Source organism: Pristiophorus japonicus, chromosome 8 (genome assembly GCF_044704955.1).
Source record: "Pristiophorus japonicus isolate sPriJap1 chromosome 8, sPriJap1.hap1, whole genome shotgun sequence".
In the NCBI taxonomy this organism is placed as follows: domain Eukaryota; kingdom Metazoa; phylum Chordata; class Chondrichthyes; family Pristiophoridae; genus Pristiophorus; species Pristiophorus japonicus.
The window spans coordinates 160,200,603-160,339,986 of record NC_091984.1 but is presented as its reverse complement, the minus strand read 5'-3'; the positions used below and the strand labels follow the sequence as shown (position 1 = coordinate 160,339,986).

The following is a 139,384-nucleotide window of genomic DNA, read 5'->3' as shown; positions in this document are numbered from 1 at the left end:
GATCTGTCTCCAGTTCAAACTGAAGACCAAACAGGTACTGATGCATCTTTTTAACCCCATACACACAGGCTAGTGCTTCTTTCTTTACCATGCTGTAGGCTCTTTTCGCTTTAGACAAACTTTTTGAAGCATACGCAACTGGTTGAAGTTTACCCGACTCATTAGCTTGTTGGAGTACGCAACCAATTCCATATGACGAAGCATCACAGGCCAATACTAAATGTTTACATGGGTCATAATGTACCAGCGGCTTGTTAGAGCAAAGCAGATTAGTGGCTTTCTCAAAAGCTCTGTCTTGAGACGCACCCCATACCCAGTTGTCGCCTTTTCTTAGCAGCATGTGCAGTGGTTCTAATAAGGTGCTCAATTCAGGTAGGAAGTTATCGAAGTAGTTGAGTAGACCCTGGAACGAACGCAGCTCCATCACATTCTGCGGCTTTGGTGCATTCTTGATGACCTTGGTTTTCGTGTCCCTGATGCCGTCAGCAGCAATTTCCTTCCCCAGGAATTCGACCTCTGGTGCCAGGAAGATGCACTTCAAGCTTTTCAGTCTGAGTCCCATTTTGTCCAGACGATGTAGAACCTCTTCCAGGTTATTCAGATGTTCCTCAGAGTCACGACCTATGATCAGGATGTCATCGTGGAGCACGACGGTTCTGGGAACGGACTTCAGTAGACCCTCCATGTTCCTCTAAAATATTGCTGCAGCTGAGCAAATTCCAGAAGGGCACCTGTGATAAATAAACTGTCCTTTATACGTGTTAATGCACATAAGTCTCTTTGATGTCTCAACCAGCTCCTGTGTCATGTAGGCTGACGTCAAGTCCAGTTTGGTGAACGACTCTCCCCCCCCCCGCCCCGGTTAGCGCAAACAAGTCATCAGCCTTCGATAACGGGTACTGACCCAGTTTCAAAACCCTGTTGATCGTAGCCTTGTAGTCTCCACAGATTCTGACTGTGCCATCACTTTTCAACACAGGAATAATGGGGCTGGACCATTCACTGAATTCAACTGGTGATATGATCCCTTCATGCTGGAGTCTGCCCAGTTTGATGTCGACCTTCTCCCTCATCATATACGGATCTGCCCAAGCTTTATGATGGACGGGTCTTGCATCCAAGTCCACGTGGATCTGCACCTTGGCTCCCGTGAAGTTGCCGATGCCTGGTTCGAACAGTGAGGGGAACTTGCTCAGTACTTGGGCACATGTATCTTCCTCCGATGACAACGCCTTGATGTTATTCCAGTCGCATCTGATTTTTTCAAGCCAGTTCCTGCCGAACAGCGTTGGCCCATTGCCTGGGACAATCCATAGCAGTAACTTGTGAGCTGCACCGTCATATGACACTTGAATTGTGGCACTGCCAATTACCATTATGAGTTCTTTGGTGTACGTGTGCAACTTGGCATTGACTGGACTCAGCCTGGGCCTCACAGCCTTAGTATCCCACAGCTTGTCAAATGCCCTCTGGCTCATTATCAATTGACTCGCCTCCGTGTCCAGTTCCATCAATACCGGTACTCCATTAAATTTCACATTGATCATAATCGGTTTGCACTTAGTTAGGAATGAGTACAGTCCATACATTTCCTCCTCTGGTATCTTGGATTGCGTATCCGGATCCGTGCTAGTCTCACCATCATCCTCCACATGGTGTGTCGCAGCACGCTTGCTCATCTGCGGACACTTGCGCTGGAGATGTCCCACTCTCAGACAGCCTTTGCAACTATGTTGCTTAAATCGGCACTGCTGGTGCCGGTGATTTCCCCCACAACGCCAACACGGAAAAATCGGATGCATTCCTGCTGCCGGACTTTGGGCAGCCACAGGTTTCGCGTACGCAGTTGGGTAGGCCCTGCCATGTGCCGCTCTGCCGAACGCCAGATCAATCACATTTATAGTACTTGCCAAGTTTCGATTTTTCATTGATATCTGCTTTAGACTTCTATCCGTCATCATGCATGACTGAGCGATCGTGATAGCCTTGTTCATGTCCAACGTCTCCATCAGCAGTAGTTTACGCAGGATCACCTCGTGGTTGATGCCGATTACAAAGAAGTCCCACAGCATGTCTGCCAACACAGCCCCGAACTTACACAGTCCTGCCAGACATCTCAAGTCGGCAACGAATTCCGCCGCATTCTGGCCCTCTGGCCGAATGTGCGTGTAAAATCTGCATCTCAAGATGATGATGCCTTCGTCTGACTTAAGGTGGTCCTGTACCAGTGTACACAATTCTTCTCTGTTAGACTCACAGGCACGAGTAGATTCTTTGGACCACAAACCGTGAGGAACACTGCCCGGCGCCGATCTGCGTTGCCGACACCTCCATTTTGTTGGCCACGAAGAACTGGCTCAAACAGCTCAAAAGGTTTGCCCAATCTTCTCCTTTCACAAATCGCTCCAACAATCCAATTGTGCTCATTTTTTCACGCAAAGGTTCTTGTTGCCTCGTCGCCAACTGTTGTGTATGCAATAACAGTTAGACTGAGTATTGTTTAACTCCAAGAGGCATATCCTTGGCTCTGATTTAGAAAACCCCAAAGTGACTAATATAGAAAATGGCTGGCCTTTTATACTTGCACACACATGCGTGCCGCCCAATGACCTCCAACAGTGATGCCATCTAGTGGCAAGTGATACCAAAAGTACATACATGACAGACTACATAAAAGGTGCTGTATAAGAACAAGGAGCACTCAAACAAGGCATTGTCTTGGACCAGCTCAAGGATAACATCTTCGCTCTTGACTGAATGCTGCACTGAACTATAAGAAAAATACCTCCACGTGATGGAAATTTGTAACTAAACAAATGTTAGAAACACATGGTTAGAAATGGCAGTAAAAGTGGGCCCCGCATCAATGGACCCTTGTACAGGCTCTGCCTGCCGTGTATCCCAGTATTTCCTGTTCATCTAACAGTCAACATATTGTGGGCCCCAGGCCCACCGGCCGTAGACAGAACCACACAACAGCCAAACAATGGGAGGGGGGGTCTGAGTGAGCATGTATCTCCCACTGGGAGGGAAGGGGGTCTGAGAGTGAGCATGTATCTCCCACTGGGAGGGAGGTCTGAGAGTGAGCATGTATCTCCCACTGGGAGGGGGGTCTGACAGTGAGCATGTATCTCTCACTGGGAGGGAGGGGGGTCTGAGAGTGAGCATGTATCTCCCACTGGGAGGGAGGTCTGAGAGTGAGCATGTATCTCCCACTGGGAGGGAGGGGGGTCTGAGAGTGAGCATGTATCTCCCACTGGGAGGGGGGTCTGACAGTGAGCATGTATCTCTCACTGGGAGGGAGGGGGATATGAGAGTGAGCATGTATCTCCCACTGTGAGGGGGGTCTGAGAGTGAGCATGTATCTCCCACTGGGAGGGAGGGGGGTCTGAGAGTGAGCATGTATCTCCCACTGGGAGGGAAACATGGAAACATAGAAAATAGGTGCAGGAGCAGGTCATTCGGCCCTTCGAACCTGCACCGCCATTCAATAAGATTATGGTTGACCATTCACCTCAGTACCTCTTTCCTGCTTTCTCTCCATACCCCTTGATCCATCTACCCATTAGGGCCATATCTCACTCCCTCTTGAATATATCTGATGAACTGGCATCAACAACTCTCGGCGGTAGAGAATTCCACAGGTTCACAATTCTCTGAGTGAAGAAGTTTCTCCTCATCTCGGTCCTAAATGGCTTAGCCCTTATCCTTAGACTGTGACCCCTGGTTCTGGACTTCCCCAACATCGGGAACATTCTTCCTGCATCTAACCTGTCCAGTCCCGTCAGAATATTATATGTTTCTATGAGATCCCCTCTCATTCTCCTAAACTCCAGTGAATACAGGCCCAGTCGATCCAGTCTCTCCTCATATGTCAGTCCTGCCATTCCGGGAATCAGTCTGGTGAACCTTCGCTGCACTCTCTCAATAGCAAGAATGTCCTTCCTCAGATTAGGAGACCAAAACTGAACACAATATTCCAGGTGAGGCCTCACCAAGGCCCTGTACAACTGCAGTAAGACCTCCCTGCTCCTATATTTGAATCCCCTAGCTAGGAAGGCCAACATACCACTTGCCTTCTTCACCGCCTGCTGTACCTGCATGCCAACTTTCAATGATTGATGTACCATGACAACCAGGTCTCGTTGCACCTCCCCTTTTCCTAATCTGTCACCATTCAGGTAATATTCTGCCTTTGTGTTTTTGCCACCAAAGTGGATAACCTCACATTTATCCACATTATACTGCATCTGCCATGCATTTGCCCACTCACCTAACCTGTCCAAGTCACCCTGCAGCCTCTTAGCATCCTCCTCACAGCTCACACTACCACCCAGCTTAGTGTCATCTGCAAACCTGGAGATATTACACTCAATTCCTTCATCTAAATGATTGATGTATATTTTAAATAACTGAGGTCCCAGCACTGATCCCTGCGGCACCCCACCAGTCACTGCCTGCCATTCTGAAAAGGACCCATTTATCCCGACTCTCTGTTCCCTGTCTGTCAACTAGTTTTCTATCCACGCCAATACATTAGTCCCAATACCATGTGCTTTAATTTTGCACACCAATCTCTTGTGTGGGACCTTGTCAAAAGCCTTTTGAAAGTCCAAATACACGACATCCACTGATTCTCCCTTGTCCACTTTACTAGTTACATGCTTAAAAAATTCGAGAAGATTTGTCAAGCATGATTTCCCTTTCATAAATCCATGCTGACTTGGACCGATCCTGTCACTGCTTTCCAAATGCGCTGTTATTTCATCTTTAATAATTGATTCCAACATTTTCTGCACGACTGATGTCAGGCTAACCAGTCTATAATTCCCCGTTTTCTCTCTCCCTCCTTTTTTAAAAAGTGTTGTTGCATTAGCGACCCTCCAGTCAATAGGAACTGATCCAGAGTCGAAAGACTGTTGGAAAATGATCACCAATGCATCCACTATTTCTAGGGCCACTTCCTTAAGTACTCTGGAATGCAGACTATCAGGCCCTGGGGATTTATCGGCCTTCAATCCCATCAATTTCCCGAACACAATTTCCTGACTAATAAGGAATTCCTTCAGTTCCTCTGTCTCGCTAGATCCTTGGAACACCAGTATTTCCGGAGGTCTGAGAGTGAGCATGCATCTCCCACTGGGGCGGGGTGGGGGGGCGGTGGGGGTCTGAGAGTGAGCATGTATCTCCCACTGTGGGGGAGGTCTGAGAGTGAGCATGTATCTCCCACTGGGAGGGGGGGTCTGAGAGTGAGCATGTATCTCCCACTGGGAGGGAGGTCTGAGAGTGAACATGTATCTCCCACTGGGAGGGAGGGGGGTCTGAGAGTGAGCATGTATCTCCCACTGGGAGGGGGGTCTGACAGCATGTATCTCTCACTGGGAGGGAGGGGGATCTGAGAGTGAGCATGTATCTCCCACTGGGAGGGGGGTCTGAGAGTGAGCATGTATCTCCCACTGGGGGGGGAGGTCTGAGAGTGAGCATGTATCTCCCACTGGGGGGGGGGAGGTCTGAGAGTGAGCATGTATCTCCCACTGGGAGGGGGGTCTGAGAGTGAGCATGTATCTCCCACTAAGAGGGGGGTCTGAGAGTGAGCATGTATCTCCCACTGGGGGGGGGGGGGAGGTCTGAGAGTGAGCATGTATCTCCCACTGGGAGGGGGGTCTGAGAGTGAGCATGTATCTCCCACTGGGAGGGAGGGGGTTCTGAGAGTGAGCATGTATCTCCCACAGGGAGGGGGGTCTGAGAGTGAGCATGTATCTCCCACTGGGGGGGGGGAGGTCTGAGAGTGAGCATGTATCTCTCACTGGGAGGGGGGTCTGAGAGTGAGCATGTATCTCCCACTGGGAGGGAGGGGGTTCTGAGAGTGAGCATGTATCTCCCACTGGGAGGGAGGGGGTTCTGAGAGTGAGCATGTATCTCCCACAGGGAGGGGGGTCTGAGAGTGAGCATGTATCTCCCACTGGGGGGGGAGGTCTGAGAGTGAGCATGTATCTCCCACTGGGAGGGGGTTCTGAGAGTGAGCATGTATCTCCCACTGGGAGGGAGGGGGTTCTGAGAGTGAGCATGTATCTCCCACTGGGAGGGAGGGGGTTCTGAGAGTGAGCATGTACCTCCCACTGGGAATGAGGGCAGACAAGTGGCCAGAGGCCCAACAAATCAGCATCCTGAGGGGTCCCCTGTGACCCTCTGACCAGCTACCCCCGATAGGTCAGTGGACAGATGGGTGACCAGGCCACTGAGGCACAGGTGGAACAGTGGGCAGCAAGGCTAATGGCAGGGGTGGGAGGAGCAGTCTGTGACCCAAGGCCCCATGACGGCAAGGACGGGCAGGACCAGGAGAAAGGAAGCAACTTAACTTCTAATAATACATTGAAGTAAACTTAAAATCAAACTTCTCTGGCTGCAAATCAAAGTTAAATAAATGAATTATAAAAAAAACTTAAACACCGCATTGAGAAGAATTATAACGGTAAGAGGCTGGAAGTGGATTAAAACATCACAGTAAAAAGAAAGAGAAATGAAAGATAGACTTACATTTATATAGTGACCTCAGGACATCCCAAAGCGTCCTTTCTCCTGGTCCTGCCTGTCCTTGCCATCATGGGGCCTTGGGTCAAAGACTGCTCCTCCCACCCCTGTCATTAGCCTTGCTGCCCATTGTTCCACCTGTGCCTCAGGTCCACTTCCCTGCCCACTCTCCATAACCCATTATTCCCTTATCGTTTAAGAAACTGCCTATTTCTGTCTTAAATATATTCAATGCCCAGCTTCCACAGCTCACTGAGGCAGAAAATTCCACAGATCCACAAACCTCTGAGAGAAGAAATTTCTCCTCATCTCTAAGACTTGCCACCAGAGGGCGCAACTGTTGGAGGCCCAAGGGTCACCTGCATACATCGTGCAAGGGAATATAAAAGGTTATCTGCCATGCTGCTTAGGCACTCTGGAGTTGTATTGAAGAGACTAAGGTCACATCAGTTTTAGCTCACAGTCCTCAGTCTTGTGGAGTTATTCCATACGTAACAATTGGCGATGAGTGACAGATTACGAACTTTCACATGGTCATGGATGCCGTTGGTATTTTAGAGAGATTTGTAGAGGGTGATGATTGGGAAGCCTTCATTGAGTGGCTCGACCAGTACTTCATGGCCAACGAGTTGGATGGGGACGATAAAGTGATCAAGCGCAGGGCGATTCTCCTCACCATGTGTGGGTCCACAATATACGGCCTCATCAAGAATCTGCTAGCACCAGAGAAACCAGCGGAGAAGACATATACAGAGTTGTGTACGCTGGTTCGGAACCACCTCAAGCCAAAGGAGAGCATCTTAATGGTCAGGTATCACTTCTACACGCACCACTGCTCCGAGGGCCAGGATTGGCGAGTTATGTCGCCGACCTGAGACGCCTTGCGGGAACTTGCGAATTTGCTGGATTTTTGGGGGAAATGCTGCGGGACATTTCTGTGCTTGGCATCGGCCACGAGGTCATTCTTCGCAAGCTGCTATCCGCCAAATCCCTAGACCTGAGCAAGACCATCATGATAGCCCAGGCATTCATATCCACGAGTGATAATACCAGACATATCTTCCCAGCATCGAAGCTCACTGGCAAGTACTGTGCATAAAATAATGTCGCTAGCAGGCAGATCTGTATATGGCAGGGCCTACACGTCTGCAGCTGCAAGACCTAGGATGCCTCAAGAGTCTGCCATCGGGCATGAATGCAAATCCATTAGCACCATGTTGGCGCTGCAGGGGTAATCATTGAGCCCATCAATGTCGATTCAAAGGCTGCGAAACAATGGGGCACCTTCAGCGTATGTGCAAGAGTGCTGCGACTCTCTACGTGGCAGAGTCGGCAGAAGACGATCGATCCGGCACGGATCATGCAGAACAAACAAGAGAGGCAACTCAACCCGAGGAAGAAATGTATGGGCTACAGACCTTCATCACCAAGAGTCCTCCTATCATGCTGAAAGTCAAATTGAACGGTATTCCGGTATCAATGGGCGAGTCAGTCAATTATGAGCCAGAAGGCTTTTGAGAAACTGTGGGGCAACAAGGCACAAAGGCCCAAACTGAGCCCGATTCAGGCAAAGCTGCGCGCCTACACCAACAAGCTCATACCAGTCAATGGCAGTGCGGCAGTTAAGGTATCATACGATGGAGCTGTGCATGATTTATCACTGTGGATTGTACCAGGCGATGGCCCAACGCTATTCAGCAGAAGCTGGCTGGGAAAGATTCGATGGAACTGGGACGACATCAAAGCACTATCTTCGGTGGATAATGCCTCGTGCGCCCAAGTGCTGAGTAAGTTTCCGTCGCTATTTGAATCAGGCATTGGCAACTTCACAGGTGCCAAGGTGCAGATCCATCTAGTCCCGATGCAAGGCCCGTTCATCACAAGGCTCGAGCAGTTCCGTATATGATGAGGGAAAAGTCGAGATCAAACTGGACAGACTTCAACGAGAGAGGGAATCAAATTGCCAGTTGAGTTCAACGAGTGGGCCAGTCCGATTGTTCCGGTGTTGAAAAGAGATGGCATGGTCAGAATCTGCGGAGCGTACAAGGTAACGATCAACAGAGTTTCATTACAGGACCAGTACCCACTACCCAAGGCGGATGACTTGTTCGCAACGTTAGCAGGGGGGAAGTCGTTCACCAAGTTGGACCTAACCTCCGCCTACATGACACAGGAGCTGGCTGAATCTTCAAAATAACTGACGTGCATCAACACACACAAAGGACTGTTTATATACCACAGGTGCCCTTTTGGGATTCGCTTGGCTGCTGCCATCTTCCAGAGGAACATGGAGAGTTTGCTGAAATCGGTTCCGCTCACCGTTGTGTTTCAAGACGACATCCTGATCACCGGTCGTGACACCACCGAACACCTGCACAACCTGGAAGAGGTTCTAAGTCAACAGACAGAGTGGGGCTCCAGCTAAAATGCTCTAAGTGTGTTTTCCTGGCACCAGAGGTCGAATTTTTGGGGAGAAAGATTGCGGCAGACGGTATCAGACCCACGGACTCAAAGACAGAGGCCTTCAAGAATGCACCCAGACCACAGAATGTGACGGAGCTGCGTTCATTCCTGGGAATCCTCAACTATTTTGGTAACTGTTACGCTCATAATAAATGGTTAGACTGAGTCCTGTGTGTAATAAACAAGTGTGACCTTAGCTCCTTTATTACAATTCCAGAGTGCAGGTACCTTGTGGGTGGCCTGCTTATATACTGTGCTCCCAAGGGATGCTGGGATCCCTTGGGACTCCAACAGGTGGGCCCTCTGGTGGTCAGGTGTGATACAGGTTACAAGGGGTTAAATACATAACATCACTCCCCCGTGAAGTCAACAGTACACTTATTTATAAGGTGAGACGATCTGGGGTTTTGTACTCCCTTGTCGATCGTCTCGGTACAAATGCTGGTTTGGGTGGGTTGGTCAGTTCTTCACTGGGCTGTTGGGCAGCCGGCCTTGCCGGGCTGCTGGGGAGGATGAGTTCTGTTTCGTGGTCAACTGTGATGTTAGTTGCCACTTGTGTGTGTGTTGGAAGGTCAAAGTTGGTCCTCTTCGGGTTGTTCGTAGCTGTTGGTGAACCGCAATTTGATTTGGTCCAAGTGTTTTCTGTGCATTTGTCCATTGGTCAGTTTGACCTAAAACACCCTACTCCCCTCTTTGACTTTGACCGTGCCAGCGAGCCATTTGGGACCATGTCTATAATTGAGCACAAACACAGGATCATTTATCTCAATATCGCGTGACAAATTTGTGCAATCATGGTACACACTTTGTTGATGCCGCTTGCCCTCCACGTGATCATGGAGATCAGGGTGGACAAAAGAGAGCCTTGTTTTAAGTGCCCTTTTCATGAGCAGCTCAGCTGGGGGAACCCCGGTGCGTGAGTGGGGTCTGATGAGGTAGCTGAGCAGTACTCAGGACAACTGGGTCTGCAGGGAGCATTCCGACACACGTTTCAAGCTTTGCTTGATGGTCTGAACTGCCCGTTCTGTCTAGCCGTTGGATGCAGGTTTGAACAGGGCAAATGTGACATGTTTGATCCCGTTGAAAGGTTATGAATTCCGCATTGGTGAAGCACAGCCCATTGTTGCTGACTAGGACATCAGGCAAGCCGTGTGTGGCAAACATGGCTCGTAGGCTTTCAATGGTGGCCATGGATGTGCTTACAGACATTATTGCACATTCAATCCATTTTGAGTAAGCGTCCACGACAACCAAAAACATTTTGCCTAGGAATGGGCCCGCATAGTCTACATGGATCCTCGACCACGGTTTGGATGGCCATGACCACAAACTTAGCGGTGCCTCTCTGGGTGCATTGTTCAACTGAGAGCAAGTGCTGCACTGGCGCTGACTCTAAATCTGAGTTGATGCTGGGCCCTCACACGTGAGATCTGGCTATGGCTTTCATCATTACGATGCTTGGGTGAGTGTTGTGCAGTTCACAAATAAATGTGTCTCTGCCTTTCTTGGACAAGACCATGCGATTGCCCCACAAAAGACAGTCCGCCTGCAGGGACAACTCGTCTTTGCGCCTGTGGAATGGTTTAATCGCTTCCTGCATCTCCACTGGGACACGGGACCAGCTCCCATGGTGGACACAGTTTTTTTTACCAAGGACTGTAAAGAATCCTGGCTGGCCGTAACGGGTGACTTCTTGTTCTCAAATGCCTCCATGACCATGAGCAAGTCCGCTGGCTGTGCTATTTCCACCCCGGTGGTGGACAATGGCAGCCGACTGAGAGCATCAGCGCAGTTCTCTGTGCCCGGTCTGTGAGGGATTACATCGTTGTATGCCGACAGCGTGAGCGCCCATCTTTTGATGCAGGCAGAGACATTGGTATTAATCCCTTTGGCTCCGAGAATAGCGATATGAGCAGCTTGTGGTCAGTTTCAAGCTCGAACTTGATGCCAAACAAATACTGGTGCATTTTTTTTGCCCCGTAAATGCACGCCAGAGCCTCTTTTTCAACCATGCTGTAAGCCCTTCCGGCCTTGGACAAACTCTTGGATGCATAGGCGACCGGTTGCAAAATCCCCGATTCATTAACCTGTTGTAACACACACCTGACCCCATATGACGACGCATCGCAAGCTAACACTAATCGTTTACATGGGTTATACAGGACAAGCAGTTTGTTAGAACATAGTCCATTAGCACCATGTTTCTGGCTTTCTTAAAGGCAGTCTCTTGTGAATTCCCCCATACCCAGTCGTCTCCCTTGCGCAGTAGCGCAAGTAGGGGTTCGAGCAGGGTGCTTAACCCGGGTAGAGAATTACCGAAATAGTGAAGGAGTCCCAGGAATGACCGCAGCTCCTTCACGTTCTGTGGTCGCGGCACGTTCTTGATGGCCTCCATCTTGGCGTCGGTGGGTCTGATGCCGTCTGCTGCGATTCTCCTTCCTAAGAATTTGACGTTCTGTGCCAGGAAAACGCATTTCAAGCATTTGAATCTGAGCCCCACGCGATCCAACCGACTAAGAACCTCCTCCAGATTCTTCAAGTGCCCCATGGTGCCCCGACCTGTAACCAATATGTCATCCTGGAAGACCACTGTGCAGGGAACCGACTTTAGCAGGCTCTCCATGTTCCGCTGGAAGATCGCTGCGGCTGACCGAATCCCGATTGGACACCGGTTGTAGATAAACAGACCTTTGTGCGTGTTGATGCAGGTGAGGCCTTTCGAAGACTCCTCCAGCTCCTGCGTCATGTAGGCCGAGGTCAGGTCCAGCTTGGTGAACGTCTTCCCTCCAGCCAGGGTCGCAAATAGGTCGACTGTCTTGGGTAGCGGGTACTGGTCCTGCAGCGAAAAACGGTTAATCGTTACTTTATAGTCCCCACAAATTCTGACCGTACCGTCCTCCTTGAGTACCGGGACAATCGGACTGGCTGAGTCGTTGAATTCCACCGGCGCAATGATGCCTTCACGTTGCAGACTGTCCAGCTCAATTTCCACTTTTACACACATCATGTACAGTACCGCCCGAGCCTTGTGGTGGATGGGTTGCGTACCAGGAACCAAATGGATCTGCACTTTCACCCCCAAGAAGGTTCCAGTGCCTGGCTCGAATAACGATGGGAACTTGCTTCGAACCTGGGTGCATGAGGCATCGTTGCCGGACAAAAGCGCTCGGATGTCGGCCCAGTTCCAGCGGATTTTCCCCAGCCAGCTTCTGCCAAACAGCGCGGGGCCATCCCCTGGCACAATCCACAGCGGGAGTTCGTGTACTGCTCCATGCTCCATCATAGGAGACTTTGACTTCAGCGCTGCTAATTACAGGGATTAGTTCCTTGGTATTAGTCCTTAGTTTGGTGTGAATGGGGCTGAGCTTGGGCCTGTGTGCCTTCTTTCCCCACAGCTTGTCGAAGGCCTTTTTACTCATTCTGGATTGACTTGCCCCCGTGTCCAGCTCCATAGATACTGGAATGCTGTTCAGTTCAACTTTCAACATTATTGGTGAGAATTTCGTCGTGAACGTATGTACCTCGTACACTTCTGCCTCCTCAGTGTGAGTTTCCAATTCAGTCTGATTCACTGTGGATCGATCTTCCTCTGCAACGTGGTGGTTTGCAGGGTTTACAGCTCGCCTGCACATTCGTTGGAGGTGTCCCATTGTTCTGCAACCATTGCATGCATAGTGCTTAAAGCGGCATCGATGGGGCCGATGATCACGTCCATAACGCCAACAGGGTGTTAACTGCCTCGCATTAAAATATGATGGCGGACTCTGGGTCAATTGAGGTTGGGCCACAGCAGCCGGTGTGTACATGCTGCCACGTACATTTCTGCTCAAAACCGACGTTACTTTATGCACAGTACTGGCCGAAACTTATTTGTTCTGCAAAACCTGCTTGGTGTTGTCGCTGGTGGACATAAATGCCATTATGGCCATATCGTTATGGCTTTACTCAGATTCGGAGTTTCTACAATCAATAGTTTGCGAAGCATTGTCTCATGTCCGATGCCCAGTACAAAAAAGTCTCTGAGCATTTGTTCTAGGAATCTCTCAAACTCACAATGTCCTGCGAGGTGCCTTAGTTCGGTGACAGAGCTCGCCACTTCCTGGTCCTCCGATTGTTGACACGTGTAGAACCGATATCTCGCCATCAAAATGCTTTCCTTAGGATTTAGGTGCTACCGGACCAGTGTGCACAATTCTTCGTAGGATTTCTCTGTTGGTTTTGCCGGGGCCAGGAGATTCTTCATGAGGCCGTAGGTTGTTGCCCCACAGACAGTTAGGAGGATCGCCCTTCGTTTGGTAGCGTTCTCGGCCCCTTCCAGCTTGTTGGCCACAAAGTATTGGTCGAGTCTCTCCACGAAGGCCTCCCAATCGTCCCCTTCTGAGAACTTCTCTAGGATGCTGACTGTTCTTTGCATTTTCGCGCAGTTGTTCGTTACCTCGTCGTCAATTGTTACACTCATAATAAATGGTTAGACTGAGTACTGTGTGTAATGAGCAAGTGTGACCTTAGCTCCTTTATTACAATTCCAGAGTGCAGGTACCTCGTGGGGGGCCTGCTTATATACTGTGCTCCCAAGGGATGCTGGGATCCCTTGGGACTTCAACAGATGGGCCCTCTGGTGGTCAGGTGTAATACAGGTTACAAAGGGTTAAATACATAACAGTATTTAACATACTAATACATAAACATACTACCCGGGTCAAACACTTTGCTGGAACCATTGCACATGTTGTTGCATTAGGGTGACGACTGGGTTTGGGGTAAATCTCAAGAGACAGCCTTTGAGAAGGCCAGAAACCTACTTTGTTCTAATAAGTTACTTGTACTGTATGACCCAAGTAAACGATTAGTGCTAGCTTGTGATGCATCTTCATACGAGATCGGCTGTGTGTTACAGCAAACCAATGTATCGGGCAAACTTCAACTGGTTGCATAAGCTTCTAGAAGTCTCTCTAATGCTGAAAGAGCCTACAGTATGGTCAAGAAAGAGGCGTTAGCATGTATATATGGGGTTAAGAAAATGCACCAATACCTATTTGGACTTCGGTTTGAGCTTGAAACCGAACCACAAACCACTCATTTCGCTGTTTTCAGAAAACAAAGGTATAAACACCAATGCTTTGTCCTGCATCCGAAGATGGGCACTAACATTGTCCACCTATGACTATGTTATCCGCCACAGAACAGGCACGAAGAACTGTGCTGATGCCCTCAGTCGGCTACCATTGCCCACTACCGGGGTGGAAATGGTGCAGCCCGCAGACTTGCTTCTGATCATGGATGCTTTTGAGAGCGAGGGGTCACCCGTCACTGCTCGCCAGATCAGGACCTGGATCAGCCAGGATCCTGTGCTATCACTTGTAAAAAGTTGCGTCCTCAATGGGAGCTGGTCGGCCGTTTCCGGGGAAATGCAAGATGAAATTAAGCCGTTTCACCGACGCAAAGATGAAATATCCATCCAGTCAGATTGTCTCTTATGGGGTAATCGTGTGGTTTTGCCAAAAAAAGGCAGGGAAACGTTTATACGCGACCTACACAATACCCACCCAGGCACAGCCATGATGAAGGCTATTGCCAGGTCACATGTTTGGTGGTCCGGCATTGATTCGGACTTAGAGTCATGCGTACACCAGTGCAACACGTGCTCACAATTGAGCAATGCACCAAGGGAGGCTCCATTGAGTCTGTGATCATGACTCTCCAAATCGTTGTCCCGGATCCACGTAGATTTTGCTGGCCCCTTTCTCGGAAAGGTGTTTTTAGTTGTAGTGGATGCTTACTCTAAATGGATTGAATGCGTAATCATGTCATCTACTGCCACCATTGAAAGCCTCCGGGCTATGTTCGCCACCCATGGCTTGCCCGATGTCCTTATCAGTGACAATGGACCGTGTTTCACCAGCTTGGAATTCAACGAGTTTATGACTCACAATGGCATCAAGCATGTCAGGTCTGCCCCGTTTAAGCCCACATCCAACGGTCAAGCGGAACGGGCAGTCCAAACTATCTAGCAGAGCTTGAAACGCATGACGGAAGGCTCCTTGCAGCCCCACTCATCTCAGGTTCTGCTCAGTGACCGGACTCGACCCCACTCGCTCACTAGGGCTCCCCCTGCAGAATTGTTAATGAAGAGAGCACTCAAAATCAGGCTCTTCCTAGTCCCCACAGATCTAAATGATCATATGAAAATCCGGCGTCACCAGCAAAACATGTACCACGATCACGCAGCTGTATCGCATGACATTGATGTTAACGACCCTGTGTGTGTCCTTAATTACAGTCATGGTCCTAAATGGGTCGCTGGCATTGTTTTGGCCAAGGAGGGGAATAGAGTGTTTATAGTCAAACTATTGAATGGACAAACGTGCAGAAAGCATTTGGATCAAACTGCAGTTCACCGACAACCAGGAACAACCTGAAGAGGACATCACCATCATCGATCCAACAACACACACCCAACCAACAATCAACCTCGCTATCAATCAAGAGGATGAACCCACCATTCCCAACAGTCCTGTCAGACCAGCAGCGCCACAGTGCAGCAATGGTCCAACCAACTCACCCATGCCAGAGTTTGAACTCAGACGATCAACCAGGGAGCGTAGGGCCCCGGATCATCTCAACTTGTAAATAATTTGTATCAAAAACTTTTGGGGGGAGTGATGTTATGTATGTAAACATTGTAACTGCGTAAGACTTGCCACCAGAGGGCACAACTTGGAGGCTCAAGGGTCACCTGCACACCTCGTGCACGGGAGTATAAAAGGTTGTCTGCCATGCTGCTTAAGCACTCTGGAGTTGTATTAAAGAGACTGTCACATCAGTTTTAGCTCACAGTACTTAGTCTTGTAGAGTTTTTCCATACTTAACAATGCCCTCTAGTTTTAGTCTCCCCTATCAGTGGAAACATCCTTTCTGCATCCACCTTGTCAAACCCTCATAATCTTATTCGTTTCAATAAGATTGTTATGTATTTAACCCCTTGTAACCTGTATTACACTACCACCAGAGTGCCTACCTGTTGGAGTCCCAAGGGATCCCAGCACCCCTTGGAAGCACGGTATATAAGCAGGCCACCCATGAGGTACCTGCACTCTGGAGTCTCATTAAAGGAGCTAAGGTCACACTTGCTCATTGTACACAGTACTCAGTTTCATCTTTTATTATGGGCACAGCAATTGGCGATGAGGTAACGAACAACCGCGCAAAAATGCAAAGAACAGTTGGTATCCTGGAGAAGTGCTCAGAAGAGGACGATTGGGAGGCCTTCGTGAAGAGACTCGACCAATACTTTGTGGCCAACGAACTAGAAGGGGCCGAGAACGCCACCAAACAGGTCCTCCTAACAGTCTGTGGGGCAACAACCTATGGCCTCATGAAGAACTTCCTAGTTCCAGCAAAACCAACAGAGAAATCCTATGCAGAATTGCGTACGCTGGTCTGGGAGCACCTAAATCCTAAGGAAAGTGTTTTGATGGCGAGATATTGGTTCTACACGTGTCAACGATTGGAGGGCCAGGAAGTGGCGAGCTACGTCGCCGAACTAAGGCGCCTTGCAGGACATTGTGAGTTTGAGGGATTCCTAGAACAAATGCTTAGAGACTTTTTTATACTGGGCATTGGCCATGAGACAATCCTTCGCAAACTATTGACTGTAGAAACTTCGAACCTAAGTAAAGCCAAAACGATAGACCAGGCATTTACGTCCACCAGCGATGACAACAAACAGATTTCGCAGAGTACAGAAGTTTCGGCCAGTGCTGTGCACAAAGTAACGTCGGTTTCGAGCAGAAATATACATAGAAGAACGTACACGCCGGCTGCTGCTGCCCGACCTCAGATGACCCAGAGTCCGCCATCAATCGGTAATGCGAGGCAATTAACACCTTGTTGACGCTGTGGAGGTGATCATCAGCCCCATTAGTGCTGCTTTAAGCACTATACGTGCAACGGTTGCAGAACTATGGGACACCTCCAGTGAATGTGCAGGCGAGCTGTAATCCCTGCAAACCCTGCAAACCACCACGTTGCAGAGGAAAATCGATCTACTATGGATCAGGCTGAATTGGAGACTCGTATCGAGGAAGCAGAAGTGTACGGGGTACACACATTCACTACGAAATGTCCACCAATAATGTTGAAAGTTGAACTGAACTTTCAGTATCTATGGAACTGGACACGGGGGCAAGTCAGTCCATAATGAGTAAAAAGGCCTTTGACAGGCTGTGGGGCAAAAAGGCACACAGGCCCAAGCTCAGCCTCATTCACACCAAACTAAGGACTTACACCAAGGAACTAATCCCTGTAATTGGCAGCGCTGAAGTCAAAGGAGCAGTACACGAACTCACGCTATGGATTGTGCCAGGGGATGGCCCCAAGTTGTTTGGCAGAAGCTGACTGGGAAAAATCCACTGGAACTGGGACGACATCCGAGCGCTTTCGTCCGTCGACGATGCCTCATGTGCCCATGTTCTGAGCAAGTTCCCATCGTTATTCGAGCCAAGCATTGGAAGCTTCTCGGGGGCGAAAGTGCAGATCGATTTGGTTCCTGGTACGTGACCCATCCACCACAAGGCTCGGGCGGTACCATATATGATGCGAGAGAAAGTGGAAATTGAGCTGGACATGCTGAAGCAAGAAGGCATCATCGCGCTGATGGAATTCAACAAGTGGGCTAGTCTGATTGTCCGACTGTCCCGGTACTAAAAGAGGATGGCACGGTTAGAATTTGCGGGGACTATAAAGTAACAATTAACCGTTTTTCACCACAGTACCAGTACCCGCTACCCAAGGCAGATGACCTATTTGCGACCCTGGCTGGAGGGAAGACGTTCACCAAGCTGGACCTGACATGACGCAGGAGCTGGAGGAGTCTTCGAAAGGCCTCACCTGCATCAACACGCACAAAGGTCTATTCATCTATAACAGGTGCCCGTTCGGGATTCAGTCGGCCACGGCAATCTTCCAACGGAACATGGAGAGCCTGCTAAAGTCTGTTCCTTACACCGTGGTTTTCCAGGACAACATACTGGTTACAGGTCGGGACACCATTGAGCACTTGAAGAATCTGGAAGAGGTTCTTAGTCGGTTGGATCACGTGGGGCTCAGGTTGAAACGCTCGAAGTGTGTTTTCCTGGCACAGGAAGTCGAGTTCTTGGGAAGAAGAATCGCGGCAGACGGCATCAGACCCACCAACGCCAAGATGAAGGCCATCAAGAATGCGCCGAGACCACAGAACGTGAGGGAGCTGCGGTCGTTCCTGGGACTCCTTAACTATTTGGGTAATTCCCTACCCGGGTTAAGCACCCCTACATACGCTACTGTGCAAGGGAGATGACTGGGTATGGGGGAATTCACAAGAGGCTGTCTTTAAGAAAGCCAGAAATCTGTTGTATTCAAACAAACTGCTTGCCCTGTATAACCCTTGTAAAAGATTAGTGCTAGCTTGCGATGCGTCGTCATATGGGGTCCGGTGTGTGTTATAACAGGCTAACGAATCGGGGATCTTGCAACCGTTCGCTTATGCGTCCAGGAGATTGTCCAAGGTCGAAAGGGCCTACAGCATGATTGAAAAAGAGGCTTTGGCATGCGTTTACAGGGTAAAAAAAATGCACCAGTACTTATTTGGCTTCAAGTTTGAAACTGAGCTTGAAACTGACCACAAGCCGTTCATATCGCTGTTCTTTGAGAGCAAAGGGATTAACACCAATGCCTCTGCCCGCATCCAAAGATGGGCGCTCACGCTGTCGGCATACAACTATGTAATGCGCCACAGACCGGGCACAGGGAACTGCGCAGATGCTCTCAGTCTGCTGCCATTGCCCACCACTGGGGTGGAAATAGCACAGCCAGCAGACTTGCTCATGGTCATGGAGGCATTCGAGAATGAAAAGTCCCCCGTTACCCACCAGATGAGGACCTGGACCAGCCAGGGTCCCTTACTGTCCTTGGTAAAAAACTGTGTCCTCCATGGGAGCTGGTCCAGTGTCCCAGCGGAGATGCAGGAGGCGATTAAGCCATTCCACAGGCGCAAAGACGATGAAATGTCCCTGCAGGCGGACTGTCTGTTGTGGGGCAATCGCGTGATCTTGCCCAAGAAAGACAGAGATACGTTCATATGTGAACTGCACAGCACCCACCTGGGCATTGTAATGATGAAAGCCCTAGCCAGATCCCATGTGTGGTGGCCTGGCATCGACTCAGACATAGAGTCATGTATGTGCCAGTGCAACACTTGCTCTCAGCTGAGCAATGCACCCAGAGAGGCACCGCTAAGTTTGTGGTCGTGGCCCTCCAAACCGTGGTCGAGGATCCACATGGACTATTTCTAGGCAAAATGTTTTTGGTTGTCATGGACGCTTATTCAAAATGGATTGAATGTGCAATAATGTTTGTAAGCACGTACACGGCCACTATTGAAAGCCTACGAGCCATGTTGGCCACGCATGGCTTGCCTGATGTCCAAGTCAGCGACAATGGGCCGTGCTTCACCAGTGCTGAATTCAAAGAATTCATGACCCGCAATAGGATCAAACACGTCACATCTGCCCCGTTCAATTCCGCATCCAACTGCAGGCAGAACGGGCAGTTCAGACCATCAAGCAAAGCTTGAAACGTGTGTCGGAAGGCACCCTGCAGACCCGGCTGTCCCGAGTGCTGCTCAGCTACTTCACCAGACCCCACTCACTTACCGGGGTTTCCCCAACTGAGCTGCTCATGAAAAGGGCGCTAAAAACAAGGCTCTCTCTTGTCCACCCTGATTTCCATGATCACGTGGAGGGCAAGCGGCATCAACAAAGGGTGTACCATGATCGCGCAAATTTGTCACGCAATATTGAGATCAATGATCCTGTGTTTGTGCTCAATTATGGACATGGTCCCAAATGGCTCACTGGCACGGTCACAGCCAAAGAGGGGAGTAGGGTGTTTCAAAAACATTTGGACCAAATCAAATTGCGGTTCACCAGCAGCTACGAGCAACCCGAAGAAGACACCACCAACTTTGACCCTCCAACACACACACAAGTGGCAACTGACATCATGGTTGACTACAAAGCCAAACTCACCATCCCCAGCAGCCCAGCAAGGCCGGCTGCCCAACAACCCAGTGAAGAACTGACCAACCCACCCACATCCGCATTTGTACCGAGACAATCGACAAGGGAATGAAAAGCCCCAGATCGTCTCACCTTGTAAATAAGTGTACTATTGACTTCACGGGGGAGTGTTGTTATGTATTTAACCCCTTGTAACCTGTATTACACTACGACCAGAGTGCCTACCTGTTGGAGTCCCAAGGGATCCCAGAATCCCTTGGGAGCACGGTATATAAGCAGGCCACCCACGAGGTACCTGCACTCTGGAGTCTTATTAAAGGAGCTAAGGTCACACTTGCTCATTGTACACAGTACTCAGTTTCATCCTTTATTATGAGCATAGCAAAGATCACCTCTCATTCTTCTGAATTCCAATGAGTAGAGGCCCAACCTACTCAACCTTTCCTCATAAATCAACCCCCTCATCTCCAGAATCAACCTTGTGAACCTTCTCGGAACTGCCTCCAAAGCAAGTATATCCTTTCGTAAATATGGAAACCAAAACTGCACGCAGTATTCTAGGTGTGGCCTCACCAATACCCTGTACAACTGTAGGCAAGACTTCCCTGCTTTTATACTCCATCCCCTTTGCAATAAAGGCCAAGATTCCATTGACCTTCCTGATCACTTGCTGTACCTGCATACTATCCTTTTGTGTTTCATGCACAAGTACCCCCAGGTCCCGTTGTACTGCAGCACTTTGCAATCTTTCTCCATTTAAATAATGACATGCTCTTTGATTTTTTTTCTGCCAAAGTGCATAACTTCACACTTTCCAACATTATACTCCATCTGCCAAATTTTTGCTCACTCACTTAGCCTGTCTATGTCCTTTTGTAGATTTTTTGTGTCCTCCTCACATATTGCTTTTCCTCTCATCTTTGTATCATCAGCAAACTTGGCTGCATTACACTCGGTCCCTTCTTCCAAGTCGTTAATATAGATTGTAAATAGTTGGGGTCCCAGCACTGATCCCTGCGGCACCCCACTAGCTACTGATTGCCAACCTGAGAATGAACCATTTATCCCGAGTCTCTGTTTTCTGTTCGTTAGCCAATCCTCTATCTATGCTGATATATTACCCCCAACGCCGTGCATTTTTATCTTGTGCAGTAACCTTTTGTGTGGCACCTTGTCAAATGCCTTCTGGAAGTCCAAATACACCACATCCACTGGTTCCCCTTTATCCACCCTGTTCGTTACATCCTCAAAGAATTCCAGCAAATCTGTCAAACATGACTTCCTCGTCATAAATCCATGCTGACTCTGCCTGACTGAATTTTGCTTTTCCAAATGTCCTGTTACTGCTTCTTTAATAATGGACTCCAACATTTTCCCAACCACAGATGTTAGGCTAACTGGTCTATAGTTTCCTGCTTTTTGTCTGCCTCCTTTCTTAAATAGGGGCGTTACATTTGCAGTTTTCCGGAATCCAGGGAATTTTGGTAAATTACAACCAATGCATCCACAATCCCTGCCGCTACTTTTCTTAAGACCCTAGGGGATCAGGTCCAGGGGATTTATCTGCCTTTAGTCCCATTATCTTACTGAGTACCACCTACTTAGTGATTGTGATTGTGTTAAGTTCCTCCCCCTTAGCCCCTAGACTATCCACTGTTGGAATATTATTAGTGTCCTCTACTGTAAAGACTGATACAAAACATTTGTTCAGAGTTTCTGCCATCTCCATGTTCCCCATTACTAATTCCCCAGTCTCATCCTCTAAGGGGTCATGAGGAAGAGTCTCACGGGGTTCCAAGCCAGAGGACTGAGGATGGAGGAGAGGGCAATGCTTACCTTGGAGAAGGTAGATGGAGAAAGATATATGGCACAGGTTGGCAGGCAACACACGTGTTGGACACGGGCGCTGCTTCATACGTTACTTGTCATGAGAAGATCCAAGTTTGATCATCTATAATACCTCAACTTTTACAATATTTCAACGTTTACACAGGTGCTTGTTACTGACAACAACAACAACAACAACTTGTATTTACAGGCAACTCTCGATTATCCGGGGCCCTCGGAGATCGGGCTATTCCGGGTAAACAATTTTGCCGCTAGGGCGAGTGCATGTACTTGCCGAGAATGTTTGGGTCCCAAATTTATACAGTACTTTGATGCTTTTCTGCTTCTGTGCACTCCAGAATGGGATTGTCCACCTATTCATTTTAATATAAAGTGAAGAGACTCATGTTATACTGTGTCTACTTTTTCTTAAAATGACCAGTATAAAGGCTTCAACCGCTGGAGGTCGAATGAGACTCGGCTTTACTTACCCCGGAGGCGGCACCCTCAGTGATACTCCAGATTGCACAAGAGCACTAAGATCAGAAAACGGAAAGACGGCAGGGAAGGGAGGAAGAGTTGGATAAATCTTTTGCCCCACTGAATTTGCTTTCAACGTGATGATCTGGACAGTGCCCTAAAAGAGTGGGGTTGGGAGCAATGCCTTCGACCTGTTAACGTGAGGATGGGTTGCAGTATGAGCGAACAGACTGTCCAGGTCTGAGTTAATTTGATTGCTCTACAAGGATTCCTTTACGGTCGAGACAGTATTAAACTTTATTATAAAATAAAGTCCTTCCTCTATGTGTAGTGATAATGCTGTGTGTCAGTGCAGGACTGTGTGTGGGGTGGGTTTAATGTCGTATGCAGCTGTACACGGGACAGAATCACAGTTTTTAAAAGTGCCGCTGCAGCGAGTTCTCCGTTAGATCCATGTACGGATAATCGAGAGTTGCCTGTATATAGCGCTTTTAACATAGTGAATCCGCCATAGGCGCTTCACAGGAGTATTATGCGCAAAAAATTTGACACCGAGCTGCATAAGTAGAAATTAACGCAGGTGACCAAAAGCTTGGTCAAAGAGGTACGTTTTAAGGAGCGTCTTGAAGGAGGAAAGAGAGGCAGAAAGGCGGAGAGGTTTAGGCAGGGAGTTCCAGAGCTTGGGACCTAGGCAGCAGAAGGCACGGCCACCAATGTTTGAGCGATTACAATCAGAGAGGCTCAAGAGGGCAGAATTAGAGGAGAGCAGACATCTCGGGGGGGGGGTTGTGGGGCTGGAGCAGATAGGGTGGGGCGAGGGCATGGAGCCATTTGAAAATAAGGATGAGAATTTTGAGTTCGCGGCATTGCTTAACTGGAAGCCAATGTAGGTCGGTGAGCACAGGGGCGATGGGTGAGCGGGACTTGGTGCGAGTTAGGATACAGGCAGCCGAGTTTTGGATCGCCTCTAGTTTACAGATGAGATGAAATAAGGGCAGAGACAGGCAATGTTACGGAGGTTGGAATAGGCAGTCTTAGTAATGCTGCGGATATCTGGTCAAAAGCTTATTTCAGGGTCAAATATGACACCAAGGTTGCAAACAGTCTGGTTCAGCCCCAGACAGGAGTTGGGGAGAGGGATGGAGTCAGTGCCTAGGGAACAGAGTTTGTGGCGGGGGCTGAAAGCAATGGCTTCGGTCTTCCCCATATTCAATTGGAGAATATTTCTGCTCGTCCAGAACTGTATGTCGGACAAGTAATCTGACAATTTAGAGACCGTGGAGGGGTCGAGAGAAGTGATGGTGAGGTAGAGCTGGGCGTACATGTGGAAACTGACTTACCTATAAAGCTCATCATCATAGGCAGTCCCTCGAAATTGAGGAAAATTTGCTTCCACTCTAAAAGTGAGTTTTTAGGTGACTGAACAGTCCAATACGGGAATTACAGTCTCTGTCACAGATGGGACAGACAGTCGTTGAGGGTATGGGAGGGTGGGACTGGTTTGCCGCATGCTCCTTCCACTGCCTGCGCTTGGTTTCTGCATGCTCTCAGCGATGAGACTTGAGGTGCTCAGCGCCCTCCCGGATGCTCTTGCTCCACTTAGGGCTCACCATAGGCAGTCCCTCGAAGCGAGGATGACCTAATATTCCAGATCCCGAACTACATGTTGAAGGGTGGAAGATATCTGTGAGTGGATTTTTTTAACGTATGGTGACCATTGCACACCAGCCACCACATGGGCTTGACAGAGCTAGGTCTTGGTCCAGTGGCAAGGATTAACCAAGACAACTGGGGATCAGCTCTGCTGCACGGATCTAGTGTGCACACATAACGCAGTATGGGCTGGCCCGTGCTGCCCCTGGGCCCTTGCCTTTCCTGGGCCTGGAACTCACGCCTCTCTTGGGCCTCTACGAACTCTTGCCGCCAACAGGGCTATGAGCCAGTTGGTATCACTCTCACTAAGCTCATGGTCTACAGGGTTGTAGTAATACCTGCCCTCCTGTATGGCTCAGAGACATGGACCATGTACAGCAGTTGCTGGAGAAATATCACCAACGATGTCTCCGCAAGATCCTACAAATCCCCTGGGAGGACAGGCGTACCAACGTCAGCGTCCTCGACCAGGCCAACATCCCCAGCATTGAAGCACTGACCACACTCGATCAGCTCCGCTGGGCAGGCCACATAGTTTGCATGCCAGACACGAGACTCCCAAAGCAAGTGCTCTACTCAGAGCTCCTTCATGGCAAACGAGCCAAAGGTGCGCAGAGGAAACGCTATAAGGACACCCTCAAAGCCTCCCTGATAAAGTGTGACATCCCCACTGACACCTGGGAGTCCCTGGCCCAAGACCGCTCTAAGTGGAGGAAGTGCATCCAGGAGGACGTTGAGCACCTCGAGTCTCATCGCCGAGAGCAGGCAGCGGAAAGAGCGTGCAGCAAACCAGTCCCACTCACCCTTCACTCAACGACTATCTGTCCCACCTGTGACAGGGACTGTGGCTCTCGTATTGGACTGTTCAGCCACCAAAGAACTCACTTCAGGAGTGGAAGCAAGTCTTCCTCGATTCCGAGGGACTGCCTATGATGATGATGATGGTATCACTCTCACCGCGGAGTCAGAAGGTTGTGGGTTCACAGTCCAACTTCAAAGACGTCAGCACATAACCCAGGCTGACACTTGTCGCAAAGCAGGAAGTATATTGCTCAGTCTGTTTTCTTCAACAGAGAAAGGACAAAGCACTTTGGACAAAGAGTTTGTAAGTGGGTGAGTTTAGAATCTGAGCATTTTAAAAGCTGTACCTGTTGGTGTTTGATTTAATTTCAGACAGTATGTTTATGTTTGTCCCAATTCTGCAGAGTGTATTACTGTTATTGAAAGCGAAAGTGTCTTAATAATAGACTGTTTCCTGGTGATACGATACTTGTAAACCGTCTGCGTAATGTTAATTTTGGGTTTCTTGTGAAACACATTGGAAGATCAATGAAATTTACAAATGGTTAGCTTGCCAAGCCCAGCACCTGTTCAGTTGTATTTCTGAAAGTGTTTGCCTTTTCTATCATGTGATCAGGCTGTTCCTGGGTTGGAAAGGAGGAGGGAGGTTGTTTCATTAAATCCCACTTGCATATGGGTCGAAAAATCCAGCGAAGTGCCCAGCTTGATTGTTAACACACTGCATCGTGCTGGGCCTGAATACACCACTGTCTGTGACTGCTCCTGTGCATCATATCTCTCAACCTTTCATACAGCTGCAGGCTGCAAGCTCCAGTTGAAAAGGCGTTTATTAAGATTGTTGAGTATCAGTTTGTGAAATACATCATAGGGCAGGATGGTACATTCAGTGCACAGGGCAGCTGGGCTACCAATCACACTGTGAGTCTACTTAAACATAAGACAGCACAGAAGGGGCCATTCAGCCCATAGTGCCAATGAAGCATCCGTGGCTAACGAAGGAATTAAAGGATGGTATCAAATTGAAAGCAAAGGCATACAATGTTGCAAAGAACAGTGGAAGGCCAGAGGATTGGGAAATTTTTAGAAATCCAGCAAAGGATGATTAAAAAAATGATAGAGTGAAGATAGCTTATGAGAGTAAACTGGCAAGAATTATAAAAACAGACAGGAAGAGCTTCGACAGGTATATAAAAAGGAAAGCCAACATTCCATTCGCCTTCCTGATTACCTGCTGCACCTGCAAATTAACTTTTTGGGATTCATGCACAAGGACCCCCAGGTCCCTCTGCACCGCAGCATGTTGTAATTTCTCCCCATTCAAATAAATTTCCCTTTTCCCAAGGTGGATGACCTCACACTTTCCGACATTGTATTCCATCTGCCAAACCTTAGCCCATTCGCTTAATATATCTAAATCTCTTTGCAGCCTCTGTGTGTCCTCTACACAACCCGCTTTCCCACTAATCTTTGTGTCATCTGCAAATTTTGTTACACTACACTCTGTCCCCTCTTCCAGGTCATCTATGTATATTGTAAACAGTTGTGGTCCCAGCACCGATCCCTGTGGCACACCACTAACCACCGATTTCCAACTCAAAAAGGACCCATTTATCCCGAATCTCTGCTTTCTGTTAGCCAGCCAATTCTCCATCTATGCTAATACATTTCCACTGACTCCATGTACCTTTATCTTCTGCAGTAACCTTTTGTGTGGCACCTTATCGAATGCCTTTTGAAAATCTAAATACACCACATCCATCGGTACACCTCTATCCACCATGCTCGTTATATCCTCAAAGAATTCCAGTAAATTAGTTAAACATGATTTCCCCTTCATGAATCCATGCTGCGTCTGCTTGATTGCACTATTCCTATCTAGATGTCCCGCTATTTCTTCCTTAATGATCATTTCAAGCATTTTCCCCACTACAGATGTTAAACTAACCGGCCAATAGTTTTGTCTGCCCCCCTTTTTAAACAGAGGCGTTACATTAGCTGCTTTCCAATCTGCGGGTACCTCCCCAGAGCCCAGAGAATTTTGATAGATTATAACGAATGCATCTGCTATAACTTCCGCCATCTCTTTTAATACCCTGGGATGCATTTCATCAGGACCAGGGGACTTGTCTACCTTGAGTCCCATTAGCCTGTCCAGCACTACCCCCTAGTGATAGTGATTGTCTCAAGGTCCTCCCTTCCCACATTCCTGTGACCAGCAATTCCTGGCATGGTTTCTGTGTCTTCCACTGTGAAGACCGAAGCAAAATAATTGTTTAAGGTCTCAGCCATTTCCACATTTCCCATTATTAAATCCCCCTTCTCATCTTCTAAGGGACCAACATTTAATTTAGTCACTCTTTTCCGTTTTATATATCTGTAAAAGCTTTTACTATCCGTTTTTATGTTTTGCGCAAGTTTACCTTCGTAATCTATCTTTCCTTTCTTTATTGCTTTCTTAGTCATTCTTTGCCATCGTTTAAAATTTTCCCAATCTTCTATTTTCCCACTAACCTTGGCCACCTTATACGCATTGGTTTTTAATTTGATACTCTCCTTTATTTCCTTGGTTATCCACGGCTGGTTATCCCTTCTCTTACCGCCCTTCTTTTTCACTGGAATATATTTTTGTTGAGCACTATGAAAGAGCTCCTTAAAAGTCCTCCACTGTTCCTCAATTGTGCCACCGTTTAGTCTGTGTTGCTAGTCTACTTTAGCCAATTCTGCCCTCATCCCACTGTAGTCCCCTCTGTTTAAGCATAGTACGCTCGTTTGAGACACTACTTCCTCATCCTCAATCTGTATTACAAATTCAACCATACTGTGATCACTCATTCCGAGAGGATCTTTTACTAGGAGATCGTTTATTATTCCTGTCTCATTACACAGGACCAGATCTAAGATAGCTTGCTCCCTTGTAGGTTCTGTAACATACTGTTCTAAGAAACAATCCCGTATGCATTCTATGAATTCCTCCTCAAGGCTACCCCGTGCAATTTGATTTGACCAATCGATATGCAGGTTAAAATCCCCCATGATTACTGCCGTTCCTTTTTCACATGCCTCTATTATTCCCTTGATTATTGCCCGCCCCACCGTGAAGTTATTATTTGGGGTCCTATAAACTACGCCCACCAGTGACTTTTTCCCCTTACTATTTCTAATCTCCACCCACAATGATTCAACATTTTGTTCATTAGAGCCAATATCGTCTCTCACAACTGCCCTGATTAACAGAGCTACCCCACCTCCTTTCCCTTCTTGTCTATCTTTCCGAATCATCAGATACCCCTGTATGTTTAATTCCCAGTCTTGGCCACCCTGCAACCACGTTTCTGTAATGGCCACCAAATCATACCCATTTGTAATGATTTGTGCCGTCAACTCATTTACTTTATTTCGAATGCTGCGTGCGTTTAGGTAGAGTGTTTTCATCTTAGTTTTTAAACCATGATTTTTAGTTTTGACCCCTCCTACAGCCCCTTTACATTCAGTGGCCCTTTTTGTTTTTTGCCTTGGGTTTCTCTGTCCTCCACTTTTACTCATCTCCTTTCTGTCTTTTGCTTTTGTCTCCATTTTGTTTCCCTCTGTCTCCCTGCAATGGTTCCCATCCCCCTGCCATATTAGTTTAACTCATCCCCAACAGCACTAGCAAACACTCCCCCTAGGACATTGGTTCCGGTCCTGCCCAGGTGCAGACCGTCCGGTTTGTACTGGTCCTACCTCCCCCAGAACCGGTTCCAATGCCCCAGGAATTTGAATCCCTCCCTGCTGCACCACTGCTCAAGCCACGTATTCATCTGAGCTATCCTGCGATTCCTACTCTGACTAGCACATGGCACTGGTAGTAATCCTGAGATTAGTACTTTTGAGGTCCTACGTTTTAATTTAGCTCCTAACTCCTTAAATTCGTCTCGTCGGACCTCATCCCTTTTTTTACCTATACCGTTGGTACCAATGTTCACCCTCCCTTTTCAGAATGTCCTGCACCCGCTCCGAGACATCCTTGACCCTTGTACCAGGGAGGCAACATACCATCCTGGAGTCTCGGTTGCGGCCGCAGAAACGCCTATCTATTCCCCTTACAATTGAATCCCCTATCACTATCGCTCTCCCACTCTTTTTCCTGTCCTCCTGTGCAGCAGAGCCAGCCACGGTGCCATGAACTTGGCTGCTGCTGCCCTCCCCTGATGAGTCATCCCCCTCAACAGTACTCAAAGCGATGTATCTGTTTTGCAGGGGGATGACCTACTGAAGATGGTTGGGCCTAGGACACTGCTCGAGGAACTCCTGCAGCGATGTCCTGGGACTTTGATGATTGACCTCCAACTACCACAACCATCTTCCTTTGTGCTAGGTATGACTGCAGCCATTGGAGAGTTTTCCCCTGATTCCCATGGACTTCAGTTTTACTCGGGCTCCTTGATGCTACACTTGGTCAAATGCTGCCTTGATGTCGAGGGCAGTCAATCTCACCTCACCTCTGGAATTCAGCTCTTTTGTTCATGTTTGGACCAAGGCTGTAATGAGGTCTGGAGTCGAGTGGTCCTGGCGGAACCCAAACTGGGCATCGGTGAGCAAGTTATTGGTGAGTGAGTGTCGCTTGAGAGCACCTTCGATGACACCTTCCATCACTGTGCTGATGATTGAGAGTTGACTGATGGGGCGGTAATTGGCTGGTTTGAATTTGTCCTGCTTCTTGTGGGCAGTTTTCCACATTGTTGGCTGGATGCCAATGTTGTAGCTGTACTGGAACAGCTTGGCTCGAGGTGCGATCAGTTCTGCACAAATCTTCAGCACGACAGCCAGGATGTTGTCAGGGCCCACAGCCTTTGCTGTATCCAGTGCACTCAGCCGTTTGTTGATATTACCTGGAGTGAATCGAATTATCAAATTTCCCACCCAACCCACCACCAATCCCACCCACTGACCTCCCGGAAAATTCCGGCTATAGAATTTACAGCACAGAAACAGGCCCTTCGGCCTAACTGATCAATGATGGTGTTTATGCTCCACGCGAACCTCCTCCTACTTCTCTTCATCTAATCCCATCAGCATAATCTTCTATTCCTTTCTCCCTCATGTGTTCATCTAGCTTTCCCTTAAATGCATCAGGGAAGTTACAAATATTTCCGTTAAGGTAATGAAACTTTCACTTATACAGAACCTTTAACATAAAGCAGACACCTTGCCACACTTTACAAGGAGGGGACTGGACAATAGAATCATAGAATGGTTACAGCAGAGAAGGAGGCCATTCGGCCCATCGAGCCTGTGCTGGCTCTCTGCAAGAGCACTTCAGCTAGTCCCACTCCCCCACCCTTTCCCCGTAGCCCTGCAAATTTTTTTCTATGCCTATATATATGAAGCCCAGTATCCTGTATGCTTTTTTAATTGCTTTCTGAACCTGCCCTGCCACCTTCAACGATTTGTGCATGTATACCCCAGGTCCCTCTGTTCACGCACCCCTTTTAGGATTGTACCCGTTAGTTTATATTGCCTCTCCTCGTTCTTCCTGCCACAATGTATCACCTCACACTTTTCTACGTTAAATTTCATCTGCCACATGCCCGCCCGGTCCACCAGCCTGTCTGTGTTCTCTTGAAGTCTATCACTATCCTTCTCACTGTTCACTATACTTCCACGTTTTGCATCATCTGCAACTTTTGAAATTGTGCCCCATACTCACAAGTCCAAGTCATTAATATATATCAAGAAAAGCCGTGGTCCCAGTACTGACCCTTGGGGAACACCACTGTATACCTTCCTCCAGTCCGAAAAATAACCATTCACCACTACCCTGTTTCCTGTCACTTACCCAATTCCGTATCCATGCCGCCCCTGTCCATCTTATTTCACAGGCTTCAACTTTGCTGGCAAGCTTATTATGTGGCACTTTATCAAACGCCTTTTGGAAATCCATATACACCACATCAACCACATTGCCCTCCCTGTTACCTCATCAAAAAACTCAATCAAGTTAGTTAAACACAATTTGCCTTTAACAAATCCGTGCTGGCTTTCCTTAATTCATCCACACTTGTCCAAGTGACTGCTAACCTTGTCCCTGATTATTGTTTCTAAAAGCTTCCCCAGTACCGAGGTTAAACTGACTGGCCTGTAGTTGCTGAGTTTATCCTTACACCCTTTTTTGAACAAGGGTGTAACATTTGCAATTCTCCAGTCCACTGGCACCACCCTCATATCTAAGGAGGATTGGAAGATTATGGCCAGTACCTCCGCGATTTCTTTCTTAACCTCCCTCAGGGTACTAAGATGAATCCCATCCGGTCCTGGTGACTGATCAACTTTAAGTACAGACAGCCTTTCTAGTACCTCCTTATCAGTTTTTTAATCTCACCCAGTATCTCCACTATCTTTTCTCTCACAATGGTTGTGGCAGTATCTTCTTCCTTGGTAAAGACAGATGCAAAGTACTCATTTAGTACCTCGGCCATGCCCTCTGCCTCCATGCGTAGATCTCCTTTGGATGTGTTTATTTGCAACACCTAAAGCTCTGATTGGTCCCTTTGGATGACGCCCTGATTGCTGATTGGTCCCCTTGGGGGACACGACACATCCAGCAGTTGCTCTGGAATGTGTAATTAGATCTTCCCTGTCTACTATCGAAATCTCGACTCTCAACTTAACTAAAATAAATGAAACTCTGACATAAACAGCTCCGGTAGATGTTCCTTTAATAGATTTACTTGTATTCAAGGAAAAGTCTCACAGAATCAAAGGCTCTGCAAAGACTTCTAACAGTAATGCAAAAACACACTAGCTTTATACAGAAAACAGACAAAGACGTTATAGTTCCATCATGTGTATCAGTTCTGCCCTTGCTGGTCAGCAAATACAGATAAGGAGTTCTTCAATCTTAATTAACATGGTTCCTTGTTTCAATTTCCTATTTATCTGTACAGGTTTTATCTGGAACTTCTAAAATTCATCATTGTGACAGTTACTACTTGAGAGTACAAGACTAAAAACAAAAGGGGCGCTCTTTCTGTTCTGGAGGATCTGTTCAAGGTTCCCTTACTCACACAGATAGCTCCCAAGCTGCTAAATTAATTGGTTATCAATCAAGGTTAACATGTTTATACAGAGACATGCTGTCTGCTGTAGGGACTTCTGGGAGAATTGGGATTCCATTTTGTTTTACTACAAAAGGGTACATTTAACAGAAAATGTAACTCTAAAAGTGAATTTCCACATTCCCTCCTTTTGTCCTTTATAAGGACAACTTAATCCATTCTAATCTTGCACAGTCTTTCTATTTCCATTTCCACACAAGAACCTTCAGTAGTTGTTGCTACCATAATCTTAGCAGTGGTTTCGGTTGGTAATATTGTTTCTCCCAACCTGGCGCAGCAGCACTTAACTAATACAAACAAAAGGTATAAGGCAAAGATTATCAGCAAGAGCATGATCAAACCCTGTACCAAGGATTTTCCCAGGGATCCCAGCCATCCGGATACCCAATTCCACAAGGTGGTACTTCCCTGGTCAGTAGTTTGTTTGTACTCTATCACCCTCTTCCTAATATATTCAGCTAGATTGCTGATCTCTTCTAAATTATCCGGGATATACGTACAGCATTCTTCACCAATTAATGCACATGTCCCTCCCCCCTTGGCTAGGAGATAATCTAGGGCCATACGATTTTGGAGAGCCACTGTTCGAATAGCTACCATTTTGTCATGTACCCTTTCGAAGACCTGGGAAGTTGTGTTGGCTACTGATTCTACTAAATTAGCCAGTTCCCGTAATTGCCATTCGTTCGATGCTACTCCGTAGGAGGGTATCATTACCTCGACTATTTCATTTAACCATGTCAAATCCCGTTTAGGTCTATGACTTCCATAGGCATCCCTTAGAGTCTTTGTTGTCCTAATAAAGGGTATCACATATCCTAAGTAACAGGACCCAGTCCAGTTGGCTGGTAACCATGGGTAGGCTTTATGGCCACAAATAAAGTAGGTGCAATTATAGGACGTCAGTCTTTGGTCCTTCCGTGCCATCCATACTCGAGTGGTCTCCCCGTCCCACCTTTTACCTGAGGTCTTATTAAGGACCATAGTCCAGTTAAAGGTTGCTACCTTTCTCCTGTCAGTGTGATTTGTCATGGCTTGCCATTTAGTCATTTGGGGACACTTGCTGCGTCCCACTTCTGGTCCTTTAGTTTCATCACTTACTAAGCATATTATACCTTCAGGATTTCCTTTCCCGGGAATAATAATTAGGAAGGGTGGCTGATGGCTATTACTATAATTTGGCTGATACCATCCCTGGAAGGTTGTAAGATTATATCCCGCTGACCTCCATTCTGTTAGATCCCTTGTTTCTGTCACTTTAGTTAAGTTTGTCCTATTTTGCACTATTAACCATTCTGCCATTTCTGATTCATTAAAGGGGACGGATCTTAGGGGAATACCCCCTTCGGGGTGGACAGGTCCATGGGAACATATCCAACAGTCAGACAAGTTCCTTTCTTGAGCATACTTATGACTCAGTGCCATAAATACATTTCCCTGTAGTTCCCTTTGTTCGTGTTTCCGCTATCCCTGGTACTATTGATGACACAAGGCACAATCCTGTTGAGCACAGCACTATCAGTCCCCATAGTCCATACAGTTCCTTATTCATTCCTTGTCGGGTGCCCCCTTGCAATGGGATGCATGGATCCATGTTGGTCTTTCTTTTATCTTTATTGCAGTATTAGTTGTCAGCAAGACCTGGTATGATCCTTCAAATCTTGGTTGTAGGCTGCTTTTTCTTTTAAAAGTTTTGATGTAAACGAAATGTCCAGGCTCCATGGCACTTTATGACACTTCCCTTCTGCTGATTTGACTTGGGCTTCTTTTACCTGTGAATGAAAGCTGGAATACATTTGGTTAGTGCAATACAATAATTCAACATATTTTCTTCCATTTTATGAATGTCCATTTGTTTTGCAGTAAATGGTGCAGTAAAAGGTAGTCGTTGGGGACGTCCCATAACTATCTCATGCGGTGATAAGCCTGTTGTTCTGTTAGTTGCAGATCGCATTATCATCAAGGCTAAAGGCAGCAGTTCCACCCATTTTAGTCCAGTGTCATTACACAGTTTTGCCAGCTTATTTTTAAGCATTTCATTATATCTTTCAACAAGTCCGGCTGATTGCGGATGGTAACTGCAATGAAAACGTTGGTTGATCTGTAATGTTTTACACATTTATTTTATAACAGTTCCCGTAAAATGTGACCCATTATCACTAGAAAGCTTTGCGAGAATTCCGAAGACCGGTACAATTTCTTTTAACAAAATCTTAGCAACAGTAGTGGCATCGGCCTTTTTAACAATCTACAGAACACATCTACAATAACTAATACGTACTTGAATCCCATGCACATAGGTAATTCAATAAAATCCATTTGTAAATGTACAAAGGGCCCCATTGGACTTGGGTGGGAGGCAGATTCTACCTTTTCCGTTTTACCTGTGTAAAGTCCTGTCCCCTGAGTACAGATTCACATGAGGCATGTAGTGAAGTCAAGGTCACTTTGGACCTGCACCTTTATTTCACAGCTCTGGAATGCTGCACTTGCCTGAGACCTGTCCTTATATACCTGTCTCTTGCAAGTGTACCCCTGGTGGTAAGGTATGCTGGTGGTTACAGGTCATATCTTATTACAGTCATGTATAGCATGTTAGGATTCAGTTATATATAATAATGTAAGATACATGACATCACCCTCCCCCAAGGTCTTATTGTCTTTATAGGTTCAGTCTCTCAGGTGGTCTACGCTCTCGCGTGGAGCGTCTGAGTTGTGGTTCAGTTGTTTGCCTTGGTGTCTGTTTTTCTTTGGGTGTGGTTGCTGGTATCTCGCCTGGGCTGTCTGTTTCGATTGGTGTGATTGTTGTTGACTCGCCTGGGCTGTCTGTTGGGATTGCCCTTTCCTCAGGTTGTTCCCTCTGTCTGTCCACCAGGTGTGGTGCGAGTTCCACATTGTAGTCTGCCTCTGGTTCCACAGTGTTATTGGTAAATCTGCTTTTGACATGGTCTACATGCCTCCGGCAGGTTTTGCCATTGTCCATTTGTACTACCAGTAGCCTGTTTCCTTCCTTGCCCGTTACTGTCCCTGCAAGCCATTTGGGACCCCTGCCATAGTTTAGTACAAACACTTTGTCCCCTATCTCATTCCATCTCCCCCTCGAATTTCTGTCATGGTACTCAGTCAGCTTACGGCGCTTTGCCTCAACAATTTCGTGCATGTCTGGGAGGATTATTGAAAGCCTTATTTTTAAAGTCCTTTTCATCAACAGTTGCGCGGGGGGGATCCCAGTCAATGAGTGCGGATGAGATCTGTATGCCAGTAGCAGTCGCGACAGGTGACACTGTAGCGTGGGACCTTGGATTTTAAGCATGCCTTGTTTAATGATTTGCACTGCTCTCTCCGCCTGGCCGTTGGAGGCCGGCTTGAACGGTGCGGTCTTGACGTGATTTATGCCATGGTCAATTATAAAATCTTGGAATTCTGCGCTGGTGAAGCACAGGCCATTGTCACTGACCAATATGTCAGGGATTCCGTGCGTTGCAAACATGGTTGCGAGGCTCTCCACAGTGGTGGAGGTTCTGTTCGAGTTTAAAATGGTGCATTCGATCCACTTTGAAAATGCATCTACAACTGCGAGGAACATTTTGCCCATGAATGGGCCTGCATAGTCTACCTGCACCCGCGACCACGGTTTGGTAGGCCAGGGCCATGGGCTCAGTGGAGCCTCCCTGGGGGCATTGCTGAGTTGGGCACAAATGGTGCACCTTCGGACGCAGAGCTCCAAGTCCGCGTCAATACCAGGCCACCAGACGTAGGATCTGGCTATGGCCTTCATGAGAACGATCCCCGGGTGCTCGCGGTGGAGCTCCCGGACAAATGCCTCTCTGCCTCGCAGAGGCATGTCTACTCGGCTGCCCCACATCAGGCCGTCTGCTTGTAGTGATAGCTCATGCATGCGCCTGTGAAAGGGTTTTAATTCCTCGGGGCAGGCATCGCGAGCCTCTGCCCATACACTGGTTAGGACACATCTTTTTACTAAGGATAACGTGGGGTCGCTGGCCGTCCAGGCTCTGATTTGGCGAGCCATCATGGGTGAATCTGTGGACTCAAAGGCATTGATTGCCATGACTATCTCACAGTCCTGTTCGTCAGACCCTTCCGTGGTCGCCAGGGGTAGCCTGCTGAGTGCGTCGGCACAGTTGTCTGTGCCTGGTCTGTGCCTTATGGTATAGTCGTAGGACGCCAGCATGAGTGCCCACTGTTGAATTCGCGCCGAGGCGTTGCCATTTATTGCCTTGCTCTCGGATAGGAGGGACATGAGGGGCTTGTGGTCAGTTTCTAACAAAGGTATTGGTGCATCTTTTTGACACCGTACACGCACGCGAGCGCCTGCTTCTCTACCATTCCGTACCCGCGCTCCGCCTGCGAAAGTGACCTGGAGGCATAAGCTATGGGTTATAATTTGACATGTTGCAAAACGCACCCGACCCCATACGCTGACGCATCGCATGTGAGAACTAGCTTTTTACCTGGATCAAAGAAAGTCAAAACACTGTTGGAACACAGAAGGTTGCATGCCTTATTGAAGGCGCGTTCCTGGGCGACCCCCAAAACCAATCGCACCCCTTCCTGAGTAGCACGTGGAGAGGCTCCAGCAGCGTGCATAAAGTTCTGCATAAAGATCCCAAAGTAATTGAGTAGCCCGAGAAAGGCGCGCAGTTCTGAGACACTCCGGGGCCTGGGTGCCAGGCAAATTGCTTCTGTTTTGGACTCTGTTGGGCGGATTCCATCAGTGGCAATCCTTCTGCCCAAAAATTCAACCTCGGGTGCGAGAAACAGGCACTTAGATTTCTTGACTCGTAGGCCTACCCGATCCAACCGCTTTAGTACTTCCTCCAAATTACGGAGATGGGAGTCGGTGTCCCTGCCAGTGATAAGTATGTCGTCTTAAAATACAACCGTCCCCGGGATGGACTTGAGCAGACTCTCCATGTTGCGCTGGAATATGGCAGCTGCCGACCTGATGCCGAATGGGCATCGATTGTACATGAAAAGGCCTCGATGTGTGTTGATGGTGGTGAGTAGCTTGGATTCCTCGGTCAATTCTTGCGTCATATACGCAGATGTGAGGTCTAGTTTTGAGAAAAGTTTACCTCCAGCCAATGTGGCAAATAAGTCCTCCACTCTGGGCAGCGGGTACTGATCCTGTAGGGAGACTCTGTTTATGATAGATTTGTAGTCCCCACAGATTCGTACGGATCCATCAGGCTTCATGACTGGGACGATGGGACTTGCCCAGTCGCTAAATTCCACAGGTGATATAATGCCTTCCCGCAGAAGCCTGTCTAGTTGGTGTTCAATCTTTTCCCTCATCACATAGGGTACAGCTCTGGCCTTGTGATGAACCGGTCTAGCATCCTGTGTGATGTAGATTTTGACTTTGGCCCCTTTGAAAGTGCCCACACCTGGCTGAAAGAGATGTTCAAATCGCTGTTGAGCAGGAGGTCTGTTCCTCTAATGACATGGCATGGACATCATCCCATTTCCAGTTTAGTTTTGCCAGCCAGCTTCGCCCCAGCAGTGCTGGGGGGTCTCAGGGGACAATCCACAGGGGAAGTCGGTTCACTGTCCCTTTGTGTGTGACAGAGAGCATGGCGCTGCCGAGGACTGGTACGATTTCTTTGGTATAGGTCCCTAGTTTGGTGTCGACCCTTGTGAGTTTTGGTCTGTCTCTTTTATGCGGCCACGGTTGTTCAAATTGTTGAGCGCCCATGAGAGATTGACTCGCTCCCGTATCCAGCTCCATCTTGACAGGTATCCCGTTGAGTAGGACCCTCATCATTATAGGAGGCGTCCTGTTGTAGGAGCAGCGGCCATTGATCGTGTTGACCCGCTGTACATCGGTGTCCCGGGTACTGTCCCCACCGCCTTCAGGTCTACTTTCCGACCCATCCGATTCGTATACCAGCCGAATTGCTGTTTTTTTGCACATGCGGGCCAAATGCCCTGTATATTCACAGTTCCTGCAAACAGCCTGCTGAAATTGACATCCCCTTGATGAGTGCCCACCCCACACCTCCAGCTGCTTCTATTGTTCCCAAAGAATGAGCTGGCTGATCGCTCTTGAGCTTCTCTCAGTTTGTAGTTGATTGCTCGCATTGTGGGTTGATGAGGTGTGAACGGCCGTTCCTGTGGCCCTTGATGGCTTCTGGCACCACTGCCTGCTGTCGAGAGCCTGTTCTCCTGGTTTTGTCTGTGTGGGGGGGTAGCAGCTTGTTTAATGCTGTGAACTTCTTGTTCCGATATTTCGTTAGTTGTTGTACCTGCATTGTAAATCAACCTCGTTTCTTCTTCCCCTACCAAGAATGTCTGTGCAACCAGTGCTGCTGCCTCTAAGGTCAGGTTCTTGGTCTCTATGAGTTTTCGGAATATGCCTGCGTGGCCTATTCCTTCAATGAAAAAGCCACGAAGTCGGGTATGCTCTGGCCCACACAGCGCCTTTAGCTGTAGAACCTGTGTCTGGCCATGTGTAGGCTGCTCGCTGGCTTCAGGTGGTCTCTTACCAGTGTGCTCAATTCTTCAAACGACTTGCTTGCTGGTTTCTCGGGTGCCAGCAGATCCTTCATTAAATCGTATGTTTTCGAGCCACAGCTGGTCAAGAGATGGGCTCTTCTCTTGTCTGCTTTGTCGTCTCCCAACCAGTGTTTGGTTACAAAGTTTGCTGGAGCCTTTCTATAAAGTCCTCCCAATTGTCTCCAGCATTGTACTTTTCATCTGATCTGTTGTTCGCCATTCTGTGGATTCTGTAATCCCGTAACTCGTTGCCACTGTAAAGTCCTGTCCCCTCAGTACAGATTCACACGAGGCATGTAGTGAAGTCAAGGTCACTCTGGACCTGCACCTTTATTTCACAGCTCTAGAATGCTGCACTTGCCTGAGACCTGTCCTTATATACCTGTCTCTTGCAAGTGCACCCCTGGTGGTAAGGTATGCTGGTGGTTACAGGTCATATCTTATTACAGTTATGTATAGCATGTTAGGATACAGTTACATATAATAATGTAAGATACATGACAACCTGGATACATTGTCTGATAACACAATTTTCACAGATTTGTTTTGCAATTGCCAAAATACCTGGTGCATACCAAGTTGCCAAAATATAATCTGCCACCCCCCTTTTGTAGTATTTGTATTTGTTTCTTTTCTTTTTGTTGGATCACAAAATGTCAAATATGGTAATACTGTTTTTTTTAAATCGGACTTCTCATTTATGCCTACAGTGATTTACAGATTACAGAATGCAAAGTACTTGTTTTATAATTGTGTGCCCAACTTCTGGTTTAGAAGCCGAACATCAAAAACTCTAATCTTTTGCTCTGTAACTTCAATTTATGATGCTGTGTCTCATAAATTACAATCTTTTAAGCTATAGCTCCTGACTCAGTAGTTGTGTAGTTTTATTCAAAAGGCTTCCAAACCCAAGATTTTTCCCATACATCCAAAATGTTTATCAAGGAGAATCACTTGAAATATCTCAAATTCCAATTCAAATATCTTACTGCCAATTTTTATTTAAAAATCTCTTGACTGAGCTTAAAAGCTTTTGCGTCAAGGTTTTACACAAAGGGCAATGGGAGCGTACTCCCCCAGCCTGCAGCCTCGAAAGACCACGCAGGCTTTTTTTTTTAAATGCATTACAACTTCCCTTCTCTGTTCTTTATCTCATTCCTAGACTAAATTTATGTCTTTCAACCCAATGTAATCAATGATTGCGTGTTTTTCTTTCGACAAGTAAGTGAGTGTGTCAAATAAATTCTCTTTTTTTTTAACTGCCGGGACCATGCGTTTTTATCTTTTGCTCAACAACCTATATCCTTTGAGCATTTCCTAGCTCCATAACTTATCATCCGAATGAATCCACACCTGCACTTCTAACTTAAAATGTAATTCAATAAGGTTCACACTTTCTTAAACTTCCCACATACAGGTCAACACTACGAAGGGTTAAAAAAAACTTTCACTCTGTTTGAAAAAGTGGGTGGAGCTAAAACAAACCGACAACTCCACATTTTCCCAAACAGGCTTTCATTCATTCCGCAGTCAAAATCACACAAGTACTCTCATTCAAAAACAGACATTCACAAAAGTCTCTCTTCATTCAACAAAGCATATTATTTGGCCAGCTATATTTTTGAATCCATATATATGATTGATTTACTTTCTCTGTTATTTTTTTCCCATGGGCTCGAAGAATCGGAACCCAGGCCCCTTTTTATTACTTTCTTTTTCCCCTGGGTCTTTGTTTATAAGACAATCCTCTACATGTTGTTCTCTCTAAATTAAATGAACCATCGGGTGGAAATGGCCTGTTTGCACCCTTAGCCCATTTTACTCATTTTATTTTTGGTGATCTATCAATTGAAGACTGACCACAATTCTGGAGCATGAAAAATAGGCTGGTGGTTTACTTGCTCCGGCACCCATTCTGGATGATTAAGATTTTCCACAGCTTCTGATCTCACAATCCTTTCGGTCAATGTTTTCTCTATGCCCACTTCTCCTGGCCGTCACGTGGCCTGAAAAGGCTCTTAATTCAGGCTCAGTCTGGGTGTGTGAGATATATTGACACGAACCAACTGTAGTTGATCAATCAGTCACTGTTTCCTTTCTTAATCAATCCTTCTTTTTCCGAATCACAATTTCCCGAGTGACTCTTCCCGTTTCGTTAATTACAATATCGCACAAAGTACTGAACACAACAGTATAACATGGACAATTAAGACAAACAACATCTACGTGGGTATACAAATCATAACCTTAAACTCGATCTAAACATATAGTCAATTCTCAGTCTGCGTTTTACGCCACTCAAGACTGAGTCCTTAACTTATCTAAAATCTAAAATATCTCTTCCCTCGGCGCCGTACACTCGTACTGCCACGCTTTGGGTCAATATCTGATCCTCTCTTTCAAGGACGCTGATCCTCTCTTTCAAGGATTCTTTTTCGATCGACAGCGCTCTTTTACCTTATACTAATGAAGATCTCCCCGGGCTGTTTCCAGATCGGATATTTTTCAGGATCAGATCCCTTCTGCCTTCAAGCCGAGAAGGAAATGATTAAAAAATAACTTTAGCTCTTAATCTCGAGTCTCGTAGATTGCAGTACCTCCACTGTGGACAACAGATTACATATGCGGTTCAACAGTAAAAAGACCCTTTGCGAGCAAAAGTCTCACCTTATTCTGGCCAGTTAAGCCCTTCACTGAAGAGGCACTATGTCTGCATCGGTTCACTCACAGAATAGAGGATAAGCGATCTCGGTGGGACCTCCAAGAAACTGTCGAAATCTCGACTCTCAACTTAACTAAAATAAATGAAACTCTGACATAAACAGCTCCAGTAGATGTTCCTTTAATAGATTTACTTGTATACAAGGAAAAGTCTCACAGAATCAAAGGCTCTGCGAAGACTTCTAACAGTAATACAAAAACACACTAACTTTATACAGAAAACAGACAAAGAAGTTATGGTTCCATCATGTGTATCAGTTCTGCCCTTGCTGGTCAGCAAATACAGATAAGGAGTTCTTCAATCTTAATTAACATGGTTCCTTGTTTCAATTTCCTATTTATCTATACAGGTTTTATCTGGAACTTCTAAAATTCATCACTGTGACAGTTACTACTTGGGAGTATAAGACTGAAAACAAAAGGGGCGCTCTTTCTGTTCGGGAGGATCTGTTCAAGGTTCCCTTGCTCACACAGATAGCTCCCAAGCTGCTAAATTAATTGGCTATCAATCAAGGTTAACATGTTTATACAGAGACATGCTGTCTGCTGTAGGGACTTCTGGGAGAATTGGGATTCCATTTTGTTTTACTACAAAAGGGTACATTTAACAGAAAATGTAACTCTAAAAGTGAATTTCCACACTACGTAATCACTTACTTTACAAAGTGTAATTCGAGGCATTCTGACTGCCTCCTCCAGACAGAAGAGAGCTCACTTGGAACAGACAGGGCTCATCCTTGGGAGTTAAGACCTTCTCCCATGGCCCCAAACAGGTTCCTGCCCCCACCGCCCAAGTTCCTGACCTCCTGGCACCACCCCCCTCCCCCCCGCCCAAGTACCTGACCCCCCCCTCAACCCCCCGGCCCAAGTTCCTGACCCCACCCCCCAAATGTATTCGTTCAAGGGATGTGGGCATCAGTGGCAAGGCTGGCATTTATTGCCCATCCCTAATTACCCTTGAGAAGGTGATGGTGAGCTGCTTTCTTGAACCGCTGCAGTCCTATCCAGTGACTTTGTCGTAGCAGATTGGTACAACTGAGTGTCTTGCTGCACCATTTCAGAGGGAAGTTAAGAGTCAACCACATTGCTGTGGGTCTGGAGTCACATAGAGGCCAGACTGGGTAAGGACGGCAGATTTTCTTCGATAAAGGACATTAGTGAACCAGATGGGTTTTTACAAAAATCCACCCAAGTTCTTCCCCCACAGATCATGACCTTCTCCCCACAATGTTCCTGAACTTCCTCACCCCGCCATAGATGGGACATTGTGTTTGCATCACGGATTATTAACAAGTTTGTTGTATATGAAGTGAATAGTGACAGCGTTGTGACTTTGTCCAGTCCAACGATGTCACTTGCCACGCACGCACCGAGCTTTCCGATAAATCAACCAGGTGTAGGGGGAGGGGGGAGAACGTGGTGCGGATGTAAAGGGGGTGGGGTTGGAATAATGTGATCCGTCTTACCATCTGGATCACATTCGCACTCTCACCTTCCCCCTTTTGACCGAGATCATGTTTTTTACCATCGCCACTGTGACCTCCGTACTCTTTACCCCCTAACCGAGTTCCTGGCCTTCTCTCCCTGAGTTCCTCACCTCCACTCCCCTCCTCCCTCTCTCTCTATCCCTTCCGATCCCCTCTCTCCCCTGTCCTGACTCTCTCTCTGCCTCCCATCTCTCACTCTGCCTCCTCCTAGTCTCTCTCTCTATCTCTCCCCAGTCGCTATCTCTCTGCTCCACTCTATCCAGGGAGCTCTGGCTTTAGTTGCCCTACCTTTCCCCCTCGTGGGAATGTACCTCGACTGTACCCGAACCATTTCCTCTTTAAAGGCAGCCCATTGTCCAATTACAGTTTTGCCTGCCAATCTTTGATTCCAATTTACCCGGGTCAGATCCGTTCAACCCACTGAAATTTGCCTTCCTCCAATTAAGTAGTTTTACTCCAGATTGCTTCCTGTCCTTTTCCAGAGATAATCTAAACTTTATGATACTGTGATCACTGTTCCACAAGGTTGCAGGAATTTGGGAGAGGTGTTAACCCATAGGAGAAACTTGGTTCTAGTTCCAAAAACCTCTAAAATAGGTATACAAACAACAGTATTATAAAAATAAATGTAAAAACAAAATGACACAAAGGGGCTGGTTAAAGGTGGATCTCCCTTTTCACCCCCTCAGATCAAGCACTCAAAGCAAACTCATCCAAATGGACCAAAAGTTCCATGGGTCTATTGCTATGAATTCAACGAGTACAGTGAAACTATCACGTGGCATGTGCGAGAACACTTCAGACCAGCGGAACAGGCTGTGTGGTAGATTGCACACAGCTCGAATTGATGGGGAATCTGGGGAGAGCAATCACTGCCCAGTTTCCTGGCTCTGGGATTCCCAGGCTGCCAGGACTGATCCTGTTGTTAGTGAACATCAACTGAACATAGAAACATAGAAAATAGGTGTAGGAGTGGGCCATTCAGCCCTTCGAGCTTGCACCACCATTCAATAAGATCATGGCTGATCATTCACCTCAGTACCCCTTTCCTGCTTTCTCTCCATATCCCTTGATCCCTTTAGCCGTAAGGGCCATATCCAACTCCCTCTTGAATATATCTAACGAACTGGCATCAACAACTCTCCGCAGAAGAGAATTCCACAGGTTAACAACTCTCTGAGTGAAGAAGTTTCTCCTCATCTCGGTCCTAAATGGCTTACCCCTTATCCTTCGACTGTGACCCCTGGCTCTGGATTCCCCCAACATCGGGAACATTCTTCCTGCATCTAACCTGTCCAGTCCCGTCAGAATTTTATATGTTTCTATGAGATCCCCTCTCATTCTTCTAAACTCCAGTGAATACAGGCCCAGTCGATTCAGTCTCTCCTCATATGTCAGTCCTGCTATCCCGGAAATCAATCTGGTGAACCTTCGCTACACTCCCTCAATAGCAAGAATGTCCTTCCTCAGATTAGGAGACCAAAACTGAACACAATATTCCAAGTGAGGCCTCACCAAGGCCCTGTACAGCTGCAGCAAGACCTCCCTCATCCTATACTCAAATCCCCTAGCTATGAAGGCCAACATACCATTTGCTTTCTTCAATGCCTGCTGCACTTGCAGAACCAAACTTCAATGACTGATGTACCATGACACCCAGGTCTCGTTTCACCTTCCCTTTTCCTAATCTGCCACCATTCAGATAATATTCTGCCTTCGTGTTTTTGCCACCAAACCTCACATTTATCCACATTATACTGCATCTGCCATGCATTTGCCCACTCACCCAACCTGTCCAAGTCACCCTGCAGCCTCTTAGCATCCTCCTCACAGTTCACACCGCCATCCAGCTTAGTGTCATCTGCAAACTTGGAGATATTACTCTCAATTCCTTCATCTAAATCATTGATGTATATTGTAAATAGCTGGGGTCCCAGCACTGAACCCTGCGGCACCCCACTAGTCACTGCCTGCCATTCTGAAAAGGACCCGTTTATCCCGACTCTCTGCTTCCTGTCTGCCAACCAGTTCTCTATCCACGTCAATAATTACCCCAATATCATGTGCTTTAATTTTGCACACCAATCTCTTGTGTGGGACCTTGTCAAAAGCCTTTTGAAAGTCCAAATACACCACATCCACTGGTTCTCCCTTGTCCACTCTACTAGTTACATCCTCAAAAAATTCTAGAAGATTTGTCAAGCATGATTTCCCTTTCATAAATCCATGCTGACTTGGACCGATCCTGTCACTGCTTTCCAAATGCGTTGCTATTTCATCTTTAATAATTGATTCCAAAATTTTCCCCACTACTTATATGAGGCTAACCGGTCTATAATTCCCCGTTTTCTCTCTCCCTCTCTTAAAAAGTGGTGTTACATTAGCTACCCTCCAGTCCATAGGAACTGATCGAGAGTCGATAGACTGTTGGAAAATGATCACCAATGCATCCATTATTTCTAGGGCCACTTCCTTAAATACTCTGGCCACCATTTAACACAACAAATAATGCAGCACTGAGGCGTGACAGAAAATCCCTAAAAAGATTGTCATCTTAATAATGGAGTGCTTCAGAGTTATTTTCCCCGTTATGTCTGTAATATTTACTTTCATATCCACTTTGACTTTTGCACATGGGATTGAGGGTTTTCTCACCATTAAACAGGATGAGAAGTGCTGGGTAAATATCTGGTTAGGAACGGGATTGAGAGTTACAGAGACAAGTAGACTGACTCACATATCCCAGGAAACATGATGCTTATGCTGCTGGGACTGACGAAATGTCATTAGATGAGAAGCAATTAAACAGATTTGAAAAACAAAAGGTTTATTGTTAATAACTGGAGATTTGTTCAACCGTTTTGAGGTTTGGGAGAAATATTGGAGAACTCTCTCAAGCGATTAGGTAGTGAGTTAGAATCCACCATAGAGCAGATTGCGCACAATCTGTGTAACAATTTTATTTAATTCATTCTCGGGAAGTGGGCGTCGCTGGCAAGGCCAGCATTTATTGCCCATCCTTAATTGCCTCTGAGAAGATGAGCCGCCTTCTTCAACCGCTGCAGTCCATGTGGTGAAGGTGCTCCCAAGTGCTGTTAGGGAGGGAGTTCCAGGAGTTTGACACAGCGACGATGAAGGAACGGCGATATATTTCCAAGTCAGAATGGTGTGTGACTTGGAGAGGAACGTCGAGGTGATGGTGTTCCCATGCACCTGCTGCCCTGGTCCTTCTAGGTGATAGAGGCTGCGGGTTGGGGAGGTGCTGTCGAAAAAGCCTTGGCGAGTTGCTGCAGTACATCTTGTAGATGGTACACACTGCAGCCACGGTGCGCCGGTGGTGGAGGGAGTGAATGTTTACGGTGGTGGATGGGGTGCCAGATGTTGGACTGCTTTCTTACTCTTTTTCGTTTTATTGCTTTAAACACCAGATTACATACACACACTCAGATGTAGTAATGGCAGGATCAGGGCATTAATTAAACCTTCATACTACACAAAAACCAGTATGACAATTACTGAGACATACACTTCACAAAACCAGTGCATGCTCTCTGCTTGAGAAATACACTCCAATTCTAGTGTCTCTGCTAAAACAGTCTTCTCTCACAAATCTTGTATAACATCCAGTCTTGAATGGTTGAATGACTACTGTATATTCCATACATACTATCAGTACCTACAAAGTGTGAGGTCATGCACTTTGGCAGAAAAAAATCAAAGAGCAAGTTATTATTTAAACAGAGAGAGATTGCAAAGTGCCGCAGTACAGCGGGACCTGGGGGTACTTGTGCATGAAACACAAAAGGTTAGTATGCAGGTACAGCAATTGATCAGGAAGGCCAATGGAATAAAAGCAGGGAAGTCTTGCTACAGCTGTACAGGGTATGGGTGAGGCCACACCTGGAGTACTGCGTGCAGTCTTGGTTTCCATTTTTACGAAAGGATATACTTGATTTGAAGGCAGTTCAGAGAAGGTTCACAAGGTTGATTCTGGAGATGGGGGGGAGCGGTTGACTTATGAGGAATATGTTGGGCCTCTACTCTTTGGAATTCAGAAGAATGAGAGGTGAGCTTATCAAAATGTATAAAATTATGAGGGGGCTTGACAGGGTGGATGCAGAGAGGATGTTTCCACTGATGGGGGAGACTAGGACTAGAGGGCATGATCTTAGAATAAGGGGCATGAGGAACAGAGATGAGGAGAAATTTCTTCTCTCAGAGGGTTGTAAATCTGTGGAATTCACTGTCTCAGAGAGCTGTGGAAGCTGGGACATTGAATACATTTAAGACAGAAATAGACAGTTTCTTAAACAATAAGGGGATAAGGGGTTATGGGGAGCAGGCAGGAAAGTGGAGCTGAGTCCGTGATCAGATCAGTCCATGATCTTATTGAATGGCGGAGCAGGCTTGAAGGGCCATATGGCCTACTCCTGTTTCTATTTCTTATGTTCTTATATAAATATTTAACAGACAATGTCAACTAAACGACCAGCTACCATTGTCCTGAAATATGGTTTTATTGCCGCAATCGACTCCTGCCATGAATTACTATAAACACACAGATGACCAGATTGACACATTTGAATGGCTGAATGACTCTCACACCGTCTAGCATCTTATTTTTGTGGAAACAGCCTGTGCTTTGGTCCAAAATTCAATGCTCATCAGAAATGCTGCTTCAAATTTTAACACAGCATGTGTCATCTCAGACTGCACTATTAAATGATGTATTCGGAAAATACTGGCTTTCGCTCCCACACCGATCACGCGGGCTGCTTTGTCCTGGATGATGTTGAATTTGTTGAGTGTTGTTGGAGCTGCACTCATCCAGTCAAGTGGAAAATGTTCCATCACACTCCTGACTTGTGCCTTGTAGATGGTGGAAAAGCTTTGGGGCGTCAGAAGGCGAGTCACTTGATTTCACCTCTAATACTTTGTTATGTTTATAATAGGAACTTAAAGATTACTTACATGTCCAGAAGATCAAGTTAGATGTCCTGAAGTCAGTTTACCCATTACATTGTTGTCATGTATCCAGACATGTTTACTGTTTGTATTATTACATATGATGTGCCACCAGAGGGCACTACTATGGGAAACTTGTACACCAGCTGTATGGTCACTCAGGTGTTCCACCAGAGGGCACTGCAGTGGGAGACTTGTAGGTTATCTGCCAGGCCTAGTATAAAAGGCAGGCCACCATGTGTGATCCTCACTCTGGAGTTACATTAAATCGACTAAGATCACTACAGTTCAAGTGCAATACATTGCCTCGTGGAGTCAGAGCATCTAAAGACATAACAATTGGCGATGAGATTACAGACTTTCACGCGAAAATGGCTAACCTTGGTACGTTGCAGCAGTTCGACGATGGTGATGATTGGGATGCCTTTGCGGAGAGGCTCGACCATTTCTTCACAGCAAACGACCTGGCAGGCGATAATCCGGCCACACTGGCTGATAAGCGCAGAGCTATCCTGCTAACCAGTTGTGGGCCCACCATCTATGGCCTTGTCAGGAATTTGTTGGCACCAGCGAAGACAACGACCAAGACGTACAAGGAGCTTGTAACGCTGATTCAAGAACAACTCAAGCCCAAAGAAAGCATCCTCACAGTCAGACACCGGTTTTATACCCACCGATGGCCCGAAGGCCAGGAAACTGCGAAATATGCTGCAGACCTCAGGAGGCTGGCGGCACCGTGTGATTTCGGCGAACACCTCACCGAAGCGCTGTGGGATATCTTTGTCATCGGAATCGGCCACGAGGGCCTTCTTCACAGGTTACTATCTGCGGATACCACAGTCACACTGCAGAAGGCCATCACCATGAGCTAGGCATTCATGACCTCGACCTGCAGCTCCAGGTGGATGACTCATTCTCAGGACTCAAACCTGGCAAGTACTGTACACAGATTGGCGCCTTTTAGAGGCTGGACTGTAGAACGTGAATCTCCTCGGGGAAAAAGAACAGGCCCTCAAGTCCCTTAACTCTGAGTCCACCGAGGGGGACTAATCGGTTAGCACCATACTGACGTTGCAGAGGGAATCACAGGGCTCACCAAGGACTATGTGTGTAAAGGCTGCAGCACAAAGGGCCACCTCCAGCGAATGTGTATAAGAAATATGGCTCACTGTGTTGATGAAGAGTCTGCAGATGGCCATGAATCCAGCGCGGATTATGAAGAGGTGGTCAGAAAGGCAGCTCAGCCCCACGATGAGGTGTATGGTATGTTTACCTGCACCACAGAATGTTCCCCGTTGAGGATGGAAGTCGAGATAAACGGCGTTCCAGCCTTCATGGAAGTGGACACGGGGGCGAGCCAGTCAGTAATGAATCAAGCTGAACGACCCAAGTTGATCCCAGTTCAGGCAAAGCTGCCCACCTACACCAATGAACTTATCCCAGTCGTTGGTAGTGCGGATGTAAAGGTATTCCATGATGGCACGGTGCACAAGTTACCACTGTAGATTGTTGCAGGTGATGGACCAACGCTACTCGGAAGGTGAATGGAGAAGATCCATTGGAGCTGAGAAGATTTCATCCCTCCAGCGATCGATGTCCCCCGTGCCCAGAAGCAAAGCAAGCTCCCACCTGAGGCTGGATCCGACACCACAGAGCAGACCAGCACAGCACCCGAGGCACAGACCGCTCAGCACGACTGCGTGGAAATGATCCAGCTGAGATGACCCGAACACACCTTCCAGGCTCCAGTGGCAGGACTCTGGAGGAAGAAAATCGGATCCAGAGGCGACTTCCCAGCCTCGGTGGCAGAACCCGGGGAAAAGAGGATCACAGCAGTCGACATCATGGATGGAAGAAAGATGGCACCCAAACCACGAGGTGAAGCGCTGAAGAAAAAGATGGCGGCAGCCAGACCACGAGGTGCAGCGCTGATGGAGCAACACGTAGTACCAAGCGAAGAAGATGGTTGGGGTAAAGATAGCAAGGCTCTCTTAAAGGAGGCCAGCAACCCACCACACTTAAAGGGACAGTCCCACATTCTCAATCAATGTAATAGCAACTGTGAGTTAAATGTAAAGCTTGCAATTGATGATCAGAGTTTTATACATGTAATAAGCAAAGAAAAGTTGTGCGATTGCGATCGGTGCTACAGTTTATCTACAATGAGTAATGAAACGTGCAATGTAGGATTTCAACTGTATTCAGATAATGTAGCGGGCAAATACCCATCAGAAGCACACAGGTCCAGCAGGCTACCCAATGCTGTAATCTGCGTCCCTGGGACCAGAGTGATGCACCACGGAGTGTGGCCACAAGCAGCTAATATAGACAAGCTGCAGAGCAAGCGATCTCAGGAGGACAACCGCACTGGTATCGATACCCTGCCCCTGATCGGTTCCACCTCTCAGCCACCCAATGGCGCCAACTGCCATGAGCCTGAAAGAGCAAACTGCGCTAAGGCGCAGCCCCCAGACCCCATCGCCACCAAGGCTACACCCAGGAACGAAGGGTCACCTGCAACAGTTCTCCCAAATGGGACCGGGACCAGCCAGGATCCCAAACCAAATAACGCACAGGCAAGCAAGTCAGCAGTTCCTTGTGCACTGCTAGACGACTGCTCCTCAGCAATGACCCAAGGCATAAGGAAAGGACAGGGAGGTCACAGGCATCGGTGAACCTGCCCGATGCTAGGAGCAACAGCAAAGGCCCCGAGAGCAGGCAACTTGAGCCAACCAGGTTCCCACTGCCAGCACCGGGCACTGCGCCGCCACCAGACTACCTGGACACCACCCAGCAGTCCTGGAACTAGCTTGTCCTCACGCACCGGTGCTGACACCAGTAATGATTCCAAGTATGTATCAAGTATGTACCTCACCGGTCAAATGTACTTGCCTCGCAAAAAGGTATAATGTTAACGCAATTTTTCTTTCTGGACTTGAATGTATCTGAATGTAATGAGCCACTGGCATAATCTATATGTGGGGGTGGGGAGAGAATACAGTAGTCATGGACTCACAAACAGAAACCACCAGCACCTCCACTGCCAATGAAACACCATCTACACACCCAAGATGATAACGACCCTCCAGGGGTCAACCAGATAGAGCTAAGCCCAGAGCACAGTCAATGTATGAAGGCGATTTGCACTAAGGACTTGGGGGAGAGTGATGTCATGTATCCATGTTTACTGCTTGTACTATTACATATGATGTGCCACCAGAGGGCACTACTATGGGAAATTTGTACACCAGCTGTATGGTCACTAAGGTGTGCCCCCAGAGGGCACTGCAGTGGGAGACTTGTAGGTTACCTGTACAGGTGTGCCAGGTCTAGTATAAAAGGCAGGCCACCATGTGTGATCCTCACTCTGGAGTTATATTAAATGGACTAAGGTCACTACAGTTCAAGTGCAATACATTGCCTCATGGATTCATTATCAGAGCATCTAAAGACATAACAATTGTAATCATTATTTTGTTTTTTTTTTTAATAGGAAAGAGGTTAAACTTCAACAATAAAAGAAACAATGGCTGACACTCTGGATGTAACAGCACTTGGTAAGAAGCTTCGAGACCTCTGTCAGTCCAACAAGCCTGATCGCACACAAGTAGAAGGATTAATTAAAGACGGTGCATTGCTGAATTCCGACGCTGGTGGTGTAGCTTTATGTTTTGCTGCAAGTAAAGGTCATGAAGATATTGCTGAGTTGCTCTTGAAGAACAAAGCAAATGTTAACTATCAGACGGCGGATTATGGTTGGACACCGCTCCTTAATGCTGTACAATCAGATCATGAAAACATTGTCCACTTACTGTTGAAACATGAGGCCGATCCACATCTCAGGAAAAGAAATGGAGCGACCCCTTTCATTATTGCTACGATAGGTGGCAATGTGAGTTTGCTCCAGACGTTTCTATCCCTGGGTGCAGATGTCAACGAGACAGACGTCAATGGTTTTACTGCCTTTATGGAAGCAGCACAGTACGGTAACGAGGACGCATTACGCTTCCTCTTCGAGAAAAATGCTGATGTGAACAAGCACAGGGAAGTATGTGACACCAAAAAGAATCTGACTTTAGGCGGAAAGACTGCCCTGATGGATGCTGTGGTAAACGGCCATGAGGACATTGTTAAGATCTTGTTGGGTAAAATGAATGCAGATGTTAATGCGGTCGACAACCTAGGCAGAACAGCATTAATTCATGCCTTGCAGAAAGACAGCCAGGCAATTGTGGAAACTCTGTTGTACCATGAGGCCGATGTTAACTCCATAAACAAAAATCAAAGCACACCTCTGAGTACCGCATTGACCAAGTCTCCCTTGAATATCCATGTGGTGGAAATGCTGATGAAACGTGGAGCGAATCTAAATGTTCCAGATAACGATGGGAAAACGCCATTGATTCTTGCAGTAGAAAAGAAGAACAAAGAGGTGGTTAAACTACTGCTGGAAGGGGCAAGTGTTGAAATCAATGCACAAGATAAGTCAGGGCGGACAGCCCTTCTGGCAGCAGTGGAAAGTAAAAATGCATTGTTGACTGAAATGTTGTGTAAGAAGGGAGCTGATGTACACTGTGAGGACAATCGTGGGAACACACCGTTATTGGTAGCCAGAAGAAACTATGACAATAAAACGAAAAAGGTGTTGATTGACTATGGGGCAGAGAAGATTAAACCGAATGTAAGAGCTCCTTCAAAATGGAAGGAGATTAGTGAACGCTGGCATGGAGCTCTGGAGAAACTGCAGAGAGAAGAACGTTCCCCCATTGGGAAAATGAAACTGTCCAGAATGGAGGATTTTAAGATTACAGGAAACAACACAACAGAAGTCTGCCTTGGTTTCTACGAAAATGACACTGAAGTGGCAGTGAAATGTCACAGGAGGTTCAGTGAAGAAGCCAAAAAGGAAAAGCAGTGCCTCACAGACCCAAAGATCAGGGAGAGTAATCTGTTCGTTAAACACGTGGCTTGTGTAAAGGATGAGTCTTGCCATTACATATGCCTGGATCTCTGCGAGTACAATCTCGAGGAATGTGTGGATCGATGGCCTGTCACAATTCGAACGGAAGCCCCTGAAATAATGAAGCGGTTGGTTCTGGCTCTTCAGATTTTGCATGGAGCTAAATTTGCTCACCGGGATTTGCATCCAACAAATGTCCTCCGAGGTAATTTCTGTTGTATTTTCACATATTTAGGACTGTAACAAATTCTGAGGCGTCCCCAATTAAATTTTGCCTGGCTCAGACACTCCAACTGATGATTAGAATAGCTAATAAGACTGCCTCTAGTTGTGCATCTCAACTATTTCATTCATTGCCTTTGGCTTGCTGAAATAATTGTGTAAAAAAAAGCACATGATCACCACCATTACCCATTGGATGGACAACTGCCCGAGCCAAACAGCAGCTGGTTAATACTTGTGCAACCTGTAAATGTTCCTCAGTCCATTTCCTAATGCACTTTCATTTCTAGCTCTGATCTGGCTGGAATGAGCAACCTCACTTAATCTGACTTCACATTGGGTTAAGTGCCAAGCAACTTTACTTTGGGATATAGACAGAAAAGGCTGGAAATATTCAGCAGGTCAGGCAGCATCTGTGGAGAGAGAAACATGTCAGGTCGATGACCTTTCAGCAGAACTGGAAGAAGTTAGCGATTAAGAGCTTTTAAACCAGGGAAAGAGACAGGACAAGAACAAAAGGGAAGGTCTGTGATAGGGTGGAAGGCAGGAGTGATTCAAGGACAGACGTGTTGATGCAGTGAGGCGAAAGGGGGGGATAATGGTACAAGTATAGAAACAAAAGATGGGTCCAGAGGAGGTGTAAATGGTCACAGCAGATTAGCAGAGGAGGAAGCATGGAAAATCTGGCAAAGTAAGGGTTTCGGTGCCCCAGGAATATGATAGGAAAAAGGCAGGTTGACCCCAGGGGTGCAGACCACCCCAAGTACCAGACCCTAGGGGTGCAGACCACTCCAAGTACCAGACCCTAGGGGTGCGGACCACCCCAAGTACCAGACGCCAGGGGAGCAGACCACCCCAGGAACCAAATTTTGTGCAGAAGTCTCTGGAGTGGAGACCCACCACCTTCAGTCTGAGGCGAGAGTGTTACCATTCAGTTCTGCTTTTCTATTCCAAGAATGCCCATCTTAAAGAAGTTCTACTCTTCTAAGATCTGCAGTAGTTTACTTCAGTTTACTTCAGGGTTGCTGTCAGGTACTTGAACAAAAGAACGCCTTGCATTTTTATGGCACCTTTCACAACATTAGAGCATAAGAACATAAGAAATAACAGGAGTAGGCAATATGCCCACCCCTTATCCTGAGACTGTGACCCCTAGTTCTAGACGCTCCACCCAGGGGAAACATCTCAGCATCTTCCCTGTCAAGCTGTTTAAGAATGTTATACTTTGCACTGAGATCATCTCTCATTCTCAGAGAATATAAGCCCATTCTACTCAATCTCTCCTCTCTAATCCCAAGAATTAATCTAGTGAGCCTTTGTTGAACCGCCTCGAAGACAAGTACAGGTATTCCTTAGGTAAGGAGACCAAAACTGTACACAGTACGCCAGGTGTGATCTCACCAAAGCCCTACATAATCGCAGTAAGACTTCCTTACTCTTAGACCCAAACCCCCTTGCGATAAAGAACAACATACCATTTGCCTTCCTAATTGCTTGCTGTCCCTGCATGTTAACTTTTGGTGACTTGTGTACAAGGACCCCCACGACCCTCTGAATACCAGCATTTACTTGTCTCTCACATAGAAACATAGAAATTTACAGCGCAGAAGGAGGCCATTTTAGCCCATCGTGTCCATGCCAGCCAACAAAGAGCCACATGGCCCTCAATCAGCAGCCCTGAAGGTTACATATAAACCTATGATCAATGGTGGACAGGTAAAGAGCATCCGACCCAACAGTCCCTCCCACACAACTGTGATACCCCATGTATCGCAACATTTTACACTCCACCCCTTCCGGAACCATGCGATCTCCTGGGAGAGTCAAAAAAACAGATAAAAACCACTCTCTCTCACCCCCCCCCGCCCCCCCGCCTCCTCCCAGTCTCTCTCTCTACCTCACCCAGTCTCTCTTTCTCTCCCCCACCCCCCAGTCTCTCTCTCTCCCCCCAGTCTCGCTCTCAACCCCCCACCACCCCGGTCTCTCTCCCCCGTCAACCCCCCCCCCCCCCCCCACCCAGTTTCTCTCTCTCTCCACTCCACCCAGTCGCTCTCTCCCTCCCAGTCTCTCTCTCTCCCCCTCCCCAGTCTCTCTCCCCCAGCCTCCCCCCCCCCCCCCAGTCTCTCTCTCTCTCTCTCTCTCTCTCTCCACCCCATCCAGTCTCTCATTCTCTCCCTCCCCACCCCACCCAGTCTCTCTCTCTCCCCAGTCTCTCTTTCTCTCCCCCACCCCCACCCCCACTTCCCAGTCTCTCTCTCCCCCCCGCCCCAAGTCGCTCTCTTCCCCGCCCCCCCACCCCCAGTCTCTCTCTCTCTCTCTTCCACTTCCTTCGATGTTTTCTCTCCCACACAAGGCCACGAAAATGCTCCAAATAGCCCAAAAGCTAGAAGCAGCTCCAACGGCAGCTCCACGCGGCTCATGGTTTAGCCCCACTTCCGGCTTCCTCGTACGTCGCATTGCGCATGTGCGACTGAATCAAGGGCCCATGCTCAAAAGGAGGCGGAGTCCAAAGCGCACATGTGCAGGATACCCCAAAACTAGTGCAAATAGTCACTCTGAATATTAATTACTTTAATTTCCTCACGCTCATTAGACCCTTGGTCCACCACAATTTTCGGTATGTTCTTTGTGTCCTCTACTGTGAAGACAGTCATCAAATATTTGTTTACCGTCTCTGCCATTTTCTTATTCCCCATTATAATTTGTCCTGTCTCTGCCTCTAAGGGATCCACGTTTACTTTCACTAATCTCTTCTTACATACTTGTAAAAGCTCTTACAATCTGTTTTTACATTTTGTGCTAGTTTACTCCCATATTCTATTTTCTCCCCTTTATCATTTTATTGGTTAATCTTTGCTGATTTTTATAACCCTCCCAATCCTCAGGCTTATTACTCTTTGTGGCAACATTGTAAATGTATTCTTTTAATCTAATACTATCCTTAACTTCTCTACTTAGCCATCCCAAATTTTGAATTGTAGTCACTATTGAAGTGTAGTCACTGTTGTAACATAGGAAACGAGGCAGACTATGTCTGCACAGCAAGGTCTCAGAATACTCCTGCATGGCCTCGCCCCCTCCCTTTGTAACTCCTCCAGCCTTACAACCCTCCGTGATGTCTGCACACCTCCAGTTTTGGCCTCTTTCACGTCCCCAATTTTAATTGCTCCACCACTGGCAGCCGTGCCTTCAACTTCCTGGGTCCCAAACTCTGGAACTCTCTGCCTAAACCTCTCCAGCTCTCGATCTCTCTCTTGTCCTTTAAGACGGTCCTTAAAACCTACCTCTTTGAGCAAGCTTTTGATCACCTGTCCTAATATCTATTTATGAGGCTCAATGTCAAATGTTGTCTGACTACGCTCCTGTGAAAGGCCTTGGGATGTTTTTTGTATGTTAAAGGCACTATATAAATATTGTTATTGTCGTTGTTGGGAGTTGGTAGCATCATTCCCATGAGGCCGTGCAGCCGCACAGCAGTCTGGAGATCCCGCGCAGGCTGCTCGCCGGCTTGTATAAGGGAGAAACCAGCACACACAAACATTTGAATGGGCCGCGCAGCCAGTTAAACATAGAAACATAAAAATTTACAGCGCAGAAGGAGGCCATTTCGGCCCATCGTGTCCCTGCCGGTCGACAAAGAGCCGCATGGTCCTTGGTCAGCAGCCCTGAAGGTTACATATAAACCTATGAACAATGAACAATGGCGGAAAGGCAAAGAGTATCCAGCCCAACCAGTCCACCTCACTGTGACATCCCTTATACTGAAAACATCTACACGCCACCCCAACTGGAGCCATGTGATCGCCTGAGAGAGCAAAAACCAGATAAAATCCCATTTAGTGAGGAAAAAATCTGGGAAAATTCCTCTCCGACCCATCCAGGCGATTGAAACTAGTCCAGGGACTACTCTCTAAAAATAAGAGGGAACATTAGTTGACAGTAACCCCAAAATAAACTCGCTGAATTTCACTATGGCTAGTGGATGGGAAGGCCCTTTTTTAATGAGGTCTTCCTCATGGCCAGCCCGAGCAAGCTTATGTTGGGGTGACCACTGGCTGTGTGAGATCTGTACGTTAGGAGTCGACGACACTGACACAGCAATATAAAAGCTGCCTCAAAGTAGCTAGAAGGCAGTGATGTTCCAAGGCTGGAGTTGAGACACATTGGGGTCAGACTTGGCTCAGTTTGTTGCACTCTCAACTCTGAGTCAGAGGTCATGAGTTCAAACCCCACTCCACGACCTGAGCATAAAATAAAGGCTGACATCATTGTAGTACTGAGGGAGTGCTGCACTGTCGGAGGTGCCATCTTTTGGATGAGACGTTAAACAGAGGCCCTGTCGGCCCTCTCAGGTGGATGTAAAAGTTCTTGTGGCACTATTCAAAGAAGAGCCGGGGAGTTTGCATGATATCCTGCCTAATATTTATCTCTGAATCAACACCTAAAACAGATTATCTGGCCATTTACCTCATTGCTGTCTGTGGAACCTTGCTGTGCATATCTTGGCTGCCGTATTTCCCCAATTTACAACAGCAATTACACTTTATAAGTACTCCATTGGCTGTGAAGCACTTTGGGACGTCCTGAGCCCATACAAGGCGCGATACAAATCCAAGTTCTTGCTTTATGTTGTTGGGGATGTCGGGGCACATTGATCCAACTTGTTCTGTCGCTCACCCTGGAATACTTGTTAGGATTCTGGTTAAAAATAAAGTAGGAAGATATTCCATTCCATGGCATGAACTTCCTTCACCTCAACAGTTTCCGCCAGAGGTTCTGTCGATCTTCGCCCGTGTTAAATTGGGTTTACACTGTTGGGACATATATATGTCCATCAGAAGAAATTGTAATTCCATTGGGTGGGCTGGATTTGAATCTACATCCCTACAGTGAAAGGCCCCCCAGTCTGCATCCATCCTGTTATGTATGTAAACCTGTAATTACCATGTCTAAACACCAGAGGGCTTATCCCCAGGAGTCCCAAGGGATCCCACAATCCCTTGGGAGCACCTGTATATAAGGAGGCCTCACAGGCTGAAGAGGCATTCTGAGATCTGTAATAAAGGACTACGGTCACACTTACTTTGAGCTTGCAGTATTTAGTCTGACTTTTTATCCAAGGCACAACACATCCAGCCTAATCTGGGTTGGAATCAGAGAGGAAACCATTGACCTGTTTGCAGGCAGCCTATTCCATTCATGTTACTGCTGATGTCCTTCTACAACATGGAATGATGGAAACCTCCAGGGGAGAAGGAATTGTGGAGCACGAGCAAATGAACTTAATTTCATGCGGTTCAGATCACTGCAATACAAACATAAATGTCTCCAATTATAGCACAGGAACAGGCCATTCGGCCCAACTGCTCCCTGCCGGTATTTATCTCCACATGAGCCTTCTCCCACTCTACTTCATCGAACTATCAGCATATCCCTTCTATTTCATTCTCCCGAGTGTTTATCTAACTTCCCCTTCAATTCCCAAACTCCGATCTGCCGGTGACTGATGAAACTTGTACAACACAAATGCAAACTCTGTTTTAAAATAAATGGACTTAAAATTGTTTTGGGCTTTTGAACAGTCTGCCCTTTTGCGTGTGTGTCTGGTAAAAACACAGAGAAATAAAATGGTTTGATTTTCCACAGATGTTGAAAAGCAGGTCCGTCTGGCAGATTTTGACAAGAGTGTGCACTTTGGTGACAATGCAGCTGTGACGATACCATCCCCGGGGACCTGGGAGTCCTCTGAAATCCTGCAGAAACTGAAAGGGTCATCAACGGCAACCTTCGAAGAGGACGAGCTTTTCAAAGCAGATTTACAGGTCCACTCTGCGGCGTCTTCTTTCTCATTGAGTGACCTCGGCGAAGGGCCATAGTCCTTACTACAGGATGCAACTAAGGTCGAGAATAGTAAAAGGGAGAGCAGACAAATCAAGCGGTCCTGTTAGATTAGGTGATGCCAAGGTTAGGTTTGAAAGCCTGCAGCTGGCGAGAGGGAGGGAAGGTTGAGCGAGGTAAGTCGTGCAACAGGTTTGAGAATGGGGACAATGAGGTACAATAGGACACAGTGAGGGATGGAGACAGAGTGAAGAGCTTGTAAGACAGCACATTATGGCGTGGAAATTCGGTTGTGCCATTAATCCAGGCTGGGCGGTAAATGTTGTGCCGGGAAATGGTTTGCGTCTCCAGCCTCAAAACCTACCAGCTGGGCGCCGAGTGTGGGATGGAGCACTAAGCGAGGTGTTCCACACCTCGGAGCGCTCTAAGACAGGCTTCCATGAAAACAAAATAGGGGAAAAAAGCACCAAAAACAATTCTTACTGACGCCATATCAACATACATCGCAAGAATAATAAACAATCACACATACCTCAGGTTGACATTCCTTCCCTCAATATGGCCGCTACAGCTCGTACCGCCCGCTTTCCCAGGCGGTCCCACGAGAGCGCGCTGCAGGACACTACGGATCGGGCGTGAAACAAATTTTGAGACGGCATTGCAACCAGGGGCGTTGCTCACGGGATCGCCTCTCCCGGGTGGTACTGCAAACCCAGCACTGAATGTCCTGGCAGGGCACTGGAAGCTGACCACCCATCCACTTTCCACCATTACATAAAATCATAGAGATTTACAGCTCAGAAGGAGGCCATTTCAGCCCCTCGTGTCCGTGCTGGCACTCCGGGGTGAAAACAGGCAGCAACAAACTGAAAATCCAGCCCTTGGTGTTTAGGAGGAACATGAAACAATAGAGACAAGAAAAGGAAAGCGAGAGAGAGAAAAAGAGAGGTGGGAGGCTATGTATAGTTCCATTAATATGACTATTGCATTGAGTCAAGGAGATGGTATTCTATATGTGCCAGTGTGGTGCCCTCTGTATATAGTTCTATTAATAGGAATGTTGTGTTGTGCCAAGGTGGCAGTATTGTGTATACACCTGTGTGGTATCGTCTATGTATTGGTCAGTTCAATCAAAAGAAAGCAGGCTCTTCTGATAAGCTAATGTGTAGATGTTAAAATAGAGACATACAAAGCAGGAGGGTTGCAGGCTCTATTGCATTGTGTACTGAGCTCGCTGATCTCAGCAGCAGTGGTGATGGCTGCACTCGACACTTGGCCTCAGTGCCCTGGGCTCGGGTACAGAAAAAAATGGGTTCCCAATTCTGATAACTGTCTGGTGAGCCCTATTGGACAGGCAGGTGGGGAAGAGGGAGAGTTAGCTGCCAGGGGACAGAGTTGTTTGGCAGCTCACTGGCTGTTCCCTGACATGGAGCACTGGGGAAGGGTCAATGGTCAGGTCTTCGGCTTCCTGTCTCGATGGGACACGGGAGTCTGCAGAAGTTGGAGTTTAGAAACGGTCATAAGGAATGAACCTCACTTCTTCATAGTCAGGCTGGCTGGTGTCAGGGATTTGCTGGTCTGATCAGTGAATTTAGCTCATTAACAGCTCCCCAGGTCATGCTAACATATGACTAGATATTGGGCAGTAAGGGTAAACTCCTGATCATAGGGCCCATGGGGTCCGTTTCTAGGAGTGATGCTGAACCCGAGAGAATATCTGGTGCAGACCTGAAATTTGGAACAGAGAGATTAAGAGAAATTGTTTTACGCAGAAAGTTGTTAGGACACGGAATGACCTATCAGAAACAGCGGTGATCGCAGAATCCATAATGGGAACATGCTTAAATATTTAAGAAAAATTGTACCCGTCATAGGGAAAGGGCAGGAAAATGGGACGGTTCTATCAGAGGGCTAGCACAGACATGATTGACTGAATAGCCTCCTTCTGTATTGCAAACTTCTACAATTCTCTGAAAGATCAGATACAAATAAATGTTTATAAAAGGGGGGTGTAAAGCAGAATATATTATAAAATATGACTTGTGTTGTATATTTGTGGGTTGGGGACCTAATGGGATTTGACAATGCATCCTTTCTCCTTAACAAGGTGTAGGTGTGAAGTTGTTTTCTTTACTGGACAGGCACTAGGACAGCTATTGCACCATATAACGACAGGAGGAAAGAACCCCTACAGGAGTGAGGAGGATGTATGCGAGAATAACCCTTCTCTCGATGAGGATCTTCGCAAACCCAAGAATGCTGAAGTCAGGCATTTGATAGAGAGGCTGTTAGCACCGGCTGAGCAGCGAGCAACGCTCAGTGAGGTCAAGGGCCATCCGTTCCTGTGGACAAAAACAGAGTAAGTCAGGTTAGGACAGAACATGTTACAAAAGATTTGAGTTTCCCTAATTCCTAAATGTGCTGAAAATCTAATTGAGAAATGAAGTATTTTCAATTGTATTCTAACATGTTCTAAGGAGAGATAGCGGTAATGCTACCGATATCGCTCAGTTGTCCTTCACTACAGTGTATTATTCTTTGCAACTGTTAGAGGAGCCCGAGAACAGATATCATGATTAGGGGCACTGGGCTGAAGAGAGGTGGAAAACTGCCAGTGGCTTGGAGGCGGTGCCACAGTTATAGTGCCGAATTTCCCACCTCTTTCCCCCCCTTACATATCTGGTCCCAGGCTAGATAACTACATAACGGTTCCCATTCCACAAGACCATGCCTGCCCATTCCATTTTGAACATTGATTTTTGTGCTCACCACAGAGGAATGTTAAGGCTGGGACACAGATTATTATTGCAGGCTGTTGGACAATCAAGCATTCCTTGTTCGGTATAACAGAACCATCTGTATAGTAAAGCTTTCTCTACTCCAACTGTGTCAGCCTTGGTTCAATGGTCGCCTTTGAGTCAGAAGGTTGTGGGTTCAAGTCCCACTTCAGGGACTTGAACACATAAATCTAGGCTGACACTCCAGTGCAGTGCTGAGGGAGCGCTGCACTGTTAAAGGTGCTGTCTTTCAGATGATACGTTAAACCGAGCAGGTAGGCGTAAAAGATCCCATGGCACTATTTCAAAGAAGAGCAGGGGAGTTCTCCCCGGTGTCCTGGCCAATATTTACCCCTCAACCAACATTACAAAAACAGATTATCTGGTCATCATCACATTGCTGTTTGTGGGAACTTGCTGTGCACTAATTGGCTGCTGCATTTCCCACATTTCAACAGTGTCTGCACTCTAAAAGTACTTAATTGGTTGCAAAGCGCTTTGGCACGTCATGTAGTTGTGAAAGCCTTTCTTTTTTGGAGGCGTTCTTGACGAAATGCCTTGGACTGGATTTTCAGATGGAGAATTTTTCCGGTGGTAATGGCGGCAGGGCGGTAAAGTTTACACCGGGAAATGGTTTGCGTCTGCAGCCACAAAATTCAACAACTGGGCCCCAGTGTGGGGTGGAGCAGTAAGTGAGGTGTTGTACACCTCTCTTAGGCCGGCTGAGCATGCGAAAATCCTGAGCTAAACAGCCGGCCTGGGAGTACTCTAAGAGAGACCTGGAGAGAATAAAAAACACCAATACAACGCCCACACCACCACAACATAAATCGCTTTAAAAAAAAAGAAAAAACAAACACACTTACCCGAGGTGGACGTTACTTACCTCGCTGCTGCCGCTACAGGTCGGACTGCCCATCCCAGCAGGGGGGGGGGCTCTACATAGCGACACCGGTCGGGCAGGACTCAAAGATTGAGCCGGTGTCACAACCAGGGGTGTTGCACACTGGCTCACCTCTTCCGGGCCGTAATGCTCCGGCCCCCGGTGTAACCAGCCCCGAAAACCCCAGCGGGACGTTGGAAGCTGACCGCAAGTCTGGAAGAGCTCACCGCCGCCATTGCCGCCCCCTCCAGGGCAAAAACAGAGGCAAACAGGACCAGAAAATCCGGCCCTTTATACTTTTTAATAACAACAGTAACTTGCATTTACATCGATCCATTAATGTAGAAAATATCCCAAAGTACTTCACAGAGACACAATCAAAGACTTGCTGTCGGTCTCCTAAACCAGTATTGTGTTGAATTCATATTTTTCTCCATTTCTGTTTGAAAATTCTACACCTTTACAATTAGTATTAAACTGCACTGTACCTTTACTGAGGTACAGTTAGTATTAAACTGTATTGTACTTTAATTAAGGTACAGTTAGTATTAAACTACATTGTGCCTTTACTGAGATACAGTTAGTATTAAACTGCACTGTGCCTTTACTGAGGTACAGTTAGTATTAAACTCTATTGTACTTTAATTAAGGTACAGTTAGTATTAAACTACATTGTGCTTTTACTGAGATACAGTTAGTATTAAACTGCATTGTGCCTTTACTGAGATACAGTTAGTATTAATCTGCATTGTGCCTTTACTGAGGTACAGTTAATATTAAACTGCATTGTGCCTTTACTGAGATACAGTTAGTATTAATCTGCATTGTGCCTTTACTGAGATACAGTTAGTATTAATCTGCATTGTGCCTTTACTGAGATACAGTTAGTATTAAACTGCATTGTGCCTTTACTGAGGTACAGTTACTATTAAACTGCATTGTTTACTGAGATACAGTTAGTATTCAACTGCACTATTCCATTACTGAGTTACAGTTAGTATTAAACTGCACTGTATCTTTACTCACTAGGTTATTGGGGAACTGAAGTGAGCCAGATTTCTAACTTTGTTCTCAATCCATCAATACTGTGTCCATGTGACACAAGATGGTATCTGTTACTGGAGTTGTGTGTAACTGAGGTCACTCTGCATTAATCCACTTTTGGTGTTCACTCCAGAAAGAACCAGTTTGTCCAAAGCCTTGCCAATGAAGAGGATGTAACAAGACGGAAACAGGACAGTCTGCTAGTACAGATTCTGAATAAGACCAGTGAGAACGAGGAAAGATCATTTCACAACTGGAAAGAAAAGGTAGACCATCAAACCTGTACAAACACTGCTTTTCAGAGCTTTGAGATGCTGGCTTCTGATTGGTAGCATTTGTGTCTAACGGGAGTTAAATTCCATGAGGTAGCAGCTGCTAAAGCCCCCAGCAAAACATATGATGGGCTGGATTTTTGGCTGTGATGTTTTTGGGGCGGTAATGGTAGCGGGGCGGTAAAATTTGCGCCCTGGAACAGTTTGCGCCTCAGTCAGTAACATTGGACAGCTGGGCGCTGAGTCAGTGGGCTAAGGGGGGCCTTGGACACCTCTCTTGGGTGTTAGCACAGGAAACTCCCGAGCTAAAGAGCCGGGCAGGGAGCGCTCTGAGAGTCACCTGGCGGGAATAAAAAAACTCTGAAAAAAAACCCCACAAAAACATTCCCAAAACATTGCCCACGCCATCATAACACAAATCGCAAACAAAATTAAAAGAAAAAACGAATCAAACTTACCTTCGGAGTCCATTACTTACCTCTCCGCTATCGGTATCATTGGACCGCCCTGATTTCCCAGGCGTGCACTGTGGGGTGCGCTGCGGGGTGGATGGGTCAGGCAAGAGTCACAACTCGTACTGGTGCCACAGCCAAGGGCGTTGCATACCGGTGCAGCACTCCTGGACGGTGCTGCTCTGCACCGTCGTAAAACTGGACCCAGGGATCCCTGCGGGGCGTTTTAGGCTGACCGCCCGGACACAACACCTCACCGTCCCCATTCCGTTGCTCCGTGACGAAAAACGGAACGGAGAGGAGCTGAAAATCTGGGGGAGCAAAGGGTGGAAAGTCATTAAGGGAGAAGTGCAATTTGTTCAAATGGAGCCGCCTGTAAGCATAAGAGAAGTACAGGTTGGTGTAGGGTTGCTAATTCGGCAGGGTGTATTCCTAGAAGTTTCATCACATGACCTCCTGATCATACAGCCTTTTCCCCAACTCCAATATTCCTGTAACTAATAAATTAAATGCAAAGGGGTCGAAATTCGGTTGTTTAGCGCCAAAGAGTGCCGCTAAACACCTCCCCCCCCCCCCGAGCGCCGCGCTGTCAGCTCCTGCCGCGAACTTCAGTGAAGGTTTAGCGGGGGCGCTGACAGTTTGCGCTGCGCTCACTAGCCCCACCCACTGGGTGACATCACAGAGTGTGCAACGCCCCCGTAGCCCCGTGTTTGCCAAATTTAGTCTTTCACCTGCGGTAGGGCCTGCCGCTGAGACCAGCAGGGGAAAGCAGTCGGTCCAGCGATGATCCCGGGGCGATATCGTCCACCGTGCAAGGTAAGTGGTGAAACTTCAGTTTTTAAACTTCTATATATTTGTTGCAGCAGTGGGGAAGTGTGGGTGGGGTTTGTTGAAATTTTCACCAGGATTTTTTTTCATCTTCAAGCGCGAGCGGCAAAAATTTGAGTAGGCCTCCTGCGCTATCACTTCGTTAGCGCCTGAAGAACAGTGTGGAACACTTCTCTTAGCGCTTCACTCTCCTCTTGGGGCTGTAAACATTGCCCGCGCTAAAGGTGGCACCGTCACCGCCTCAAAGTGGGCAACACCAAATTTCTAGCCCAAAAAAGTCTTTCAAGTCTTTCTTCAAACAAAATCATCGCGGAATCGAGGAAGACTTGCTTCCACTCTAAAAATGGGTCCTTAGGTGGCTGAACAGTCCAATTCAAGAACCACAGTCCCTATCACAGGTGGGACAGATAGTCGTTGAGGGTAAGGGAGGGTGGGACAGGTTTGCCGCTCGCTCTTTCCGCTGCTTGCGCTTGTTTTCTGCATGCTCTCGGCGATGAGACTCGAGGTGCTCAGCGCCCTCCCAGATGCACTTCCTCCACTTAAGGCGGTCTTGGGCCAGGGACTCCCAGGTGTCAGTGGATATGTCGCACTTTATCAGGGCGGCTTTGAGGGTGCCCTTGTAACGTTTCCTCTTTCCACCTTTGGCTCGTTTGCCGTGAAGGAGTTCCGAGTAGAGCTTTGGGAGTCGCGTTTCTGGCATGTGAACAATGTGGCCTGCCCAGCGGAGCTGATCAAGTGTGGTCAGTGCTTCAATGCTGGGGATGTTGGCCTGGTTGAGGACGCTAATGTTGGTGCGTCTGTCCTCCCAGGGTATTTGTAGGATCTTGCGGAGACATCATCGGTGGTATTTCTCCAGCGACTTGAGGTGTCTACTGTACATGGTCTATGTCTCTGAGCCATACAGGAGGGCGGGTATTACTGCAGCCTTGTAGACCATGAGCTTGGTGGCAGACTTGAGGGCCTGGTCTTCAAACATTCTTTTCCTCAGGCTGCACTGGCGCACTGGAGACAGTGTTGAATCTCATCGTCAAATGTTTGCTCTTGTTGATAAGAGGCTCCCGAGGTATGGGAAATGGTCCACGTTGTCCAGGGCCTTGCCATGGATCTTGATTACTGTGTGGCGATGACAGACTGGTGGAATACCTTTGTCTTACGAATGTTTAGCGTAAGGCCCATGCTTTCGTACGCCTCAGTAAATATGTTGACTATGACTTGGAGTTCGGCCACTGTATGTGCACAGACGCAGGCATCGTCCGTGTACTGTAGCTCGACAATAGGTTGGGGTGGTCTTAGACCTGGCCTGGAGACGGCGAAGGTTGAACAGTTTCCCACTGGTTCTGTAGTTTAGTTCCACTCCAGCAGGGAGCTTGTTGACTGCAAGGTGGAGCATGGCAGCGAGGAAGATTGAGAAGAGGGTTAGGGCAATGATGCAGCCCTGTTTGACCCCGGTCCGGACGTGGATTAGATCTGTAATGGATTAATTGGTAAGGATCACGGCCTGCATGTCGTCGTGGAGCAGCGGAGGATGATGATGAACTTTTGGGGGCATCCGAAACGGAGGAGGACGCTCCATAGACCCTCGCGGTTGACAGTGTCAAAGTCCTTTGTAAGGTCGAAGGAGGCCATGTATAAGGTGCTGTACCCTGCATTTTTCTTGCAGCTGTCGCAATGTAAAAATCATGTCCGTTGTGCCCCATAGGGAGCTAAATCCGCACTGTATTCAAAGTAACTGAGAAAAAAGCGCACCATTTCTTTATCCCAGGTTACTTGCTGCTGTCAGACGGAGATGATTAATGTGCCGATGAGGATAAACACCAGCACGGATTGGTTGGGCAAACAGCCTGTTTCCACCTTGTAGTTTCTATGAAATGCGACGTCAATATGATGAGTTTTATTATTCACTAAATCCACTAGTGACGGCAGCACAAAACACAAATTACTGGAAAACTGGACTTGAGGCTCTGAAAGGACTTAAATCTGGATCTAACAGCGAATGACTGTGGTCTGAGGATAAATGAGTACTTTGGAGATATGGAGAATAGCCAATTGGGAGTATTTGTTACAAAACCTTCTCTCAGCAGATTAAGTAATGTGAGCTGGAGTCCATGAAGGGGTAGATTGTACATGGGCAGGGGAAAGAGATTACATTGGGGTAGGGTCCATGATAGGATAGATTGTACATGGGCTGGGGAAGGAGATTACATTGGGGTAGGGTCCATGGGGTCGATTGTACATGGGCTGGGGAAGGAGATTACATTAGGGTAGGGTCCATGATAGGATAGATTGTACATGGGCTTGGGAAGGAGATTACATTAGGGTAGGGTCCATGATAGGATAGATTGTACATGGGCTGGGGAAGGAGATTACATTGGGGTAGGGTCCATGATAGGGTAGATTGTACATGGGCTGGGGAAGGAGATTACATTGGGGTAGGGTCCATGGGGTAGATTGTACATGGGCTGGGGAAGGAGATTACATTGGGGTGGGGTCCATGGGGTAGATTGTACATGGGCTGGGGAAGGAGATTACATTGGGGTAGGGTCCATGGAATAGATTGTACATGGGCTGGGGAAGGAGATTACATTGGGGTGGGGTCCATGGGGTAGATTGTACATGGGCTGGGGAAGGAGATTACATTGGGGTAGGGTCCATGATGGGATGGTCGGTAAAGGCAGTGTTAGGACCAGACATTAGCTGATCTCAGTGACGGTGGAGCGATACATCTCAAGGAAGGGGTTGGGGGGGATGGAAATTGTCACAAGGACCAGTGGTGCCATTGGGAACAGTGCCTCCTCTCTGATGGAGGCCATAGCAAACAAGCAAGACCCAACACCCTGGGCTGGAGGAGGAAGGACACGCACAACAGGAGGCTGCAGCAGGAATGTGATCGCAGAAGGAAAACAAAGTGAATTACATTTTCTTTTTAACAAAAACTCTGATATTCCTTTAACTTTAGATCGATCGCGACGTCCTAAACAACATGAAAATGGGGCAAAGCAAGAAAGTGAATGAGAACGCGTACAACAACACCACCAGTGACCTCCTGAAATTCATCAGAAACCTGAGCCAGCATTTTAATGAAAAGCCTGAAGAGTATGTGAATTTGGTGCCAATATTTCCCTTTCTGTTTTGTAATATTTAGTGTAGATTTAAAGCAAAATGAAGCGCCAACTGTTCCCCTTTTCTGCCCCACTAAAAGCCCCTAATGAGGTGCAGATGATGCGGTACAATTGTCCTTGGCTGGGTTCTGTTCCACACGGCTGGTCAACAACGGAGGGCAGCAGAGGCCAGACTGGTCTCACTGGGGCCCACTGCCCAGCAGAAGGTTCACTAGATCAATCCCTGGGCTGACAGGGTTGTCCTTTGAGGAGATCGGGCCTGTACTCTCTGGAGTTTAGAAGAATGAGAGGTGATCTCATTGAAACAAATAACATTTTTAGAGGGCTTGACAAGGTATGGCAGTGTCAGCTCGAGGGGCCGTGTGACTGACTCCTGCTCCTATTTCTCATGTTCTTATGTAGGAGTCACTGAAGTTATGCCAAATGCTCCTTTTTCTGCCAAAAGCCCAGGTCCACGCAGGATTGAATATATTCGTCACAAGGTTCCCCCCACTCAAGTACAAAGTTGATGTAGGATAGATGATCCTTCTATCACCTCAGAACTCCAATCTATCTCCATTACAGCCTTGGCTCCCTTAATTTACTGACACGACTATACTCATTGTTTCTCTGAACATCCTTGTTGTTCCTAAACTATAAGATACCTGAACCTATAAGATTTTTCTCCTTCCTGCATTTTTCACATGCTTCATCATCATAATCATAGGCAGACCCTTGGAATCGAGGAAGACTTGCTTCCACTCTAAGAATGAGTCCTTCGCTGGCTGAACAGTCCAATAAGAGAACCACAGTCCCTGTCACAGGTGGGACAGTCATTGAGGGAAAGAGTGGGTGGGACAGGTTTGCCACACGCTCTTTCCACTGCCTGCGCTTGATTTCTGCATGCTCTCGGCGATGAGGCTCGAGGTGCTCAGCGCCCTCCCAGATGCACTTCCTCCACTTAAGATGGTCTTTGGTCAGGGACTCCAAGGTGTCAGTGGGGATGTTGCACTTTATCAAGGAGGCTTTGAGGGTGTCCTTGTAACGTTTCCTCTGTCCACCTTTGGCTCATTTGCTGTCAAGGAGTTCCAAGTAGCGCACTTGCTTTGGGAGTCTCATATTTAAATGAACACGTTGCAGTATCTTCTACTCTATGTCACTGTTTCTCAGGTCCTCCGAACTATGGACCTCTGTTAATTGTGAACATTTTCACTTCCTCTGATAATCAACAGGCTTTTAAACCTCAACCTGATCGCCACAGGGCAGTGTGTGTGCAGGGCTCCCCTGATAACCCAATCCCCACCGGGCAGTGTGTGCGGAGCAGGGCTCCCCTGATAACCCAATCCCCACAGGGCAGAGTGTGTGCGGGCCAGGGCTCCCCCGATAACCCAATTCCCACAGGGCATTGTGAGTGTGTGTGCGTGGCGGGGCTACCCTGATAATCCAATCGCCACAGGGCAGTGTGTGTGCGTGGCAGGACACCCCTGATAACCCAATCGCCACAGGGCAGTGTGGGTGCGGGGCTCCCCGATAACCCAATCCCCGCAGGGCAGTGTGTGTGCATGGTGGGGCTCCCGTGATAACCCAATCCCCACAGGGCAGTGTGTGTGCGGGGCTCCCCTGATAACCCAATCCCCGCAGGGCAGTGTGGGTGCGGGGCGGGGCTCCCCTGATAATCTAATCCCCACAGGGCACTGTATGCAGGGCTCGGCTCCACTGATAATCCAATCCCCACAGGGCAGTGTGTGTGCATGGCAGGACACCCCTGATAACCCAAGCCCCACAGGGCAGTGTGGGTGTGGGGCTCCCCGATAACCCAATCCCCGCAGGGCAGTGTGTGTGCATGGCGGGGCTCCCGTGATAACCCAATCCCCACAGGGCAGTGTGTGTGCGGGGCTCCCCTGATAACACAATCCCCGCAGGGCAGAGTGTGTGCGGGGCTCCCCTGATAACCCAATCCCCACAGGGCAGTGTGTGCGGGGCGGGGCTCCCCTGATAATCCAGTCCCCACAGGGCAGTATCTGCAGGGCAGGGCTCCCCTGATAACACAATCCCCACAGGGCAATGTGCGTGCGGGGCTCCCTGATAACCCAATCCCCACAGGGTAGTGTGTGTGCAGAGCAGAGCTCCCCTGATAACCGAATCCCCACAGGGCAGTGTGTGTGCGGGGCGGGGCTCCCCTGATAACCCAATCCCCACAGGGCTGTGTTTGCGGGGCTCTCCTGATAACCCAATCCCCACAGGGCAGTGTCTTCAGGGCGGGGCTCCCCTGATAACCCAATCCCCACAGGGCAGTGTCTGCAGGGCGGGGCTCCCCTGATAATCCAATCCCCACAGGGCAGTGTGTGCAGGACTCCTCTGATAACCCAATCCCCACAGGGCAATGTTTGCGGGACTCCTCTGATAACCCAATCCTCACAGGGCAGTGTGTGTGCGGGGTGGGGCTCTCCTGATAACCGAATCTCCACAGGGCAGTGTGTGTGCGGGACGGGGCTCCCCTGATAACCCAATCCCCACAGGCCACTGTGTGCAGGGCGGGGCTCCCTTGATAATCCAATCCCAACAGGGCAGTGTGTGCGGGGCTCCCCTGATAACTCAACCCCCACAGGGCAGTATGTGTGGGACTCCTCTGATAACCCAATCCCCACAGGGCAGTGTATGTGCGGGGCGGGGTTCCCCTAGTAATCCAATTTTTATAGGGCAGTGTTTGCGGGGCTCTCCTGATAACCCAATCCCCACAGGGCAGTGTTTGCGGGGCTCCCCTGAGAACACAATCCCCACAGGGCAGTGCCTGCAGGGCGGGGCTCCCCTGATAACACAATCCCCACAGGGCAGAGTGTGTGTGGGGCTCCCCTGGTAATCCAATCCCCACAGGGCAGTGCCTGCAGGGCGGGGCTCCCCTGATAACCCAATCCCCACAGGGCAGTGTGTGGTTCCCCTGATAATCCAATCCCCACAGGGCAGTGTGTGCGGGGCTCCCCTGATAACCCAAACCCCACAGGGCAGTGTGTGCGGGGCTCGTCTGATAACCCAAACCCCACAGGGCAGTGTGTGGTTCCCCTGATAATCCAATCCCCACTTAGCAGTGTGTGCGAAGCTCCCCAGATAACCCAATCCCCACAGGGCAGTGTGTGGTTCCCCTGATAATCCAATCCCCACAGGGCAGTGTGTGCGGGGCTCCCCTGATAACCCAAACCCCACAGGGCAGTGTGTGCGGGGCTCCCCTGATAACCCAATCCCCACAGGGCAGTGTGTGCGGGGCTCCCCTGATAATCCAATCCCCACAGGGCAGTGTATGCGGGGCTCCCCTGATAACCCAAACCCCACAGGGCAGTGTGTGCGGGGCTCCCCTGATAACCCAATCCCCACAGGGCAAAGTGTGCGGGGCTCCCCTGATAACCCAAACCCCACAGGGCAGTGTGTGCGGGGCTCCCCTGATAATCCAAACCCCACAGGGCAGTGTGTGCGGGGCTCCCCTGATAACCCAAACCCCACAGGGCAGTGTGTGCGGGGCTCCCCTGATAATCCAAACCCCACAGGGCAGTGTGTGCGGGGCTCGTCTGATAACCCAATCCCCACAGGGCAGTGTGTGCGGGGCTCGTCTGATAACCCAAACCCCACAGGGCAGAGTGTGTGCGAAGCTCCCCAGATAACCCAATCCCCACAGGGCAGTATGTGGTTCCCCGATAATCCAATCCCCACAGGGCAGTGTGTGGTTCCCCTGATAATCCAATCCCCACAGGGCAGTGTGTGGTTCCCCTGATAACCCAATCCCCACAGGGCAGTGTGTGGTTCCCCTGATAATCCAATCCCCACAGGGCAGTGTGTGCGGGGCTCCCCTGATAACCCAAACCCCACAGGGCAGTGTGTGCGGGGCTCCCCTGATAATCCAATCCCCACAGGGCAGTGTGTGCGGGGCTCCCCTGATAACCCAAACCCCACAGGGCAGAGTGTGTGCGAAGCTCCCCAGATAACCCAATCCCCACAGGGCAGTATGTGGTTCCCCTGATAATCCAATCCCCACAGGGCAGTGTGTGGTTCCCCTGATAATCCAATCCCCACAGGGCAGTGTGTGGTTCCCCTGATAACCCAATCCCCACAGGGCAGTGTGTGGTTCCCCTGATAATCCAATCCCCACAGGGCAGTGTGTGCGGGGCTCCCCTGATAACACAAACCCCACAGGGCAGTGTGTGCGGGGCTCCCCTGATAATCCAATCCCCACAGGGCAGTGTGTGCGGGGCTCCCCTGATAACCCAAACCCCACAGGGCAGTGTGTGCGGGGCTCCCCTGATAACCCAATCCCCACAGGGCAGTGCCTGCAGGGCGGGGCTCCCCTGATAACCCAATCCCCACAGGGCAGTGTGTGGTTCCCCTGATAATCCAATCCCCACAGGGCAGTGTGTGCGGGGCTCCCCTGATAACCCAAACCCCACAGGGCAGTGTGTGCGGGGCTCGTCTGATAACCCAAACCCCACAGGGCAGTGTGTGGTTCCCCTGATAATCCAATCCCCACTTAGCAGTGTGTGCGAAGCTCCCCAGATAACCCAATCCCCACAGGGCAGTGTGTGGTTCCCCTGATAATCCAATCCCCACAGGGCAGTGTGTGCGGGGCTCCCCTGATAACCCAAACCCCACAGGGCAGTGTGCGCGGGGCTCCCCTGATAACCCAATCCCCACAGGGCAGTGTGTGCGGGGCTCCCCTGATAATCCAATCCCCACAGGGCAGTGTGTGCGGGGCTCCCCTGATAACCCAAACCCCACAGGGCAGAGTGTGTGCGAAGCTCCCCAGATAACCCAATCCCCACAGGGCAGTATGTGGTTCCCCTGATAATCCAATCCCCACAGGGCAGTGTGTGGTTCCCCTGATAATCCAATCCCCACAGGGCAGTGTGTGGTTCCCCTGATAACCCAATCCCCACAGGGCAGTGTGTGGTTCCCCTGATAATCCAATCCCCACAGGGCAGTGTGTGCGGGGCTCCCCTGATAACACAAACCCCACAGGGCAGTGTGTGCGGGGCTCCCCTGATAATCCAATCCCCACAGGGCAGTGTGTGCGGGGCTCCCCTGATAACCCAAACCCCACAGGGCAGTGTGTGCGGGGCTCCCCTGATAACCCAATCCCCACAGGGCAGTGCCTGCAGGGCGGGGCTCCCCTGATAACCCAATCCCCACAGGGCAGTGTGTGGTTCCCCTGATAATCCAATCCCCACAGGGCAGTGTGTGCGGGGCTCCCCTGATAACCCAAACCCCACAGGGCAGTGTGTGCGGGGCTCGTCTGATAACCCAAACCCCACAGGGCAGTGTGTGGTTCCCCTGATAATCCAATCCCCACTTAGCAGTGTGTGCGAAGCTCCCCAGATAACCCAATCCCCACAGGGCAGTGTGTGGTTCCCCTGATAATCCAATCCCCACAGGGCAGTGTGTGCGGGGCTCCCCTGATAACCCAAACCCCACAGGGCAGTGTGCGCGGGGCTCCCCTGATAACCCAATCCCCACAGGGCAGTGTGTGCGGGGCTCCCCTGATAATCCAATCCCCACAGGGCAGTGTATGCGGGGCTCCCCTGATAACCCAAACCCCACAGGGCAGTGTGTGCGGGGCTCCCCTGATAACCCAATCCCCACAGGGCAAAGTGTGCGGGGCTCCCCTGATAACCCAAACCCCACAGGGCAGTGTGTGCGGGGCTCCCCTGATAATCCAAACCCCACAGGGCAGTGTGTGCGGGGCTCCCCTGATAACCCAAACCCCACAGGGCAGAGTGTGTGCGAAGCTCCCCAGATAACCCAATCCCCACAGGGCAGTATGTGGTTCCCCTGATAATCCAATCCCCACAGGGCAGTGTGTGGTTCCCCTGATAATCCAATCCCCACAGGGCAGTGTGTGGTTCCCCTGATAACCCAATCCCCACAGGGCAGTGTGTGGTTCCCCTGATAATCCAATCCCCACAGGGCAGTGTGTGCGGGGCTCCCCTGATAACACAAACCCCACAGGGCAGTGTGTGCGGGGCTCCCCTGATAATCCAATCCCCACAGGGCAGTGTGTGCGGGGCTCCCCTGATAACCCAAACCCCACAGGGCAGTGTGTGCGGGGCTCCCCTGATAACCCAATCCCCACAGGGCAGTGCCTGCAGGGCGGGGCTCCCCTGATAACCCAATCCCCACAGGGCAGTGTGTGGTTCCCCTGATAATCCAATCCCCACAGGGCAGTGTGTGCGGGGCTCCCCTGATAACCCAAACCCCACAGGGCAGTGTGTGCGCGGCTCGTCTGATAACCCAAACCCCACAGGGCAGTGTGTGGTTCCCCTGATAATCCAATCCCCACTTAGCAGTGTGTGCGAAGCTCCCCAGATAACCCAATCCCCACAGGGCAGTGTGTGGTTCCCCTGATAATCCAATCCCCACAGGGCAGTGTATGCGGGGCTCCCCTGATAACCCAAACCCCACAGGGCAGTGTGCGCGGGGCTCCCCTGATAACCCAATCCCCACAGGGCAGTGTGTGCGGGGCTCCCCTGATAATCCAATCCCCACAGGGCAGTGTATGCGGGGCTCCCCTGATAACCCAAACCCCACAGGGCAGTGTGTGCGGGGCTCCCCTGATAACCCAATCCCCACAGGGCAAAGTGTGCGGGGCTCCCCTGATAACCCAAACCCCACAGGGCAGTGTGTGCGGGGCTCCCCTGATAATCCAAACCCCACAGGGCAGTGTGTGCGGGGCTCCCCTGATAACCCAAACCCCACAGGGCAGTGTGTGCGGGGCTCCCCTGATAATCCAAACCCCACAGGGCAGTGTGTGCGGGGCTCGTCTGATAACCCAATCCCCACAGGGCAGTGTGTGCGGGGCTCGTCTGATAACCCAAACCCCACAGGGCAGAGTGTGTGCGCAGCTCCCCAGATAACCCAATCCCCACAGGGCAGTATGTGGTTCCCCTGATAATCCAATCCCCACAGGGCAGTGTGTGGTTCCCCTGATAATCCAATCCCCACAGGGCAGTGTGTGGTTCCCCTGATAACCCAATCCCCACAGGGCAGTGTGTGGTTCCCCTGATAATCCAATCCCCACAGGGCAGTGTGTGCGGGGCTCCCCTGATAACCCAAACCCCACAGGGCAGTGTGTGCGGGGCTCCCCTGATAACCCAAACCCCACAGGGCAGTTTGTGCGGGGCTCCCCTGATAATCCAAACCCCACAGGGCAGTGTGTGCGGGGCTCCCCTGATAATCCAAACCCCACAGGGCAGTGTGTGCGGGGCTCCCCTGATCCACAGCCATAGCTTTGATGCAAACAGCGGTTCCAGCTGCTTCTCTGGCGGTTTGCGCCGGTGCAATTGTACCCGAGTGTGAGCTGCTGCCTTTTGCAGTGGGCGGGCGTCAACAGTGTTTCTGTTCAAAGCTTGCAGAAATGCTGAGGGACCTGTTCCTAACCAGGGGTACGGATGTGCACTTGAAGTGCCCTAACCTACAGGGCTACGGACCAAGAGCTGGAATATGGGATTATCCTGGATAGCCGGTCCGGACACAATGGGCCGCAATGGCCTCCTTCTGTGCTGTAAATTTCTATTGACTCTATATGGAGCAACTCCAGCTGACCAGTTAGATGTCTTTAACATTGATATTTGGAACCCTGGTGAGTGCTGAAGACCAAAACTCAGCACTTCGGGCTCAGTAAGAAAAATCTTCATTGGCTCAAATATATTTATTCTCATTTGCTTTTTTTCAGAATCCAGACTATAGTTGTGCACCCAGAGAAATATTGCTTCGGTTTATTTCCAGATCTCGTCATCTCGGTCTACAATGCTGTGAAGGGCACCAAGTGGGTCAAACACTTTCCGACAGATTAAGCGCTCCTCCTGCCTCCAAAGGATTATCTCTTTGGTGGTTACACAGAGGATTGTTGAGTTATCAGCCAGAACCACATGTTACAATATTCAGAGATAACTTGCATTTATATAGTGCCGTTCAGCTCCTCGGGTCACCCTATAGCGCTTCACAGCCAACTAAGTACTTTTGAAATGTATTCACTTTGTTTTGCAGACAAACATGACAGCCAATTTGCACACAGCAAGGTCCCAAAAACAGAGACCGGGCCTCGGTTTAACTGTCACATCCAAAACCTGACACCCCAACAGTGCAGCACTCCTTCAGTGTCAGCCTAGATTATGGAGTGGAGTATGAACCCACAACCTTCTGACTCAGAGGCAAGTGTGCTACTCACTGAGCCACAGCTGATACTAGAGAATTACATAAAATCACAGAATTACATAGAATATACCGCACAGAAACCGGCCCCCGTCGACCCAACCAGTCTGTGCTGGTGTTTATAATCCACTCGAGTCTCCCCCCATTCCATCTACTCCATCTCAGCCTGTCAGCGTATCTTTCTAATCCTTTTTCCCTCATGTACTTGACTTGTTTCCTTTTGAAAGCATCTGAACGATTTTCCTCAAGCACTTCCTGTGGTCACGAGTTCCACATTCTCACTGCTCTCTGCGTGAAGAAATATCTTCTTATTTCTCTATTGGACTCATCAGTAACTATCCTGTATTGATGGCCCCTAGGTTTGGGTTCTTCCACAAGTGGAAACATTCTCTCCACATCTACCTGTCCGACCCATTCATCATTTTGAAGACCTCCATCAGGTCACCTCTCAGTCTTCTCTTTTCTCAGGAAAAAAGCCCCAACCTGTCCAATCTCTCTCGACAGCTATCATCTCTCACATCAAGCACCATCCTTGTAAATGTTTTTGTACTTTCTCCAGTGCTCTGTATCCCGTTTATAGTATGGAGACCAAAACTGTACACAGTACTCCAACTGCAGCCTGACCAGGGTCCTATACACGTTTAACATAAGTTCACTACTTTTGAATTCTATACCCCTAGAAATAAATCCCAGTGGTTTTAGTATTTTAATTGCTTTGCTGAGCTGCAATGCTGCTTTCAATGATTTGTTCACCTGTATTCCCAGATCCCTTTGATCTTCTGCCCCATTCAGTTTATTTTCTGCAGTGTTAGTGATACTTCTATTTTTCTTACCAAAGTGCATCACCTCAAATTGAAGTTAATTTGCCACTTAACTGCCCAGTCTGCAAATTTTCCAATAGGAGGAGACAGAAATTGAGGGGTTCAGATGACACAAGAGTGAAACTTGAATGATTTGACATCAGCCTGATCGCGAAGAAAGCATGACTCCCCATGTGACTCTGCAGGTGTTGGTGAGGAATTGCAAGAGCTGATTCTTATTGAAATACACTGAGGTTCCAACATGGAAATGGACCATTGGGCCCATGCAGTCTATTATGCTCATAATAAAGGATGAAACTGAGTACTGTATGCAATGAGTAAGTGTGACCTTAGCTCCTTTAATTAGACTCCAGAGTGCAGCTACCTCGTGGGTGGCCTGCTTATATACCATGCTCCCAAGGGATGCTGGGATCTCTTGGGACTCCAACAAGTAGGCCCTCTGGTGGTGGTGTGATACAGGTTGCCAAGGGTTACATACATAACATCACTCCCTCGTAAAGTCAATGGTACACTTATTTACAGGGTGAGACGATCTGGGGCTTTTCGCTCCCTTGTCGATCATCTCGGTACAAGTGCAGGTGTGGGTGAGTTGGCTGGTTCTTCGCTGGGCTGCTGGGGATGGTGAGTTCGGCTTTGTGGTCAAACGTGATGTCGGTTGCCACTTGTGTGTGTGTTGGAGGGTCGAAGTTGATGGTGTCCTCTTCGGGTTGCTCGTAGCTGTTAGTGAACCGCAATTTGGTTTGGTCCAAATGCTTTCTGCACGTTAGTCCATTGGCCAATTTGACCTGAAACACCCTACTCCCTTCTTTGGCTACGACCGTGCCAGCAAGTCATTTGGGACCATGTCCATTATTGAGTGCAAACACAGGGTCATTGACCTCAATATCGCGTGACAAGTTTGCGCGATCATGGTACATGCTTTGTTGATGCCGCCTGCCCTCGACGTGATCATGGAGATCAGGGTGGACAAGAGAGAGCCTTGTTTTGAGCGCCCTTTTCATGAGCAGCTCGGCTGGGGGAACCCCGGTGAGTGAGTGGGGTCTGGTGTGGTAGCTGAGCAGCACTCGGGATAGTCAGGTCTGCAGGGAGCCTTCCAACACGCGTTTCAAGCTTTGCTTGATGGTTTGACCTGCCCGTTCTGCCTGGCCGTTGGATGCGGGCTTGAACGGGGCCGATGTGACGTGCTTGATTCCATTGCAGGGAATTAATTTCTTGAATTCAGCACTGGCCCATTGTCACTGACAAGGACATCAGGCAGGCCGTGTGTGGCAAACATGGCTCGTAGACTTTCGATGGTGGCGGTGGACGTGCTTACAGACATTATTACACATTCAATCCATTTTGAATAAGCGTCCACGACAACCAAGAACAGTTTGCCTAGAAATGGCCCCGTATAGTCAACGTGGATCCTAGACCACAAACTTAGTGGTGCCTCTCTGGGTGCATTGCTCAATTGAGAGCAAGTGTTGCACTGGGCGCACGCATGATTCCAAAGCTGAGTTGATGCCGGGCCACGACACATGGGATCTGGCTATGGCTTTCATCATTACTATGCCTAGGTGGGTGCTGTGTAGGTCGCGTATGAACGTTTCTCTGCCTTTCTTGGGCAAGACCACGCGATTACCCCACAAAAGACAGTCTGCCTGTAAGGACATTTTGTCTTTGTGCCACTGGAACGGCTTAATCTCTTACTGCATCACCGCTGGGACCCTGGACTAGATCCCATGGAGGGCACAGCTTTTTACCAGGGACAGTAAAGGATCCTGGCTGGTCCAGGTCCTGATCTGACGGGCCGTAACGGGTGACTTTTCGTTTTCGAATGCATCCATCACCATGAGCAAGTCTGCAGGCTGTGCCATTTCCACCCCGGTGGTGGGCAATGGTAGCCGACTGAGAGCATCAGCACAGTTCTCTTTGCCTGGTCTGTGGCGGATTACATAGTTGTATGCCGACAGCATGAGCGCCCATCCTTGGATGCAGGCAGAGGCATTGGTGTTGAACCCTTTGCTCTCTGAGAATAGCGATATGAGCGGCTTGTGGTCAGTTTTAAGCTCGAACTTGAGGCCAAATAAGTACTGGTGCATTTTTTTTAACCTCGTAAATGCACGCCAGAGCTTCTTTTTCAACCATGCTGTAGGCCCTTTCGACCTTGGGCAGACTCCTGGACGCATAGGCAACCGGTTGCACAATCCCCGATTCGTTAGCCTGTTGTAACACACACCCGACCCCATATGACGACGCATCGCAAGCTAGCACTAATCGTTTACCTGGGTTATATAGAACAAGCAGTTTGTTTGATCATAACAGATTTCTGGCTTTCTCAAAGGCAGCCTCTTGTGAATTCCCCCATCCCCAGTCATCTCCCTTGCACAGTAGCACATGTAGGCATTCTAGCAAGGTGCTTAACCCGGGTAGAAAATTACCGAAATAGTTAAGGAGTCCCAGAAACGACTGCAGCTCCGTCACGTTCTGTGGTCTCGGCGCTTTCCTAATGGCCTCTGTCTTGGCATTGGTGGGTCTGTTGCCCTCTGCTGCGATTCTTTTTCCTAAGAAGTCGACCTCTGGCGCCAGGGAAACTCACTTTGAACGTTACAACCTGAGTCCCACGCGATCTAGCCGACTTAGAACCTCTTCCAGGTTCTTCAAGTGTTCGATGGTGTCCCAACCTGTGACCAGTATGTCATCCTGGAAAACCACAGTGCGACGAACCGACTTTAGCAGGCTCTCCATGTTCCGTTGGAAAATTGTCGCGGCCAAACGAATACCAAACGGTCATCTGTTATAGATGAACAGACCTTTGTGCATGTTGATGCAGGTGAGGCCTTTCGAAGATTCCTCCAGCTCCTGCGTCATGTAGGCCGAGGTCAGGTCCAGCTTGGTGAACGTCTTTCCTCCAGCCAGGGTCACAAATAGGTCGTCTGCATTGGGTAGCGGGTACTGGTCCTGCAGCGAAGAACGGTTAATCGTTACTTTATAGTCCCCACAAATTCTGACCGTGGCGTCACCTTTGAGTACCGGGAGAATTGGACTGGCCCACTCGTTGAACTCCACCGGTGCGATGATGCCTTCTCACTGCAGCCTGTCCAGCTCAATTTCCACTTTCCCTCGCATCATATATGGCACTGCCCGTGCCTTGTGTTGGATGGGTCGTGTACCGGGAACCAAGTAGATCTGCACCTTCGCCCCCGAGAAACTTCCAATGCCTGGCTCGAACAACGATGGGAATCTGCTCAGAATCTGGGCACATAGGCGTCGTCGACAGACGAAAGCGCTCGGATGTCGTCCCAGTTCCAGCGGATTTTTCCCAGCCAGCTTCTGCCGAACAGTGTGGGGCCATTCCTTGGCACGATCCATAGTGGGAGTTCATGCACTGCTCCATCATAGGAGACTTTTTCTTCTGTGCTGCCAATTACAGGGATCAACTCTTTGGTGTAAGTTCTTAGCTTGGTGTGAATGGAGCTGAGCTTGGGCCTGTGTGCCTTGTTGCACCACAGCCTCTCGAAGACCTTTTTGCTCATTATAGACTGACTCGCACCCGTGTCCAGTTCCATGGATATTGGAATTCCATTCAGTTCAACTTATAACATAATCGGTGGACATTTCATGGTGAAGGTGTGCACCCCATACACTTCTGCCTCCTCGGTTCGGGTCTCTTGTTCAGCCTGATCCACCGTGGATCGATCTTCCTCTGCAATGTGGTGGTTTGCAGCTCGCCTGCACATTCGCTGGAGGTGTCGCATTATTCTGCAGCCGTTGCACGCATAGTGTTTGAAGCGGCATTGACCGGCCCGATGATCATCTCCACAACGCCAACAAGGTGTTAACTGCCTCGCATTAACGATTGATGGCGGATTCTGGGTCATCTGAGGTCTTGCAGCATCAGCCGGCGTATACGTTCTGCCATGTATATTCCTTCTTGAAAACGACGTTACTTTGAGCACGGTACTAGCCAAAACCTCTTTATGCTGCAAAATTTGTTTGGTGTTGTTGCTGGTGGACATAAATGCCTGGACTATCGTTATGGCTTTGCTCAGATTCCGTGTTTCAACAGTCAATAGTTTGCGAAGGATAACCTCATGGCCAATGCCAAGCACAAAAAAGTCTCTTAGCATTTGTTCAAGGAATCCATCGAATTTGCAATGTCCTGCAAGGCGCCTTAGTTCAGTGACGTAACTCACCACTTCCTGGCCCTCCGAACGTTGACACGTGTAGAACCGATACCTCGCCATCAAAACGCTTTCCTTCGGATTTAGGTGGTCCCAGACCAGTGTACACAATTCTTCATAGGATTTGGTTGTTGGTTTCACCGGAGCTAGAAGATTCTTCATGAGGCCATAGGTTGTTGCCCCACAGACGGTAAGGAGGATCGCCCTTCGTTTAGCAGCGTTCTCGTCCACTTCCAGCTCGTTGGCCACGAAGTATTGGTCGAGTCTCTCCATGAAGGTCTCCCAATCGTCCCCTTCTGAGAATGTCTCCAGGATACCAACAGTTATTTGCATTTTTGCGTGGTTGTTTGTTACCTCGTCGCCAATTATTATGCTCATAATAAAGGATGAAATTGAGTACTGTATTCAATGAGTAAGTGACCTTAGCTCCTTTAATTGAACTTCAGAGTGCTGGTACAGCGTGGGAGGCCTGCTTATATACAATGCTCCCAAGGGATGCTGGGATGGCGGCCCTCTGGTGACGGTGTGATACGGTTGCCACGGGTTACATACATAATACAGTCCATGTTGGCGTTTTCCACTCCACACGAGCAAATAATCCTGACCACATTTACCCGCCCTGTTCCCATAGCTGTGAAGATTGTTTCGGACAATTTTTGCCGATCCGTTGTAGCACAAAATAGAAGTATCATTAACACCATAGAAAATAAACTGAATGTGGCAGAAGAGCAAAGGGATCTGGGGATATAGGTGAAAAAATCATTGAAAACAGTATCACAGCTCAGCTTCACAACACCAGACTGCGCCGTGTAATGAAAACTTGAAACTTGCCCCTCCCTGCAACACAGTGCTGAAATCAGGAACTTGGTGCCTTGGGGACTCAGCCTGTCAGAACCAGTTATGGTGGCTCAGAAATTGCTGGAAAAGTGAGTTTGTGACACCCGCCATTATAGTCCGTGAAAAGCCCAGCAATTCATGGCAAAGATGAGATACGCCATGAGTCCCAATCCGCCATGAATTGCTCAACGATTTGCGCCATTAGCCTCCACAAAAGCGAAACAATTAACTTCTCGCCGTGAGCCGCCACATTGTGTGTCATGGAGTTGCTGGATCTGCGCCATTAATTGGTGGTGGACCACTAAACAGCTAACGGGAGGGAGGAGGAGGTTCCATGAAGATCCCCATCCTCAATGATGGCGGAGCCCAGCACGTGACTGCAAAAGACAAGGCTCAAGCATTTGCAACCATCTTCAGCCAGAAGTGCCAAGTGGATGATCCTTCTTGGTCTCCACCATCACAGAAGCCAGTCTTCAGCCAATTCGATTCATTCCATGTGATATTAAGAAACGGTTCAGCGCACTGGATACAGCAAAGGCTATGGGCACCGACAACATCCCAGCTGTCATGCTGAAGACTTGTGCTCCAGCACTATCCGCGCCTCTAGGCAAGCTGTTCCAGTACAGCTACAACACTGGCATCTACCTGACAATGTGGAAAACTGCCCACATATGTTCTGTCCACAGAAAGCAGGACATCCACCTGAGAGAGCAGACGGGGCCTTAGTTTAACATCTAATCCAAAATGTGGCACCTCCGACAGTGCGGCACTCCCTCAGCACTGCACTGGAGTGTCAGCCTAGAATTTTGTGCTCAAGTCTCTGGAGTAGGACTTGAACCCACAACCTTCTGACTCAGAGGCGAGTGTGCTACCCACTGAGCTACTGGCTATCAATAAAAAAATACAAATTAATCCTGTTGCTTCCATTTAGGGCTGGTAATTCATGTTCATAATGTGATTCATGGTCCTGGCCTGCCACTCAACCTTGGAAGCCCAGAAAGGACTCTTTACTTCTCTTTCTGTACCTAATGTAACTTTTAATTCACCCAATTTCATTCTGTCTTTCACTTTGTTTCCTTCTCAATCCTTAAATCTCAATGGTGAAGGAGCTAGACTGTTGGTCCCATTGTTCACGAGGTCCCAGGTGCCCCTTTGACCTATCCATACTTCCAGCAAGTTACTGCACAAAAATAACACGATCTGAAGGGTGACGGAAAAATTAACCAACAGCGTTCACCGTGAGAGACGCTGCTCCAGCAATCTCTGGGCCGTCACATCAAGAACTTGAAACTAGCTGTAACTTCAGAACGTCGCGGGCACGGCTTTTAGTTGCAGCACGGTAACTCTTGTACGGCAACATGAGACGTACAGCCCCCATCCCCCACCCTACAGACCCCATCCCCCCATCACCCACCCTGAGACGTACGGCCCCCACCCGTACAGCCCCTCTCCCCCAGCACCCACCCTGAGACATACAGACCCCCTCCCCCAGCACCCACCCTGAGACGTACAGCCCCCTCCCCCATCACCCACCTGTACAGTCCCCCTCCCCACCCTGAGACGTACAGCCCCCCTCCCCCATCACCCATCTGTACAGCCCCCCGCCCCATCACTCACCCTGAGACGTACAGCCCTCCCGCCCCCATCACTCACCTTGAGACGTACAGACCCCCACCCCCATCCTACAGCCCTCCCCCCGATCACCCACCCGTACAGCCCCCCGCCCACATCAACCACCCTGAGATGTACAGCCCCCCCCCTCCCCATCACCCACCCTGAGACGTATAGCCTCCTCCCCCATCACCCACCTGTACAGCCCCCCGCCCCATCACTCACCCTGAGATGTACAGACCCCCGCCCCCATCACTCACCCTGAGACGTATAGCCCCCCACCCCATCACTCACCCTGAGACGTACAGCCCCCCGCCCCCATCACTTACCCTGAGACGTACAGCCCCCCGCCCCCATCACTCACCCTGAGACGTACAGCCCCCCGCCCCCATCACTTACCCTGAGACGTACAGCCCCCCGCCCCCATCACTCACCCTGAGACGTACAGTCCCCCGCCCCCATCACTCACCCTGAGACGTACAGCCCCCCGCCCACATCACCCACCCTACAGCCCCCCCGATCACCCACCCGTACAGCCCCGCCCCCATCAACCACCCTGAGACATACAGCCCCCCTCTCCCATCACCCACCCGTACAGCCCCCTCCCCATCACCCACCCTGAGCCGTACAGACCCCCCTCCCCCATCACCCACCCTGAGACGTACAGTCCCCCTCCCCCATCACCCACCCTCCTGGGAATTGAGACTGAGGGATTTAGCAGCTCTATTGGATGGAGTGAAGCCCGAACTCAAACTGCCTTAAAGACCAAAGCCAGTAAAAGGACCTGCTGCAGTTTGCTGGGCCCAGCTCATCACTGCCATCGATTGTAGGTGAGAGGCTTTGTAGTGGGGCGGTGGGAGGAAGGGAGGAACACGACTCTCCCTTGTCTCTGGAACTGATGAGGAATTTCTGCTAATCAATATTTAATCAATGGGCAGAGTTTTTCCAGCACCTGTGAACAGGAGGAAGCCATTCAGCCCCTCCAGCCCCATTCAGTTAGATCACGGCTGATCTGTATCTTAACTCCAGTTAACCGCTTGGTTCCGTAACTCTTAATATCCTCGCCTAACAAAAATCCTTCAATCTGTGTTTACATTTTCAATTGCCCCCACCCCAAACAGTTTTTTGGGGGACAGAGTGCCAGATTCCCACTGCCCTTTGTGTGAAGGAGTGCTTGCTGACATCACCCGAGAGTAAGAGTAAGTGTGACGGAGATGAGGGGGTGGCAGGAGACTGATTTGCAGCAAATGTAAAGTTGTTGAGTTAAAACTATTGCTCAGGAGGAAGTGTTCCTGTGCCACTGCTGAGAGTTACTGTGGGAGAGGCATTCACACAGCAGCTTCTGGGTCTGGGCTCCTGGTGTGTGAGTCAATGAGCAAGACAGGCTAGTGGTGGCTGCTTCCGCAGCTGTAGATGGGCTGTAGATAGGAACTAACTAACATACCGTGTTTTGCCGTTCCGTGTTCATTGTATTCCGGTGGTGGGTATTAATTGGGGACGTGCTTGTGTTCATATATATGGGAGCAGGCTTGTGAAGGAAGAACTTACCTTGGGGTGCACAGGATGTAATGTGTGTCTCTGTGAATAAAGACTTCTAAAGACTAGGCTTCAGTATTCCTACTGGCTCGACTGGAAAGTAGGGAGAAGGGGAGTAATTTGCTTGCTGGCTCTCTGTAGTGGGAGAGGGAGAGTGAGGGAGAACCACAACTACAACTTCTACAACAACTGGAAGAAAATCACCTCTGTTTGGAAGGAGGGAGACCACTACCCACCCAAGATCAACATAAGGACTATTATCTGTAGAGGGGGGTGGAAAGAAGATAAAGGCTGAAAGATCGTGTGGGGGTGGGGGGGGGGGGGGTTGGTAGTGTGTGTGTGTGCTCTTCCAAAATCAACTAGGCCACACATATGTATAAACCCCGCCCCCCTATTGGACCTGTCAGGGTGAAGATTTCCTCCCTATTCCCATTAACAAGACTTGTCGGACTGTGCCTGGGCAGTTCCAGCTGTCCAGGGTGAAGATGTCTCCTCCACTACCGAAGATGATCCTAAAGACTTGTATTTAATAACTAGAAAGTGCACCCCTGCAACACACCCACCAACCCATCGAGCCCCGTTTTAAGTGGTGACCCCACCTCTGCAGCCTCCCTCTCTCCTCCCTTCCCTCTTCCTCGCTTTTGAGAGGCAACCTCTCCCTTTGTTATTATTGTTACTATACAGTATAAATGCACACGAGGCCCATGCTTGAGAGAAGGTCAGTCTGTGACCTGTCCTTTATTTCTTAGCACTCAAGTGATGAAGGTGGGTGGAGCTACCCCTTTTATACCTGAAGGTCCAGGTTAGGAGTGTCTCCCACCTAGTGGTCATTGTTCTCACAGTGTACAACTTAGGTCAGATTATACATGGGTTACAATGCTGGTTGAATACATGACAGTTTCCTTTACCATTTTTGAGCAGAGGGGAGAAGGCATCTCTCCCATCCTGACTTCACGGGGAGAGGTGGGATTTTTCTTTTATCTAAAACTGCTCAGTAAGGAAAGGCAATATTAATCTCCGGCCTAATTAACAGCAATGGCGACTCCATCTTCGCCGGTGACGGGGCAAGCAAGGACATACGCAGACATGGCAGCTACAACCACTCCTGCTGTCCTATCACCTTTCACCCTTATCACCAAAAAACATGGGCTAAAGAGCTACACTCGACCCAACATGACCCCTGACGCGTGCGTCCTGGGGTCGTCGGTCCTTCAGCCACCGCTGCCTCTCAAGATGTGAGCGGGCCATGTCCCTGGTCCTTAATAAGGTGCTACTGTTGGCGGGACCTTCCTGCCGGTGGATCCGCTCGAGGCCACCGCGCAGTGAATTATTATCCAATGTCCCGCCCTTTTTCCTCAGTGAGCTCTTCCTCCCCCACATACAGCAACTAGGGGAGGCGAGGTTGCGAATAGCGCCGATCCCGCTCGGCTTCAGGGTGGCCAGATCCTTCCTCTGTCGTGTCTTCTCCTTCCAGTACCAGCTTTATGTTAAGCTGGTGAGGGAGGAGGACACGGAGGGTGGATTCGTGGTTAACACCAGGGACTCCCTGCCACGTCTTCTGGACGTCGGATGATGAGCGGTACCTGGAAAGAGGTGGGGCAGGTATGTAAAACTGCCCTGCCTCCAAGGCCACCAAAACAACTAAGGCGGCCAAGGCTGGCATCGCCACTGCCCCCGCGCCTGTCCCCATAACACCAAACGTGCGGTGGCCGACGGAGGCCAATGTCATCGCAGCCTCCGGCGGGGAGGGGGGGGGGGGGGCAGAGCATCTGTGTGGAAGGCGTGCAGAAAGACTAAACCCCCCCGAGGCTGGATTCCCCAGAGAGTGCGTACTGTCCCATACCCGCGCTCCTTCGGGATCATGTGCCTGTAAGTGATCCCGAGCCAACGATCATGCCCACTTCTATGGAACATAGAAACATAGAAAATAGGTGCAGGAGTAGGCCATTCGGCCCTTCGAGCCTGCACCACCATTCAATATGATCATGGCTGATCATGCAACTTCAGTACCCCATTCCTGCTTTCTCTCCATACCCCTTGATCCCTTTAGCCATAAGAGCCACATCTAACTCGCTTTTGAATATATCTAACGAACTGGCCTCAACAACTTTCTGTGGTAGCGAATTCCACAGGTTCACAATTCTCTGAGTGAAGAAGTTTCTCCACATCTCGGTCCTAAATGGCTTACCCCTTTGATAGAGAATTCAAGCTCTGCAGCCTGGCTGCAGTTTTTGAGAAAACACAGACCACATTGCATTAAGTCATCAATCAACTTGACATTTTAGGAACTTGGGTAGCGAGCCAATTAAAGGTTAACAGACTATTAATTGAGCCAATAAGATCAAAGAAGGTGAGTTCTTTTCTGTAAATTGAACCAGGTATAAGTACAGCCGTTTTGGCCATGTGGTCTCAGAAGGACAAAGGCCTGGCTTAAAGCAAGAAGCTTGTTACTGCTGCCAGAATAAAGTTACATTAAAACTACAATCGGAGTTCGTATTTCATTGGGAATTAAGAGATCTAACAATTTTGGCGTCACGAACATGATCGCTGAGGGAAGAAACTGAATTTTGGACATCGGACCTACATACTGAGGTAAGGACTCCTCTTTATAAAAGTCCTCGGTCAAAAGTCTAAATTCGCCTCTCCTTAACGCGATTCTGAAAGCCTCCGGTTTGCGAACCCTCCGGTTGGTAGTCGGCTCGAGGTCCCATAGACGTCTAACTTCGGCGGTGTGTTTGTTAATTAATCACCGACCCACTGAGCGGCTGGAAAGCCTACGACTCAAGACCCCAGTAAAGAAATCAGTATTATGGCAGCAGGAGATAAGAGCAAAGAATTGCCTACAACTGTTAAAGGCGGGCAGGCACAACCTGAGGGTTTGACAGATGAAATCCTCGAACAGTTGAACGAATACATAGAGCAACAATTCAACTTATCTAAAAGCTGTATTAAGATCGAACAAAAGAACGGAACCTCCAAAGGACAATGGTCCTTGGACGAGATTAAAAAGGTCTGGGGAAAAACGACCCGTATGAAAAATAAAGAGCGAACTAGATGGTCCCTAGCCGTTACGGGACAGATCCGAAAGCGGAATGAAATTATAATGCGTTCCCAACATGATCGAGAACTGACCAGTACAAAGGACCAATTGCAAACTGTTTGTGCACAGCTGCGACAGAAAAGACTTGAACTTGAAAAGTCGGAAGCGGAAGTTAAAGATCTTAAAGGTGAAATTAAAGAATGAAAAAAATCATTAGGTCAAGAGACAATAATAGGAAAAGGAAAATGTATCAGTCAATTCCCAGGGTACCCATGTTTGGATAAATTAAAAGTGCAAACCCGAAGACACGACCGAGGAATAGATACGGATTCTGAATCCTCCGACGATACAGGTTCGGAGGATGAAGAATTAGGGGTGCGCTTTGCCCCATTTAAAAAAAGACGAGTTGTAGTCAAACCTGAAGAGACTGCGGATGAGGGCGGAACCAAAAAAACAAGGAAAAGGGTGTATGCAGAATACTTAGTTCATGATCCGGCAGACCCAGAGAAAATTGATAAATGGTCCAAGGAATTGCCCAATCCAAAGAAAGGGGGAGTAAAAACGTGGGACCAATTGGACTGCTTAAGAAATATATATCAACTTCATCCCTGGGACGGAGTGCAAATTTTGACCATAATGGTGCCAAAAACACAAGGAAGAAAATTGCACGACAAGGTAGAAGAAGCTTTGGGGCAGGATGAGCAAGAATTAAACGCAGGATGGGAGGCGATTAAACACTGGCTGCAAGCCTTCAGTCCAGCTAAGACAGACTGGGGGAAAATTGCAGCCTGCCAACAGAAAGGAACAGAGGAGGTCCTGGAGTATGACGAGCGGTTTAGATGCACGTGGCTAGAACATTCAGGTATGAATAATACGGATGAGGAAATGGATGAACAAGTGTTTGGACCCCTGAAAGCAGCTTTCGTGGCAGGTCTAAAGCCAGAACTGTCCAAAATGCTTGAGGTAGTGTTACCGGACTGGGAAGGTGGATCGATGTAACCAATTAGATCGGGATATGGGAGCTAAAGTCCGAGCCCTGCAGGCTGTGGGATGGAAATCCCAGGATTCCGATAAACAGTTATTCGGAAAATTACCTGGAAAATTTCATTATTGTGGGAAAGAAGGTCACTGGGTCAAGACGTGCAGGGCAAAACAGCAAGGTCGTGGCTGGGGAAGAGGGCGCAGCCAGGGATACAATTCAGCCAACAAACCAGGCTTGTCACAAGATACCGACCTCATAGAAGCATTTAAGCGACTGACAATACAACAACAGAAGGAGTTACTTGGGATAGCAAAAAACGATTGGAGCCCACCCTGGTCCACCTCCTCGCACTAATACAACAAAGGGGAGATGGGCTATATATAACTGTGAGGGTGGGCGATAAGGATGTGGACTGTCTTTTAGACACAGGGACGGAATTAACATGCTTACCCCTACAACATGAAGACTTTTTGTCGTTGGATGATAGGGCACGTACAGCCTATGGAGTTGGGGGCCATAAAATGGAAATTAAAAGGACAACACCGGTACTTATAGGGCTGGGTCCACATGAACTAACCACGCCGGTCTGCATAGGCCCAGTAGATCAACCCCTTTTAGGAATGGACGTTCTAATCCAAATAGATTCATCGTTGCATTTCAAGAATGGTCGGGTGACATGGTCAATTAGAACTTTGAAGAAAGAAGAATTGAAGGAACACCCGATATGGGCTGAAGATAAGAACGATTGTGGCCTACTCCAGATGGAGCCTGCGTCATTTACCGGGACCAAGCCTCCATGCACTAAACAGTATCCCATCAGTCCAACTGCCATCGCGGGAATCGTACTGGTTATTCAGCAATTGGAGAAACAAGGGCTGCTTATTAAAACGCATAGCTCCTCCAATAGCCCCGTGTGGCCGGTACAGAAATCTAACGAGACTTGGCATTTGACTGTCGATTATAGGAAAGCTAACCAGTGTATTGATCAAAAAGCTCCTTTGGTTGCAGATCCCTCCACCATTTGTAATGCCCTCAAACCAGAACATAAATATTTCTCGGTTATAGATATGGCCAACGGATTTTGGTCGGTGCCTCTGGCACCGGAGGTTCGACAGTGGTAAGCCATTTACCCTGTTTGTCCATGAGAAAGAAGGATATATGACAGCTATACTGACACAAGAACATGGGGATCGGCAAAGACCTATTGGCTATTATTCGGCAAAACTGGATGCGATAGCTCTCGGATGGGGAAGTTGCCTAAGGCCATGGAAGCTACATGTGATGATCACTGCGGGTCTAGTCCTCGACCAAAAGCTGATTGTCAAGTGTCCCCACACCGTACATGCTTTGCTGTCTTTGAAAAGAATGTCTCAGGTGACGGCAGCTAGATGGACCCGCTGGACAGCAGTTTTGAAAGCTCCTAATCTCCATATCGTCCGGGTCAGCCCGGTTAATCCCACAACTATGCTCCCGATGTCAGAATCAAGGGAGCAACAGGGGGGAGAATGTGAAGAGCATGACTGCATGGAGATTTTAAAAGAAACAGAAAAAGCAGCCTTAGCAGCAGTGGAGCCTCTGCACAACCCAGACCTCATCCTGTTTACAGATGGTTCCTCCTTTGTTGACAATGGTACCAGAAAAGCAGGATGGGCAGTTATAACCTTATATGAGGTAGTTGTAAAAGGATGTTTACCCTCAGGAACGTCAGCACAACAGGCCGAGTTACGGGCCCTGTCAGAAGCTTGTCGAATAGCAGAAGGACAGACAGCTAATGTCTACACAGATTCACGTTATGCTTTTGGAGTCTGTTATAGCGGAAAAGAGGATTCCTCACTGCTGCTGGTACACCTATCCGAAATGGAAAAGAAGTCCGAGACTTACTAGAGGCCATACAATTACCTCAGGAAGTGTCCATCCTGAAGTGTAAGGATTACATTCCCCGATGGAGAGTCCCGAGTAGCATTGACTCAGATGAGGGAACACACTTCACAGGTGCTGTCTGCCAAGAAGTCTGTAGATTACTGAACATTACGTGGGATTTGTACTGTCCTTATCATCCACAATAATCAGGACAAGTAGAGCGAATGAATCGAACTCTGAAACAACAGCTTGCCAAATATCACCAAGAAGGAACACCATGGCCCCAGGCACTACCAACAGTGCTATGTAGCATTATGTAGAATTTACCAATATCTCGCAAAGATTCCAGGTACCTTTCCCCTGCAGAGGAGAAGAATCCCTTTCTGGGCTTTTAAAATGAGTTTAAAGGGGCAGAGGAAGCCTGCGGGGGATAGAAGGGGATGCATTCATGGAGACCCCCCCCCCCCCCCCAGTGTTTGGACTCATAAGAAAGGGAATTCAAAATGGACCTAAATTACAGAAGCTTGAGATCCCCTAAACATCTATGGGAAGGAGCATATCGATTTTAAGATTCTACAGCATTTTGGCTGCGAAAAAGAGTTACCAAATACAGGGGGTGGGGCCAATGTCTGAAGCAAATTCGTGTATTAAAGACCCCAGGCTATTCACCCCCTAAGAGATAATCGAATTACCCAATCAAGCACAATGGAAATCATGGTCAGAAAAACTGGTCAATCCTAAAACAATGCAAAACCAGTGATAGCACATTCTCACACCCTAATCGAGTTACTGCTGACAAAGGAGACATTTGAAAATCAATGGACAGAACAGTTTAAACAGAGCCCAAGAGATTTGATGGGAGATAATGGAGCTTTTTTTGGGGGATATATCTATCCCCCAGTTTTACAAGGAAAAACTAGCAGAACACAGGAGAGAAGCAGAACACAAAACTAGCAGGACACAGATGGGAACACAGAGACAGACACAAGCAGCCTGAGTGAAGAAATGGAATAGTGAAGCAACCTACAAGAAATCGTCAAGGACCGACTGAGCACGAGGCCCACGAAATAGAAGGTTGTCAGCAACCAAATTGACAAACCCGGGCTACCACAACCAGCGAAACGACCACCCAAAACCAACTCAGCAAAAACCGAAGAATCGACATTTATTTCCACTCTACAATCTACTTCTGAACGGCCATCGGGTGAGAAATTACCTAAAAGGACTAACTAAAACTAAAGAAAGTGGGTACTTACCCCATACATCCAAAACGCAACTTACCGCATCAACGGACGCACCCCAACCGAAGACTACGCAGTCCGAAGTCCTCTCCTCCGTCCGGGGTACGGCTTGCCTAGAAGGCCAAGTGCAGCGAACCCCGAAACCACGATTCACCGGCAACTGTCTAAAGGGATTGGTGAGCATAGACCCTGAACCCTCAGAGCTATAACTTAGTTAGTTAGGGGAATTGGGAGGGGGGAGGCTGGGATAACTTGTGTAAATGTATCTGCATTCTCCTCTTTACCCCATTTAGAGTTTAAACTGTATTCTTTTCCCCACAAGCTGTAATTTGACATTTTATTCAATGTGTTGTACCCTTCAGTGTGTATTGGTCTGTGTGTGTTATTAAAGGTGTGCCTTTTACTTCTTTTTAAACACAATAAAGCCATACCTGCTTCCTACCTTGAAACCGATTGTCTGTCCAAGTCTGTCACAGTCCCTTCATAATTCCAGTGTCTAGAACCAAGAGTGTGGGAGCGATTCGGAACCGCTCATATAAGGTCAGAAGGGAAAGCTGACCCCCTGCAAACCACCCCTTACACATGGCGACCCAGATGGGACACTGGTACAAGGGACGTGATAAGAGAGAGACTGGTTTCAGGAAACAAAGCAAAATGGAAGAGGGGATTTCCTCGTATGTGTTTAAGAGGGTAAATGTGGCTAAGGAGTGGGTACTCGATCTATTGTATGCTGAGCGTCCAGAAGATGCTGCAGCTCAATGGACCAAGAGCAAGGACCATAAAAAGTCGATAGAGAAGGCCATTTGGCTAATTTGCCTTCAGCAACAGATCTGGCTTCTAGATGAGGAGAATGAGAAATTAAAGGGAGTATTGAGACAGGCAGAAGAGAGGTCCAGCGCAAGGGCCACAGTCGGGGAAAGGCTGTGGACAGAGGTGGGACAGTTAAAGGAAAGTAGAGAGCTCACTAAAGAAAGGCACAAAACCCAATTGGACCTTTTACAGTGTCAGATTATTGAAGCCAAGAATAGCGAATAGGCATTGCGGGAAGAGAATTCCTGCCTCGCCAAGCAAGTTAAAGAGTACGGGGAGAGGGTGAGAGACATTCAGGTAGCCTATAAGGTAGCCAGTACCAGGGAATTTGAGGCAGGAGACCACGGCCCCTGCCAGCAGCAGATCCAAAGCTTGAACCTTGCTCTATCCCGGGCTAAAGGCATGGTGTGCCTGTTAAACCCGGGATTAGCCCAGGAACACCTGGTTGGGCAAGGAGAAACCCCTCAGTCACCGCCTGCAGCTCCCAGGAATGGCCCGGGGCAGCAGAGGTGTCATCCAGAGTGCGAGGCAGGCAAGGATTGCGAACTACTAACACCGGCAGCCCCGAGTTTTAACTCGGCTTGGCAGCAGGGGGAAGCGGGCGAGCCAATACAAGAAGGGCCGGAACCAGGGCCAATGCACCCGGTCCGGCAGCAGAGGTTTGGCCCGCCTGATGCCAATGGGGCAGCAGGACCCCTAGAAAGCAACTTCATAGTCCCCCACGACACCCAAAAACTGAGGGCTATGATAGGCCACCTAAGTAAGCTCACCCAACAGGGGGATCCCTCAATACACTTCCTGGAAGTGAAATACACAGGGGATATTAACGGGTGCGATGATTCAGAGCAGGCTAAGCTGTTGCTCTTCTCGCTAGACACCAAGCTGTGCCATTCCCTCTCTGCAGACAGCAGAAAGGGGCGAAACACGTACGCTACGGTTAAGGGGGAGGTTCTAGAGGCCATGGGTATGAATGACGGGAGTCCTTTCTCCCGAGTGGTGAAAACAGTGCAGCTCTATGGGGACACTCCACAGGCTTTCGCCGACAGGTTGTGGCCGGTCTACGAAAGGGCCTGTAGTGGGGTTCTTGACCGGGCCCACCTGAACCCTAACGAGCTGGCTCACTGGCTCCGCAGCCTGGTGGCAAACAGCTTACCTGGAGTAAAGGCAAAAGCCGAGGTCTGGTTCCATCCAAGAGATCCCAGAACCACCGAGGAGACAGTGGTCAGACAGTTGACCCTGGCTTACGGGAACGGTAGAGGGACTGAGGAGCCCTCCTCTAAAGGGAGGGTCCATGAGATTAAACCCAGCCAAGGCAAGAGAGAGTGGCATCAGGAAGGTGGGAACCCTTCCCACAAAGGGGGCGAGTGTTTTGGGTATGGGAAAAGTGGGCACTGGAGGAAGGACTGTAGGAACCCATGGAAAGAGACTAAGGGAAAGGCCACTTCAGCCCCAGCCCGTAAGGCCGGGGCAGGAACACCCAACACATATGAGACACTCGTAGGCGCCCTACAGACACTCATAAACGGACAGGGAGCAGTAGCTATCGCAACCGGTCCAGTAGCCGGTACGGTAAAACCCTCTGCTCCAACCCACCCAGATGCATGACTAGAGCCAGCGCAGCCTATGTACCTGTGTTCCCTAGAGTACGATGCCTGGAAGAGACCTTGCGTTACGATGGAAGTGGAGAAAGTGAAAGGAACCTACCTGCTAGATACTGGTGCTTCCAGCACCCTTGTATAAGCAGATAACCCAGCTACCTCACCTCTATCGAACGGGGTCCCGTACAGTCTCGTGGGGTTCACAGGCAATGAGCAAACTGGTTCGTTTTCCATCCCGCTCACCATTCAGTTAGGGACACTCAAAACCAAATGGGAGTGTGTCCTGATGAAATGGGAGCAGAAGGGAAAAGGGATCCTGGGAGCTGATTTTATCATTGGCCACCAGATCCTAGTGGATCTCAGGAACCACTGTCTATGGGGAGCCTTAGTGACTGACAGGGAAGGTGAGGTGGTGGTGATCCCAGAAAAAGGGGCCAAGGGAACGTTGTGTACCGTGAAGCCAAAGGAGGGTTATGACTTGGAATTACTGGTCAGTAACATCCCAGTGGAGTATCAGGCATATGTACGGGCACACCTTGCAGCATTTGCCACCCACAAACATGACTGTGGTAGGGTAACGGGGGTGGAAGTTAGTATAAAAGGGGACCCCATGACCAGACCACAAAAGCAATATAACTTCCCCAGGGAGGCAGAGGCAGACCTGACAACGGCGCTGGGATCAATGGTAGAGCAAGGGGTGTTAAGACCGATAGCCACCCATGTGAACTCTCCACTGTGGTCGGTTAAGAAACTGAACAACTCATGGAGGGCCACCGTGGTCTATCGAGTACTAAATCAGAATATCCCTGCCTGTGCATCCACTGTAGCAGCCGTAGCGGATCTCATAGGGAGTATTCCAGCATCCGCGACCACTTTCACGGTGCTGGATATTTCAAATGGGTTCTGGTCCATTCCTTTAAAACGGGAGGACCAGTACAAGTTCGCCTTTACCTTTAAGGACCAACAATACACGTGGAACTGTCTTCCCCAAGGCTTCCACAACAGCCCCAGCATTTTTCACCAATGTATGGCGAACTGTTTAAAGGGCTTTAGCAGACTCCAGCAGTTGGTGCAGTATGTGGATGACCTGCTCCTGTTCACCGATCAGGGGGAGGAGCATGGCCCACTGCTGGCTGAGCTGCTGGAGCTGCTAAAAGAAGAACGTTTAAAGTAAACCCCAAGAAGGCACAGGTCGGCCAGAAGGAAGTCAAATTCCTGGGGCTGACTGTGCGCGCTGGGGAAAGGGCCATAGGCAAGGCTAGAAGGGAGGCAGTACAGGAGTTACCAGCCCCCAACACAGTGACAGGGGTAAGATCCTTTCTAGGACTCACCGGGTACTGCAGAGACTTTATTGAGGATTATGCAGCCACCGCAGCCCCTCTGCTCAGGCTCCTACACAAGGGTGTAGAGTGGAACTGGGATGAGGGTTGCGAGGCAGCATTTAATCAGCTCAAGAAGGACTTGCAGACCGCGCCAGCCTTGGGAGCGATAGATGTAGGAAAGGAGTTTTTCCTGGAGGTGGCAGCCAGCGGGGACAGTTTGAGCTCAGTGCTGCTTCAAGAGCGGCACGGCCAGCTGAGACCGGTGGTTTACTCCTCCAGGATCCTCACAGATGTGGAGAAGGGGTACTCCAACTGTGAGAGACATCACCTAGCCACACATTGGGCAGTGAAAAGATCCTTGATCTTCACAGGAGGGTCTCCTCTAACACTCCGAACCCACCACACACCTACTCAGATGCTCCTAGATGGGAGGATTAAGGACAGGACGGTGAGCAGTGCCCACATTGCTAGCTGGACCCTGCTCCTCTCCCAGATGGACCTCAGAGTAGAAGGCACCCACGAGCCAAGGCTCGCAGCCAACCTAATCTACCCAGGGAAAGCTCACAGGTGCTCCATAGAAGGGGTATGGGAGGTGAACATAGGCCTTCGGGCTGGGTTACGCCCTACAGGCCGGGACATCTATGTGGACGGGTCCAGCACGGTATCTGCTGGCGAACGACTCACTGGGTGCGGAGTCTATGACCCAAGGTCAGGCATTGCCCTGGCAATCAAGCTCCCCAGCACCATGAGCGCCCAGCATGCTGAACTGTCCGCCGTAATGTACGTGGTGACCCACCCCGAGGAATTCCCTACCCCGTACACGATTTGCTCGGACAGTATGTTCATCTGCAATTCATGTGCGGAGTACCTGGCTATCTGGTCCCGTCGTGGATACACGTCCGCTGACGGGAGACCTCTGGCAATCAAGCCCCTGCTGGAGAAAATCATGACCGCGGTGGGGGAAGAAGGAAAGGTCTACATACATAAGGTGAAGGCCCATTCAAAAACCGAATCCCGTGCAGAGGGAAACCAACAGGCTGACAAACTGGCCAAAGAAGGTGCCCGCACGGGAAAGTTCTGGGACCCCTATGACACCGGCCGCATAGCAGCGGTCAAGAATAAGAACAGGGCAGCAGAGAGTACAGGGATAGCTTTGGCCCCGGACTTAAAAACAGTTCAGGTACAGGACCCGGTCCTGAAAGCTGTCCTGAATGCGCTAGCTAGAGGAGAGAGAGTAGAAGGTCCGTACGGCACAGCAGCCATTACCGTTAAGGAAGGCATGCTGTTTAAAGAGGGACAATGGGTCGTGCCACAGCAGCACCAGAGGGAATTCCTAAAACTGGCCCATGAGGGTCCAGGAGCGGGACACCCCGGGCCTGAGACCACCTGGCAACGGGTGGAACAGGCAGGATGGTGGCCGGGACTCAGGGAGGACCTCCGCGAGTTCTGTGCGAACTGCCTGGTGTGTGCTGCGAACAACCCTGACCCCCAGAAAAGGAAGGTGTCCCTAGGACACGTCAGGAGGGTAGAGGGACCATGGCAGTCAATCCAAATTGACTACATCGGTCCCCTACCCACTGCCCAGGGAGGTTACAAATACTGCCTGGTGGACGTGTTCTCAAAATGGGTTGAAGCCTTCCCCTGCCGAACAGCCACCGCACTAGGGACAGCTAAGATTCGAGTGAGGGAAGTGTTCTCCCAGTGGGGACTCCCACAGTATGTGGAGTCGGACCAGGGGAGCCATTTCACCGGGCAGGTAATGCAGGCAACCCTTAAGGTGCTCGGCATTGAGGGGAAATGGCATGTTGCCCACAATCCACAGTCATCTAGTATTGTGGAGCATTTAAACCGCACCATTAAAGAAAGGCTGCGGAAGGAAACGGGAGACTCACCCCAAAAGTGGGTGGAGGTCTTACCGTTGGTCCTAATGGGGATCCGAGCCAGCCAGTCAAAGAGCACCGGGTATTCCCCATACGAGCTCATGACTGGCCAGATCATGCGGACCCCCACCCATGTCCTAGCCCCGGTGCTCACAGAAGGTCAGCTCAGAGGTGAACCGCGACCAGTTTGTCAGGAACCTGTTTGAACACCTCAAACAGATCCACTGGCAGGCTGCGAGTAACATGGGCAGACAGCATCAGGGGAACCGATTGCTGCTAGAACCCAGCAAACACCACAAATGGGAGATAGGGGACCAGGTCATGGTGAGGAACTATGCTCGGGTCGGGGTTTTTGAAGCATTATATATGGGGCCATACAGCATTGTCGACAAGGCAAGCCCGATGGTCTGTGCCATAAAGCTGCCCCGTCGTACTAAGTGGTTCCACATCAACCAGTGCAAGCTGTACAACCCAGGGTCAGCCAAGCACAGAGGGCAGCCGGGAGGGGTGAACCGTCCTCAGGACAGGGACCCTCCGTTGGCCGCCCCCGACGGTGGAGGGCCCACAGGGAATGTGGCAGGTTCAGAAACCGTGCCTATAGGGAAGTTTAGATTGAGGTTAATGTTGCAGTAATATTTAGGTGATTATTTTGAGTTTGTCTTGTGTGTCAGCCAGCCTGAGAGCAGTTCTCAAGGGCAGGATCCAGACATTACCTGGTAATGGACAAACCTCAGGAGACCAATTAATATGGTTTAATTTTAATCGATGTTTTTTTCCTTCTGTAATGTGGTTGTACGTTGCCTATATGCCGGTGAATATAATGTAACTGAAATGAAATGTAACTGTGCTGAAATGCAATTGTAGTGATTGAACCCCCTCCAAGCTGGGAGGGTATAAATGTAAAAAGTTTGTACCTGTAAAGGGAAAAGTGTGCATCTATGGTGATGTTGCATAAGTTTAATGCATTTTGGGTATTAGTTTAGCTAATTTACGGGGAAGGTTATCTTTTGGGAGTCAGGAACTTTGCTCACCTCGAAGAATGATACCATAAGTGATATGGAATCACAGGAGGGAATGTAGAATTTACCAATATCTCGCAAAGATTCCAGGTACCTTTCCCCTGCAGAGGAGAAGAATCCCTTTCTGGGCTTTTAAAATGAGTTTAAAGGGGCAGACGAAGCCTGCGGGGGATAAAAGGGGATGCATTCATGGAGACACCCCCGCCCCCCCCCCTGCAGTATTTGGACTCATAAGAAAGGGAATTCAAAATGGAACTAAATTACAGAAGCTTGAGATCCCCTAAACATCTATGGGAAGGAGCATATCAATTTTAAGATTCTACAACATTTTGGCTGCGAAAATGAGTTACCAAATACAGAAGGTGGGGCCAATGTCTGAAGCAAATTTGTGTATTAAAGACCCCAGGCTATTCACCCCCTAAGAGATAATCGAATTACCCAATCAAGCACAATGGAAATCATGGTCAGAAAAACTGGACAATCCTAAAACAATGCAAAACCAGTGATAGCACATTCTCACACCCTAATCGAGTTACTGCTGACAAAGGAGACATTTGAAAATCAATGGACAGAACAGTTTAAACAGAGCCCAAGAGAGTTGATGGGAGATACGGAGCTTTTGTTTTGGGATATATCTATCCCCCAGTTTTACAAGGAAAAACTAGCAGAACACAGGAGAGAAGCAGAACACAAAACTAGCAGGACACAGACTCGAACAAGGACACAGATGGGAACACAGAGACAGACACAAGCAGCCGGAGTGAAGAAATGGAATAGTGAAGGAACCTACAAGAAATCGTCAAGGACCGACTGAGCACGAGGCCCACGAAATGGAAGGTTGTCAGCAACCAAATTGACAAACCCGGGCTACCACAACCAGCGAAACGACCAACCAAAACCAACTCAGCAAAAAACGAAGAATCAACATTTATTTCCACTCTACAATCTACTTCTGAACGGCCATCGGGTAGAAATTACCTAAAAGGACTAACTAAAACTACAGAAAGTGGGTACATTCCCCATACATCCAAAACGCAACTTAGCGCATCAACGGACGCACCCCAACCGAAGACTACGCAGTCCGAAGTCCTCTCCTCCGTCCGGGGTATGGCTTGCCTAGAAGGCCAAGTGCAGCGAACTCCGAAACCGTGATTCACCGGCAACTGTCTAAAGGGATTGGTGAGCATAGCCCCTGAACCCTCAGAGTTATAACTTCGTTAGTTAGGGGAATTGGGAGTGGAGAGGCTGGGATAACTTGTGTAAATGTATCTGCATTCTCCTCTTTACCCCATTTAAGCTGTATTCATTTCCCCACAGGCTGTAATTTGTCATTTTATTCAAGGTGTTGTACCCTTCAGTGTGTATTGGTCTGTGTGTGTTATTAAAGGTGTGCCTTTTACTTCTTTTTAAACACAATAAAGCCATACCTGCTTCCTACCTTGAAACCAATTGTCTGTCCAAGTCTGTCACAGTCCCTTCATAATTCCAGTGTCTAGAACCAAGGGTGTGGGAGCGATTCGGAACTGCTCATATAAGGTCAGAAGGGAAAGCTGACCCCCTGCAAACCACCCCTTACAATTAGAGCAACCCCGAACAGAACTACAGGTCTAAGCCCATTTGAAATTATAACAGGAAGACCCATGTCGCTGGCAGGAACTATCGATTTAGGGAAAGCTGATGTTCACTTAATGGGCCCAAGTTTCCACATGATTTGCGCCTGATTTTTAGGAGCAACTGGTGGAGAACGGACTATCTTAGAAATCGCAATTCTCCACATTTTTTTTTCTGCAGTTCTAGTCAGGTAGAACAGTTCTACTTTGGAACAGAATTTTTTCTTCAAAAGGGGGCGTGTCCAGCCACTGACGCCTGATTTCAAAGTTTCCACAGTGAAAACGTACTCCAAACTAAGTTAGAATGGAGCAAGTGAAGATTTTTGTAGAACTGAAAAAATCTGTTCTACACATTAAAAAATCAGGCGCAGGTTACAAATTAGGCGTCCAGAACGAGGTGGGGGGGGGGGGGGGGAGGGGGGGAAGGGAAGTCATTAAATTCTACAATAAATCCTTATTTATACTTCTACAAATATTATACAAATAAATCCAACCTGAATAAACATTTATAAGCAAAGAAAAGATTAAATAAACCATCTTCCTACCTGTGTGAAGGCACGGAGAATGCTGCAGTCAGCCTGAGGCGCCCGTTCTTCCCGCGGGGAGGAGGAGGCGCCCGTTCTTTCCCGCGGGGGGGGGGGGACGAGGCGTCCGTTCTTCCTGTGAGGGGGGGGAGGAGGCGCCCGTTCTTCCCGCGGGGGGGGGGGGGGGAAGGAGACAGTGAGAAGGCTGCAAGTGCTGATGTGCTGATGGCAATGTGCTTTTATTTTAAAAATGTTCAAAAATTAAACAGCTACAAAGAACTACAAAAATGGCCGAGTGCCAATGTTTTTTCACACTGAGCATGCGCGAACGCTCCAATGCGCATGCGCAGCGTTGCCGGCAGGAAAAAAACTAATTTAAATAGTACCCGCCCCCTCCCACTTACAAAATCGGCGCGAGTGTAGGCTCCGCCTCCCTGGGCGCCATGCCAGGTAGACAAGGAGCTGCAGAACGCTCCAGAATCTCGATTTTTTTTTAGGCGCCGTTTTAGGCGCGAAAAATGGGCGCCCAGCTCGGAGGGGCACCCGTTTTTTATCGAGTGGAAACTTGGGCCCAATGAGTGACACTTTGTTATCATACTGTCAGAACCTAACCAATGCTATTAGTTCTGTTTCCCGATAGGTATCGGCAGCTTGGGGTAATCCACCCGAAGGAGGACACGACATCATCCCTGGAGTCTGGGTGTATGTGAAAAAGTTGCATAAAGAACCTTTGGGTGCCAAGTGGGAGGGACCTTATCAAGTGTTATTGACCACCCAGGAAGCTGTTAAAGTCCAAGGAAAGAAAGCCTGGATCCACGCTTCACACGTTAAACGAGTACCCGTAACTGAAGCTGAAATCTAATAAGGACAATTACTTATTGCCAAAATGTATAAATTTACTGTATTACTGATTGTAGGTATTCTAGGCATAGGCCTACTTCTTACTAACCGACCCTCTGCACCAAAGGGAAATAGTAGGGTAGCAAGGGAATTACATGTAAATGCCTTTTTATATATGTCATACATTTATGCCAAACAAGGTAACATTTCTAGTTGTTGGGGTGTGCGCATATTCCTATTCACTCAAAGGGAGGGATTCCCTTGAGGCCAGTTCCCTTGAATATCTCGGAAATGGCTGAGTGGATAATTAATCAAAACAAAATAGGCAAGGCGTTTCAGGATACGGAAAACTGGGCACGTAAATGGAAGTCAGCAGGTTACAATCTGACTACCTTTGAAGGGGGATACCAACCGTGCTACAATAATTCCAAACGGCCCCCATTTTTTGTTATCACTAATACAACGGGAATAGGAAGACCGGGGGAATCGGTCTGTCTGATTAGAAACATCAAAGGAAGCCAAAATATGGGATACAGTAACTGCTCCCGGAATTATAATATAATCAAGCCACGGAACCGTCCAAACTGGGCCAATTTGAGAATTTTTAACGTAACGGGGATTCTGAATAAAACAGATGGAAAAGCCTGGACAGGCCCCGGAGTGTTGCTGACAAAGAAACAGCTAACCTTCATTGCCTATAATGGCACCTATTGGGTGTGTGGCCACAAGGCCTACCCTTGGCTGCCCCAGAATTGGACGGGATCCTGCTATTTAGCCTACATTGTGCCTTATATGTATCATATAAAGTCACTGTCGGAACATTTACACTGTCCTAAGAGAGCTATCACAGAAACAGAGAGGTTCTTTGCCATTCTGATCCCCAGGTATGGGACCGTCAGACTGGCAAGGGAATCCATTAACATGGCATCCGTTGTGGAACGGGTAGCCAATGATACCTCAGAGGCCCTAGTTAAAATCAATGCAGAAATGGTAGCAATCCGCACAGTAGCCCTACAGAACAGACTGGCCCTTGATTACATCCTGGCTGAAAAGGGAGGTACTTGCGCCCTACTCGGAACTGAGTGTTGCACATATATCCCAGATAGCTCCGAAGAAATTACCCACTTAGCGGAGCATATCCAAAAGGAGGTAGAAAAACGTAAGCAACCCCCATCATTCACTTTGTGGAGCGGAGCCACTGAATGGCTAGGTTCAATAGGAACTTCATTGGTGGAAGGTTTAATTCTATTTGTTGTAATTGTTTTACTTTTATATTGTTTGTTTATGTTGATTAAATGTTGTTGCAACCAGGCGGCTGTAGCTGCTGTCCCGCAGGTGAGACACCTTGCAGGTCCCAGCAGACCGTCTGTACGTGGCACAGGGGTATGTTATGCTTAAGGGAAGGTTGTTTACTGGTATAATTAAGATATTGATTTGGATTAAATTGGAATAAGGTTAATTAACCTACTAAAACCAGACTTCCATTGTGACCACAATGGAACTCGGGTTGGTGTAAATTTGTGTGGAAGCTACTAGTCCGGACATGTGGTGAAACACATCAACAAATTCTATTGACTTGTATGAAATTATTTTGTAGAATGTTTAACCAGTGATAGCTGATGTTTTATGATTCAGTTTGTGAAAGAATCAAAGGGGGGATTGATAGAGAATTCAAGCTCTGCAGCCTGGCTGCAGTTTTTGAGAAAACACAGACCACATTGCATTAAGTCATCAATCAACTTGACATTTTAAGACCTTGGGTAGCGAGCCAATTAAAGGTTAACAGACTATTAATTGAGCCAATAAGGTCAAAGAAGGCGAGTTCTTTTCTGTAAATTGAACCAGGTATAAGTACAGCCATTTTGGCCATGTGGTCTCAGAAGGACAAAGGCCTGGCTTAAAGCCAGAAACATAGAAAATAGGTGCAGGAGTAGGCCATTCGGCCCTTCTAGCCTGCACCGCTATTCAATGAGTTCATGGCTGAACATGCAACTTCAGTACCCCATTCCTGCTTTCTCACCATACCCCTTGATCCCCCTAGTAGTAAGGACTTCATCTAACTCCTTTTTGAATATATTTAGTGAATTGGCCTCAACAACTTTCTGTGGTAGAGAATTCCACAGGTTCACCACTCTCTGGGTGAAGAAATTCCTCCTCATCTTGGTCCTAAATGGCTTACCCCTTATCCTTAGACTGTGTCCCCTGGTTCTGGACTTCCCCAACATTGGGAACATTCTTCCTGCATCTAACCTGTCTAACCCCGTCAGAATTTTAAACGTTTCTATGAGGTCTCCTCTCATTCTTCTGAACTCCAGTGAATACAAGCCCAGTTGATCCAGTCTTTCTTGATAGGTCAGTCCCGCCATCCCGGGAATCAGTCTGGTGAACCTTCGCTGCACTCCCTCAATAGCAAGAATGTCCTTCCTCAGGTTAGGAGACCAAAACTGTACACAATACTCCAGGTGTGGCCTCACCAAGGCCCTGTACAACTGTAGCAACACCTCCCTGCCCCTGTACTCAAATCCCCTCGCTATGAAGGCTAACATGCCATTTGCTTTCTTAACCGCCTGCTGCACCTGCATGCCAACCTTCAATGACTGATGTACCATGACACCCAGGTCTCTTTGCACCTCCCCTTTTCCTAATCTGTCACCATTCAGATAATAGTCTGTCTCTCTGTTTTTACCACCAAAGTGGATAACCTCACATTTATCCACATTATACTTCATCTGCTATGCATTTGCCCACTCACCTAACCTATCCAAGTCGCTCTGCAGCCTCATAGCATCCTCCTCGCAGCTCACACTGCCACCCAATTTAGTGTCATCCGCAAATTTGGAGATACTACATTTAATCCCCTCGTCTAAATCATTAATGTACAGTGTAAACAGCTGGGGCCCCAGCACAGAACCTTGCGGTACCCCACTAGTCACTGCCTGCCATTCTGAAAAGTCCCCATTTACTCCTACTCTTTGCTTCCTGTCTGACAACCAGTTCTCAATCCATGTCAGCACACTACCCCCAATCCCATGTGCTTTAACTTTGCACATTAATCTCTTGTGTGGGACCTTGTCGAAAGCCTTCTGAAAGTCCAAATATACCACATCAACTGGTTCTCCCTTGTCCACTCTACTGGAAACATCCTCAAAAAATTCCAGAAGATTTGTCAAGCATGATTTCCCTTTCACAAATCCATGCTGACTTGGACCTATCATATCACCTCTTTCCAAATGCACTGCTATGACATCCTTAATAATTGATTCCATCATTTTACCCACGACCGATGTCAGGCTGACCAGTCTATAATTCCCTGTTATCTCTCTCCCTCCTTTTTTAAAAAGTGGGGTTACATTGGCTACCCTCCACTCCATAGGAACTGATCCAGAGTCAATGGAATGTTGGAAAATTACTGTCAATGCATCCACTATTTCCAAGGCCACCTCCTTAAGTACTCTGCGATGCTTGTTGCTGCTGCCAGAATAAAGTTATATTAAAACTACAATCGGAGTTCGTATTTCATTGGGAGTTAAGAGATCTAACACCCTTATCCTTAGACTGTGATCCCTGGTTCTAGACTTCCCCAACATCGGCAACATTCTTCCTGCATCTAACCTGAACGATCCCGTCAGAATTTTATATGCTTCTATGAGATCCCCTCTTATCCTTCTAAATTCCAGTGAATGTAAGCCAAGTCAATCCATATGTCAGTCCTGCCATCCCGGGAATCAGTCTGGTGAACCTTTGCTCCGCCCCCTCAATAGCAAGAATGTCCTTCCTCAGATTAGGAGATCAAAACTGTACACAATATTCAAGGTGTGGTCTCACCAAGGCCCTGTACAACTGCAGTAAGACCTCCATGCTCCTATACTCTCGCTATGAAGGCCAACATGCCATTTGCCTTCTTCACCGCCTGCTGTACCTGCATGCCAACTTTCAATGACTGATGTATCATGACACCCAGGTCTCGTTGCACCTCCCCTTTTCCTAATCTGTCACCATTCAGATAATATTCTGCCTTCCTGTTTTTGCTACCAAAGTGGATAACCTCACATTTATCCACATTATACTGCATCTGCCATGTATTTGCCCACTCACCTAACCTGTCCAAGTCACCCTGCAGCCTCTTAGCATCCTCCTCACGCTCACACTGCCACTCAGCTTAGTGTCATCTGCAAACTTGAAGATATTACATTCAATTCCTTCGTCTAAATCATTAATGTATATTGTAAATAGCTGGGGTCCCAGCACTGAACCTTGCGGTACCCCACTAGTCACTGCCTGCCATTCTGAAAAGGACCCATTTATTCCTACCATGTGCTTTAATTTTGCACACTAATCTCTTGTGTGGGACTTTGTCAAAAGCCTTTTGAAAGTCCAAATACACCACATTCACTGGTTCTCCCTTGTCCACTTTACTAGTTACATCCTCAAAAAATTCTAGAAGATTGGTCAAGCATAATTTCCCTTTCATAAATCCATGCTGACTTGGACCGATCCTGTCACTGCTTTCCAAATGCGCTACTATTACATCTTTAATAATTGATTCCAACATTTTCTCCACTACCGATGTCAGGCTAACCGGTCTATAATTCCCCGTTTTCTCTCTCCTTCCTTTTTTAAAAAGTGGTGTTACATTAGCTACCCTCCAATCCATAGGAACTGAATCAGAGTCAATAGAATGTTGGAAAATGACCACCAATCCATCCATTATTTCTAGGGCCACTTCCTTAAGTACTCTGGGAAGCAGACTATCAAGCCCTGGGGATTTATCGGCCTTCAATCCCATCAATTTCCCTAACACAATTTCCTGACCAATAAAGCTTTCCTTCAGTTCCTCCTTCTTGCTAGTCCCCTAGTATTTCTAGAAGGTTATTTGTGTCTTTCTTAGTGAAGACATGCATCCCACAGTCAGACTGGGAATCGGAAGCCAGGAACAGAAGACGGATGAGATGAAGGCGCCACTCCCTGGAAGCGGAGGAGGTCCCATGTCCCTCCGTGAAAGAGGAGTGGCGCCCATCACAGGTCCTGCGCCCCCCCCCCACCCCGCACAGTCAGGGAGAGTCAGACCCCACCCCGCACAGTCAGGGGGAGTCATGGGAGGGTGGGACAGATCCACCTGTCCAGCCTGTGCCCCCACCAGGGGTGGGAAGGAAGCCCTGCCCATTGGGGGGGGGGGGAACCGTGGATCCACACAAAATAACAGCGTCACTCGTCGCCAAGCTGGGCATCCTGGAGTCTGGGGGGGGCGAGGCCGATGAGGGTGTTGCTCAAACTGGTCGATGATTTTAAGAGAACCTCCCTGCCCAGTGAGGCCGGTAGGGAGAGGAAGAGGGAGGGGGAATTTCCCCCCCCCCACCTCCATCTCTCATGTTTTCCCCGGGTGTGTTGGGCGAACTCGGGATGGCCTGAGGTGGAGGGGCCCCTAACTGCTGCCGCCCTCCTACCCAAGACCCCCAGAGCCCAGGGAGGACCTCTCTGCTGTCGATCCTGGGGGTGGGATTGTGATAGAGGTGCGGCCAAGCTTCGCTGCACTCTGTGCGGTGTGCGGGTCGTACGCTGGCGATGACCCCCTGGGGGAGGACGGCCACTCGGTGGAGGGCACTGGGACAATTAGGAGTCGGTCACCAGTGAGGCGGTGAATGCCCTCGTGCCCTGGCCGACTCTCCCCTCATCCCTTTTGAGGAGCCCAGGAATTTCTGGTTGGTTGCCTGGGATGTCGCTGCTGCCCCTCGACAGACCGATGGTCAGAACTGGCGCTGCTCATCAGGGCTGTCCACTCCGTTGCTCAGACCGAGCATAGGCGAGGGCGTGAGTCATCGTGAGGGGAGGGGAGGTGGGGAGAAAAGAGGAGGAGTTCGGGGCTGGGGGGGGGCGGGGGGGAGAGAGCAAGGGAGGTCAGGGCTTGGGGGGGGGGGCGGGGGAGTGGGGAGAAGTTCAGGGGATTGGGACGGGGACAAGGGACCAGAGGGGGCAGAGAGGACGGGATCGGAGGAAGCGGAGGTCAGGGATTCTAGGGTAAAGGCCAGGAACTCAGTCGGGCTCGGGTCCTGGAGGGTTGAGATTTTAAGGGCAGAATACATTCAGTTGGCAGCGGCGGGGTGTGCAATGCGTGGTGGTTGTGTTGGGCATCAGGTGAATGGGGGTAAGAGGAGGGTTTTTTGTGAAGCATTTTTAGATGCCTCGGTTTTTGTACAGCGCAGTGATCTGTTAGAGATTAAATAAAGCCACTAATGAGGTATTCAACAAACTCTCAATCTTTATTGGTTAATGTTTGAAAAATAAATTAGCAATTTATGATTTCTTACCAAATCTCCTGATTTTTAAGAGCTTGTATTATGATTTGTAAGGTTGGGGCAGGCATCCACGGACGCTGGGGCTGGGGTTACTGACTGAGGCTGGGGCTGGTATTACTGAGTGAGGCAGGGGCTGGTATTACTGAGTGAGGCTGGGGCTGGTATTACTGAGTGAGGCTGGGGCGGATATTACTGAGTGAGGCTGGGGCTGGCATTACTGAGTGAGGCAGGGGCTGGGGTTACTGAGTGAGGCAGGGGCTGGGGTTACTGACTGAGGCTGGGGCTGGCATTACTGAGTGAGGCAGGGGCTGGCATTACTGAGTGAGGCAGAGGCTGGGGTTATTGACTGAGGCTGGGGCTGGCATTACTGAGTGAGGCAGGGGCTGGGGTTACTGACTGAGGCAGGGGCTGGGGTTACTGACTGAGGCTGGGGCTGGCATTACTGAGTGAGGCAGGGGCTGGGGTTACTGACTGAGGCTGGGGCTGGCATTACTGAGTGAGGCAGGGGCTGGTATTACTGACTGAGGCTGGGGCTGGTATTACTGAGTGAGGCTGGGGCTGGTATTATTGAGTGAGGCTGGGGCTGGTACTGAGTGAGGCTGGGGCTGATATTACTGAGTGAGGCTGGGGCTGATATTACTGAGTGAGGCAGGGGCTGGCATTACTGAGTGAGGCTGGGGCTGGTATTACTGAGTGAGGCAGAGGCTGGGGTTATTGACTGAGGCTGGGGCTGGTATTACTGAGTGAGGCAGGGGCTGGTATTACTGAGTGAGGCTGGGGCTGGTATTACTGAGTGAGGCTGGGGCTGATATTACTGAGTGAGGCTGGGGCTGGCATTACTGAGTGAGGCAGGGGCTGGTATTACTGAGTGAGGCAGAGGCTGGGGTTATTGACTGAGGCTGGGGCTGGTATTACTGAGTGAGGCAGGGGCTGGTATTACTGAGTGAGGCTGGGGCTGGTATTACTGAGTGAGGCTGGGGCTGGTATTACTGAGTGAGGCTGGGGCTGGCATTATTGAGGCTGGGGCTGGTATTACTGAGTGAGGCAGGGGCTGGGGTTATTGACTGAGGCTGGGGCTGGTATTACTGAGTGAGGCAGGGGCTGGTATTACTGAGTGAGGCTGGGGCTGGTATTACTGAGTGAGGCTGGGGCTGGCATTATTGAGTGAGGCACGGGCTGGGGTTACTGACTGAGGCAGGGGCTGGGATTATTGACTGAGGCTGGGGCTGGTATTACTGAGTGAGGCTGGGGCTGGCATTACTGAGTGAGGCACGGGCTGGGGTTACTGACGGAGGCTGGGGCTGGGATTATTGACGGAGGCTGGGGCTGGGATTATTGACGGAGGCTGGGGCTGGGATTATTGATGGAGGCTGGGGCTGGGATTATTGACGGAGGCTGGGGCTGGGATTACTGAGAGATGCTATATAAATGTACACCATTTTATATTTGCTGTAGCTCTGCTATAACTTGGCCAAAGTTAACTTTAAAGTTGACCATACCAGCATGCTTTGCGAGGCCAGGGGGCTAGCTGTTGTGAAAAACTGCTAAACTCTGCTAGCTGCCTTTCTCACAGATAAAAGGAGTAACCGACCTTGGACAAGAACAGACGGTTGAGATATCCTGAGGAATTGACAAGACCATCTGTGGACAATGATGTTTTTGAGGATCTCTCACAAGGTCGAGGCCTCCACGCTGTCCGGTGGCCGCATGTCGTTCCTTTTATGTCCCCGACCTGCCGCTGATGGTCTCTAACAACGCCCCCTGGACAGCGTGGAGGCCCCGACCTGCGAGAAACCATCAGCGGCAGTTCGGGGCTGTAAAAGAAGTGGCGAGTGGCGGCCATGGGCAGCGTGGAGGTGTGCCACTACAAGGTACAGCACGAGCTGGAGCAGGAGAGCAACGGCAGCGAAAAGTGACGTCGGCAAGGTCCAAGTCGGTGATTGGAGCGTGGACAGATACAGCAGGAGTGGCGAGGTCGGGGCGGAGGAGCTGTGAGAGATTGTGGAGGGATGTGATCGGGGCCCAGGGGAGGCGTGAGTTCGGGGCCCAGGGGCAGCACGGGCCAGCCCACACTGCGATATGTGTGCGCACTAGGTCTGTGCAGCAGAACAGGTCTCCAGTTGTCTTGGTTAATCCTTGTCACTGGACCAAGACCTAGCTCTGTCAAGCCCGTGTGGTGGCTGGTGTGCACGCACAAGCATCTTCCACCTTTCAGGATGTAGTTCGGGTCTTTCATTGAAACACCTGTGAACTCATCCTTTTTTTTGGCGTGGAAGCAAGTCATCCTCGTTTCGAGGGACCGCCTATGATGATAGTTTTGAGGATACTGAAGTAAAACAGAACACATAACATAACTGACTTTTTAAAACAGAAAAACTGCCAGTCTAATTTGATATGTAATAAAGTGGGCAAGTTACCAAGTTTTTGGGTATGAACCGTGCTGCGAAAAGACACACACCAGTGCAGTCAAGAGAGGGGGCAACTGCGTCAGTTGCCTGTTAAAAGTCATCAATGAACCGATCACTCGCTGATGTTTGTTTATTATCACTTGATCGGAAAATAAGGAGCTATTACTGTATACTGAAGTATAATCAGGGGTATTATATGCTACAGTTGTGAACTTATTTGTATTTCTTGTTGATTTTAAGTAGAAGAGAATATTACTGTATGCTGAAGTATATGCTACAGTTCTGTGCGAACTTACTTGTATTAATGTCTTTAAGTAAAAGAAGTTTTGTTTCACAAATCCATTGGCTTTTATGTTGTCTGTTCTACGGGTCAGAACATCGGAAACTGTCAGAGGGGGCAAAGTTCGTTTTCCGCAGTCCAGACAAAGCAAAAAATCGAAACCCACGTTTTAGAGCTGGGGCTGGCATCACAAAGAGGCCGGGGCTGACATTATGGAGAGAAGCTGGGGCTGGGGGTCGCGGAGTGGGGGCGGGGGTTCACGGAGGGGGACTGGGGTCTAGGAATGGGGCTGGGGGATCACTGAGGAAGAGCTGAAAAATCACTGAAGAAGGGGGGCTGGGGGATCACTGAGGGGGGTGCGGGGAATCATTGAGGGGGGGCTGGGGGGAATCACTGAGGGGGGGGCTAGGGTCACTGAGGGAGGGCTGGGGTCACTGAGGGAGGGGGGCTGGGGGATCAGTGAGGGGAATCATTGAGGGGGGTGTGGGGGGAATCACTGAGGAGGGCGTAGGGATCACTGAGGGGTGGCTGGGGGAGAATCACTGAGAGGAGGAGGAGGAGGGTTGCTGGGCTCGCTGGGGGTCATTAAGGGGGATGGGAACTGCGGCTTCTCCGACCTACGGGCATCGCCCCTGCCTCTCAGCTCGGGAAGCCCCAAAGAAAATTGGCCACTCGACCACGTGATCGAGGAGCACACGAGCTATTCAATTACGTCATGACACGCTCCGTCAAACCGCCTGCGGGAATTAATGTTCCGCCCCCCTGCACCACCTGCTGACCAATGGGACTGACAGCTCGACGTAACGCTATGACTGACGGCGGTTACGGCCAATAAGCGTTACTGACCCGTTGGGGGCGTTGTGGGCGGAGCTGCAGAATCCCATGAGTCAGTGCGTGGGCTGGCTATAAAGGGCGGCGGCGGCAACCGCGCGGTCTCAGTGGGCCGGGAAACATGTTGTAAGTGTGTGTGTGTGTGTGTGTGTGTGCGCGCGCGCGCGCGCGCGCGCGCGCGCGTGTCCCGAAAATATAGGCCTCGGCCCGCGCTGTGATGAACCCATGTTGGTAGGGACATCCGAGACGCTGTGATGAGGATCCAACATGCTGAGAACGCGGAGCCAGGCGTGTGGGCCGAAGCCCGGGCCGGGCTGTTGATGCCGGCTCTCGGTAACTCTTTCTCTCTTTTTGCAGGTCCGGCCACGGGCGGTGCGGCACTGCGCCCTGGAGGATGCAGCTGGCGTGCCTGAGGTAAAAGGAGAGATCTGTGAGGGGGAAATTATTGGCCAAGTTTCTGAGACGGTATAAATGTTAATTTAGAAACACACTGATTAATGGACAGTCAGCATAGATTTGTTAAGGGACGGTCGTGTCTGACTAACTTAATTGAATTTTTTGAGGTAACCCGAAGGGTTGATGTATATGGATTTTAGCAAAACTTTTGATAAGGTCCCACATGGCAGACTGGTCCTGAAAGTAAAAGCCCAGGTCAAAGTGGCAATTTGGATCCAAAATTGTATCAGGGTAGAAAGCAAAGGATAATGGTTGATGGGTGTTTTGTAACTGGAAGGCTGTATCCAGTGCGATTCTGCAGGGTTCAGTACTGGATCCCTTACTTTTTGTAATATTCATCGAGTTAGACTTCAATGTTGGGGGTATGGAGAAGAGGTTTGCAGATGGTGCTAAGATCGGCTGTGTGGTGGTTGATGAAGAAAGCTGTAGACTGGAGGAATATATCAACGAACTAGTCAGGGGGACAGAATAGTGGCAAATGGAATTAAATCTGGTTATGGGAATTGGGCAGGGAAGTGGATTTGAGGCCAGGATCAGATCAGCCATGATATTGAATGGCAGAACAGGCTTGAGGGGCAAAATTATCTACTATTTTTTGTGTAATCTGGAGAAGTGAGGTAATGAATTTGGGATTGGCTAACAAGGCAAAACAATACATCGAATGGTAGGTGTTGACTAACATGGGGACCTTGGAGTGTTATGTCCACAGGTCCCTGAAAGTAGCTGTGGTGTAGAATACAGGAGCAGAGAGGTTATGCTTGAACTGTGTAAAACCCTAGTTCAGCTACAGTACTGCGTGTAGTTCTGGTCACCACATTACAGGCAAGATGTGATTACATTAAAGGGTGCAGATAAGATTGACTTGCGTTGTCAGCAGTGGAAAATTTTAGATGAGGAATGATTGGATAGGCTGGGTTGGTTCTCTTTGAAATAGATGAGTTTGAGGGAAGATAGGATGCACCTATTTCCCTTAACAGGGGTCAATAACCAGGGCCATAGATTTATAGTAGTTGGTAGAAGGATTTGAGGGACAATTTCTTCACCAGAGGGGGTGGGGGTCTGGAACGCACTACCTGAAAGGGTGGCAGAGGCAGAAACCCTCGTATCATTTTAAAAGCACTAATGTTGGAAGATGGGATTAGGCTGGGTGATTTTTTTTGACTGGCAGACATGTTGGCCCAATGGCCTCCTGTGTCATGATTTTCTATGATCAAGTTACTGTGTGAAGCCAGTGATTAGTGGTCAGAAGTGTCTAAGTTGTTTCCACTCAGCCTTGTAACTGTTGGAGTGTTCCCACATTGTGAGGAGTGAGTGATGCTGTGCTCTTGTTCCAGGTTCCATCCTTTCTTGCTGTGCCCCATCTCCTGCCTGAACAGCTAACTATGCTGCTGCCTAGTCACTCACTTGCCCTTTACAACAGGCATCCTGTGGGGAACTGAGATTTAAGGATGTGATATTTTAATGCTGAGGTGTCTATTTTTGTTTTTGTGGGCAGCAAGTCACCTGTAGTTTGAATCTGTTATGTTTATATACATCTGAGACATGGGGACAGGAGTAGGCTGTTTAGCCCATATAGACTGATCTGCCATTCAATGAGATCGTGGCTGCTCTGAACTATATTCTGTCCATATGTCTTGATACTTGTGTTTTAGCAACGCTGCTAATTTACATGTGTCTGAAATTTGTGAACCAGCCCATGAACATGAAGGGAACATTGCAGCTAAAGGGGGTCGGGGGTATGGAGAGAAGGCAGCAATGAGGTACAGAAGTCGCATGATCAGCCATGATATTGAATGGTGGTACAGGCTTGAATGGCCCACTCCTGCACCTATATTCTATTTCTATAATGGCACGGGGGTGCAGAGATTAGATGTTTGGTGTAACCTTGTCCCAGCAGTTGGTTGGGTGATGCTAATCAGTTGAATTGGGCTGGGTTGTGGAACTATGAAAATTGGGGATAGAGCCATTGAAACAGGCAGAGGCCATTCAACCTGTTATTTATGCCTGTGCTGGCTCTTTGAAAGAGCAGTCCTGGTTAGTCCCACATCTCCCTCTTTGTATGTGAACCTATAAGTTTCTCCAAGTACTTGTCTAGCTCCCTTTATTAAATTAATTATGGAATCTGCTTCCATCACCTGTGTTCCAGATTGTGACTCGGGGGTGGGGGGGGGGGGGAGAGGAGAAAGAGAGAGATTCTTATCTCCCCTCTAGTTCTTTTACCAATGATTTTGAATCCTATGACCTTATTATTGACCCACACTAGAGGAATATTTACTCAAATCAAAACCTGCCATTTGATCTGTGTTCCAGGGAGAAATGTCTTAACTTTTTCCAATATTCCCTCATCCCTGGTAAACTTCCTGTACCCTTTCCAGTGCCTATGCATCTTGCTGAAATGTGCCCACAATTGTCCAAGGCTCAACTTGAGGCCAGCATTACATGTGTAGAGCTGGAGGTGGTCAAACTGGGGAGGGGTGAGATGGTGAATAATCAATTTGATTCACTAAATGGTTGCTCACTTTCATGACTGGCCCCAACCAGAGTGGGAATGGTCTAATTTCTGTTGGTCTGGCTGAGCCAGTGCCTGTGCTCCCATGTTTGGGGGTTCTAAGTGCTGGTACAGAGCTGATCATGAGACAATAACCTGGAATGGGGTTGGTACAATGATCTGCACCAGATGACTTGGCCTGTGTAGGAACCATGTTGGAATGTGACACTGATAAACCATCCTAACTTTTCCAGCTTACCTGTAGACTGAATTAGTCTATACTGCCACTAATGGCATGGGTCCCTGTCTGCATTGAATGTATAGACAACTTGTCTAGGTTCAGAACCATTGTGTGCAGAAAGACTGATTAGGCTTGTAAACCATTCATGTTGCCAGTGAGGACTCACTTAACAGACCAACACTTCCATCTCGTGCGGAGCAGGCTTGAGGGGCCGGATGGCTCCTACTTGTTGTTGAAGAGCCATTTGATGTCCCAACAGGACCAGATGTCTTGAACTCTTCTGTAGAATGCTGTGCTCCCTCTGTGTCCGATCATGTGTGCCAGCCCCTGGAATGGGGTTTTAGCAACAGTCCCCTCCACCAGAGGAGTGAGTGCTGCCAATGAACATGGTTAGCCATGGAGGGGGGGGGGGGTTCATGCGGTGCATTAACTCTGATGGGCCTATCCTCCATTATCCTAGTCTGAACGGGTAAGTATGCCTTGCAGGTGCTGTGGTTTACAGCAGGGTGGGCCAAGCTTTTAGAAACATAGAAAATAGGTCCAGGAGTAGGCCATTCGGCCCTTCTACCCTGCACTGCCATTCAATGAGTTCATGGCTGTGTGGGAGAGGAGGGGAAGAGAAATGTTTACCAACCTCTTGGCTGGCACCTGGTCTGGGGGGGGGTGGTGGTTAGGACCCTGATTTGTATATTTAGTATGTTTTCTTGATGTTGCTGCGAAGCCAATGATTAATGAGTAGTGGTCAGAAGTGTTTCTGAGAACTTTTATTGTTATGAGGCTTGCAATTCTCGGTTGGTGAGTGCCTACATTGTGAGGGGCGTGTGAGTGATGCTGTGCTCTCTCGTTCCAGGTTCCATCCTGCCTGGCTGCTCCCCATCTCCTGCCTGAACAGGTAACTGCTGCTGCCATGTCGCTTGCTTGCCCTTTAACTGGAGTCCTGTGGGGGAACTGATGAGATTTAAGGGTGCAGTATTTTAAAGCTGGAGTGTCCCAAGTCTCGTGGGCAGCATAGTCTGTACCTTGGGGCCTTGAGTGTCGCGGAGGTTTCAATCTGCTCTCGAAGGATCTGTAGAGATACAGCAGAACCAAACAGATCCTGTTCTGATTGAGCAACACTGCTAAAGGCAGCCCATTTAAACCTCCAGGCTTGTGATCACCCAGCAAATAAACCTGTGAAAAGGGGGGGGGTGTGGTACAGGTTGGCTACGATTGGGCACAGTTGTGTTCTGATCTGAATTGTGTTGCTGGATTTGTATCCCATCGGGTGGGTGACCCTAATCTGCAGCTTCCCCCTTGGTTGGATAGAGGAGGTGTAAAGGGATGGGTCTGTGGGGGCGGTTTCCCTCCTGTCTACTTGGCTGTGACAAAACTCTTTACAAACCCCATCTCCCCCTGACTGTGTGCCACTGTGATGATGCTTATTTGCTACTCTCGACATTCTGGATGACGAATACACCAACCACCATACAAGGTTTCTGAGGCATATAAAGTTGAGGTGTGACTGAGGATGTGTCCAGTCTGACCAACAGGTCATTAACATGGGTCTCTGTTGTGCAGGTGTGGATGGACGCTGCAAGTAAAGTACCTGCTGTTCCAGGTGAGAATAATTGCACAACAATGATTTTGAGCGTGCTAATCTGAGTTGGTTATGTGTCCTGTTGTGAATTTGGATTTCGAATCCGCTTGCAGATGTAGCGTGGAGTTCATTTGTACTGTTGATGATGCTGATACAAATACAATGGGAATCTCTCTGAGAAAGAGTGAAAGAGACTTTGTAATTACTGAACCAGTACAACATAACTTCCACCCCGTTCTGCTCAATCTGATGAGGGCCAACATTGTCGTCATATCCAAAAATAAATGTCCTTGCATCTTGCCACTGCGCTGATATAAACCACTCTTCCTCAGTCTGAGTCACTGATACTTGGGGTGATAATCTGAGTTTCCAGTAGTGAACAATGCTGGCATCCCTTTATCCCTGTTCTGGCTTTAGTTACCACCCTGTGTCCTGAGGTTATCTCCAAATGCAACAAGAGCAACAAATTTATTGATGGCTAATGGTGGTTTTATTTTCCAGGTGCTTGGGTTGTCTGAGAGCGGGGCAAATGGAAGGTGAGTGGATGGGATTGGCTGTGGGGGGTTGAGTCAGTGAACCCTGTTGCAATGCTCACTCCTGTGTGGTCTTAGCAGCTGTGCAGTTACACACCTCATCTCCATCAACAGCAGGATTGATACTGAAGCTTGAGAGCAGTGATATTTATAGTGCTAATATGGTGAGGCCTCTACTGGCTGCTGTTAGAATTGTAGCATAAGCACAAAGGAGGAATTTTGGCCCATTGTCTGCCAGCACTTTGAAGAAGTTATCCAATTAGTCCCATAGCCATGCAAATTTTTCCTTTAAGTGTTTCTCCAATTACACTTTGAAAAGTTACTGCTTAATGCTTCCACCACCCTTTCAGGCAGTACATTCCAGGTCACGGTGACTTGCTGTGTAAAGGTTCATACTGAGGTACTCTGTAGGTAACTTGCATGCACTGACTCCAGCTGCACACCCATATACTCTAGTGTTGCACTGTAACTGCAGGCTGGAAGCTGGGCTGTTTCTCTTGGGCCACCACATGGAGCTGTATTGGTGCAGGGTTTCTGTCTAATGGAGGATTGTATGATGAGCACATAGTTCAGCAGATCACTGATGAAGAATTCAGCATCAAGTCTTTCGCTCCTATCTGACAATTTCCTCGACTCAAATAATGAGATACACGGCAGTGTTTCCTGCTCTGAGTTAGTTCTCCTGATTTACAGACTCCTGCTGATTCCAGATGTGAACTAAGGCTGTGGGAAAGTCTTGTACAGTTGTGAATGGATTCACAGACACCAGTGTCTGTTCAGGTGAGCATGATTGCATCTTCCTGGGCTATGGCAACACAAGGAATTAAGTTCATTTGGTGGGGTGGAGGAGGTGATGCAGAGCTGAGAATTCTTGTAGTGGGGTGGTTAATACTGTTCCACTGCATGTCACTGGAGCCTGTTGGTCCTGAATGTGAATCTTGCTGTTAAACTGGATTAGATTTAGCTCAAAAGGTAGAGCAAAGTGGAGTTAGGCATTCATTTTTACTGTTAATGCTATAAAAGGTACAATGGGAATCTGAGGGGGGGGGATTGTAATGACTGAACCATAACTTCCACCTATTTGTGACTTCAGGCCAACATTCCATACTCCTGGTTTTCTGTCCAACTGCTCAATAGCAGTGTCTGGGAGACAGAGGGTCCATTGTGCCTCTGCTGGCTCCCCTACTACATAAGAGATAGATTTGGCCCCTTGAGCCTGCTCTGCTATTAAGATCATGGCTGATCTGATCTTTGACTCTGTTCCCCTTCCCTGCCCACTCCCCATAACCCTTTACTCCCTTATCACTCAAATCTGTATCTCCGCCTTAAATATTCAATGACCCAGCCTCCACAGATCTGAGGCAGAGAATTCTGCAGATTCACAGCCCTCTGAGAAGTAATTCCTCCTCATCTCAGTCTGAGTAAGGGGCTGGCCATTTAAAACTATGTCCCCTACTTTTAGTTTCCTTGAGTGGAAATATCCTCTGCATCCACCATGTTAAGCCCTCTCCTGATATGTTTCAATAAGATCACCTCTCATAACTCCAATGAGTAGAGGCTCAACCTATCCTCATAAGTCAACCCCCTCATCTCTAGAATCAACCTTTTCTGAACTGCCTCCAATGCAAGTATACCCTTAAATACAGAGACCAAAACTATGCAGTACTCCAGGTGTGGCCTCACTGATACCCTGTACAGTTGTAGCAGGACTTCTCTGCTTTTATACTCTATCCCCCTTTCAATAAAGGCCAACATTCCATTTGTCTTCCTGATTACTTGCTGTACCTGCATACTAACTTTGTTTCATGCACAAGGACCCCCAGGTCTCTGTACTGCAGCACTTTGTAATTTTTCTCCATTTAAATTATAATTTGCTTCCAATTTTTTCTGCCAAAGTGGATAACCTCATTTTCCCACATTATACTCCATCTGCCAGATTTTTGCCCAATCACTTAACCTGTCTATATCGTAAGTGAGGTAGATATATATATATACCAATTGCCTTTGTTGCAGTGTCTAATGGTGGTGGCTTTTATTTTTCAGGTGCTTGGATTGTACTGAGGGCTGAGCTGATGGGAGGTGAGTGGATGGGATTGGCTGCAGAATCTGAACCCTGTTGCAATGCTCACTCCTGTGGGGCCTCCAAGTCTTGGCAGTTGTGCAGTTACACACCTCATCAGCAGTGGGTTTGACTAAGACTGATTCAGGTCAGAGTGTGGAAAACACCTGTGTATCTTGAAGTGTTGTGGAGGAGTACTGGCTGTTTTACTGAGGTTGGGTGTGTTCTGTAGGTAACTTGCACGCACTCGAACTTCAGCTGTGCACTCACGCTCTAGTGTTGCACTGTACCTGCAGGCTGGAAGCTGGGCTGTTTCTCTTGGGCCACCACATGGAGCTGTATTGGCGCAGGGTTCCTGTCTAACGGAGGATTGTATGATGAGCACATAGTTCAACAGATCACTGATGAAGAATTGAGCATTGTCTTTCGCTCCTATCTGACATTTCCCTCATTACACAAATGCCGAGACTCATGGCAGTGTTTCCTGCTGAGTGAGTTCTTTTGTTTTACAGATTCCTGCTAATTCCAGATGTGAAGTTGGGCAGGGTGTTGGTTTCTGATTCCAGGTGTGAAGCTGGGCTGTGGACCTGTCTTGTGCAGGTGTGTAGAGTTTGGTGCTGTCTGCTGTGTTGTACCCTACCACCTCCTGCAGTATTAACTTCTGTGTGATGTGTGAATTAGGTCTCTGAAACATGAGGAGAAATGAATGACTGACAGAAGTTTGACCATTTGTTTTGAATTGCCTCTCTGAGCCTGTCTAAATCAGATTTCTTTTTCTCTCTCCCAGGTGCTTTGACTGTTGCACAGTAAGTATCTGCTCTGTTCTATATTTATCATGAGTGCCTGTGTGATGAGAACTTGAGACCTGAGTTGTCGCTGAAGACTGTCTGATATTAGCTCTAACTGACTTGGGCAGATGAGGATCACTTGATCCAGAGCAGGGTTGCCAGCAATGACCTGACCGTGCCTTTCTATTTCAGGATCACCAGATGTGGGATCATTGGCAGCACCAGTGGAGGTGGGTTTTTGTCTGAGGACATGTGTTGTGTTGTAGTGTCTCCTTTTAATCAACAGCAGACTGGCAGGGGAGCAAGGTGCTTGTCAGTTGCAGTGTTTGTTAGCTTGTGTGCAAAAGCACTGATTAAAGGTACCAGTGTAATGGGATGTTGACTCTTGCAGTGTGTTTGTCTGGCCACAGCTGGAGTACTGCATGCAGGAATGGGGTACTGAAGTTGTGTGATTAGCCATGATATTGAATGGTGGTGCAGGCTTGAAGGGGCCAAATGGTCTACTCCTGCACCTATATTCTATGTTTCTATGCAGTTCTGGTCACCACATTACAGGAACGATGTGATTGCACTAGAGGGTACAGAGATGATTTATGAGGATGTTGTCTGGACTGGAGAATTTTAGCTGAGGAAAGATTGGCTAGGCTGGGTTTGTTTTCTTTGGAACAGAGGAGGTTGAGGGGAGATGTGTGTAAAATTGAGGGGTCTAGATAGTGGATAGGAAGGACCTATTTCCCTTAGAGGGTCAACAACCAGGGGGCATAGATTTAAAGTAACGAGGATTTTGAGGGTAAATTTCCTCACCATGTGGTGGGGTCTGGAACTCACTGCCTGAGGGTGGTAGAGGCAGAAACCCTCACCACATTTAAAAGTGGGCTATGGACCAAGAGCTGAGAAGTGGGATTGGGCTGGATATCTTGGCCAGCGTGGAAATAATAGGCTGAAATGGCCTCCTGTGCTAATTTCTATGATCAAGGAGTATGTTCAGCTAGCCTGTCAGCATTAGATCCCATAATTTAACCTCTTGGAAGAGGCTAGTGATTCCTGAGCTTGGTCTGGGATTTATGGTTTGGAATCACTTGCTGGTCCTGCCTGAATTGCTGTTTGAGCAGCAATGCATGTGTATGCAAAGGCTTCAACCAAACTTTGTACGAAACCTGTGATGAAAATGATTCTGCCATATGAACCCCACTGATTCTACTCTCAAACCGTTCCATTTAATCTGAGGTTTCACTGCTCTCTGTACCTGCTGCCTTGTGATTGTGGGCTTGTTGGTAACCATGTGGTCTCTGCATTTACAGGGAGCTGCACCAACTGGAGGATGCAAGGACTGAGTTCACAACTTTATAGCTGGGTTCATCTATAGGGCCTACTTTGGGGGTGACCGAAAAGGTAATTGGAAGGAGCTGTAAAAGTACATTACTACTCAGTGGGTAGCACTCCTGCCTTGTGGAAGTTGAGTTTAAGACCCACTGCAGAGACTTGAGCACATAATCCAGGCTGACCTTACACAAGTGTAACATTGAACTGCTTCAGAGGAGATGTTAAAACTGAGGCCTTGTTTTTTTAATCCTGCTGTTGACCTTGGTTTCTGTAAACTGTCATGGAAAGTGTTGTATAAATGTAAATCCTTTCCTTGAAAAGCCCAAATGCATTCATTTAATAGGACTAGAATCTATTGCAGTAGAAAGTACAGGGGGTTTGTTAATTTAAAATGTGCTCATTGCAGCACATGCTGTGTATCTTACCTGGAGTTAACAATCCTAGTTTCAGCTTGAGATGTGCTGTGCTTGGGTGTGCATGGAAATGATGAAATCTATTCTTGAACTCTCTCACTGACAGGTGATGAAAGGACATGTCTGATTCTGTGCCAACAGCCCCAGTGCAAGCACAATTGTTTTACAATTTTGAGTCAGCTGGAGTTTCCTGTAGGGAGCAAGAGAGTTGGGGTGTATCGAGATTGATTTTCTAAATGCTGTGACTGAAAAGTTTCTAGTCTTTGATTGTTATAATCATCTGTCTGAATGCATTTCCCTTTGTTTCCTAGATGCAAGGAAGCCAGTTGCCACAGATTGGGACCCATTTTACTCCAGATTTGTTGGTGTGAGAACTCCTTGTAACAGTGAAATAGCAAATAAAATACTAATTTTACCAAGATTTTGTGCCGTCTCCCTTGGACAATGTTTACAGACTGAAACTGGGTAGCGTTTAGTCATGTACTCGCATTGGTTTTGCTAGTATTGTTTCACATCAAACTGGTCACCTGGACCAATAGCTAGCTGTATGCTGGTGTTTATGCTCCCATTTCCATACCAGCCTTCTCCCACTAAGCCTGTCAACACATCCTCTCTCCCTTTCTGTCGTGTACTAATAGAGCTTCCCCTTAAATGCAGCTTTTGAGTAGGTAGTTTTGGGAATGTTGTAGATTCGCATAGCCTCACCTAATCTGGTCTTCAATAGTTGTCACCTGTGTTTAAGCACCTCCCATTAAATCTCCCCAGAACTGTGTGCAAGGGTTTTCAACCTTTTTTGTTTATGATCCACACTATCTGGAATTGTAACAAGCCTTGTCTTGACCAGTGGGAGTATTTTTCCAATTAAATGGTACATGCATACACTGACTCCAGACATGCTTTTCCCACATGTGTGGGATTCTGTATAATGGCTGTAACTGTCCAGCACAGGCCTAGCCAATACTAGCTGCTGCTGCTTTGCAAACAACATACATTGCAAGGATAAGATTTAAGTGCAGCTGTTTTATTGACTGCACCACTGCTGAAGGGGGTGGTTTGGAATTGGGAAATGAGTAAGTGTGTAATAAAATTAAATTAGCAGCATCCAGGCTGCAGAATGGTGTTTTATCTCCAGCACAGTCCTGATCAATGTTCCCTGTAAATTTGGTGCTGTGTGGCCCCTCATGTATATGCACTGTTTTTCTCATTGGAAAGTGGTTGCATCAGGTTCCTGGTGTGCTGCAGTTTGCAGGGATCATTGGTCCTGATTTTTCCTCATGATTCCTCCAGCTTCTGGAACATCACAACCCTGCAGTTGCTAGAAGCTGCAATTTGGGCAGCATGATTTCTTAGCCTCATAAAATTCTTCCAAGACATAGGCAGTCCCTCAAAATCAAGGAAGACTTGCTTCCACTCTTGGTAAGTGAGTCCTTGGGTGATTGAATAGTCCAATACGAGCACCATAGTCTGCCACGGTGGGACAGATAGTTGTTGGAAAGGGGTGGGTGGGACTGGTTTGCCGCACGCTCCTTCCACTGCCTACACTTGATTTCTACATGCACTTTGCAGCGAGACTCCAGGTGCTTGGTGCCCTCCCGGATGCACTTCCTCCATTTAGGGTGATCTTTGGCCAGCGACTTCCAGGTGTTGGATGTTGCATTTTATCAAGGAGGTTTTGAGGGGGTCCTTAATGTTTCTTCCCACCTGGGGCTCGCTTGCCATGTAGGAATTCAGAGTAGAGCGTTTGGGAGTCTGGCATGTAGCCTGCCCAACAAAGCTGGTCAAGTGGTCAGTGCTTTGATGCTGGGGATGTTGGCCCAATTGAGGACACTAATGTTGGTGCATCTGTCCTCTGGATTTGCAGGATCTTGTGGAGGTATCGCTGGTATTTCTCCAGCAACTTGAGGTGTCTACTGTACATGGTCCACATCTGAGCCATACAGGAGGGTGGGTATCACTATAGCCCTGTAGACCGTAAGTTTGGTGGCAGATTTGAGGGCCTGATCATCGAACACTTTTCCAAAGGCTGCGCTGGCACGCTGAAGGTGGTGTCGGCCCTTGCTGATAGGCTCCCGAGGTATGGAAAGTGGTCCATGTTGTCCAGGGCCGTGCCGTGGATCTTGATTTTGGGGGGTGGGCACAATGCTTTGTGGTAAGGTCAGGTTGGTGGAGGACCTTTGTCTTATGGATGTTTAGTATAAGGCACATGCTTTCATACACCTCGGTGAAGATGTCGACTATGACTTGGGAGTTCAGACACGAGCGTCGTCTGCGTACTGTAGTTCAAGGACTGGATGCCAGTGAGGTGAGAGGAGTTGAGAAATCGGAAGCAAGACGAAAACGTGGACAGGTGGAGAATTGTACCAACTGATTTGACGCACGACTCACTGGGGAAACTAAAAGCTTTGGCCTTTATTGCAGAGGGGATGGAGTATAAAAGCAGGAAAGTCTTGTTACAGCTGTACAGGGTATGGATGAGGCCACACGTGGAATACTGTGTGTAGTGGTTTCCATATTTACAAAAGGATACACTTGCTTTGGAGGCAGTTCAGAGAAGGTTCACAAGGTTGATTCCAGAGAGGGGGTTGACTTGAAAGGTTCAGTAGGTTGAGCTTCAATTGGAATTCAGAAGAATGAGGTGTGATCTTAGAAAATAGGTGCAGGAGTAGGCCATTTGGCCCTTCGAGCCTGAATCATCATTCAATATGATCATGCAACTTCAGTACCCCATTCCTGCTTTCTCTCCATACCCCTTGATCCTTGAGGGCCACCTCTAAATCCCTTTTGAATATATCTAACTTGACAACATTCTGTGGTAGAGAATTCCGCAGGTCATAAGATTTGAGGGGGCTTGACAAGGTGGATGCAGAGAGGATGTTTCCACTGATGGGGGAGACTAGAACTAGAGGGCACGATCTTAGAATAAGGGGCCATCTATTTAAAACTGAGATTAGATTTCTTCTCTCCAGGGTTGTGGATTTGTGGAAGTTGGGACATTGAATAAATTTATGACAGATATACACTTTCTTAACTGATAAGGGGTTATGGGGAGCAGGCGGGGAAGTGGACCTGAGGCCATGATCGAAGCAGGCTCGAGGGGCGTATGGCTTGCTGCTATTATGTTCTTGGGTTCTTTAAGTCACGTGCTGTCTGGCACCAATTCTCTGCTGCATCCAAACACCAATCGCTGCCTCGTGCACAGACCAGCTGGCTTTTTACTCCACACTTCAAAACCTCACTGAAGATCGTGGCTCTGATTCACTCATTGGATGGCATCTCTTGATGTTCAAGGATCTCGGCCATCGCTTGTCCCGACTCCAATTCTCACTGCTCAACGTGTTTTTTTTCCCACATTTTTGGTGGATCCTGGGTTGAGCACCCTTGCTCTAAGAATAATCCTAGCTTCTTTAATCTTGCCACATAGCTGAAGTTCCTGGTAGCTTTCTGATAAATTTCTGCCTCCAAGGTGTCTCCTTGTTAGATGTCACCTGTGATCACCCCTGTGCTTGCTGACTTACATTGGCTTCTGTGATATCTTCACAGCACACACAGCTTCCTAAGATGGCAGGCTGCTCTCTGGGAACTCTCCGGAAAGCTGCTTGTTTAATGATTAACTATGCAGCTGCAGTACACAATACGTCCACATCCACAGTGTGGAGCAACAAGCATTCCAAGCTTACAAACATTGCACTTCTCCCTCCTTAATGAAAAAGCCATCATAAATAACTTTAATTTTTATACATATTTGCAAATTTAACTTTACCACTTGTTTTCTGTTTCGAAGAGGACACCTTCACTCTCAAACAGAAGCTTCCAAACATGGTGTTGATTTCACACTCATTTGAGGCTCCTCCTGAGGAACAATTTCCTCCACGGAATTTCCTTGATTTTCACTTGCACTCACTCTAACTTCAGGCTCGATGTTTCCCTGACTCGGACTCAGACTTTCATTCTGATTCTCTCCTGGATTTGTTTCCAGCACATTGGATTTAGGATTTGCTACCGGTATATCAAAACTATGATGCGTCAGAAATAATTGAATCATTCCCATCTTCAACTCCTTCCATGTCTGTAGGTAAAATATGATTAGTATGGACAAACCTAACCTGTCCATTATCAAACAGCTTTACCAAATATGTGCGAGGACCACATATCTTCACCACTCTTCCGGGTAACCACTTTAACCATTTATAGCGATGGTTCTTCACTCTCACCTAGTTTAATTTCACTCTTCTATCTTACTCTGCCTTCATCGTGATTCTCTTTTTGTCTTAATTGTATCTCTTCTACAGACTGCCAAATTTGGCTTGAACAATGAGAATCTGGTTCGTGGCTGTCGTTTGAGAAACAATTCTGCTGGTGTTCTATTAGTAGTTGTATGAGGAGTATTTCGATATGTAATCAAAAAATTAGTCAATTTGTGATCCAATGGCAATTGTCGTTTTCTTGGATTTGGATCTAACATTTGTTTTATGAGGGCACATTGGACAATTTGTACAGTGCGCTCTGCTGCACCATTCGAAGCAGGGTGGTATGGTGGAACCTTGGTATGTTTCATACCATTTTTGCTCGTGAATTGTGCAAATTCTTCTGAACGAAATTGTGGTCCATTATCCAAAACAATTTCTTCAGGGATGCCAAATGCAGAAAATAATTTTCGTAAAATGTCCAATGTTTTACTTGTTATTTTCCACATTGGAAACACCTCAACCCACTTTGAATGGCTATCAATTACAATGAACAATTGTTGTCCATCGAACTCAGCAAAATCAATATGTAGCCTTTGCCACACCTTGGGAGGCCATTTCCATGGCTGTAATGGTACTGGTGGTTGGTTGCTTGCTTACCGATTGACATATAAAGGGGCTGCAGGAGGGGTCAAAACTAAAAATCATGGTTTAAGAACTAGTATTAAAACACTCTACTTAAACGCATGCAGCATTCAAAATAAAGTAAATGAGTTGATGGCACAAATCATTACAAATGGGTATGATTTGGTGGCCATTACAGAAACGTGGTTGCAGGGTGGCCAAGACTGGGAATTAAACATACAGGGGTATCTGACGATTCGGAAAGATAGACAAGAAGGGAAAGGAGGTGGGTAGCTCTGTTAATAAAGGATGATATCAGGGCAGTTGAGAGACACGATATTGGCTCCAATGAACAAAATGTTGAATCATTGTGGGTGGAGATTAGAGATAGTAAGGAGAAAAAGTCACTGGTGGGCGTAGTTTATAGGCCCCCAAATAATAACTTCACGGTGGGGCGGACAATAATCAAGGGAATAATGGAGGCATGTGAAAAAGGAACGGCAGTAATCATGGGGGATTTTAACCTACATATCGATTGGTCAAATCAAATTGCACGGGGTAGCCTTGAGGAATTCATAGAATGCAGACGGGATTGTTTCTTAGAACAGTATGTTACAGAACCTACAGGGAGCAAGCTATCTTAGATCTGGTCCTGTGTAATGAGACAGGAATAATAAACGATCTCCGAGTAAAAGATCCTCTCGGAATGAGTGATCACAGTATGGTTGAATTTGTAATACAGATTGAGGGTGAGGAAGTAGTGTCTCAAACGAGCGTACTATGCTTAAACAAAGGGGACTACAGTGGGATGAGGGCAGAATTGGCTAAAGTAGACTAGGAACACAGACTAAACGGTGGCACAATTGAGGAACAGTGGAGGACTTTTAAGGAGCTCTTTCATAGTGCTCAACAAAAATATATTCCAGTGAAAAAGAAGGGCGGTAAGAGAAGGGATAACCAGCCATGGAAAACCAAGGAAATAAAGGAGAGTATCAAATTAAAAACAAATGCGTATAAGGTGGCCAAGGTTAGTGGGAAACTAGAAGATTGGGAAAATTTTAAACGACAGCAAAGAATGACTAAGAAAGCAATAAAGAAGGGGAAGCTAGATTACGAATGTAAACTTGCGCAAAACATAAAAACAGATAGTAAAAGCTTTTACCGATATATAAAACGGAAAAGAGTGACTAAAGTAAATGTTGGTCCCTTAGAAGATGAGAAAGGGGATTTAATAATGGGAAATGTGGAAATGGCTGAGACCTTAAACAATTATTTTGCTTCGGTCTTCACAGTGGAGGACACAAAAACCATGCCAAAAATTACTGGTCACGGGAATGTGGGAAGGGAGGACCTTGAGACAATCACTATCACTAGGGAGGTAGTGCTGGGCATGCTAATGGGACTCAAGGTAGACAAGTCCCCTAGTCCTGATGAAATGCATCCCAGGGTATTAAAAGAGATGACGGAAGTTATAGCAGATGCATTCGTTATAATCTACCAAAATTCTCTGGACTCTGGGGAGGTGCCATCGGATTGGAAAGCAGCTAATGTAACTCCTCTGTTTAAAAAAGGGGGCAGACAAAAGGCAGGTAACTATAGGCCGGTTAGTTTAACATCTGTAGTGAGGAAAACGCTTGAAGCTATCATTAAAGAAGAAATAGCGGGACATCTAGATAGGAATAGTGCAATCAAGCAGACGCAACATGGATTCATGAAGGGGAAATCATGTTTAACTAATTTACTGGAATTCTTTGAGGATATAACGAGCATAACGATCGAGGTGTACCGATGGATGTGGTGTATTTAGATTTCCAAAAGGCATTTGATAAGGTGCCACACAAAAGGTTACTGCAGAAGATAAAGGTACGCGGAGTCAGAGGAAATGTATCAGCATGGATCGAGAATTGGTTGGCTAACAGAAAGCAGAGAGTCGGGAAAAATGGGTCCTTTTCGGGTTGAAATCGGTGGTTAGTGGTGTGCCACAGGGATCGGTGCTGGGACCACAACTGTTTACAATATACATAGATGACCTGGAAGAGGGGACAGAGTGTAGTGTAACAAAATTTGTAGATGACACAAAGATTAGTGGGAAAGCGGGTTATGTAGAGGACACACAGAGGCTGCAAAGAGATTTAGATAGGTTAAGTGAATGGGCTAAGGTTTGGCAGATGGAATACAATGTTGGAAAATGTGAGGTCATCCACCTTGGGGAAAAAAAACAGTAAAAGGGAATATTATTTGAATGGGGAGAAATTACAACATGCTGCAGTGCAGAGGGACCTGGGGGTCCTTGTGCATGAAACTCTTTTGAGTTTACCTGAAAATAAACATAAACATTAAAACCATGCCACCCGCCTGGGTGACACAGCAGACATTTTCAAGGCCCCTTTTTTTTTTTCCTTTTTTTTCTTTTTTTGGTTTTTTTTGGGGCGCTAAAATCAAATTTTTCCAGTGCCCCCTATAAAAGGGGAGGGGGACACTAAAAGCACCGGCAATTAAAACAAATTAAACTTTAAAACGTAAAATCAAATTAAAATTTGGTTGCCGGGCGTGATGATGCACTCCAGTCCCTCCGGTGCCCACCTCTCGCGGAAGGCCGCGAGCGTACCGGTGGACACCGCGTGCTCCATCTCCAAGGACACCCTGAACCGGATGTAAGAGCGGAAGAGAGGCAGGCAGTCAGGTTGAACGACCGCCCGCTGCCTGGACCGGCTGATGGCACCCTTGGCCGTGCCCAGGAGCAGTCCTACGAGGAGGCCTTCGGACCTACCCGCTCCCCTCTGCACAGGGTGCCCAAACATCAGGAGAGTGGGACTGAAGTGCAGCCAGAATTCCTTGTGCATGAAACTCTTTTTGGTTCCTTGTGCATGAATCCCCCAAAAAAAGTTAGCTTGCAGGTGCAGCAGGTAATCAGGAAGGCGAATGGAATGTTGGCCTTCATTGTGAGAGGGTTGGAGTACAAAAGCAGGGAGGTCCTGCTGCAACTGTACAGGGCATTGGTGAGGCCGCACCTGGAGTACTGCGTGCAGTTTTTGTCACCTTACTTAAGGAAGGATATACTAGCTTTGGAGGGGGTACAGAGACGATTCACTAGGCTGATTCCGGAGATGAGGGGGTTACCTTATGATGATAGATTGAGTAGACTGGGTCTTTACTCGTTGGAGTTCAGAAAGATGAGGGGTGATCTTATAGAAACATTTAAAATAATGAAGGGGAGAGACAGGATAGAGGCAGAGAGGTTGTTTCCACTGGTCAGGGAGACTAGAACTAGGGGGCACAGCCTCAAAATACAGGGGAGCCAATTTAAAACCGAGTTGAGAAGGAATTTCTTCTCCTAGAGGGTTGTGAATCTCTGGAATTCTCTGCCCAAGGAAGCAGTTGAGGCTAGCTCATTGAATGTATTCAAGTCACAGATAGATAGATTTTTAACCAATAAGGGAATTAAGGGTTATGGGGAACGGGCGGGTAAGTGGAGCTGAGTCCACGGCCAGATCAGCCGTGATCTTGTTGGGTGGCGGAGCAGGCTCGAGGGGCTAGATGGCCTACTCCTGTTCCTAATTCTTATGTTATTATGTTCTTATTAATGTTGGGGAAGTCCAGAACCAGGGGTCACAGTCTAAGGATAAGGGGTAAGCCATTTAGGACCGAGATGAGGAGAAACTTCTTCACCCAGAGAGTGGTGAACCTGTGGAATTCTCTACCACAGAAAGTTGTTGAGGCCAATTCACTAAATGTATTCAAAAAGGATTTAGATGTAGTCCTTACTACTAGGGGGATCAAGTGGTATGGTGAGAAAGCAGTAATGGGGTACTGAAGTTGCATGTTCAGCCATGAACTCATTGAATGGCGGTGCAGGCTCGAATGGCCGACTCCTGCACCTATTTTCTATGTTTCTATGTCGTATACTGACTGACGATGTACTCTATATCTTTATCATAGCCTGGCCGCCATAAATAACTGCGTGCAAAACTCTTGGTCAAGCACATTCCCAGGTGCTGGTCATGGAGGTCTCCTAATAATTTGGACCTGAATTTATTTGGTATAACCACTCTTGCACTCCACATGATACAATCTTTATCGACTGATAATTCATTCTACGAATGAAGAATGGATGTGTATCTTTGTCTGTTACCTGGTTTGGCCATCCATTTGCAATATACTCATACACCTTTGACATCACTGGGTCACGTTTGGTTGCTCTACCAATCTCTTCAGCTGTGACTGGTAGTTCATCAATGTATGAAAAATAAAACACTTCTTCCCTATCGGGTGTAACCTGTGATGGGGAAGGCAATCGAGACATTGCATCAGCATTACTGTGATCAGCTGATCATCTGTATTCAATATCATATGTATATGCTGACAAAATCAAAGCCCATCTCTGCATTCGGGCTGCAGCTAATGTTGGAAACATAGAAACATAGAAACATAGAAAATAGGTGCAGGAGTAGGCCATTCGGCCCTTCTAGCCTGCACCGCCATTCAATGAGTTCATGGCTGAACATTCAACTTCAGTACCCCATTCCTGCTTTCTCGCCATACCCCTTGATCCCCCTAGTAGTAAGGACCTCATCTAACTCCTTTTTGAATATATTTAGTGAATTGGCCTCAACAACTTTCTGTGGTAGAGAATTCCACAGGTTCATCACTCTCTGGGTGAAGAAGTTCCTCCGCATCTCGGTCCTAAATGGCTTACCCCTTATCCTTAGACTGTGACCTCTGGTTCTGGACTTCCCCAACATTGGGAACATTCTTCCTGCATCTAACCTGTCTAACCCCGTCAGAATTTTAAATGTTTCTACGAGGTCCCCTCTCATTCTTCTGAACTCCAGTGAATACAAGCCCAGTTGATCCAGTCTTTCTTGATAGGTCAGTCCCGCCATCCCGGGAATCAGTCTGGTGAACCTTCGCTGCACTCCCTCAATAGCAAGAATGTCCTTCCTCAGGTTAGGAGACCAAAACTGTACACAATACTCCAGGTGTGGCCTCGCCAATGCCCTGTACAACTGTAGCAACACCTCCCTGCCCCTGTACTCAAATCCCTTTGCTATGAAGGCCAACATGCCATTTGATTTCTTAACCGCCTGCTGCACCTGCATGCCAACCTTCAATGACTGATGTACCACGACACCCAAGTCTCTTTGCACCTCCCCTTTTCCTAATCTGTCACCATTCAGATAATAGTCTGTCTCTCTGTTTTTACCACCAAAGTGGATAACCTCACATTTATCTACATTATACTTCATCTGCCATGCATTTGCCCACTCACCTAACCCCTATCCAAGTCGCTCTGCAGCCTCACAGCATCCTCCTCGCAGCTCACACTGCCACCCAATTTAGTGTCATCCGCAAATTTGGAGATACTACATTTAATCCCCTCATCTAAATCATTAATGTACAGTGTAAACAGCTGGGGCCCCAGCACAGAACCTTGCGGTACCCCACTAGTCACTGCCTGCCATTCTGAAAAGTACCCATTTACTCCTACTCTTTGCTTCCTGTCTGACAACCAGTTCTCAATCCATGTCAGCACACTACCCCCAATCCCATGTGCTCTAACTTTGCACATCAATCTCTTGTGTGGGACCTTGTCGAACGCCTTCTGAAAGTCCAAATATACCACATCAACTGGTTCTCCCTTGTCCACTCTACTGGAAACATACTCAAAAAATTCCAGAAGATTTGTCAAGCATGATTTCCCTTTCACAAATCCATGCTGACTTGGACCTATCATGTCACCTCTTTCCAAATGCACTGCTATGACATCCTTAATAATTGATTCCATCATTTTACCCACTACCGATGTCAGGCTGACCGGTCTATAATTCCCTGTTTTCTCTCTCCTTCCTTTTTTAAAAAGTGGGGTTACATTGGCTACCCTCCACTCTATAGGAACTGATCCAGAGTCAATGGAATGCTGGAAAATGACTGTCAATGCATCGACTATTTCCAAGGCCACCTCCTTAAGTACTCTGGGATGCAGTCCATCAGGCCCTGGGGATTTATCGGCCTTCAATCCCATCAATTTCCCCAACACAATTTCCCGGCTAATAAGGATTTCCCTCAGTTCCTCCTCCTTACTAGACTCTCTAACCCCTTTTATAACCGGAAGGTTGTTTGTGTCCTCCTTCGTGAATACCGAACCAAAGTACTTGTTCAGTTGGTCCGCCATTTCTTTGGGGACTTTGGATGGAGGATTGCTGTTAGGGGCTTATGGTCCGTAACGATGGTAAATTTACAACCATACAAATATTTGTGAAACTTCTTGACCCCAAAAATTAATGCCAAAGCTTCCCTTTCAATTTGCGCATAATTTCTCTCACTGGCACTGAGAGTGCGTGAAGCAAAAGCAATTGGTCTCTCCTCCCCACCACTTAATACATGAGAGATTACTGCCCCAACTCCATATGGAGAGGCATCACATGCTAGTTTAATCTCCTTAGATGTGTTGTGGTGAACTAACATGGTGCTCTCTACCAATTTGTTTTTACACTTCTTGAATGTTGTTTCGCATTCTTTTGACAACTTCCACTGGACCTGTTTTTTCAAAAGTTCATTCAGAGGATGTAATACTGTAGCCAAATTTGGCAGGAACTTCCCATAATAGTTCAAAAGACCCAAGAATGAACGAAGTTCAGTGATATTCCTGGGAGTGGGTGCATTTCTAATCGCATCCAATTTTTCCATGGTTGGATGTAAACCATCTTTGTCTACTCTGTACCCTAAGTACTCCACTGAGTTTTTAAATAACTCACACTTACGAGCAGATACTCGTACTCTGTGCTCCTCTAGCCGTTTGAGGACTTTATTCAATATGTTATGAATTTGCCTATTTGATGCTGAAATTGGTATGTTATCCAAATAACATACTACCCCTTCAATACCTTGCAAAATCTGGTTCATCATCAGATTTGGAATATGGCAGGGGTGGAAGACACTCCAAACGGCAGCCTATTAAATTGATATTGGCCTAGATGAGTATTTAGTCAAACATGACTTGGACTCCTCATCTAGTTCAAGCCGTAAGTAGGCATTCGTAAGATCCAGTTTTGAGAAGATCTGACCACCTGTCAATGTTGTGAACAAATCTTCTATATTCGGCAATGTATTGGGGACATTACCCTCTAGAACCTGGTTTACGGTTACCTTATAATCACCACACAATCTTACTTTACCATCAGACTTCGGTACAATAACAATGGGTGTAGCCCAATTACATTGATCTATCTTACAAATAATGTTCTCAGTCTCTAGTCTTTTGAGTTCTTGCTCAACTTTCTCCTTGAGTGCCTATGGTACGGAACGTGGCTTGTAGTAAACCGATCTAGCATCCCTCTGTACCCTGACACTCGCCTTGAAGCCTTGGATCGGGCTGCCCGTTTCGCAGAACACCTTCGGATACTGCTTGATAACTCTTCCGTTGACGAAAATCTCGCTTCCACACAGAAAATCTCACTCCAATCCAGCTTCAGTGAGCTCAACCAATTTCTTCCTAATAAAGCAGTCTTGTCTCCTTTCACTATTATTAGAGGCAAGTTCTGAAATTGATCTTTACATTTCACCGGTACGGTGATACAGCCTACTACAGGAATTTTCTCTCCCGAGTAGCCTCACAGCTCTATCTTGGATTTCTCCAGTTGGAAATCACGCAATTTGTCGCGGTACAGCGACTCCGGTACTACACTCACGGATGCAGCCGTGTCAATTTCCATTGGTATCTTGAATCCCGCAACATCTATGTGGATTTTGATGTTTTCCGAATCGTCCGTTAACCTTCTGCTCCTGATGACGTGTAATTCTAACATCTCCTCGTCCTGTTGTTGTTCTTCCAAGCTATGTAGTCTCTTTGGATTACTACTCATAGCTTTGAACGCTGGACTCATAGCTTTAAAAATTGGTTTACCCTTCAGTCAGCATGCTTTCGCAAGATGCCCTGTCTTTCTGCAGAAGAAACACTCTGCCTTCACGTATGGACAACTTTGAGCAATGTGTTGTCCCAGGCACCTATAGCAAGACTTCGATGTTCTGGTAGAATTTCCAGTTTCTGAGACTTTCGGCCCTGGCCGTCTTTTACTTTGAACCTGCAGGTGATTTACCGCGGTTGACTGACGACCGTAATTATTATTTAATTCTCGGGAATATTGTTCGGCCATGCTCATCGACCTCGCTGTCTGACAAGCAATCTCAAAGGTCAAGTCATCTGTCATCAGTAACTTCCTTCTGATCGCATCATTTTTCACCCCACAAATAAAACGATCCTGTAATGCTCGGTTTTGAAAGTTTCCAAAATTACAGTGTATCAATAGCTTTTTTAATGCTATGATATAATCAGCGATACTTCCGCCTTTTGATTCCGAATCCCGAAACGATAGCTTTCAGCAATTTCTAACAGTTTGGGGTTATAGTACTGTTCCAGCTTCGTTAAAATCTCTTTAAGCGTTGTGTCCTTTGGCTCGTCAGGCACAAGCAGATTTACAAGGGTTTCGTATAATACCGGACCTGCCACTGATAAGAAGATCGCTTTCTTACGTTCCAACACAGCCTAGTTCTGGACTGCATTGTCTGGAACTTCGATTATATTATTTGCAGTGAAATACATTTCTAGCCAATCCACGTATGCTTTAAAACGTTCCTGGTCGTGTCTATATTCACCCAAATATCCGATTACATTTTTAATCTCTAGTTGTTCACACCGTGTGCTATATTTTACCTCGGATTTTTGTAGCTTTTTTCAAAGACAGAAACTTCCAAAGTCTTCTGTCGGCTGGCTGAATCCTTCACCAACAAAATTTAAGCTTTAAACATCCGAAAAATCTCCCATCTCGCCGCCAAATGTGATATCTTCACAGAGCACAGCACACACAGCTTCCTAAGATGACAGGCTACTCTCTCGGAACTCTCCGGAAAGCTTCCTGTTGTTTAATGATTAACTATGCAGCTGCAGTACACAGTGTGGAGCTACAAGCATTACAAGCTTACAGACATTACAGCTTCCAGTTAAGCAGCGCCTGTTTCAAAATTCCCATCCTTATTTTCAAATCCCTCCATGACCTCGCCCCTCCCTATCTTTCTCATCTCCTCCAGCCCTACAACCCCCCGAGATGTTCGCGCTCCTCTAATTCTGCCCTTTGAGCATCCCTGATTATAATCGCTCAACCATTGGGGGCTGTGCCCTCTGTTGCCTAGGCCCCAAGCTCTGGAACTCCCTGCCTAAGCCCCTCTGCCTCTCTTTCCTCCTTCAAGACGCTCCTTAAAACATATCTCTTTGATCAAGCTTTTGGTGACCTGCTCTAATTTCTACTTGTGCAACTCGGTGTCAAATTTTTATTGCAGAGCATCCCTGTGAAGCGCCTTGGGACATATCACTGTTAAAGGTGCTATATAAATACAAGTTTCACAGGCGCAAGTTGCTGTCTGGTGCCTTGCCTTTGTGTTGGCAGGTTATCCAGGGCGCAGCACAACACAGCAGGATTGCATCATTGGCTTGCGATAGTTTTTTGGTTAGTGATCGGGAGCCAGGACTGATTCCTGGATGGCATGGAGACTGATTTCAAGTTAGTTTTTTTTTTGCCTTTCATGCTGAGATTAATCACTGACCTGGTCTCTGCCTCCGCTATTAACCAGGAACAGAGATCCTTTTTAAAAGTACGTCTTGGTTTCCTGCTGTTGGAGCTTGTGAATCAGCAGGGAGTTGGTCTGTGGGATCTGCCCTATGAATCACAGTCATTAGTTAATCGGTTTAATGTTGTTTCAGGTTATTTCCTCTTCTGAGGCCTGCTGATTATTTAATGTGGTTGCGTATCTGTCTGCGGGTGGGGGGATTCAGATCAGATTAATTGCTCATAATTGCATAGTCTGGCTTTTAAGTGAAGTATCCTGGGGTTTCTGACCAAATGCTGTCCCTTTCATTTTGCCCAGGTGGCTACTTTTTCACAAGTTTATAAGAACATAAGAAATAGGAGCAGGAGTAGGCCATATGGCCCCTCGAGCCTGCTCTGCCATTTAGTACAATCATGGCTGATCTGATCATGGACTTAGCTCCACTTCCCCGCCCGCTCCCCATATCCCCTTATTGGTTAAGAAACTGTCTATTTCTGTCTTAAATTTACTCAATGTCCCAGCTTCCACATCTCTCTCGGGCAGTGAATTCCATAGATTTACAACCCTCAGAGAGAAGAAATTTCTCCTCACCTGTTTTAAATGGGTGGACCCTTATTCTAAGATCATGCCCTCTAGTTCTAGTCTCCCCCATCAGTGGAAACATCCTCTCTGCATCTACCTTGTCAAGTCCCCTCATAATCTTATACATTTCGATAAGATCACCTCTCATTCTTCTGAATTTCAATGAGTAGAGGCCCAACCTCCTCAACCTTTCCTCATAAGTCAACTCGCTCATCTCCGGAATCAACCTAGTGAACCTTCTCTGAACTGCCTCCAAATAATTTGATCAATGTCTTTTTTTTGCATTAAGTCGCTGGCAGGCAGGGATTTCATGCCACAGGCCCTGTGGCTCATGAATGAACCTCAGACAGTAGGCCTCGGCTGGGTTATTCTAAACACGGGCATTGCTGCCACATCTCCATCCTGTGGAAAGGACATTTCCAGCATAGTTTGGATTATTAGAAACTAACGGCAGCTTATTTTCTCCTCCTCAACCCAGTGTTGCCCATTTGAATTTGCTGACTAGCGTCAGGTGTGGCTATGGTACCACTGTATTTTGCTAATGCATGCACTAATTTTTGTACAAAATGCCTTGCGCACATTCTCAATACATGTAAATGTACTTCATGTATATATTTACTTAAACTGCCATCATTTAGTAATCACGGAATTTTAATAAAGTGCTCGCATGCTAGTCTTATCATTGTCAACAAACAAAAGTACACATGCAAATAATCACATGCACAAGTATTACTATATCAGAAATGCGGTTAGCCACGTCTGCATTCCCTTGGACAATACTGGTCTAACTTGGGCTAAATGTAATGTCAGTGTTGGGATCTTACTCATTGTAACTCGTTGCTGTTTGCCAAGTGATTTCAGTGAGTAGGGCCATTAGTTTCTGTGTAATCAATGATGGTTCCTGTAGCTGAGTGAGTTAGAGGTTACAATCTGTAATAACAATTTTCCATCTTGCCATGAGAATTTTCAACACATTTCAAGTGTGAACAGCACTGAGAAAACAGGTGCATCAGCTGATCATGTTTCTAGAATATATAGACAATTTATGTAGCACGTTCTGTATTTAACAGATCTTAAAAAGTTTCACGTACAACATATTGCTTTGAAGTGTGATCATTCAATGTGGCTGAGCTTCTGCCACCCAAATACTTCCAGCGCAAAGACTGCCTACTTCCATATCTGTAACATTGCTTGCCTGCTGTTGAGATGGCGAACGAGGTCGCCAAAAGCTTAGTGAAAATGATGGATATTAAGGAATGTCTTCGAGGAGGAGGAGAGGGAGATGGAGGGGTTTAGGGAGGAAGCTCCAGAATGTGAGGCCTGGGCAAATGAAAAAACAGTTGCCAATTGTGGGGCGAAGGAAGTGGGGTATGCACAAGCCATCAGTCAGACGGACGGAGAGAGAGAGTTCTATGGGGGTTGTTAGGACTGGAGAAGATTACAGAGATAGGGGAGGGCAAGGACCTGAAGGGATTTAAATATGAGGATCAAATTCTAAATTGGAGGCAATGTAGCAAGGTGAGGTGCACAGGATAGGATGCACCAGCAGAGCTTTGGAGGAGCTCAAGTTCACGAGGTAGAGGCTGGATGAGTGGCCAGCCAGGAGGGAGCGGGACAGTTAAGTTTGGACATGACCTAAAGGCATGGATGAGAGTTTCGGCAGCAGATGGGCTGAGGTGGAAGGGGAGATGGGTGATGTTACAGAAGTGGATGTACATCAGTGTTCTCGCTCAGGCCAACATCCCCAGCGTCGAAGCGCTGACCACACTCGACCAGCTCTGCTGGGCGGGCCACATCATCCGCATGCCAGACACGAGACTCCCAAAGCAAGCGCTCTACTTGAAACTCCTACACGGCAAGCGAGCCCCAGGTGGGCAGAGGAAATGTTTCAAGGACACCCTCAAAGCCTCCTTGATAAAGTGCAACATCCCCACCGACACCTGGGAGTCCCTGGCCAAAGACTGCCCTAAGTGGAGGAAGAGCATCCGGGAGGGCGCTGAGCACCTCGAGTCTCGTCGCTGAGAGCATGCAGAAACCAAGCGCGGGTAGTGGAAGGAGCATGCGACAAACCAGTCCCACCCACCCCTTCCCTCAACCACTGTCTGTCCCACCTGTGACAGAGACTATAATTCCAGCATTGCACTGTACAGCCACCTGAGAACTCACTTTTAGAGTGGAAGCAAGATTTCAAGAGACTGCCTATGATGATGATGCGGAGACAATGCTGGTGGTATTTCTCCAGCGATTTGAGGTGTCTACTATATATGGTCCACGTCTCTGAGCCATACAGGAGGGCAGGTATCACTACAGTCCTGTAGACCATGAGCTTGGTGCCAGATTTGAGGGTCTGATCTTCGAACACTCTTTTCCTCAGGCGGCCGAAGGCTGCGCTGGCGCACTGGAGGTGGTGTTGAACCTCGTCGTTGATGTCTGCCCTTGCTGATAATAGGCTCCCGAGGTATGGAAAATGCGATGAAGAGGATGCAAGATCAGAAGCTCAGCTCAGGAACAAGATGTATGTCGAGTTTGGAAAGAGTCTGGTTTGACTTGATAGAATGGCCAGGGAGGGGGAATGAAATTGGTGGTCAGGGTATGGAGTTTGCGGCGGGGGCCTGAGACATTGGTTTCGGTCTTCCCAATGTTTAATTGGAGAAAACTGGGTGTTGGACAGGCAGTCTGACAGCACAAAGTCAGTGTCGGGGTCTAGAGAGCTGGTGGAGGGCTGAGTATCGTCAGTGTACAGGGAAGATAAACACATGGTTTCTGTTGGTGTCACCTAGGGGATAAGGTCATAAATGATCCTCTGAGCCCTTCTACAAAGACAAGAACTCATCTCTGTAAATTCATCT

The 139,384-nt window shown here is 48.0% G+C and overlaps 1 protein-coding gene, 1 long non-coding RNA gene and 4 other non-coding genes across 6 annotated transcripts; all 6 read left to right on the top strand.

Moving 5' to 3' along the window:
* Window positions 1–25,057: 25,057 nt before the first annotated feature.
* Window positions 25,058–77,395, top strand: LOC139268785 (2-5A-dependent ribonuclease-like). The gene is made up of 7 exons (XM_070887477.1): window positions 25,058–25,124; window positions 51,089–52,760; window positions 58,424–58,599; window positions 60,757–60,974; window positions 63,453–63,585; window positions 67,828–67,964; window positions 75,681–77,395. Exons 2-7 carry the CDS (start codon window positions 51,122–51,124, stop codon window positions 75,799–75,801), a joined length of 2,424 nt encoding a protein of 807 aa, XP_070743578.1. The 5' UTR covers window positions 25,058–25,124; window positions 51,089–51,121; the 3' UTR covers window positions 75,802–77,395.
* Window positions 77,396–111,764: 34,369 nt separating this feature from the next.
* Window positions 111,765–121,966, top strand: LOC139268784 (uncharacterized). The gene is made up of 12 exons (XR_011594108.1): window positions 111,765–111,794; window positions 112,026–112,082; window positions 115,704–115,745; window positions 116,411–116,450; window positions 116,931–116,965; window positions 117,656–117,742; window positions 119,006–119,041; window positions 119,534–119,621; window positions 119,809–119,827; window positions 120,002–120,039; window positions 121,111–121,201; window positions 121,857–121,966. It is a non-coding gene; the product is annotated as an uncharacterized lncRNA (long non-coding RNA).
* LOC139270096 (small nucleolar RNA SNORD79) lies at window positions 116,564–116,645 on the top strand. The gene has a single exon (XR_011594443.1). It is a non-coding gene; the product is annotated as a small nucleolar RNA SNORD79 (small nucleolar RNA).
* Window positions 117,507–117,591, top strand: LOC139270100 (small nucleolar RNA snR60/Z15/Z230/Z193/J17). The gene has a single exon (XR_011594447.1). It is a non-coding gene; the product is annotated as a small nucleolar RNA snR60/Z15/Z230/Z193/J17 (small nucleolar RNA).
* Window positions 119,387–119,469, top strand: LOC139270101 (small nucleolar RNA snR60/Z15/Z230/Z193/J17). Its single transcript, XR_011594448.1, has one exon. It is a non-coding gene; the product is annotated as a small nucleolar RNA snR60/Z15/Z230/Z193/J17 (small nucleolar RNA).
* Window positions 120,964–121,039, top strand: LOC139270099 (small nucleolar RNA SNORD47). Its single transcript, XR_011594446.1, has one exon. It is a non-coding gene; the product is annotated as a small nucleolar RNA SNORD47 (small nucleolar RNA).
* Window positions 121,967–139,384: the final 17,418 nt, after the last annotated feature.

Excerpts from the sequence above, each read along its gene's own strand:
- LOC139268785 (XM_070887477.1), top strand. The coding sequence starts at position 51,122 with ATGGCTGACACTCTGGATGTAACAGCACTTGGTAAGAAGCTTCGAGAC. Across the intron at positions 60,975-63,452 it reads TTCCTGTGGACAAAAACAGA|AAAGAACCAGTTTGTCCAAA; the intron begins GTAAGTCAGGTT and ends TGTTCACTCCAG. Across the intron at positions 67,965-75,680 it reads TTTAATGAAAAGCCTGAAGA|AATCCAGACTATAGTTGTGC; the intron begins GTATGTGAATTT and ends GCTTTTTTTCAG.